Source organism: Callospermophilus lateralis, chromosome 10 (assembly GCF_048772815.1).
Source record: "Callospermophilus lateralis isolate mCalLat2 chromosome 10, mCalLat2.hap1, whole genome shotgun sequence".
In the NCBI taxonomy this organism is placed as follows: Eukaryota; Metazoa; Chordata; class Mammalia; order Rodentia; family Sciuridae; genus Callospermophilus; species Callospermophilus lateralis.
The window spans coordinates 112,573,613-112,695,508 of NC_135314.1; the positions used below are offsets into that span (position 1 = coordinate 112,573,613).

At 41.6% G+C, this 121,896-nt stretch overlaps 2 protein-coding genes and 1 pseudogene across 5 annotated transcripts; 1 reads left to right on the top strand and 2 right to left on the bottom strand.

The window, feature by feature from the left end:
• Positions 1-36,825: 36,825 nt before the first annotated feature.
• On the bottom strand, positions 36,826-37,543 carry LOC143408009 (stathmin pseudogene; annotated as a pseudogene).
• A 3,428-nt stretch (positions 37,544-40,971) lies between these two features.
• Positions 40,972-81,809, top strand: Cp (ceruloplasmin). The gene is made up of 18 exons (XM_076867059.2): positions 40,972-41,117; positions 49,070-49,317; positions 52,343-52,555; positions 53,285-53,458; positions 55,086-55,340; positions 56,430-56,601; positions 59,220-59,359; positions 60,291-60,443; positions 61,088-61,302; positions 63,604-63,754; positions 65,106-65,318; positions 66,344-66,551; positions 68,053-68,192; positions 69,259-69,387; positions 71,662-71,768; positions 79,518-79,734; positions 80,169-80,308; positions 81,606-81,809. Exons 1-18 carry the CDS (start codon positions 40,972-40,974, stop codon positions 81,807-81,809), a joined length of 3,225 nt encoding a protein of 1,074 aa, XP_076723174.2.
• Positions 81,810-84,612: 2,803 nt separating this feature from the next.
• Hps3 (HPS3 biogenesis of lysosomal organelles complex 2 subunit 1) lies at positions 84,613-119,451 on the bottom strand. Of its 4 annotated transcripts, none has more exons than XM_076867199.2 (17): positions 119,196-119,451; positions 113,520-114,014; positions 112,839-113,010; positions 112,661-112,746; positions 109,051-109,243; positions 104,845-104,926; positions 101,965-102,119; positions 100,013-100,121; positions 97,190-97,371; positions 96,256-96,436; positions 94,959-95,192; positions 93,621-93,806; positions 92,956-93,144; positions 91,418-91,525; positions 88,649-88,855; positions 87,941-88,031; positions 84,613-85,429 (listed from the first exon to the last, which is right to left on the bottom strand). In XM_076867199.2, exons 1-17 carry the CDS (start codon positions 119,410-119,412, stop codon positions 85,302-85,304), a joined length of 3,015 nt encoding a protein of 1,004 aa, XP_076723314.2. In that variant the 5' UTR covers positions 119,413-119,451; the 3' UTR covers positions 84,613-85,301. The 4 variants fall into 4 exon arrangements, 3 of the variants coding, with proteins under 3 accessions (XP_076723314.2, XP_076723315.2, XP_076723316.2); XR_013092444.2 differs by having other exon boundaries at positions 85,341-85,429; positions 87,941-88,035; XM_076867200.2 differs by lacking the exon at positions 92,956-93,144.
• Positions 119,452-121,896: the final 2,445 nt, after the last annotated feature.

A 121,896-nucleotide genomic window follows, 5' to 3' on the forward strand; every position in this document is an offset into this window, starting at 1 on the left:
TGTCCCTAGTCATCTCCCTGGGAGGTCACACAGACATTTTAGCTGTGGGATCATAGCTTCTAACCATTGCTGGGTCTCCTCTGGATTTTCCCTGAAATTCTGGGGCAATAATTCTTTCTACTTTCTTCCAAGATGGCCAGTGTTCATGCACTGAATATGGGGTTGGTTTAGAAATCCACATGTCAACAAGCTGGGAAATAAGAAGGTCCTGGCAAGAAGAAGGTTTGCCTGTCCATACTTACTTGTGACTGTTCTGAGTTGTGCAGGCCCTCTGTGCTCATTATACCACCTTTTCAATAAGTAAACCTCATTCCTTCTTTAGCAATTGCAGAAGAGTGGGCACAGAGAAACCCTCCAACATCCACTGAATGTCAAACATGTGTTGAATACATGAATCAAGACCTGACTCTCTAGAACTGTCACCTGCAAGTACAGTGACAGTTAGAAATGCCTCGTGATTGGGGGACAAAGAAGACAATTTTTTTTTCTGGCACTTTTCTTCATTAAGCCTGACACCTTATTTCACTCCAATAATCTTTGCTAGTTGGATATCACTGACCTATACCAGCCTCCACACCCTGAAACCTCTCTCCAGGAGTCCTGACCTAGCCTAAGAGTGGGACTTGGGCTGTGCCTAGTTTTGATTTATGTGTCTGTTTAAAACAGTTCTGTTTTCTTTGAAGAATGTTGATGTATAAAATCTCTATGTTCCTGTCCTTGAGGATACAAGAAGAGCCTTGGTGGATGACATTTGTCAGTAGTTTATCATCATGCCCCCAAATATGGTCTTCTTGTACACTGTTGTGTCATTTGTTTACAAAAACAGGGATTGTGTCCACAGAACCAAAAGTTCCATGCTTTATGGAGTCATTATCTGGACATTTTGTCTGCTGTGCCTCAGAGCACATACAACTGTGATGCAGAGGGATGCCATTTTGTGAGCCCAAAATAGAACTTTTAAAAAATCTGGCACAAGTTGCAATTAAAAAAAAAAATGTCTGTAATGGAGAAAGGATAAAGTTCCTTTTCCAGCGACAGTTAAAAGAATTTTATAGTAAATTAGAAGATACACAGCAACATTGGGGGCGGGGGTCCTGAGAATTCGGGACCCTTGGTGAGGAAGGGAGAAATGGTGACATAAAACAGGTGGTCAAAGTAGACCTCACTGAGAAGGGGACATTTCAGTTAAGACTTGGAAGAGGGGAAGAAGGAGGCCACTAATAGGTCAGAGGGAAGAGCATTCCAGGTGAGGCAAAGTGCATGTACCAGGGCCAGCATGGCTGTTTTATTCAAGGGACAGCCAGGAGCCATGCCTGGCTGGAGCCCAGTGGGTGACATAGAGAAGATTCAGAGGTGCAAGAAGAAGCATAAAGATGAGATATCAGGGTGCTTCAAAAGCCCATGGAGAGGACGCCATGTTTTTACTGTGTGAAATATGGACCCATTGCCAGTCTTTAAACAGCACAGTGACTTGATCAGAGTGATATTTTCAAAGGGTCACTCGGGGTGCTGTGAAAAGAATAAATCAAAAAGAGGTAGAAACAGGGACACTCGGAGGCCATGCAGTAGTGCAGGGAAGCACCCAGGTGGCTTGCACGGGGCAGAACTGGGGGAGGTTGAGGTCATGGCTAGGTGTGGATGCACTCTGAACAGGTACCAGGTTGGGTATCAAGTATGAAAAAGGGAGGGGCTGAGATTTTTTTGGCTTGAATGACCACAAGGCTAGAGTTGCCAGGAACTGAAAGGAGGAAGGGGGTGCCTAAATGGGTGAGGGGGTGATCAAGGTCGGTTCATCACCTAAGAGGTCAAGCATGTTCTGCCCTCTGGCTTCTTTCCAGGTTTTCAGATTTCTGCAATTGGAACAGAACATGCCCAGGTGCAGTTTGGGAGGTTTTATCTTTTGTTTGTTTGCTGCTGACTCTGCCATTCAGAGTTATCTGAGCCTCCTGGATCTGTAGTCCGAAGTCTATGTTTCAGAAAGTTATGGTTATTATTATTCCAAATATTTATTTTAGTTCATTTATTTTTTTCCTCCTTCTGGTAGTCCAGTTTCATGAAATATTGTGCTCTATACATGTAATAAGAATTGGGATGCATTCTGTTGTCGTTTATTTTTTTAAGAAATCAATTTATAAAAACAATTCCATGTATGCTACACTTTGTTTCATTGTTCTGTTTTGCTTGTTTCTCTTTGAATTGCAGTTTGGGAAATTTCTATGCACCTGTCTTCCAGTTCACTGATCCTTTATGTCCAGTTTATTGATTGCATTATAATCATTCTTCATTTCTGTTTCAGTGTTGTTGTTGTTTATTTCTAACATTTCCTTTGATCCTATTTTAGAATGTCCTCTCCGCTTAGATTGCTCCATCTTGTTGGTTGTCTTGTTTTCCCAAGAGAGCCCTGAATGTACTAATCTGAGTTATTTAGAATTTCCTGTCTGGTAATTCCAACATCTGTGTCATATCTAGGTCTGATTCTTGGTTTGTCTTTTCAGACTTTTCTTTCTTGCCTTTTGGCATGACTTGTATGTTTTGTTTGTTTGCTTGTTTGTTTAAGGCTAAAATATTGCACTGGGTAAAATCAAGAACTGAGGTAAATAGACCTTAAATGTGAAGATGTATGATAATCTGGCTAGAATTGGAGGTTTGTTTAATTCTTGCTCTAGCTACAGGGCCTAAGACTTCAAAGTCCTCCTTGTCCTTACTTAACACACTGTGAATTCACTTAGTAAGTAAATCAATTAAAATTCTGACTTAGGTGTGTACAGTAACGGTAACGAATTGCTGAGTCTCTGAAAATCACAGCAGCTGAGCTTGGGTCAATCACAGGAGACTGGCTGTTCACATCATATTCAAGTAAGGCACAGGCCAAGTAGCCACCAATCACGCTGCCTCTGTATCTCACTTCCATGTTCTGCACCTGGTTTCCATTTTCTGGGCATAAATACTGCCGGGCCATACTGCAGACCAGAATTTCTCTGAATACGTTCTGGTTCTAAGGCTGCTTGACAAAGAAATGATTCTTTGCTCAATGGAACTCTGCTGATTTAATCTGTGTAATGCTCTAAATCATGGTTTTCTGTGGTGGGCAGCTTCTGGGGATGGAACCCAGGGCCCTATGTATACTAGGCAAGCACTCTACCACTGAGCTCTACCCCAACCCAGACTAAACTTTCATTTTGAACAGATATTGTTTGTGTTTCTCACGTGCATTCAGATCAATGCTGGAGAGCTATTGCTTTAGAGTTGACCTGTCCTGGTCACAGAGTGGTGTGGTCAGATGTTGACATTCTGGGAAACTGTTTACGTGCAAGAGGAGAAGGCTGAGCCAGCTCCTAGTGTTCCAGGCCTGGCTATCTGGGCTGTTCTTTTCTTTCTCATTGATCCTCAATCTCTTACCTCCATTCCCTTCTGCACCTTGTTCTACCCCACATTGTGAAAGACTGACATTATATAACCTCAGCCTGTGAAGGACACCTGGCACCAGCCCAATTGGACCTATTATCTATCCCCACCAACCAGCAGCTCCTAAGCTCTTCTGGTCTGGTTGATGGTTTCCACAGAGTAACCCAGACTACGAGACAAGTTCATGGTAAGAACATCTGCTAGCCTTTAAGGACAGTGTTTAAATTCTATCCATGAGACTTAGTTGCTCTGGCAAGTTGTTTAAAATCTCATGTTCTTGGAGACTGTCATGCTAAGTGAAATAAGCCAATCCCAAAAAATCAAAGGTCAAATGTTCCCTCTGTTAGTGAAAAACCAGCCTCTACTTCAGAGCAAAGCCTGTCCAAGGAAGGGACATCACCTTTGTCCTTGGAAAGACCCACAGAGCACTCCTGCTAAGTTGTTTATCTGCAAATAACAGGAGAGATCTGCTGCTCCAGGTGTCCCTGACTCAGTCAGGCTAGGTGGGAATCCATAGCAACCCTCTAGCAGCCACCAATCAGTATGAGACAGGGAAATACCTGGGATGCCAGATGACCCTCCTAGTAGTTTATGGTGGTTGATAATATGTTGGGAAACCATGTAGTTCAGCATGTACACCCCTCATGGCTTAAACCAATCAGTTCAAATGAATACCCCTTTTGTCCTGACCAATCACCCCTACCCAACTTGTTCCCGCCAGTGAATGTGCTAATCATGTTTTAGAGTTGTTATTTGATTTTCCCACGGTGTGTGATGATTTGCTAAGAGATGCTATGATGTATGTGAAGTCCCTGCCCTCTCCAAAGAATGTATAAAACTGCTGCAAACCCTGGGCTCGGGGCCTCTCAGCGTCACCGGTTGCTGTGTGTGCGCGCGGAGGACCGAGCTAGATAACACCTCTTTGCTGCTTACATCGATCTTGGTCTCTGGTGGTCTTTGGGGGTCCCGAATTCGAGCATAACATTAGGTAGACACTAACACACAATAAGGGGGCAGAATAGAAGCTCTTTAGATTAGGCAAAGGGGAATGAAGGGAATATGAAAGGAATATGAAAGACAGTAAAATAAACTGAACATAACTTTCCCATATTCATATATGAACACATGATCAGAAAACTCCACATCATATACAACCACAAGAATGGGAAGTTACACTCCACGTGTGTATGATACGTCCAAATACATTCTACAGTCATGTATAACTAAAAAGAACAAATAAAAAATATGTAATTGAAAAAAAGTTCCATATTCTGGTTTCCTCATTTACAAAAAACACTAAGACTTCCCTTTCAGGTCACTGACACCATTGGAGATAATGTTTAGGAAGTGGTTAATGAAGAGCAGAATTTCAACAAATGATGGTTGTTAGTAGAAGTAATGGAAAGAACAGAAGCAGATGTAGCAGTTACTAAAATCTGCCACATTGTCCTTAAACTCCCCACCTTGCCTCCAAGTCATTTGTATCCCTTTTTTGTTTGTTTGTTTGTTTGTTTTGCCTTGTTGGAAGATACAATTTCCACCCTAAACTTTTGTGCAAAAGTTAGCATTTTTGTTAATGTAGAAGTAGACATGTTTAAACGATGAGGGCCAATTAATAAGGTCGTGCAGAAGGAATGTTTGACTTGGAACCCAATAATTCACACTCCATTCCTGGCACCATGACTTGGAATGTGTATGTTGCAAGTTCCTTGACCTCTGAGCTTCTGCTGTCTCATCTATAAAGCAGCTCTAAGGCGGGTGTGGGGTCTCAGGGACAGAATGTTGGAAAAATTACATGGGGTCATATGTTTCATATTTTATAAAGCTTTTCACAGATACAAGATGCTATTATCATTAGGCCTTTATGCACAATTTCATGTGCTGTATTTGTTAAAACTTATTTACAGTCCTGGAATGGAAAACCAGGAAGGAATTGAAAATTTTCCTCCAAGGTGTTCACATATTCTGGTCAAATTCAACAAAGCTAATCTAAGCTAGTAGAGTTATGTTCTTAGTTACAAACCAAGAAAGGTGACCAGCTTTAAATACTTCCATATCAAAAGGCTGGCAGGGCTGGGAGTAGCTCAGTGGCAGAACATTTGCATGAGGCCCTGAGTTCAATCGTGAACCTCGCAAAAGATTGATCTATGGAAGGCTACATGGTAAAAGAGGAACAGGTCTGCAAAAATTATTTCCATGTTCACAAACCGTAAAGTATGACATTACTTAAGAGAATGTGCTCTTCCTCCTCCCCCAAGAATAAAAAAATAGAAACCAGTTTTCCTAGTCACCTGTTGAAAAGAAAACAATATTTGTCAACACCATTTTTGTTATCTGGGGAGAGGGAACTTTCTCTGCCCACTCACTGTGTGTCAGACTGGAAGCTGGCTCCTCACAGGAGCCTTGAACTTTAATTGCGATGACCCATGTGCTACAGATAAGGGGACTCGGGCTGGGAACGATTATGCAACTCACTCCAAGTCACACAGCTAGTAAAGGCAGGGCTGAGCTGGAGATGGAGCTCTTGGATCTGAGGACCCTAGACGTACTTGCTCTGGTCGAGGTGCCAACTGTGAAAAAACTATGGCAGCTGAGGGGACCCTCGATCACACATCCCAGAGAAGAATTAATACTCCTGTGAATATGAGCTGAAAGTCACAGGATCTCGGGATGCAGGGGCGTTTCAAAGCCCGATAAAGGAATTCCAGCCCTTGGATGACATGGGTGGGTCCTTCTGCCGCTGTTGGTCCAGATCACTGGGTCCTGGGGGATGCAAAGGTCCTTCCACATACAGAACAGAGTCTGTGGGCCTGTAGCTTCCAGCTTCCGGCCCAACTGCATCTCCTCTCAAGGTAGTCCATCTCCAATCCCTTCCTCTTATGACACACCCCACCTTTTCCACTGTTTCCCTAAGGGGCCCAGGTGAATCCCTTTTATGGATCATTTATCCACTTGCCAATGTGCTTCTGGGCCTACTTCTCTGAAGGACCCAACATCTGCTAGTCTGTCAAAGCAAGATCTGTTGGGTGTTGACCCAGCTTCCTGTGAAAACTCATAACATGCAGAGTTTTGTGATATGACAGCTAGGACTTTGAACCTGTATAGTGACTGTGGCTTATAAGGAAGAATTGGAGGCTTTTTTTTTTTTTTTTTTAGTGCACAAAGGAAAAATGCAAACACCTTGTTGGTTTTTAAAAATCAAATAAGAGGTAAATGCATTCTTATAAAAATTAAAAGTATGATAATCTCTCTTCCTCTCAAAATGGTATTTCGTTTGCTGTGCTTAGGGGTCATTTTCTTAAGCATATAAAGAAATCTCTATGTACATGGAGGAAAAACATACTTTAAATTTGTGTATTTAAAAAAAATAAACTATAGCTATTCATATTGGGGAAAACCACGCTATTAAAATGAAAGTAGGTTTCTAGTACTAACCTAGAAAGGTATCTTTATTAATGATAACCTTAGCCAAGACACTCTTCTAGGGCTAGGGTTCTGGCTCAGCGGTAGAGTGCTTGCCTAGCACGTGCGTGGCCCTGGGTTCGATCCTCAGCACTACATAAAAATAAGTAAATAAAATAAAGATATTGTAGCCCATCTACAACTAAAAAATCAATATATTTTTTTTAAAAGACACTCTTCCATCACAAAGGCCGTCTTAATTTCCGCCACATATGTAGATGAAGATAGATGATGAGCTCGATGGAGCCCTGATGCATGTGAAGAACATGTGCACTGTTTTAAAAGGCACTGGGTTTTCCAGCTTTTATTAGTCTTCAGGTTGGGAAGAAGATAGGCCCTAGGACACAGGCATGAAGAAAATCCGAGAAACCACACCCCTTCAGATAAACAAAGCCTTGTTCAGATCTGTTAACACCTTGACACTGAGAAAGTCACTGTCAGAAGTCAAACTTGGTCATTGTTCCTCATTGACCTAATGCGGCTAGTGAAGAACTTCTCATGATGGACCACTTCGTTTAGCATAACGTGGAAGGGAATAGAGATACTGATCTAAATCAGAAGCTGCTCTTTCCTGCCATCCTTTCCACGCTGGCCCTCCTGACACTTGATGCCACCGATCGCTAATTCTGTGTTCAGCATCAGTCCTGTTCCCATCGTATGAAACAACCTGGTGGAGAACAACGGCTCTTCTTCTGACGTGAGTGCACTGATCTTCTTGCCTTTTCTCTTTGGACAATTAGGAGGGAGAAATCCAGAGGTTATGACTGGGATTCTGATTTAGCAAAGACTGGGGACAAAATGCCCCAACGATACTAATAAACCCATCAATCCACTTAACTGTGTGAACAGTCCCAAGTCACGGAGGCCAATCTAAAGCTTGAGAGCTAAAAGTGACCCCAACAAGGGGGCTAGCAATCCACCTGCAGTCAGTCCAAATAATTCAGTATGTCTAGTCCCAGGCCTAGATTGGGGTAAATGCACTCTCGCTTCCTATGTCTTTAATATTTATACCCACGATGGTCCCTTCTCAGCCTCTCATCTTGAAGGAGTGACATCCCTCTGCAGTTCCTAAGAAAGAAAGTCCACGTTTCCCTCACTTACTGAAGGTGTCAAGTTTTTTTGTAGGAGACACTGGCAGGGGAATGTTCAGTCAGCAGGAACCCTGTTCTGTCCCCACCTCTCCTGTTTCCTGATAGAGGAAGCTCACCTCTTGGAAGATACCAGTGTCAAAAGAAATCACCACCTTCCAGAGTCTTTTCTCCTACGCGGCTAGAGTCATGGTGCTGGGAAGAGGCAGAGACAAGAGCTCCACAACAGGGTTTGTGAGGTTTCAGGAGACAATGGAAAGCTAGGGAAAGGGAGCTTGGACCCGTCTGTGTGGAACTCAGGTATTTTGTCCCCGTGTTTGGAGTGTGTTTTTATAAAGGTCCAGCATAATGTGTGGACGATTTAGAACTCGATTCCAACTTGATAAGAATAGCAACCAAGGATGACGCTTCTCCCAAGAGGGGTGAAGAAAATACGGGGCAATGAAAATGGCATATCCATCCACTGCCCATCACAGTTATTTCCATGTGACGTGACCTTCTTGAGTGATTGCTGTCCCTTAAGACATTATATATTCTAGACTTGTAAGGGGATAAATGCTATCAAGGGTTTTCAGCTCTTCGTAGTCAAAGGTTTTTTGTTTTTGTTTTTTTTTTTTACCCAACACTCAAGTCTTCCACTGAGGTTTGAAGAGCATGAGGAAGAAAATGGAAACTGACCCTGAATTAACTCTCTGGACTGAGACAGACACAGAGGACACTGCATTGAGCTGCAGACAGCTGTAGATGGGCAGCTGAGCAGGGAGAAAATGCAGAAGTCGGTCAGGCATCTTCATGTTCAATGTGAAGCAGGAGGGTCCCAAAGTATGGATAGAAAATGGTAGGTTGTTCATACCTCAAAGCTTTTGTGAAATAAAGAAATTTTATCTAGGATAAGGAGAATTCTACCCAGAAAGAAGAAAGAAAAGAGAGAAAGTCAGTGAACACTAGAGCTAATGCAAAATGCCAAGGCCCGCCTTCAGACCTCTGAGGCCATGTGGAGGTGACCTGGGTGCCCCTTGATGCTGTGTCCTGAGTCTGAGGGGCAAAGAAGAAAATATGGAGTTTGGTTCAGGGTCCGGAGGCCACCTCTGGGACTGAAATCTAGACACATAGTAGGTGTACAAAAAATATTGGTTGAATCCATCAGTAAAGGTGGTGATTGTCTGTTAGTATACTACCTGTCTCATTACAATGTAATCTAGAAATTGTGCCCCAGCTGAAATGCAGGTGGAAGTCAGCTGAGGGGGATTTAGGGAGACAAGAGGTGGGGAAGAGGTGAAGAGAAATTCATTTTGTCCTAAAATATAAATTAATACCCACTCATGGCTTAATTCAACATGTCATGTCACATTCAACAGAGCGTGTCCACTGGTTTCCCAAACCACAGTGCCCGGGGTTTCCTAGGTCCTCTGCCCTGATATCCAGCAGGACTGCAAAGAGAAGATGACTCTCTGGAGCCAAGGAAGCAGTTCACCTGCAAGTGGCATGAGGAAGAAAACCAGAAACCCAGGGGCCTGGCTCTAGTGACAGGAACAAGGTGACCAGTACTTACTGCTTGGCCCTGGTGACAGGAACCATGTGACTAGTACTTACGGCTTCTGTGTTGACACTGTGAAAGATGTTGCCATGGGACTTAATGGACCACCCTTACTTGTAAAAGAGGAAACATTTAAAAAATCCCATTGCAGCCATAGAGTCAAGCACACCCTCCCCCACTCTCCCGGGGGATTTTGCTCTAATTGCTGTCTTGCCCTTGATTCTTCTCTAGTGGAGAATGGACCTCCCCTCTGAGACTCAGCCCTACAGAGCAATCCCAAATCCCACCTTCAGTGCAGTCATTAATGTAGATTGGCCACTAGGTGGCAGTCAAGCCCAGGAAACTTCACCTTAGTCACCCTCTGGCAAAATCTGCCTCCTTGGACTCCTTGCAGACATTGCTGCGAGGAGATAGGAAAGTGAGAGGGGCTATGGTGATTTCCCTGCATTGCATCCATACAGGTGCAAGATTTTACTTTTAAATTTATGCCTTCAGGTGGATCCTATTTAGCCATTTCCCTTAGTTCCCTTTGTTGGTTTAGTTGACCTTACGGTTTTCAGTTTTCTTTCAGAATGTACCAACTAGTTGACATGAAGTTCTTCCAGTAAGTCCTTCTCACTTCCTGTTTTATAGCAAGTAAAACTGGATGCACACACTTGTTTTCTGAAGTCTGATATTGATTAAAAGTAGGTAATAACCACACAAGAAACACAAGTGGGTGTTTTTTGTTGTTTTTTTTCTCAGTGCGGGGGATTAAACCCACAGCCTTATGTATGCTAGGTACTATGGTTTAGATGTGAGGTGTCCCCCAAAAGCTCATGTGTGAGGCAGTGCAAGAAAGTTCAGAGGTGAAATGATTGGATTCAGAGAGCCTTACCCTAATTGTTGCATTAATTCCCTGAGAGGTGATTAATGAAGGGTAACTAAAGGCAGGTGGGATGTGGCTCAAGGAGGTGGGTCATTGGGGGTATGCCCTTAAAGTTTATATTTTGTCCCTAGTGAGCAGAACTCTCTCTGCTTCCTGGTGTGGATTTCCTGAGCTGCTTTCCTCAGCCACACACGTCAACCATGATGTTCTGCCTCACCTCGTGTCCCAAGGAATGGAGCTGGCTGTCCATGGACTGAGATCTCTGAAATGGTGAGCCCCAAATAAACTTTTCCTCCTCTAAAGTTGTTTTTGTCAGGTCTTTCAGTCACTGTAGGAAAAAAAAAAAACCTGACTAAAATACTAGGCAAGTGCTCTACAAATGGGTTTTTTTTTAAGTGATAAAATATTTAATAAAACAGGGTAGATAGTAAAATGATCAGGAAGTCAGGGTGATGGTCCCCAGTTAATTCAGGCTTTTTTTCAAACACAAAGGCCACTCCATGAAAATAGTCGGAAACATTCCAAACCTTCCAGCCAAGCCTTTGAGCTGGAACAGAGAGAAACGGAAACAAGAGTGGACCCAACCAGAGGTAACTGGAAAGTTCAAATTCAGGGGCTAAAAGGGCATAGCCAATTGGAAGTCACAGGCAGAACCAATAACCTTGATACTTTTCCAATAACTGTTTAGCATATATTTTGACCAGTAGTGTTGGCACTTTTCCAATACCAGATTAGCGTAGATATTAATCAATGACCCCACTCCATAGCTGTATAAACATTAGACTAGTATGCTTAAGTGGCAACCTCTTTGGGGGTCCCCTCTTGCCCTGTGGGAGTTCTTTTTTCTTCTCACTGGAATAAAACCTACTTTTTAAGCTTTCCCTTCTTTGTTGATTTCATTCTTCAAATTTATGGGAAGGCACTGGCAGGCAGCTAGGGTCTGCTGCATACTACAGCATCTGAGACCAGAAATCCGGTTTCGCTGTTATGGGAAGACCAAAGACATAACTAACCAAATATTTTATGGAAATGTGTTTTTAATCCAACATAGAATGTTGGTTTTTTTTTTTTTTTTTTTTAAAAAAAAAGATGTTTTCATAGTCTCAGTCATTTTTATCCTTGCTCTCTTTTTTTTCATAAACTTAGTTTTTCTCCCTATCTTTCTACTTCTCTAATCTTCCTCCTCTTATCTCTAAACCTTTGTGCTCCCTCACTTCAAATCATGAATGATCTTTTTTTCAAGACATACAAATCAAATGTTACAGACTAAGTGTGAGAACAATGCTGACGGTGCTGATTATACAGGAGGAAATGCTTAGAGTTGTTACCACTTGGTCGTGGTTAATCATGCTTAATCAGCTAACATGCATTTATTTTCAACAATAAATGGATATGTTTGTGGAAACCAGCCCAATCCACAAGTTGTGCAGAAGACAGGCACAAGTGGTTTTTTTTGTTTGTTTGTTTTGTTTTGTTTTGTTTTTGGCATGGATGGTGCATCTGACACCTCATCTGTCTACAGAGAAAACTCTGATCTCTCAAAGTCATAGAGAGGACCCCATGCCATCTTTCCTACTTCTTGGAAAGATGTCTTCATGGTGGCCAAAGGTCCCCAAAAGTGGATGCTGAGATGTCAGATAAATGGTAAGGATTTGGTACTTTTTAAAAAAATATTTTTTAAATTGTCAATGGACCTTTATTTTGTTTATTAATTTATTTATATGTGGTGCTGAGAATCAAACCCAGTGCCTCACACGTGCTAGGCAAGCGCTCTACCACTGAGCCAGAGAGAGCCCCAGCTCAGGATTTGTTACTTTTGCATAGTATGGGACCAGAGAATTTATAAAGTTACAACTCCTTACAAATGTCTCATCTTAAAATGAAGAAACTGATGTCCAAGAGGTGACCCCATTTCTTTTGAAACAGAGATGAAGACAGGGCTGGACATTTCACCCTACATGAACTCTGTTCGTTGTTAGAATTTTGTTGTTGTTGTTGCAAAAAAAAAAAAAAAGGTAAAAAAGAAACAAAACCTAGCTGGTGAGTCTCACAAGAACCCTATATAGTGTCAGATAGAGCAGATATCATTACAGGTATGGTGTGTTTGTTTGTTGTTTTCCTAATGGAAGAAACAGGTTTCAAGAGATTAAAACACTTGTCCAAACTCAATGAGAAGCAGAGCTGGGCATTTTGCAGGACCCATTAATTCTCATCCAGCATTCATCAAACCTCCTTATTTTAGTTTATTTCTTTCTCCAATGACATTCACCGTTTATTGATAGGATGATCAGTTATTTATCTTTATGAGTTTTAAAGACTACCAAACTCTATATATGATTGTGTAAATGTTTTGTTTTACTTTTTATAAGAAAATATAATTGCCATTGGAACCGAAGAATGTAACTTTCTTTTTTGGGGTACAAAAATGGAGATTACTTCTCTGATCAAAAACTTTCCTCACGTAAATCCAAAACATTTGTTAGTATTTGTCAGGATTTCCTATCTTCTGTCTCTCTCCCTGGGCTGTGGGAAAGAGAGTTGCTGCTACTATAAATAAAAGACTAAATTTAACAATAAATGGGTTGTCACTTAGAGAGGAACCCTGGCTCTGTGCTGATCTTCACACTAGACCCTTCGCTTGCAGATGGCGCCCTCGGGCCAGGTCTGCCCACCTCCCCTACAGGAAGATGAAGGCTATCCCTGGACACAGGCAAAAAAGCAGGACAAGGCTCCCTGGCTGGTGGAATCCAGAACTTCTTTCATGTTTCCTCTCTTTCTGTGTCCCTCTATAGTTTTTGTTGTGTTTTATAATTACTTCCAGTCTTTTGGGCTTTGTCCTAATTACAAGTCTGTGTAAGTTGACCTTTGCTGGGAAACAGGGGAGGGAAGGAGCAGGGAGAGAGTCAGAGAAAGAGGGAAGGAAGGAGTGGGAAAAAGGAGAGAATGGGGGAAAGCCACAGCCTGAGAGGTGGGAGGGACCAGTTCATAATGGCTCAAGGGTGCTGATGGTTAAATAATCCAGCTGGTATCTCTTGCATCTATAAACTGATCACTGAGGAAGGGTTACACAACAAAAATTAGTGCATAAATCAGATTTTTGAGGGTTTGCTTTGGAGAGCTGCCTTAGTCCAACCCCACCACACCACTGTCCCAGTTTGCCCCCCGAAAATGACCACTGGCGTCATTTGCTGTGAACACTTGCAAATATGCTTACTATGTACTTTCACATAGTATATATGAACAATGGGAAACGAAAAATACACGGCTATTTTGGGTTTTGTTTTATAAAAGCAGATCACCCTGTATATGATATGTTTGACTTGCTTTCATCATACTGAAGTCTCCAAGTCTTTTTCTATGATATTCCATATATATATATGGAATGTTTTCCTAATGGAAGACTTTCCTAATATAACTTTGGGAAGCCACTCTGAATGACCCATGCCTTCCTGTCGAAGCAAGAGGCTCTGACCAACCACTACATTTCATGGTGACTTGGGCATTGTCCCAGCCCAGGAAGTAGAAGGTATGTCTTCAGGTATAGGCGTGTCACCCATGGGGTTGAGCCACTTACCTATTCTTTTGGAATACTACCCCTTTGTCCTGTTTGGATAGAATGTTCCATGGAAGCTCCCTTTGTGTGTCCCCTTCTCTTGTTCTGCCTTTGGGCATGACCTTCCTAAATGTCAGTCAAACTGTTGATTGTAGACATCACAAGGCTAGATTCAACTCCTGGAAACCTGACCCCTTGCCTCATTTGAATAGCTTCTCCTCAATAAAAGGGTTCAGCACGGGCTTGTTCTCTCTCTTTCCATGAACCCCTAAGGTCAGAGGAGCCATCACAGGACCCAAAGAAAAAGGTATCTCTGTCTCTTGTGTGATTATTTCATGCAGCCCAGGTCACCTGGAGTGACCCTGAGTGTTTTAGTCGTGAGAAACGTGACACCTAACCCATTCCTTCTAATGGTTGCATAGTTTTCCATGTTTTGGATATAACCTAGTTTTTTAAACCATTTTCCTACTGACAAACATTTAAAAATTTTTAAATTTAATTATTAGCACACATCTCTTTTACAAATTCATGAGTTTTATTGTGATATTTCCACTTGTGCCTATAATAGAAAAAAGTGAGAATGACATTTCTCCTCTTCATATTTCAGCTTCTCTGCAAATAGTAGTTTCAAAACAGTATTGTGACCACTTACCTGGAGAGAAATATCAAAGCTAAGTTCCTTTTCATTTTTATTTCAAAAGAAAATTTGAAGAAAAATAATTAGGTAGATACACACAGACAATTATATATGACAAAAGAATGAAAGGGTCTCTATGGAAAGTATTGGTGATGGGAATATTTAGATGATAGGATTATGGAAATTTTAATTTTCTTCGTTGTATTTTCACAATTTTTTATAATGAACATATATTATTTTGCAATCAAAAATAAATTACAAGTATTTTTAAGCAGGTGATTATAGATTTTTACTTTCTGTTCTCATATTCACCAGAAATACAGAGGTTCTTCATGTATCTGCTTTCCCTGTACAAAAAAAGTAGAACACAGCTCAACAAGAATTAGAAGAATTTACAAAAAAAAAAAAAAAAAAAACTAGTTTATTGTGAATACACAGATGCTTCCTTCCAAATACAGATAGCAAGAGAATTCCTTGAAACCCTTGGTAAGATTATATGTATTTTACACAATCAAAATAGTATTTATCAACTCACAGTTTAGGGAACATGTGCTATAATCTCATAGCATCATGAAAAGAATACATTGATCCACAGGATGATTTTAATTCTATTCTTTCATAAAAATACAATGAGATTAATGTCTTCATATGATCCAAACTGACTTTATAGGACCCAAGTCATCTAGACCTCTTGCAAGTGGACCCTGTTCTGGTTCAACGCATTATCCTTGTAACTTCTCAAAAGAACCTTAGCCAAGTGGCACCTCCTGAAAATTACTTTTATGAAAACTTCTAACTACCAATCATTGGTTTCTAAGCCCTGTTATTATGGCAGAGTGGGACAGACCATTGAGGTGGGGGGGGAGTCACTTTTTTTTTTTTTTTTCCAGTACTGGGAATTGAACCCAGGGATGCTTTACTTACCATTGAACCACATTAGTCCTTTTCGTTTTGTGTGTGTGTGTGTGTGTGTGTGTGTGTGTGTGTGTGTGTGTGTGTTTGGACAGGGTCTCACTAAGTAGATCAGGCTGGCCTCGAATTTGAGGTCCTCCTGCCTCAGCCTCTCAAGCAGCTGGGATTACAGGCGTGGGCCACTACTCTGGGCTCCATCAAGGTCACTTTTCTAACAATGCTTCTCTGCCACTCAGCACTCAGCCCCAGGGACTGCAGTACCAGAGGAATGAGGGTTCCTTCTACAAAACACCTGGAGGACAAGAGGAGAGCTCTAGGGAGGTTCCCAGGAGGTAGGAAAATAAAACTTCTAAACTTACATTGTAACAGTTCTGTGTGCTTGTGTGGAAATTACTCCTTCAGCCCCCAGTTTAACTCTCTCCCAAGATGCTCAGAAGGAGAACAGCACAGCACCTGGCCCCAGAGACCTCAGTGGAGACCAGGATATCCACATTTCTAGGTTCATTTTATAATTTCCTACTGGATACACTGGCACCCTCCTTCCAACAGTGTTAATCCTGGCTCATTTGTGTAACATGGAGAGTTCCAAAAGATGCAGGTCCTGCCTCCACAGGTCCCAACTGCTGCCCTGGTTCGTCTCCTACTCCATCAATGGAACAGGAGACAGCAGCAGTGGCCCTGTAGGGCCTCTCCTTGAAATAAGTCTGGAGAGGCTGGCTAACAGGCACATCATGAGGCTTGTGTCCAGGTATGCCTTGGTGACAGGTCAGGCAGGACTGCAAAGGAATGTCCATGTCCTGGGGCCCCCCGGGGATCATCTGCTTCAACTTCTGTGGGCTGGTGTCTCCCAGTTCCATCTTTCCTCCACTCCAGACCTACAGGCCTATAAACACCCACCCTGGCAGGTCTCGCAGGCATCTCGAAATCATTTCAACACTAATCTTCAGAAGCCACTTACCATCTCTCCCTTCCGAGTCACTTCTTTTCCTCTCTCTCTCTTCCTTAACGACACCACCAAACCTGGGCCTTCCAGGAACAACTCCTTTTTTTTTTTTTTTCTCATCTTCATATTAATCATCAAGTCTTACACCAGAGATTATTTTAGGCACCATCGCCTGAGTTCCTTTATCTCACTCCTCCTGTTCTCACTCTAGTCATGCTTCAATCTAGCTCTGCCCCCCTCCCTGACAAATCTGGTTATGACACTCCCCAAACTAAAAGTCACCCACAGTCCTTGGCTCAGAAGCCAACACCTTAGATCTGCCAGTCCCCCCAGATCCAGAATTAGCTTCTCCTAGCTGGCTAATGCTCATTGGCAGATGCTGCCCTTCATGATTGGCCTGGAAGCCCCCAAGTAAAGAAAACTGATTTCACATCTTTCTTTGATTTTTTTTCTCCTCTTCTTTCCATCTGCAATGGTTTTTCTCACTATCTACCTGCCCAAAGGGGAGACATTTTAATACTCAGCCCCGAGGGTACATTCCTTGAAACAATACTCCCTAACTATAAAGTTAGTTAAAACTCCTGAAGGTTACATAGTTTCTTCGGAACATTTTTTTGTTAGAGCATTTACCCAGGCAATTATTTTTATGGTCCTAACTTTCCCACTAAGCTGTAAGTTCCTTGAAAGCATACACAAGGTTTTATTAATTTTTTTGTAAAAACCAAAACCCCTCTTTGACATGTAGTAGGTGCTCGATAGATGCTTAAATGGATGTTTCCCTTTGTTTTCACTTGCAAGTGAACGAATACCCAAATTCTCTTCTGCATTTATATTAAAAAATTAATAGGTAATAAAGTCTCATAAATCTACAAATATATGTATAATTGAATATATGTTTCATTCAAAACTTTGAATATATTTATATTCATCTGAATAATAAAAAGTCATATGAATAGTCTCATTCTTACAGTGCATATGATTTCTATATTTTATCTAAAAATATGGATTATATATGTTTAATGTATTCATAAGCCTTAGGAATGGAAAACTACTTTAACTTACTTTCCACAGAGCATCCTATGTAAAAAGCTAGTATAACCATCTGTGATTATATGGCTTAGCTTTATGAAATTCAGATGTAGGGGTCCCTACTGTCAGAGCTGCATATAAAAAAGCAATTTCTCCCAACTTGTTAGTTTGAGGCAGCCAATCACCAGGATCTCTGCCTCTCTGTAAAATGTATAGGGAAAGCACTGGATGCAGCTCCTTGATGGGAAATCCTGGATGGGGATCAGCCCTTTGAGTGGATTTTGAATATTGATTATGTATACTTCACATCTATTTCTTTTACTATTCCCACCTGATAGGAGTAGACTAAGAGTCATACCTGCTGTCACCATGTTGGAGAAATAAGAACATTATCTCTTGGATGAAAATATCAGAACCTCGAACACAGAGCCAGAAAATGTGGATAAAGAGGGTCCCATCCTACAAGACTCTAACAAAAAGTACCATAAGGAGAAACTGGGCATCCAGATAAATTCATTAAGCACTTATCAAATTTCATTTTGTCGGGCTGGGGATGCGGCTCAAGCGGTAGCGCGCTCACCTGGCATGCGTGTGGCCCGGGTTCGATCCTCAGTACCACAAACAAACAAAGATGTTGTGTCCGCCAAATACTAAAAAAAAATAAATATTAAAAAAAATTTCATTTTGTCTAAAGAATTCCAGATTAAGAGAGATTTCCCTACAATGATTGGCTAACAAGTTTCATGCTTCCTTTAAATATAATTTCCCAGTAGAAATATTGTCTACTAAGGTAATTATCTTGAACTTAATTTGTCAAATATTTGCAAATATTTCTTGGTACAATACATCATTTGATGTATCGCTGAATGGGAAATAGAAGAGTCTCATATTTCTTCATTGCCAGATGAAGTGGAGTGGGTGTTGTTGAGCTGGCAGGGTGGGAGAGTGGGTTGTTGCTTGTTGGTTTTTGTAGACTCTAGAAGGTAGGAAAAAAAACATTGGTCTAAATCTGGTCTAGAATCTGGACAACAGCGCCCTTTATGAGCTGAAGGACAGAAGACAACTGCTTCTCTGGTTTCCTCATCTCTGAGAGATGAGACTGACTTGGAGGATCTGGTGAGAGAATCACCCAGTTCAGCCATCGAAAATTCTACTGTGTCACTGGAATCTTTGTGAAGTGACTAAATACGAGGAAAGTTGTGAACAACTTTATGAGACAAAATTTTAAAAAAAAAAACAACTTTGAACAGTTCATTTCAAATCATGAATGGTATCACAATTAGTGTTGTGTGGAGTTTCAAAGGTAACAAGTACCAGTAAATTAAATCTTTTCTTTGTCACAAATGTCTTGCAATCATACTTGGGTAAAAAATGTAAGGAAATCAGCCTGGACTACGCACATGCTTAGGAGACAATGTTTCATGGCTGGTCTTTAATATGGGGTTGGAGGTAGATTTACATGGGCTGCAATGTTCAGGAAATACCCCACTTCCTTAGGAGTGGAAGGGACTTGTGCTGTGTTTCCTTATGCCTCTGAGATATCTTCTATGATACCTGACTTTACAGGTGAGCTGCAGATCCTCTTCTCCAACCTGAGACACTTCCAGAGTACGCAAAAGCACAGCCTTCGGGCACCAGACGTCCTGTTTGTACAACACAGGATAAGAAAACAGAACCAGTACAATGAGTGCTCAGGAGAGCTTTGCCCTGATCCATTTACCTGGAAGGAGCCTTAGTATCCACCACTCTGGACTCCAACCCCCTCCAGGCCCTAGATCAACCCACCCTCTTCAAAAGCAGTTGAGATGCTTGAAGCCTTTTACTTTGTTTTACTCTGGCACTTCCTGCTTTTTTCTTCTGTCTGTCTCTGAGGCCTCCTTCCTCTTTCTACCTTTCCCATCATCTTCCTCTGTGGGGAACTCTCCACCTCTTTCCTAAGAATCTTGGCTCTCTAGGTACTTGTTTTAGCCTCAGTGAGGTAGTTCCTTGCTGGCAACAGTTTTTAGAAAAGGTACCCCTATCAGAGAACTGCCTGGAGATCAGAGGGGACCCGTCTCCCTTCTGACTTAAGTCTGCTCATTTGTAAAAGACACCTTGCAAATAGTTCGTCCTACACAGGAAGGAAGAGGCAATGTCCCCAATGACATGGATGGAATGCACTGAAGTACCTGGTGTGTGTTAGACTTTCAAAAATCATCAGTTTTGTCTTTATCCCTGCAGTTCCATCCCCACACACCCCCCCCCAAAACAAAATTTGTCTGTTTTGGTCAAAAATTACTGACACCAATCAAATACTGGCTGTTCAATGAGCTCACTATTCTATGAGTCCCATAAATTGGTATCTCTTTTCCATGTCCTGTGCAGGCAATGAAATTTGGAGTTCCTCTGCGTGTAACAGGTGGCTGAGAAATAAAGCTAAGAAAGAGAAAATGGGGAAGAAACCACAGGACACAGAAAGTAATTTTAGAAAACAGAGATGGGATGGCTCTTTGACGTTAGGGGTAGAGCTTCCACACTGGTAAGAGAGCGAGAGCCCGTGTTTGCTTTATTTATATGGGGGAAACATCAAAGATTTTCCATAGAATGTTCTTTTGCCAAATAAGGTAGGAAGTGTGCTGTCCAGTTTCCAGTGGATCACCCCCCCCCCATTCGAGAGTGGTCTCCCTAGCTGAGCAAAGACAGAGGATTGCATTGCTCAATCCACTGAGTGGAAAGACCACAAAATAGTTTGCAATGCCAAATCTAAATCTTCCTGGTCAAGGCTGAGTGAACATGCTCAAATAATTTACGGGTGGCTTCCCACAGGTATCTTGACACTTTGTGAAATAGATGATACACTTGACTTCACTTTGTCCATTTCAAATTTTAAAAATTTATTTCCTAATAGACAGACATGTGATGGAGAGCACTTAGAGTGGAAAAAAGACCCTTCTCCAGAGGCCTCTCTTGGAGGAGGATGGAGTTGAGTGGGTGTAGCCACGCAGGTGGGGCTTTACCTTGGGCTTCAGTGGCTGGCAGGCAGCTCTGACCAGGGACCCCAAACAGAAGAGATGCCAGCTTGTCTTGTTTGGCTGGGATGAGCTAGAGGCTGATAAGTTTCTGCTGGCCAGGAGCGTGGTTCCAAAAAATGTTTATGTCTTACAGGAGACCCCAGCTGCCACCATCAGGGGTCCTGGTCAACTTGTCCTGGGGATGACTGCATGACTCTTGAGATGACTGCTGTCATCCTGTGTAGACACCTGACCTTGTGGCTCAATCTGCACCTTACAATAGGGACGAAGGCCTTTGAGTGCTTGGGCTATGCAGTTACTAGAAAGGAAAGAAGCCCACTGGGAAGACAGAATTGTCATGGGACGGTGGAGTTGGAAAACAGATCTGGCTTTCAGGGTTCTTATTTCAGTAAATATAGCAGTTTGAGGAGAGATTTTTCTGTTGATTTCATCTCAAAACCAGAAATTTTAGAGCCAATGGTAGGAAAAAAAAAATTTAAGACAGATTTCATTCCTGCAGTTCTTGTCCAAGATGAAGGAGAGAAAGATGGGAAAATGAGGAGATATTTTCAAGAGAAAAATTTCACCCTCCATCAATAAAAAGGCTTCCCAACTGCTGAATGTTCCACAAGGGTAAAGGGGCAGGAGAATAATGATATTGGTTATCAAAGAAAATGACAGTTCCATTCCTAAACAGTGTAGTTTTCCAGACGTTAGCTCATGGTCACTAAAGTACATTTTCTACAGAAGGAGGATATAAGAATTCTAGCCGATTTAAATTTTTTCAGGGGAAAATCATGTTTTATAGAGCGAGGAGCAGCTTGTTGGCGTGTTTTTGGTTTTTTTAAAAATCTGACCATGTGTTAAGTCAAAGGATAAGTCAACTGTGTAAATACTTCAAAGTGCTGATGGTTCAATAATGTAAAGTCAACCCCAATTACTAACACAGTTTCCTTTTTATATTTCCCCTAGATCTGTCAATGTTTCTCAATCCTGATCAAATGCTCTGAATTGTGTTCCAAATTAAAGCCGGGGGTCCATATTCTATTCCTGCTCAAGGAGTGAAACCGAATCATTCCATTGTTGTTCCAGCTCAACCAGTTTAACTACTTTAGGAGAAAGAACACCCCCAAGGCTTTTGTACAGAAAAGCGGGGGCTGATGTTCTTCCTGAAATACATGCAAGTTCCAGAGGAGAGGGAGCTGCTGAGAACTACTAAGAAGGGCCTGAACAGTTGTAAGGGGGGGTTCCTTTGGCAAGATGAGCTTGCTTTCCATGTTGGGGTGCCCTGGGTAGAACTATGGGGGCAGTATTTGGTCTTCAGGCTCACCCCTCCCACCAGTGTATACATTTTCTCCTCTGGGGCCACCCTGTCCTCCCCTCTATACCTGTCCAGATGCATGGCATTCTGAGACTCTTTATTATGTCCAAATCAGATGCTGATGTGGGAGTGAGGACATGATGCAGAAGGCAAGGGAGGCCGGGCAGTAGAGTGCCAAGCAGATAAGAGGAAGGACAGGAGTGATCACCCATGTGATCACTGCTGGGGTTGTAAGGGTCCCGCGAATGTCGGAGGAAGAAACCATCAAGAGACTGACTCATCCAATCAGCAGAAGGGGGCTTATTGAGGATCCAATCCAGCACGCTGGGGCTCCATGCTCACTCAAGAGGGGAGAGCAGCCCAGAGCCCAGAGCCGAGGTTAAGCAGTGCTTAAGTACACTTTTTGAGGAGGGCGGGGGCTTTGCATACATCAGAACAAATCATCATGAGGCGCGGGAAAATTGAACAACAACTCTGAGACATGATTAGCACATTCATTGGCGGGAACAGGTTGGGTGGGGGTGATTGGTCATTCCTACAGCGGGGTACACATTCAAACTGATTGGTCTGGGCCCTGAATTGTGTCCGTGCTGGACTGCACAATTTCTGGGAGGGGGTTGTTTTTAGCTTCTACATGAATTGCAGGTTCCAGGAAAACAGAACTTAATTTCACTTCAGTAAATTGCAACTTAACAGAACTTTAAAAACTTCACAGAACTTGAAACAAATCTTAATCTTATCCTTTACATTTTAACTTAGGCTTTGTAGTTTAAAAACTTTACCCTTTCAGGGTCTCACTGCCCTGCAGCATGCTCAGCCCCAGAGAGGGTGATACTGGTTATTAAAACACCCAGGAAGCAGACTCCGAAATGAAGATGAGCAAGCACATAGTCCCCTTGGAATCAATGACTAAGTAGAACTGGGCAGGGGTGACATTGAGCACTGACATAGCCTCAGCTGAGGTCACAGCAGCCCTAGGAAGGTTCTGAAGGTGGAGTAACCCTCAGCTGTGCTGAGCAGGCGTGAGAGCCAGGCCTTTGGATCCTGCGGCGGTCACTGGTCGCAGGCTTAGGTAAAGTGTGTCTTCAGCCGAGGCTGTCTCTGGAGGTGGCTGAGCCCCCTGCTACAGCAAGTCCTCCATTCCTGAGGGACCTCTGGGCAGCTGCCCACCAGAGCAAGTTTTCCTGGGAATAAAGAGGATCAAAGAAAGAGGCAGATTCAGAAAGCAAAGATTTGTGAAGCAGAGGAGTAAGAGGTAGACTTTGAGGGTGAGTGAAATATTTCCTTTTATTTTTAAAAACAGACAATTCAACAGGAATGACCCTTCGGGGGAGTGTGAGAGTTAGCATTCTGCTCTGATTAGCCAGGAATGTCTTATACCCATTCCAGACACTTCCAAGTGCCTGCTGTGTGCCGGGCCTGTGTGTGCCTGAAGGTGAAGGCTGGCTCCACGTCTGTTGTTGAAGATTTGAAAGGAGAAGGCTAGGTCCAGGGCTGGGCAGGGGAGGAAGAAGACCCTGTCAACTTAAGACCACTAACTGAAGCCTCCAGAAAGGGTGGATGCAGGATCAAAGGGCAGTCCCCGAAGACCTTGACTGCAATAGTACAGAGTAGAAGCTTAGCAGGGCTGGTGCTCATAGCTGGAGGGCAGGGAGGAAGCCCGTGTGGGCCACAGACTGGAGGGTTCAGAGGTGGGATTCAGGCTTTGTCACATCTCAAATCCTAAGTTATTTTTACTAAAATATCACTGGACAAATAAGTTAGATATTTAACGACTGACATTTTTCATTGGCTGATATACCAGATTTAATCCAGCAACTCTGGAAACCTAACAGCCCAGTGACACCTGGTAGCCCCAGGCAAACGTCAAAGACTTCAGAGACAGCAAATCACGTAGGCTCTAGATGTCCATTCTATGTGTCCAGGAAATAGGAGCTCAGACAATGTAAACAAATGGACGGAGATCACAAAGCTGGAATTAAAAGTTGACCTGACACTTCCTTAGTTTCAGTGTTTCCTCTTCCTCCAATGCTCGACAAAGACACCTATGAAGGGTTCTATTGAAACCTGTTTTATTTGCCTACTTTTAGGAGAAATTCAAATATATACTTGGCAGGTCCTAATAGAGCTACTACTAGTCCTGGTTCCCAGGACTTTAAGTGCCCTAGCTTTACCATTCGATTGTAGTCAAGGTTAAGGTAAACTTCAATCCAGTCACAGTTTTCTACACCTCCTCCTAGACATTATAATGGAAAGAGAGGGAGTTGTTATCATTCTTTTTTAAAAATATCTTAGTTTTATGTAAACTTTCTTTCAGTAACATGAATACAATTCACTTTTTGAAGAGAGAGAGAGAGAGAAGAGAGAGAGAGATAAATTTTAATATTTATTTTTCAGTTTTCAGTGGACACAACATCTTTATTTTATGTGGTGCTGAGGATCGAACCCAGTGCCCCGCACATGCCAGGCAAGTGCGCTACCGCTTGAGCCACATCCCCAGCCCACAACTCACTTTTAAACCTTGCATTTTCAAGAGTTAGGAAATTATTATATGATGATTATTTAGATGGTGATATTTTCCAAAATGTCCCTGTGAGTGGGAAATACGAATCTGATTACATAATAACACCCTACACTTTGTTCCATTGAAAAGAATCTGGGTTAGGAAAACAAACCATGGAGTTTAAACATTCTATCTATAATTAACAAGAAATCAATATACCTTTTTTTTTTTTTTAAGTTTTTGACTCTGGAGTTCAAGTTTATTTCCATTAAAAAAAAATAGTTCTCTCTTTGAATTCTTACTTGTCTTGGCCCACCATCTGCCAGGAACAAGAATCTACACAAAGATTTAACCCAAAACCAAATGAAGATAAATACAGATTCCCAACTGAAGGATGCAGCAGGACAAAGGTCTAACTGTGAAGAGAGAGAGTCCTTTAGATGTCCCCGCCATCCTGCTCCAATATTAGGGGAGTCTAATTAAAACTGAGTTCTGTTTTTAATTAAAAGTTAGGAATCAGAGCTAAGTCCAACAGGAAATGTGTCTAACGGCCTTCCGGGAGATCACTGTTCTCTAGGGACTCCACCTCTGATGATGGGTCTTTAGTCGGGGGTTGAGTGCTTCATACTGTGCCTTCCTCTCACCAGAACTAAAACTCGATTCTATTCTTTTTTGTTATCTGGCAGATATTTTTAGCTGAAACCACAGTGCAACATCAGCTTTCTCCTTCAGGTTCTGACACTGTGACTGGTAGGCCCTTGGGTCATCTGTCACAAAAATCACCAAAGCCAGCAAAGTTTGCCAAGTTCTCACTTCATGACTTTAAATAAAAACAAATCCTGGAACTTGGAAGAAAGCATCAATACCTGTTTTCCGGAACCATAACAGACAGGAAGGATGATGACTGTGACCTTGGCAACAGATTACACAGTGACTCACCCACTGGAACCCACAGATTGCTCCTCCCCAGTGACACAGATCAGGTCCCCCTCACCAAGCTGGGCACAGTTAATGGCTGCTCAGAGGGGGGCCTGGACCTCAGGCAAGGGGCCACAGAGGTCTGACTTTGAACAGTTAAATGGGGACACCCATTCCTAATATTCTCAGATTTTTGTGTTAATTTTAAATATATATGTATGTAAGTATTCCCCAACTTAAGTCCCTGTAGTTGTAAAATGGTGAAGTTTAACCTCATTATGTCAATACAGTCAGTGCTTCATTTCCTCAGGCAAGAAAAACTCCAGACTTAGACTGATCCAGGAATAGATGGTCTGGTCATGTTTAAAAGCTTCTTTGAGCTAGATTTAAAATCCTCATATCCTCTGAAAACATCCATGATACTTCGGGGGTGATGATTTTTTAGAAACACCTTATTTTTTTTTTTAAGAGAGAGAGAGAGAAAATCTTAATATTTATTTTGTTAGTTTTCGGCGGACACAACATCTTTGTTTGTATGTGGTGCTGAGAATCGAACCCGGGCCGCATGCATGCCAGGCAAGCACGCTACCGCTTGAGTCACACCCCCAGCCCAGAAACACCTTATTTTAAATCCTTGAATATGATAACCTGTATCTCTCTCTCAGCATTAACAGAAGAATGTTTGGAGATAATGAAGGGCTATCATTGCATATGGGAGATGGAGTGGATGGGATCTGATTGGTGTGGGTGGTGAACCTGACCTGCACATAATTTTTTTTTTCCACAACCAGAGCTTTGATACGCGTGAGAGTCCTCAGCAACCCCAATCATTCAATTATTGTGGTGTCTTTTCAGGCCAGTTACTGGGGGAGCAAGATAACGGAACTGGAAAGGGAAAATCACTCTAGAAGTTCAACATGCCCAATCCACACTCCCAGGCAATAGCTATACACCTAGCTCTTGATTTCCCATGGATGTTTGATAAATGTGGGGGGAAGAACAAAGTGCCTTTCCACTCTGATCTTACTCAACAGCTAAATAACATGTTTATCATTGTCTCTAGCTTTGCTTTTCTTTTTAAAAAAAAAATTTCAAACCCTCTGTAACATACAAGAAAAATACACCAAACACGAATACACCTTTTGCCACATTTGCTTTCTCTCCTATTTATTTCATTTGAACCCAGTTAAAAGTAAATTGCAAATATCGTGACTCTTCTAAATATTAAAGCATCCTAAGAACAAGGACAATCCCCATGCCAACCACAATAACAATATAACACCCCCCACATTAAACTTACTTCAGTCATACGGACTAAACGTGCAATCCGTTCAAAGATCCCCAGCTGTCCCAAATCTACACTTTATAGCAATGTTTGTTCTTAATCCAGGATCCAATAAAGATTCACGATAGCATTTCATGGCCCGTTTCACATCTTTTCTAAAATCACAAGGGGCCCCCTGCCATACTTTTTCTTGTTCTTTTGTAAAATTTCTATTTTGAAGGATTCAGGCTAGTAGATCTGTAGGATGTTCCATACTCAACCTTGGATGGATAATTCTGTTATGGTTGGATCCATGTCAGATTTGGCAAGAACACTGCCTGGGACATGTACTTTCCATCTGCACATCTAGAGGCGAGTGATGGCCATAGTGAGGCTGAGTCTGCCACCTTGATGAAGGTGATGGGTGATTCTCTGTATTTCTTCCTCCCCTGGAATCAACCAATGATCCGTGATATGCATTTATTTACTTATTCTCCAACAGTTTTTGTCGTTTTACAAAGCAGCCATTGCTGATGCTTGCCTGATTCAATTTTTATCATGGCATTATAAAATGATGACTTTCTATCATTTCTCAGTAGTTATCATCAATACAGCCACAGTGGGATAGGCATCAGCTGGTTTTGTAGTCACTTTCTCTATTTTTTGTACTTCTGATCTTTTTACGTCTGAACTGCTTCCCCTCCCCGCAACAGTCTCATTGCCTTCCACTTGCTCTTATGAGCACTTTGACGTATCATTTCTCTAATTGATTATAAGTATTCAAAATTTTAGCCAGATGCAGAGACACACACCTGTAAGCCCAGCAACTTGAGAGGCTAGGGTGTGGGGATGGGGAGTGTTTCAAGTTCAAAGTCAGCCTGGGGAACTCATCGAAGCTGTGTTTCAAAATAAAAAATAAGAAAGGGCTGGGGATGTACCTTAGCCGTTAAGTGCCCCTGGGTTGAATCCCCAGTATCCTCCTCCAAAATTTTTTCTTCTAGTCTTAGTTTCCAAGTTAGTGTTGTTCATTTACTTATGAAACTTTTTTTAACCTATCATCTTAATTCTTTATATAAATAGTGTTTCATTTAGAACCAATTATGTTCTTTGCACTTGACACCTCGGCTACTTAACTCAACCACTAAATTACTGCAATCCATGTCTTCCACACTGATAAAGTTGCACATAAATCATTCCTGAGCTCTAGATGTATTATGTTCACAGTTCCTGCCTGCACAGTGTCCATTGTAAAAATAAATTAAATCAGCACACCTGACTTGATTTGCACAAAGCCTCATTGGTGTACTGCTTACTTTACCACCCTTTAATGAGCAAATTTGTTCCTCTTAAACTTAACATTCTGGCATATAAAAAAGAAAGTCTTTTTTGTGGGAAATTTTATATAATAAAGTAGACTGAATAGTAAGACAAAAATCTCACTGCACATAAGCCAGCTTCAACCACCACAGTCCTTCCACGCTTATTTCTATACTCCACACATTTTAAAGCAAAAGCCTAGATATTAGGATTATTCTTAATGTAATATTAAAGACTTTAAAAATTGAGAGAAAAAAAGAATCAGGTTAAAATCAGGTTTTAAATGTCATAGCATATTTGACATTCTCATCTCAGCAAATCCCCTCATATGCCTAGAACTTGCAGGGGAATAAAATGAAAGGTTAGCAAGATAAAGAATTTTCCTACAAAAAAGATGGTATGAGTTGAATTTAGATGCTGTTTTTCACTATTAATTGCTTCACAAAACAATATCCCCTAAAAGTAAAAAAAAAAAAAGATCTTATTTATGCCACAGAGCCTGTTTTCACCATTTCTAGCTCAAAAGTCACTTAGTCTCAACCCACTACAGGTGAGCTCACCTAGGATCCCACTTTGAGGCTGAATTTCATTACTTCAGAAAGATGTGGCCTCTCAGTTTTACTCCCCACAACTCTAGGGGCGGGGTTGGGGGTTGTGGGCATAGCAGAGTGGCCCCTTGAGGTTTTTTTAAAAACACTTATTTTTTAGTTGTAGGTGAACAAAATACCTTTATTTTATTTTTATGTGGTGCTGCAGATCGAACCTAGTGCCTATCATTAGGCGAACGCTCTACCTCTGAGCCCCAGCCCCAGCCCACCCATTGAGGTTATTAACCTGGTTCTGAGACAAGCCAGCCAGCCAGGGTTTGTCCCCTAAAGCAACAGTCTCCCTGGGGCCCAGGGCTCCAGATGCTTACTGCATATTTACTAGTGTCTTAGAAATATTTGTGTTATGGTTTGGATGTGAGGTGTCCTCCAAAGGTTTACTTGTGAGGAAATATAAGAGGGTTCAGAGGAAAAATGGTTGGTGTGTGAGAACCTTAACCCAATCAGTGAATCAATCACCTGATGGGATTAATTGGTGGCTGAAGGCTAGTAAGGTGTGGCTGGAGGAGGTGGGCATTGGGGGTGTGGCTTTGGGGTATACACTGTATCTAGAGTATAATCTATCTCTCTCTCTCTCTCTCTCTCTCTCTCTCTCTCTCTCTCTCTCTCTCTCTCTCTCCTTCCTGATCATAATGTAAGCTGTTTCCCTCCACCCATACTGTTCTGTTCTGCCACGATGTTCTGCCTCCCCTTGAGGCCAGAAGAATGGAGCCTGCTGTCTATGGACTGAGACCTCTGAAACTGTGAGCCTTCAAATAAACTTTTCCTCCTCTAAAGTTGTTCTGGTTGAGTCTTTTAGTCACAGCAGTGAAAAAGCTGACTAAAACACTTTGTCAATCAAAGTAACAACTGGAAAGAGATAATCCAAAGAATAATGATATTTTTTTGAGACTTAGCAAAGCATTGTGACATAGTAATCCAGGAACCTGTTCAAAGAGGATGAGGTAAGGGGAAGTTTTCAAAGGCAACAATGAGAACAATAAAATGTTTTGATACACGAATCCTTGGTCACAAGGATTCAGAGCAAGGATGAGTCCATCTGAGATTAAGCACAATTGAGTCCATCTGAGATTAAGCACAGTTGCTGGGCAAATGATCTTGTGAATATATTTTTTTGTATGGTTGTGGTTCTGGCAGAGTCTTTGTGATTGTTACTACTAGGCAACCATGTGTGAGAATGCTTCCTTTATAACTTTCTGGTTTTATTTATTTTGTTAGGGTGAACACAAGTGACTCCATTTTGATTGTGGCGACTTTTATATTGCCAATTCATTGTTAAAATGTTTCATTTCGTTCTCAATATTTTCTGACATCATAGAAATGCATCCTACACGACATGTTATTTTCACCTTTGATGCAAAAAAAAAAAATCAATCTTCCTGACTACCAGTGGCGTGGGCTCCCACTTTACATCTGGAATAAATAACTCAGGCCTCCTCTTGCCTGCTGCCCACTGCCTCCGGGGAGTCTTGAGAGCCCAGATGTCTTCTAGTGGCCCAGTTCTAATTTCTGGCATCTGCTTTCCCCCCTTGTCTTTCACCTCCTCTTTCATCTCTCTGTGCAGTTTCAGAAATGGAATACACCTCATTTCCTTGGGTACTCTTTAGCAACCACAAAATCAAGGTCATTGTGGGTCATAGACTTTTAATGAAAGTTGGAGCGGGGCCAGGAAATAAATAAGGATTTTTTTTTCTCAATACAATGTTTTGAAAGCATTAATTAATCATTTGACATTGGATGCCCTTGTCCTCAATAACCATGCATCCCTGAGAGCTCCTGGCTCCCCTACTTTTCACTCCAACTCCAGGACTTGTTTCTCCACATTTCTTCACTCCAGACTGATCCATCATCTCCTCTTTCCTCGAATTATTCTGGACTCCATTTGAGCTGCAGTCCTCAAACCTGCCTCCTTACTCACTCCCAACCAGCAAATGTCTCCTGTGTGAGTCAGTTTTACATCACTGGGACTAAAATACCTGACAAGAACAGCTTAGAGGAGGAAAAGTTTATTTGGGCTCACAGATTTAGAGGATTCTGTCTGTGTTGGCTGGTTCCATGGCTCTGGGCCAGAGGTGAGGCAGAACATCATGGCAGAAGGGTGTGGTGGAGAAAAGCTGTGCAGCTCGGGGCAGCTGAAAAGCAGAGAAAGAGAGAGTGAGGAGCCGGGGAGAAGACAAACCCCTCCAGGGCATGTCCCCAGGCACCTACTTTCTCCATCTAAGTCCTACCTCCCAATAGTCCCTCCAGGGTTACGGGTTTGATGGAGCCACTAGACTAACCTAGGTATGAACTTGGAGCCTCAAGATCCAATCTAACCTCTAGGCCTCACCTCAGAATCTTTCTACATTGTGGACCATGCTGTCAACACATGAGCTTTGAAGGAATCCAAACATAACACCCCTCATTTTTATTTTACAGAACAAATTTTCTGCCTCTTACTTGCCTCCTAATTCTTCAGGTCAGGCCCCCCTTCATCTCTCAAAGTCAAAGTAATTTAGAAATTGTTTCCTAAATACTGGGTTTCCTCTGTAGGGGAGAAATTAGCTATCCAGTGTACTCATCCGTCCGTCCCAACCCCTGAGAGGGTGGACATGGCCGCAGGTGCCTGGGGAGCCAGCTCGGCAGCCCCTTCCCCTTCCTCTGCTCTTCTTTTTCTGGTAACCATGGTTTTCCTAATTAGCTGAATTTTGAGAAATGACATCATCAGTACCTCTAGTTGGAAATATTTCAGTTAGAACCTGAGGGATCTATGAGACTGGATGGTTCTCTGAAATCCAGAGCACTCCACTAGACAGAGTGCAGCAGAACTGACCACAGAGCGAGAGGTTTTCTGTGTGTCTAACCCAAGAATGTTGTGAGACTTACTTCACCTCAACTGTAAACCCTCAACTGTACTCAGAGTGGAGAAAATTACAGCCCTAAGGATTGGATCTTTACAACAATGCCTCATGTTTTCAAATTGTCACCTAGAAAAATATATTAGAGTCAGGCAGTCAGATGGCAAGACATGTGAATGACTGAGATCTATAAGCCATTGATAGTGTTCTGTCTCCTTATCAGGATCCAGGACTTATCTATCTGATCCTATAGTCTTCCTCCTGGGGTCTATGACTCCATAAAAAATATACCTAAAAGATGTCAGAACTTGTATCTGATAAAAGATGCTCTGAGTTAAAGGTAATTTCCAGATTTACATGATACATTCATGGAAAAGGAAATATTCATGTCTTTGGAACATAGAAAAATATCCAAACTTGCTAATAAATCATTTAAAATCACATTTAAACAACAAGATACCTCATCAAAGTATCTTAGGCAAATTTTTCTTTTTTAATGATAGTAACAATACTTTAGGCCAATTTTTCTTTAAGTAATGATAGTAATAATAACAGTGTGGTAAGACAGATGCATTGCATAGGCTTTGATGAATTAAAAACTGGTTTGATGGCTCTTGAAAGAACCTAAATAATGATCCTAAGAGTTTAATCAAGTAACTGCACCTGGCAGTTGATTTCAGAAAAATTATTAACTATGCAGAGAAGATTTATCACCATGTTATCTGATGCTAGTGGAAAACCGAAAACAAGCAAATGATCTATAAATGTTGCTATTTTTTCATCTTAAGTGTCATTCAACTTTTAAAATCATACCTTAAAGATGTTAATAGGTAAACACTTATAATAACATATTGAATGATAATAAAACATTCTATAAAATAGAATATAAAATATTGTCTAAATTACATGTATATACACATGTATTTATATGAGAAAGAGATTAATTTACTGAAATATTGACAGAGACTTTCAGTGGTGAAATTATAAGTGAGGTCTATTTATTTATTTGGTGTTCGTTTTTTGGTGCTGGGGATGGAACCCAAAGCTTTGCAAAGGCTATGCACCTATTCTACCCAGATGTATATACCCTCAGCTCTTGTTCATTTTATTCTATGATTTTCTATTTCTTCCAAGGTTTCTGTAAAGTTTAACTACTTCCAGAATCTGGAAAACTACTTGACGTAGACACCATGCCCCATTTAAAGTGAGCCAGACAGCTCTCTGTTCCATGGCTGTTTCTTCATGGGGCTAGGCCAATGGAGAGAAGTAACAGCATCAGGGAAGGAGTGTTGTGAGCATGGTCCTCAGGTTGCTGTCTGAATATAAGGACACTTTCCTCACAAAAAAAAAAAAAAAAAAAAAAAAAAATATATATATATATATATATATATATATATATAGAGAGAGAGAGAGAGAGAGAGAGAGAGAGAGAGGAGAGATTACCAAAACATAACTTTGACCTACAACATCCTATTAATACCAATAATAATATAATTACCCATACAATGATAATTATTATACCTATTCTTATGGCTGTCACCTGCATCCTTAGAGAAGAGGTATTCTGTACAAGAAATAAATCACCCATTTTTAACATTGCTTCTTTGGGAATCTAGATCCTGCATTTCAGATAATATGAAGCCTTGCATGGCTGGGTCCACAAGTCTTCCGTCACTGTGGGAGGGTGGCAGGAATGTTGCTGTTAATAAATGAAGTTTAGTGGCCACAGTGGTGATAATCATGTTAAGGGTGTTCTTTATTTTTCCCCCAGGGGTACGGGGGATTAAACCCAGGGCCCTGCACAGGTCAGTCAAGAACTCCGCCCCTGAGCTCCATCCCAGCCCCCAAGGATGCTCTTAAGACTTATATAAATATTGCACTTATTCCTTGATGTATGCAGTAATTCTAGTTTAGTGTTGTAATGTGGAACCGTGCACTATTTTGTAATGTCAAGTAAACTTTGGAAGCTTTCTTCTCTGCGGCATGAATGTCTCCTGACAGGAACAGTGAGAGGTCCAGGAGCAGAGGCAAAGCCACAGAGAAGGAAAACTCCAGGGACCAAGGGGCCTGGGAGCCAGTTAAAAATTTCATGCTGAGGTACCAGGAGAATTTTTCTAGTTCCGTGTGTGAGCTATGGCCTGTCTGTAAACTGACCCTGCAGAGATATCCATACTGTTTGCAGTGATTCAGCAAGACTTCTAGCAAATGGCAGTTGGGAAGGTGAAGGGGCAGAGAGCAAGTGCAAATTGAAGTCTTGCTCAATTAGGTGGAAAAACCCCACCAACAAGAGTACATGATCCAAGAAAACCCTGCAGTGCAACACCAGTAAACATTTAAATTACGGCATATTGTCACCCACATGAGCAAGCATTTGAAACTGTCTTTAAAATGCAAATCCATATGCCCCTAAATTTGAATTTTATAAAAGACCAAAAGCCTAAGTCATGCCCATCCTCCTTGACTTAAATCATTTTGATTTATTTTCCAACACAAGCAATCAGTTGTGTTAAGTAACTTAAACCTAGTTGCTTTAAGTAAACTGTCAAAATGAAGGTTTCAAATTTGCCAAATGACAGATGAAATCCTGCTGGTATTCAGAGAGACTGGGAAGCCCAGCCTCAGGGGCCTGGAGCCACCTGCTGATGGCCTCAGAGCCACAATGTCTCTGGGTCAGGTGAGTCTGAGCATGAATTCCAACTGCTCCATTCACTAACTGTGGGATCTTGGCAAGGTATAAAACGTCTCTTGTCCATAGTTTCCTCATCTGTAAAATAAAGACAATAATAATATTTGAACGTCCTGTGGTCCACTTTCAGAATACAGTATTTATCCTTAAATATAAAATAATTCGGGATGTACACAGCAGGAGGGCAGAGCAGAATGGGAAGTTGCAAACAATTAATACCAGGGAGAGAAAAATTCATAGCCCCCTGACAAACAGGAAGTGAGACAGAAGTGGCCCACCTGACCAATTGCCTACGTGCTTCCATCCAAGGGGACTTTCCTGACACCAGAGAACAAAGGCAGGTGGAGACAACTAAAGCCACATTTCTTTAAATAAAGAAGATAGCAAAACCTAGGCCATGTTGGGAGACTATGCATCTCATAGTACTCCACCAGCGAGGAACCCAGGGGAGGGACCCTGTACTCTAAGGATAAAATGTCAATTGTAACCCCTCTGAGTGCTTTTGCTCACCCAAACACCCAGTCTTGCAAGACCATCAGAAAAACGATAATTCTAATATGAAGTATGTATAAATTATGTTTTTCATTTTCTATAGTGTATGGTGCTTTAATATCTTGGGGAACAATCTTTCTGTCCAAGAAGAGCCTGCCCCTCCCAGAGCTAATGAGTTCCTAGAGATAATAAAGAAATGATTGGGCTGGGGATGTGGCTCAAGCGGTAGCGCGCTCGCCTGGCATGCGTGCGGCCCGGGTTCGATCCTCAGCACCACATACAAAGAAAGATGTTGTGTCCGCCGATAACTAAATAATAAAATTCCCTCTCGATCTCTCTCTCTCTCTCTCTCTCTCTCTCTCTCTCTCTCTCTCTCTCTCTCTTTAAAAATAAAAATTAAAAAATAAAGAAATGATTGGTGAGCTAGTCTCTCATCCATTCCATTGTACCTTTCATCTGTTCTTTGGGTTTGGAGAGGTGAGTTTCTCAGGATACCTATTTATAATATTTTGTAGGCAGAACAAAGATCCCTCCCCCCACAAAGATGTCCACATCATTATCCCAGAAACTATGTTTCCTCACATGGCAAAGGGGAATTAAGGTTCCAGGTGGAATTAAATTTGCTAATCAACTGACCTTTAAATAGGTTGGTTACCCTGGATTGCTCAATGGGATCACAAGTGTTCTGGAAATGTAGAAGGAGGCAAAGAAAAGCTCAGAATGGCACAAAGGACAAAGGACTCCACTTGCCATTGTTGCTTGGAAGATGGTGGAGGATCATAAGCCAAGGATCTTGGGTGGGCTGCAGAAGTTGGAATAGGCAAGGAAATGGATTACCTCTCAGAGCCTCCCAAAAGAAATTCAGCCCCATAACATCTTGATTTTCGCCCAGTGAGATGTTTTTCAAATTTCTGATGCCTAGAACTGGTAAGATAAATTTGTGTTGTTTTAAGCTACTATTTGTGGTAACATGTTATAGCTGCAATAGAAAACTAATACTTCTACCTAATAGTTGTGAAGAAATTCTTGGCACTGAACCCAGCACATCATAATCATCTAATAACATGGTAATGATTGTTATTGTTACAGTTAACATTTACTTCTCCCTTCAATTATTATTATTATTTTCAGTGCTAAGTATTGAACCCTCAGGTATGCTAGGAAAATACTGTATCACTCATAGCCCTTTTAAAATATTTATTTTGAGACAGGGTCTTGCTAAATTGCTGAGTCTGACTTCAAACTTGGGATCCTCCTCTCCTGTCTAGGCCTCCCAGTTGGTGGGATTACTGGCATGTGCCACCACACCAGGCAAAATATTTGATAAACTGTATGTCAAAGACTATCCTGAGTGCTGAGGACTCAATACAAAACAGGAACAACCATTGTCCCAATCTAATTGAGGAGAGAGTCATGAACGTAAATAATTCTAATATGAAGTATGTATAAATGATGTTTTTCATTTTCTATAGTTTATGGTGCTTTAATATCTTGAGGGCAATCTTTCTGTCCAGGAAGAGATGCTCTTCCCAGAGCTAGTGAGTTCCTAGAGATAATAGAAATGGTTGGTGAGCCAGTCTCTTATCCATTCCAGCTACCTTCTTTATCTAATTCTCATGCACCGATCCATGACTTCCTCTATCAGTACAGGGCCAAGCATTAGACAACTAGGGACAGCAATTATGCCCTAAACCCACTGAGATTATTCAGATTAGCCTAAGGAGTTGACCCCGCTGTCCCTTGCCTTTTGCATGAAAACCCCAATCGAGGCTGCTCCCTGACCAACCCCAGTGCTTCACCATGGATCCCTATGTGGCATGCAACCCTCTTGCTTCTAGAGGAACTATAGGTAGCAATAAGCATTTCTTTCAAGGGCGTTGGCCTGTGTTGTCACTCAGTCACTTTTTACAAAGGAAGACCTGGAACAAATCAAATTGTTAAGAGCTATGGGGAGTATGTTACCCTAAGGTAGAATAGACACAGAGGAAAATGGGGTCAGGGATGTCAAGAGAGGAGAATGCTTCAGAAAAGTCAGCCACTGAACTTTAATCTTTTTTTTTTTTTTTTTTTCACCAACAGCCCTGTGCAGTTTTATTAACCATTCAAGTACAGTAGCATCTGGTAAGATTGGGACAGAATTGGGATTGAAAAGTGAACAGACATTCAGCATCTAACAATTTGAAAGAAGCCACTACATACTCTTCACAAACATGTTTTCACAGAGCCAATATAGACCTAGCCATTAACCCAGTACACCAAGTGCACTGAAGTAGAAAAGATGCAACAATAAAAATGGCTACATTAAAAAGACCAACACTTTAGAAAAAGATTAAAACACTTTTAGTTTCTCCCCCTTTATCCCCTAAAACAACATCTTATAGTCTGGATCTACCTCTACAGTCCTACATTAGCTTCTAGAATATTTGTCAAGAGGGAAAAAATAAAATGACACTGGACAGTACAGTCTTTGGATATTTAGGAAGGGGAAGGGGAGAAAGTCAGTTCTCAGAACAAATTAGTTAGCTTCAGTTTCATCAGCAGGGTCTTTGGATTCTTTGTTCTTCTGCACTTCTTCGATGTGCTTATCCTTCTCTCGCAAACGCTCCAGTTTGGCAGCCATTTGTGCCTCTCGGTTCTCTTTGTTAGCTTCCATTTTGTGGGTCAGTTTCTCTTCCGCCATTTTACTGAAGTGGTTGTTTTCTTCTATTGCTTTCTGAAGCACTTCTTTCTCATGCTCTCATTTCCCAGCAAGCTGCTTCAAGACCTCAGCTTCATGAGACTTGCATCTTTCTTCTGCAGCTCCTAATTTCTTCTGAATTTCCTCCAGGGAAAGAAAGATCCTTCTTCTTTGGAGGGGAAAGGGGGAAATCTGGGACCGATTCTTTTGACCCAGGGCTGAGAATCAGCTCAAAAGCCTGGCCTGAGGCAGGCTTCTCTAGTTCTTTCACCAGAATATCAGAAGAAGCCATGGTGAATAGAAGACAAGAGACTGGCAGTGTGTTCTACACAATCCACTGGTAAGGAAAGCCCTGCTCTGTCCAAGCCGCCTGACCACACTTTCTTTAATCCTTTTAAAAATAATTCCATCATTGTGGTTCTGTTTTGTTCCTGAGTCACGTGCTTTTGTTTCTGCCTCATTCAATTAGTGAGAGAATAAGAATAAAGGGTGGATGAAAGCCTTATGCTGTGTTTTAAAAAGCCGCTTTCCCGTGTTCCTGCAGACCTTGATATCATCAGGTTTCAGCACATTAGAGTCAGGGCTTTTCCTGCTTGTGACCGCTTTCCATGCCAGGATCTGCTGAGCAGGACCATGACCCACTGGTGGGTCATGGAGTGACCAAAGTCCTGCCTAGAACTCATTGCCTATGTATCAGTGAACTGGCAGACACGGGGGAAGAGGGTCTGCCATGCTCATGCTGTGCCAGGGCAGGTCAGCAGGTGTGCTCCTTATCAGGTCCTGTACATAACCGCACACCCCAGTAAAATTACAGAGTTACACAATTTCCTGTAAAAAAGAAAACAGAATAGTGGTCAGCCTGGCCACGAATAGAATGACCTGCTGTTTTAAATTAGTCTCTGACGGTCAGAGTGAATGACAGCCCGGAGTGGAGACTCACTTCTTAGAAATTCCTCTGGCACAGAGCAGAGGTCAGGAGCCAATTCTCATGGACCCACAAGAACAACCAGGGGTAGAAGCAGGAGTGGGGGAGGTGAGGAGGGGCTCCATCCTGCCAGACAGGAATCAACGGAAGCCAAATGCAGTCTCAGAAAATCGCAATGGCTAAGTACAGATAAGACTCACCCACTCCAGAATTCTTTAAGGAAACAACAACAAAAAAGGAACCAGGAAACCATTAAAACTTGTGCTATGTCACTCTACTTGGATGATCAAACAGCTAACTTGTTTATAACAACCTACACAGTCTACCGGGATCCTGGGGTTTCTAGAAAACTTTGGCAGCCCAGTCAGGAGGACATGCTGCTTGGCAGCCAACATGTCATTGTCCTTGCCGAGTTTCTGCTGGTGTCCCCAATCCTACTTTCCTTGACTTACCCAAGTCAATATCATTGCCATGTAGCTCTGAGTACAGAAAATTCTCAAGGGCAACATTATCCAAAGTCCATTATCCAAAGTACCAACTCCAGAGTTATAGTTATGGAGATGGTGACGTTCAACGACTCTGCCAACCACTGGTCCCTTAAAACGCTTCTCCTTCTTATTTCAACATCCGTAGGTCTAGAGAACTTGCCCACTTCCTGCCACATAGCAGCCACATGCCTTTAATGGGAAGATAATCACCACAAAACAGAACGGAAATATGGACCTCGTGACCTTCCTCCATTGAGCCATAGAAAGCTCACGGGGACCAGCCCGGGGGGTCACTGTTTAGCCATTTCACATCACCTCCACTACGAGCCCTACCATGAGTGCACTTTCCAGGGCCCCCAGCAACCATTCAAGGTGGTTTGTCAGATGGTTGGTTGGTAGAATTTGCTGGAAGAGGGACTTCAGAGTTGGCTGCCCTACTCTGACTGCCATCATTCCACGCCCAGCACTGGTGCTGAGTTTGAGCACAGAGTAGAGATTGAAAAGGAAATGACCAGGACATCTGCTGGCTCACACAGTGGCTTAGTGCCAGATAGAAATATGCCCCTTCTCCAGAAAATGAAATGCTAAAGGACGCCCATTCATGTGGCCATCTGGGGCAAAGAGCCCTCTAGGTCCTGTTTTATAAAAGAAGCAGCCCCTGCAAGGCACAGGGCTTGGCCCGTGGAATCTGGGCAGGATCTCAGCCCCACTCCAGTTCTCTGGGTGGACTGGAGGGCACAGGGATCAAAGCAGCTCTGGAAGGAGTCTTGGGGCATCCTGAGCGCTGCGACTCTGCCCTCTGTATCAGGCCACTTAATTGAGATGATTACCAGTCAGGGCTGAGATGTAGCTCCATGGTAGAGCACTTGCCCAGCATGTGCAAGGTCTGGGTTCTGTTCCCAGACACACACACACACACACACACACACACACACACACACGCATGCACACAACTGTTAACCAGCTGGTGGGAAGAATTCCTCTATCATGTGCTTTATCATGGTTCATTTAAATTAATCTCTACAACAACCCTCTGAGGCAGATATTTAACAGGAAATTGGACCCCAGGTTAAGAATCTTGCCTGAGGTTGCTTGATAGCATCAGATTTTGATCTTCATCCTGCTGTTTTCCCGCACTCATTATTATTCGCTTTTCCTGATTTGTTTTTCGGCATAGCACTTACCACCAATGTTGTGTATTTCATTTCTCATTTGTATATTGGCAGCTTTTCCTGAGGGGGAAGTAAGCTTTGCAAGGGGAGTGTTTTATTCGCTGCTGTATCCTCTGGGCTTAGATAGAAGCCAGGCGCACAGTAGGGCTCATTCATTAGCATTGGACGGATTGTTCAAATGCCAGTTATTTCCTACCACGCCAGCTTATCTCAATCAACGGTCTTTGGTAAATACTCAGTAATGTTTTAAGGTGTCCTAGAGAAAAAAAAAAAAAATTAGACTAACAAGTGATGTCCACTGCTATCAAGATTTTCTTCAATCTAAAAAAAGCCACATTTATACATTTAGATAAGTTTCATGAGTGAAAACAAGATTCCAAGAAAAGTCTTCCAGCCTAAAATTCATGTCCATTTGAAGGAGAGAAATCGCAGGCTAATAAGCTAGGTTATGACTACCTACTAAGATGATTCTTTGACTTTGAAGGCAGGTTTATTTATGGCATATTTCTTTGTTTTGTTTTATTTATTTATTTATTTTTTTTTGACAGGGTCTCACTAGATTTCCAGGCTCTTCTTAAACTCCTGGGCTCAAGTAATCCTCCTGCCTCAGTCTCCACCCAAAAAGCTGAGACTTTAGGCATGTAACATGGCACCTGTCTTATAGCTGCTTTCTTTGATTCAAACAAAATTATCCATCCCTGCTTTGCTCTGCTAATAATTTTCATATAGTATTACAGAATAACCAGGCACATTTTCTATGCAGAAGTGTCCAGAGCTTACAGAGATTGCAAATTCTACAAAATGAATTTCTTCTTGCTGGCTACTAAAATGGGGCATATTAAATACCATTTTCCTACCCTTTAAGTTACAACAAAGTTTTTATGGGAGTTAGCAGCCTGGAGTTTCAGAAATAGTTAAGTGCTGCATGTTTTGACTCTTTTACATAATCTTTCTCCTGGTTTATTAAGAGCTCGCCGTATGCAGGGCACTGTACCCTGGCATATTGTTGGAGGAACAAAGAGAGCATTTAGAGATGTTTTCTGGCCTCCTGGAATTTACAGGATGAATGGAAGAAGACATAGAGTTATGCATACTCCCGACAATAACCGTTGACTTTTTATTTGTAGACAGAGAAGCTTGGCAACTGAGACCTTTTTTTTCCCCCGCTAGATTTACGAGAACCAAACTGAATTGGAAAATGTTATTTGCTTTAACAAAACAATTTACTCTTGTGCAACATCAAATTGTGTCAATCAAGCAAATAAAGGAAGAAAGCCTTATTTATAAAATAGCCTGCTTCTGATTCACTTGATTGCTTCTCAGGTTCCAACAGGGCGACAAAATGAAGCTTTTGGTGCTTGGTGTTTTTCTGTTTTTATGTAGTTCCCCAGCCTGGACAAAAGATAAGCACTATTACCTTGGAATTATTGAAACAACTTGGAACTATAACTCCGACCGTGGGGAAAAGAAACTTGTTTCAGTTGACACGTAAGTCACTGTTTTTATTGCTTATGGGCCAAAATTGTAACTTAGAAATTTTAAAAAATAAGCCATTAAGAGGTAATATTTCTTTAATGTGTCCACTGCAAAATGTGAACTTGAAACTGGAGACATTTTAATCGGTCTCCTCTCCATCTCTGGCTGTTTTACATCGGGAGAACTGCCCTGCTGCCTCTCCAGGTCCTGGTGAACTTGACAGCCTCCTATTTATTGACTCCTCTGGTTTATACACCTCCCATCAGCATTCTCTCTTTTTGTCTGTTGATACAAAATTCTTTAAATAATGTCTGCATAAAATGCTATGTTCATGGGGGAGGCAGGAGAGGAGAGAAAGGGGAGTACTGGGGATGGAAATTGACCACATTATGATGTTATATTGCATGCATGCACAGATAACTAACAACCAATAAAATGCACCAATTGAAAAGAATAAAAACTCTTTAACAACAACAACAAAAAAAAACCTCTAAATGGAAAAAAAAGTTTATAACACCATTTACTGATTATCAATAGTAAAGATGCCACATTTTTTAATCTTTCAGAACATCACTTACAGAAATAAAATACAGTTTTAACAAACATGATTCTACCTAATACTGGTTGGGTAATTATGCACAGTGAATGAATGGGGATAATCAGAGTCCATATCTGCAAAAAGGGATAAAAACCTACTTCTCAGGACACATGTCCAGCTCTTGGTGGAGAGCTCGGCATGGTGTACACATACAAAAACATATCTGATACTCAATGTTTTCCTGTCTCATTCGAAAGCCCCTTTATTTTAAACAATATTTACTATACAGAAAATAAGAAAGTAGAGTTCTCCTTGAAGTGTTTTATATGGAAGTTTCTCTCTATTGAGTTCATCTATTTTAATAATGTTAATTAAACATTTACCACCAAATGGAAATTTGTCATTTAAAACCAATATTCCCTACATTAACAAATGTATTTTAATGGTGATAAAATACAATGAGTCCAATAACCAGCAGCTGCTAAGATTGTACCTTTACAAAATAGCTAAATAATTATGCCAAATTTTGTTAACTTGACTCTTAATGATGGGTATATTCTATTCTGATTAATTGCATATATGGTTGAAATTGTTCACAGTAAAAAATAAATGCAAATCTAACACTAACATCCAATTGCTTTATTAATTTAGTACTTTATTAATTTAGTACTATGTGATTAGGATCACAGTAATAAAGACAACTAGTACATCTTACAATTATTAGTTTTTTAAAAAAATATGTTTTGAGATAGTATTCTTTTCTTAGGAGTATATTTTTACAGCTTAACTAGAAACGTTACTTTGTATGGATTCAGTATTTTCCTGAATAAAAGAATTAAATTACATGTGGTTTTTATTTCCAAGGAAAAGAGGTATCACTCAGTGGTGGAGCACTGGCCTGGTGTGAGCAAAGCCCTGGGTCTGATCCCCAGTACCTAAATAAATAAAGACATAAATTAAAATTTTTTTTCAAAAATAGAAGTACTGTCCTACTCCATGGTTTATTCACCCCTGCCATGGTTCATGAACAAAAATCAGATCAGTTCATCAGGCATGAACTAAGGGCAAGGTTAGGCTCTGGCCATGCTCCAATAAAGAAGTCTTTAGTTCCAAAATTGGGAAACAGGAGAGTGAAGGAAGTTGGTAAGGATTTGGGCGGGTAGGGGGTGGTTCTTTTGTTTTTAAATACTCTCATGGCCTGTCTGTTCCTGGGAGGCTATAAAATGCATAAGTCTTGTTTATCCTGTTGTTCTTTGATAGGCACACTTATGGATGCTTAAAAAAGAAAGTGATCCATCTTCCAGATAAGTTCAATCCTCTTTTTATCAATGTTCCATAACCTCCTGAGGCTTCAACAACAGCCTAGGGTTGTGTGAACTCTTGAAGAGACTGGCCACACCATCTGATTTTGTTTCTCTCATACATCTGAACAGCGGATCAGCGCATCAGCATTTTGCCAGTTGCATGTTAAACGTCTTGTGTAGATGAATGTAGCAGTGACCTCATGCTGCCTTTGTTGAGCTAGAGTCGAAGCAAGTCCAGCCCAGTCAGTGAAAGATGAGATGGTATCACCAGACAAAAGTGGCTTTCCTTCTCATGTGATGGTCAAAAAGAAGGGGAAATAAACAGGGGAAGCAGAAGGGGAGAGAACGCAAGACGTGCATTGGGTTGAGATCTGGATTTCAGTGTGATGTTGACCTTGAATGTACGTGGAGACAGCAGGATTCCCTCTGCTATGGTCGTGGGTACCTAAAACATTGGAGTCACTGAATAAATTATTTTATGAATCTATTACAAATAAATGAATGAAAGGCATATAGGAAGTAGGAGAAATTAGAAGCTTTGTTGTAACTTTCCCTTGCACCTTGCAGGGACATATTCATGCTGTAGAATAAACCAGGCAATGGATATGATAGGAAAGTTCAGCATAGGGGTGGATTATACATAGATTAGTAAAGTTCAAAACAAGTGGATATTTAAAGAGAAAAATGTATGGTTGTCTTTGTTTTGCTTGATTGGTCAGGAAAATAGAGTTTACCTCTCGGGATGAAAGCCAGTGTTATTTACTTCTAATAGGGGACAGTTGAAAGGGATTTCCTTGTATTGTAGTCCATGCTCCCATTTACTTGGATCAGGCCTTATCTGTCCCTTAAAGAAACCTATAAGTTGTAGTTTCTGATTCTAAATTACTAATATTTAAATAAGAATAAAAGACATACTCATATAAACAATTAAATATAAGAGTGTGTTCTGGTTTCATAGTAGGTGTTAGTTCAATATTTATTAAATTAGTTGACTCTATAATAGTAAAAAATAATAATACTGGTATCTTCAGGTTATTTTGGTTTTCTGGTGACCTCTAAGAAGCTGGAATTAAGAGAAAAATTCTTTAAGCCCAAGAACAGCCACCACAAAACCTTTTTAAGCTTGACTTTGTAGGCTCCGACTTAGGCTTGGTGACTTTTCTCAACATATGGTTTTTACAAACTTTGATATCTAGTTTTTTGGTCATTGTCAGTTTGAAAAGCCAATGATATGGTGAAGATGTCAATATAAACAGACTAAGAAAAACAATAGCTCAAAATTTGAACAAAGAAATAGACAAAAACTAAAACTATATCCCTTCCATGGTGTAATTATAATTATTACAATAATGTTGAGTGATTAGAATGCAAAAGTGTTCAACAATATTCATATTTACTATGATTATCAGAAAAAAAAAAAGGTGACCTACCCCAGTAGAACCCTTGTTTAAGAAAACAGGGAAGTAAGCAAAATATTTTTAGAGAGAAAACTTGAAGTGAAGGAATTTATTTTACTCCTATTAAAAGATAAACACATTAAAACGTTTTCAAGTTTATCTGAGCATTCAGCATTCATGAATACGGCCACATCATATAGCCAAACAGTTTACTGGGGCATGAGGTGCAGGAAAGGATACTTTTATGAGGTGTTTTTGGAAGTCAATTAAGAGAATTGTTTGATGAACTGAAGAGGAAGGGTCCTGCTTAGAGGTTAGTTGGCAGTTTCTGGTTGGTTAGACTTAAGTTTTAATTTTAATTTTTTGGTTCCAAGAATTGAACCCAGGAGCACTCAACCACTGAGCCACATCCCCAGCCCTTTCTTGTATTTTATTTAGAGACAGAGTCTCACTGAGTTTCTTAGGGCCTTGCTAAGCTGCTGAGGCCAGTTGACTTAAGTTTTATAGTACTGTTCACATTAAATTGATTTTTGGTTTGCTTGTAGGAACCCAAGGTACTGGAGCCATCTCTGCCTCATGGCCTCCCAATTATGTTAATGCCCTTTCAAAAATAATGTAAAGTTTTTAAAAATGATACTTAAGAAGGTACAATTTTTAGCTACAATTTTTAGCTAAAATTTTCTGAAAATTTCACTTACAATGACTCATTCTCTGAGGTTGCCAAGTGCCCAAATAGTCACAGCTAGTGTGCTGCAGACACTTCAGACAAGACAGCCTGTGTGAAGGAGATAATTAAATTATAACACTTCGTACTTTTCAAGCTAACAACCTATTACCACAGTTTCCACTGGCCCCAAGAATGGAGCCAAAGCAAGGTTGGCCATTAGGTGCTGTGTTCGCGCTGTGCTGGGGAAGCAAGGCCAGTCAGGACCCATAACTCAGGGGAACTTGTTGAGTCTCTGCCAACTTCCTGTTTTCCTTAGGATTCCCGTCTGTGGTAGCCAGAGTTTCTAAAATGGCCTCCCAAAGACCTTTAAAACACTAAATCTCCAGAACCTGTGAAGAAGATGAGCTGCCCCCCACCCCCAGGATTTCTGTGGCAGCCAATCTCAGGGAGACTGCCAGGGAGGCCTCATCTAGAAGGGGAGTCCTCTAGAGGCAGAAGAGAGAGTGGAGAGATCAGAGACTGGGGGATTCCACACACTGCTGCCGACTGAGGTGGGAGGGCCACTTGAGAGGCATACGGGTGGGGTCGCCTTCGGGAACTGGGAGAGGTCCCAGCTGACAGCCACAAGCCCACAGGGATTTCAGTCCTCCAACCCCAACGTCAACAACCTTCGTAATTTAGAAAGTGGGTTTTTCCACAAGGGCTTGGACAACTACTCAGTCAGACAAGCCCTCGATTTCAGCCTTGGGGTGCCCTGAACAGAGAAAGACAGCCATGGGGTGCCAGACTCTGCCTCAGAACTGGGAGGTTACGAACAGGCGTTACTCCATACTGCTGGGTGAGTACGTTATGGAGCAATAAAAATCTAACATATTGGGTCTCAAATAATGAAATCCAAAATCCAAAAGCTTTTTACCTGTAATACCCAAGTTTTAGCAACAATGTCTAAATGTAAACCAAGATCACTCAAGTGAATTCTGATTCATGAGAAGAAGAGCATGATTATTATCTTACTAAAGACACACACACACACACACACACACACACACACACACACAAATCCCTTGCCACTAAAAACTCTCTTCTGGGCCTGAGTCTACTTATACAGTTGGCTTAAAACTAGGAAATGTGATAACTAGGAGGGAAGCGTATCCACTGTAGTGAGTCTAAAGGAGAATTTGGCCACTGTCAACAGGAAGAATCACAATTAAATGTGAATTTTTTGTTTGGTTCAAGGATTAACTATAATAAATTCTTGTGTCTGAATATTGGATGGCAAACTTCCTGCCAACTTCCAGTAACTGACCCTTTGTCCCCAAGCTGTGCTCTTGAAATTAAATAGACATCCCCTAATGACCACTGAATATTCTTTTGGAGATAGATCATGAGCAAATAGACCCTCCCCCAAAGTACCACACAAGGTGAAATATTTCCCAATTTGTGAAGGGGAACTTTCCCAATCAAAAGGCAAGATGGGAAAAACAGTTTGATAAAAAGAAACCAAAATACTAAAAACTCTGGCTCTATTATAGCTTCAGATCAATTTTAAAAGTAATTTTCTCATAAACATCCCCAAAAAACTCAGTGTAGAAAAAAAAATGAATCACAAATCTTGGACAATGAGCCTTCTATTTGGGAGAAATGATTAATACAGAAAAATACAATGAAAGCATTTTAACAAAGACCACTATAGCTAATTGAAATGGGATGTGATGTATACCTGAGTGCTTTTGAGTCACATTCAGAAAATATAAAAACACACTTAAGATTGGAAGGACTATTTTTAAACTTTGTTCTATGAAGAATGTGCTATCAACAAGGGGTAGTGGAGCACAGATTAGAATCTCCATTAAATATCATCATACTATGTCTCAGAAATAGGATGGTGTCCAGATGTTGAAGAAAGTTTATCCTGGGATTTAGACAAGCCTGTGTGAGATGGGTCTGCCCAGAGCTTTTCTGGCAGGACCAGAAAGGAGACTTTGAAGCTGCATCTGTGTGTGTGTGCCTGACCCAAATTGTCCTGGTCAGACCCCTCTCAGCAGAATGAGCAGATGAACCTCTGTTTCTAATCTCAGGGCTCGCAGTGCCTCACCGTGCTGCCTCCTGTCCAAACTCCTCCTGGGTTTGGGGGAGAGTCCACACCTGTACTCTGCTCTTTTTCCACGTATTTCCACGTCCTGAAGTATTTCTGAACCATCCCCAGTTAGTTTTCTGTTTTGCTCTAAAAGACTGGGAAACTGCAGCAAACAACCCGAAGGTAAAAACAAATAGGGGAAAAGTGGCATATAAAAAATGTCACTTTATTCTTCTAGCTTCTGCCTTGGTCTTCCCCCCAGGGTGGGTTTGGAGGAACCGGGAAACCATCTCAGTCATTTCTTCAGGGAACAATTCTGCCTCCTTTAGAGATCCTGGGGTTTATGCAATCCAGGAAAGTGGAGGTTCCAGGTGTGTTGGTGACTATGAGGTGCTCCTAGCAGGAGCTCCCGGCCACCAGAAGAAGATGGCTTTATTATTACCAATGCCTGCTACCTTTGCCCACATTCAACCACCAGGACCATCGGCACGTCCCCATGCTCCCTGACCACAGCACTCAGGCCTAATCTGTGCAATTGCCACCAACAGAGGTCTGGCCACTACCTGGGTATGGCCTGGAAACAGAACTTTGCACCCCTAGGTCTCAAGGTATCAGGGAATCCCATCTCCACTGGGACTGGTCTGCTCTCTTCCCCTCGATCTCAGAAGCTCTGCTGCCCAGGTTTCCCCTGAACCTAGCACAACCCGCCTGTTCCAGAACCCACCAGGATGTCAGCTAAGAAGGGCAACTGCCTGAGCCCCAGGCCCACAGAATCAGAACCACGAAGCTAGGCCCCAAGGAGTTTGCACTCCACCGAAATGCCTTATCAATGTCCATACACAGAAAACTTGAGAAACATTGAGCCAGAGCCCTAGGCTTTTGGGTAACAAAATCTTTAAATTCTGCAGCAATGGAATTCCAGAGCTCCTGGACAAAACCTAGTTTTTGTTGAAGAAGGGAAGGAAAAAAATCACAGCTTACTCCCTCCGATGAGTTTGCAGCTGAAGATGCATGACAAAGTGTATTCCTCAGTCAGGTGATTCAGGCCCACAAGTATTAGTGGAAAATGTAACAGGTCAAGGATCACTGAGATGAAGGAGGCAAGACACACACATGCACACTCACACACACAAATACAAACTCAAGATCATCAGCCCAAGTGTGAGCAGGTTTTGTTCAAATGGAAGACAGCTGTGTTGTAGAGGGGCCGTTCAAAGTCCAGACTTCCATGTCCACATGGCATTGCCCACAGATGGGTCCCTCAGAGCCATCTAGAACCTTCAGTTAAGGCCAATAACGTAAAAAATCAGCTTAAGTTTGAGACTTCTATTTCTCCCCCCCCCCCCGACCCCGATACTATTTAATATGCTGATAGATATAGGAAAGACTTAAGCAGCTATTAATCAGCACTAATCAGAATATAAACATTCAATGGTTAGGTATCTGCAGTAATAAGGGTTTAAAAAAAACACAAAGCTAATTCAAATCCAAAGGTGATTTTAAAACCCATACATATTGCGAGCTTAATCTCTGGCCATGATTTAAGGGTGCTAAAAGAAATAAAAATGAGAGAATTAATAAAGTTTCACTAATTTTAGATATATACTTACAAACTTTGAAGTCTCAAATATCCAGGTTGATTGCTTATAAACTCTAGTTGATTTTTTTCCTATAGCTGAGAAGCATCATATTGAAAAGTCCCTTCGTTATATGCTAAATTTTAATATTTCACTTTAATTTTGTATTCAATTCCATAAAACCTCTGTTTTTATAGGAACATATTTTTGTGAGGCCTTCAAATGGCACATCGGTCACCTGATGTGAAACACCTCACATAATTAAAGCAGGATTAACTGCCAGCCCTCTGCTTTTGTACAATGGGCAAATATTTAATGCCATGTGGTTATATTGTTTCTCTTTCATTATTTGCTATTCCCAGAAAATCTGGCATCTGATGGAGTTGTCTTCTTTTTCTTTGCAGAGAGCATTTCAATTTCTATCTTCAAAACGGCCCAGACAGAATTGGAAGAACATACAAAAAAGCCCTTTATAATCAGTACACAGACGGGACCTTTAAGACAACCGTAGAAAAGCCAGCCTGGCTCGGGTTTTTAGGCCCTATCATCAAAGCTGAAGTTGGAGATAAAGTTTATGTTCACTTAAAAAACTTTGCCTCTAGGCCTTACACTTTCCATGCACATGGATTAACTTACTATAAGGAGCACGAAGGTAAGTTCAACTCACATGGTACCTGGGATTTCCTTTCCTTTGTTTTTTAGTACAAAAACTCCTAAAATGTGGACTCCCCTCCTGGATGAGACCTGTAACTGTGTCATTTAGATCTGAACTATTTTAATAGGAGGTTAATTTGGGCTCATCATAAGGATGTGTGTTTCTCCTGGTTATGTGAGTTGGGTAAGTGAGTGTTCTGGATTTCTGGGTAGACTCTGATACTGAGAGTCCCTGAGCCTCCAGCCAGGGCCCAGTTCCCTTCCAGCCAGTCAGAGAGAAATTGACCATGTACCTTAATGGCAATTATCAAGAATACAAATAACAATAAGTGTTGGTGAGGATGTAGGGGAAAAGGCACACTCATTCATTGCTGGTGGGACTGCAAATTGGGGCAATCACTCTGGAAAGCAGAATGGAGATTCCTCAGAAAACCTGGAATGGAACCACCATTTGACTCAGTTATCCCACTCCTTGGTGTATATCCAAAGAACTTAAAATCATCATACTACAGGAACATAGTCACTTCAATGCTAATAGCAGCTCAATTCGCAATAGCTAAGCTATGGAACCAACCTAGGTGCTCTTCAAGAGATGAATGGGTAAAGAAAATGTGGTGTATATATACACAATGGAATATTACTCAGCCATAAGAAGAATGAAATTATGGCCTTTGCCAGTAAATGAATGAAACTGGAGATTATCTGCTAATTGAAATAAGCATGTTCAGGTGCCTGGAGGGAAGAACAGAAGTCCATTGGATTAGACAAAGGGGAATGAAGGGAAGGGAGAGAAGATGGGATAGGAAAGACAGTAAGTATAATGAATCGGACATAACTTTTCTATGCTCATATGTGAATACATGACCAGTGTAACTTCACATCATCTTTAACCAGGAGAATGGAAAGTTATACTCCATGTATGTATACTACGTCAAAATGTACCCTATTGTCATGAGTATCTAAAAAGAACAATTTTAGGTTGTGGCTCAGTGGCAGAGCACTCACCTAGCATGTGTGGGGCCCTGGGTTCAATCCTCAGAACCACATAAAAATAAAATAAAGGTATTGTGTCCAACTACAACTCAAAAATAAAATAAAAGAATTTTTTTAAAGAACAATTTTAATAAATAAATAAATAAATAAATAAAAATTTTAAAAAGAACTTTTAAAAGCCTAGAAGAGATGGAAATCCAAAGGGAAGAGAAAGAAGTGAGGGTGTAGACTGCCTTTACTCTGACATCCCTACCCAGGATCACATATGGCTGCCATTCTAACTCTGGATGTACTCCACCCCATTGAAGATGGCATGAGCAGTCTCATAGTATCAACCAAACAGTACCCATGGCTGGGTGACCTGGAGTCACCTCTGCAACACCATTAGCAGAAAAGCATTGAATGTAGCACTTGGCAGCTTTTAGGGTGGGGTGTGAAGAACATAGTGAGGTTTTAGTCCTGTGGTCTCATTCTTAGCACAGGTTGAGGATCTCTTTATTCCAAATGCTTGGGGCCAGGTTGTTTTGAATTTGGGTTTTTTCATACACATAATGAGATATCTTAGGGATGGGACCCAAGTCTAAACACGAAATTCATTTATGTTTCACATATACTTTATACACATAGCCTAAAGATAATTTAGCATTTTTCAATAGTTTTGTGCATGAAATGAAGTTGCAAGGTGTGGAATTTTCTTCTTGTCGCATCAAGTTAGTCCTCAAAAATTTTTCAGATTTTGGAGCATTTTGCATTAGGACTGTTCAACTTGTACTTGATGACATGAAAAGAGGTAGTATTTTGTTATGGTCAAGGCAAAGGCTTTGAGATGAATAGACCGAGATTAGTCCCAGGTTTGCCTCTTAGTGTCCAAGTGGTTTTTGGCAAGTTTAAATGGTTTGTGCTTCAGTTTCCTTGTCTATTAAATAGAGCTAATCAGAGTTCATAGTAACAGCTGAATAAACATCAGCTATTATGATAAACAAAAGCGGAGGTCAAGCTACAGTTCAATGACATTATAAGGATCAAGTCTGGAAAAAAATTAGATGAGTTCTGATTATTGGCTTTTTGTTGTTGTTTGTTTGTTTGTTTGCTTTTTGGTACTGGTATTGAACCCATTGGTGCTTAACCATTGATCCATATCCCAAGCCCTTTTTTTATATTTTATTTAGAGACAGGGCCTAGCTAAATTGCTGAGTCTGGCTTTGAACTCACGATCCTCTGTCTACTTCAGGCTCCTGAACCACTGAGATTACAGGTGTGCCCCACCATGCCTGGCTCATCTTTTTTTTCTAAAGAGACAGCATGTTAGGAAATGAGCTTTTATTTTTAAAGTGTAATAATGGTGTTGTGGTTTTGTTAAACAAAATGTAAGTTTTTATCATTTAGAGATAGCTACTCAGATATTTATAAATGAAATATGATGCCTGGAATGTCTTTTAAAAGAATTCAACATTGCTGGGGATAAGAGTGGGTAGGTTACAGATGAAACAAGACTAGCTTTGAGTTTATCATTGCTGGCACTGGGTTGGTAGGTATGTTAGAGACTCATTGACTTTTGGAGTTACCCGGAGATTCATCTTACCTTCTGCATGCTTAAAATGTTCCAAAATTAAGTGTAAAACATTTTGGGGAAAGTTTCATAGTTACTTCACAGACAATAATCTGATGTCGTGTCACAAGTTTCAAATGGTAGGAGAGGGTAGTCATTTTGCTCAAACCTTCATACTGTGACCCCAAAGTAAAAGTTGTCCTTTAAATTATAAAGTAAAAGTCACATTCCTCCTTACATATCTATTATGGCCCCTTAAAGACTTAGTCAAGTATAAAAAAAATAACAACAATTCCTGTGAAGCTTCTAGACCCCCTAGCCATTAGCCTCTCATTTTTTCAGGGTTCAAATAGGACACCACTGTATCCCCAAGGGCACTTATGAGATGCTGAATGTTTACTGAAGGAATTAATGGCCGATTTGTATACCCGTGGTGAAGTTCAAACACATTCCCTCCAACTCCAATGATGCTTCTTCCTAGGGGCCATCTACCCTGATAACACCACCAACCTTCAAAGAACAGATGACAGAGTGCTTCCAGGAGAGACCTACACATACATGGTGCTTGCCACGGAGGACCACAGCCCTGGGGAGGGTGACAGCAACTGTGTGACGCGGATCTACCATTCCCACATCGATGCTCCGAAAGACATTGCCTCGGGGCTCATCGGACCTTTAATAGTCTGTAAAAAAGGTACCTTGCTCTTGACTGGCCAAAGACAGGGATGTGGTTTATTTTTAAACATCCATCAAGTCTCCTTCATTGAGGCTGAAGAGGTGAGGGAGGGGGTGAGCCTAGAACAGGGGAAGGAGAGGAGATGAAGGGGTAGCAAGGGCAAGGGGAAAGCCTGAAAAGCAGGGCTCCTGGGGGTAGGTCTGCTCTAACTCCAGCAGGGGTGTCCTGCAGAGATGCATGACTTAACCACGTGTGACCACCCCCCTCCAGTGGCAATCTATGGTGACAAATCTGTAATCATCTGCATTATGCTGGTAAATACAGCCTCATGGTATCTATTTGTAATACGGTGAAAAGGGCACCTGAGCACAAGAGCTCAGATTCCATGCTTGGCAATCATTAGGCACTGGCAAAGTCTCGCCATGTGGCTCTGTGCACCGGGAGATGGAGAGGCAATGCTGAGTGCCACCTTCCCATTTGCCAAAAAGCACAGGGACATGGCCAGTGGATGTGCAGATACACCAGTGACCCCAAAAGCAGGATACCAAACCCCAAAGGCAGGATACCAAACCCCAAAGGCAGGATACCATTTCCATGCCTACAGAATACAAGTGACTGGTCCAGATAAGGGGCTTATTAGGAAAATGAATATTACACTTTAAAAAAAAAACTATAAATTACCTGAAAACACAAGTCAAAACCCATGCTAAAATTTTAGATCTACTGAAGCAGAAATTTTCACTTCAGATTCTCTAGATAAGGAGAAAGAGAAGAACATCGATCAAGAATTTGTGGTGATGTTTTCTGTGGTGGATGAAAACCTGAGCTGGTACCTAGAAGACAACATTAAAGCTTACTGCTCGGAGCCAGACCGAGTGGACAGAGACAATGAGGAATTCCAGGAGAGCAACAGGATGTACTGTAAGCACTGGATGCTCCACTTGACTTTGCTTCCTGTGAGCAATCAATTCTGCTAGGTCGATTCCCTTGCATAAGCAATGCATTCTAATCTGTGGCCTTGATCACAAAGTGTACTGGACATGTGACTTGGCCTCCATCTAAACAGGTCAAAATTAAAACCCTAAACCAGCTAAGCTAGATAACTGTCCACAAATCAATAAGGGCAAAATTAGAGTTAATGCATGTGTACATTACATTTATATATTTATTCAGCCTCCAAGCCCATTCTAGAAATTATTTGAGGTGGCCAATTGATTATTAAACCAAATGCTTAAAAATTATACTTTTAAAGTACCTAACGGTAATTAAGAAGACAGTTTAAATCTCTAGTTCCAAAAATTATCCTTTTAAATGCTACCTCGCCCCCACCAGGGCCCTCTCTACATCATTCCAACTGTATTTTAGTTCACTTTCCATCTTCTAGAAATGCCTTTTTTTTTTTTTACAACTTACTCTTTTTCTTAATCCTCAGACACAAAATAATGAATTTAGAAAGATAATCTCTCCCTCAGAACTTGCATGAGAAATCAAATACCTTAACACTAACTAGGCCAGTAAGAATAGATTTTGTGTGTGTGTGTTTAGCTTCTTCAAAATAATCTTTGCTCAGAAACAAAGAAAACAACTCCCAAAGTAGAAAAATAAACTAATTACATACATGTCCTTAGTTTCCAGTTTTTGCTTATAAAATACTGGAGCTGATTTTGCTTATAAAAACTGGAGCAGTTTTTGCTTATTAAAAAAAGGGGCTGACTGGAGGGTCCCCTTTCCATACTTTGATCTTGCCTACACTATGTGCTAACAGAAATAGATATTAGAAAAAGATGCTCAAACTTCCAGTCTGTATAGGTTTGATGAATTGACAATCATCTGGTGAATTGACGATCCCTCCCAGCACTGATTTCTACCTAGGAAATTTCCAAAATGACCCAGTTTGAACAATGACCCATACAGGTCTCAGGTCACACAACTTGTAACTTTTATATCTTCGGGGACATGGTCCTTGGTCCTGGCTCTCCTTCCTCTGCATTCTTCTTTTCCTCTTTCATATCTCTTTCAAATTTGCCTTGTAATCTTAAAAAAATAATGTTAAAGCTTTTCTTATTTTCTTATTATAAAATAAATTTATAGTAGAAAATTAGAAAAATTCTGGTAAGCAAAAAAAAAAAAAAACAAAAAACAAAACTTTAAATCATCCACACTACCCCTACCAACATGACCAATAATCAATTGACTACTAAATAACCTTCAATCTTTTTTCTGTATGTGTGCAGGTATTATATATATGTATGTGTCTATGAACACATCTTCATTTACAAACACACATCATACTTACAACCAGGGTGTATAGTTGATGGCGAAGAGAGCAAATAGGTTTTATCTTCAGTGAATTCAGTCTGAATTCAGGTCCAAAATGGAAGAGCTCTGCCATCAACTAGCCATGTGTGACATGGAAATGGGAGGGAGGAACAGCTGCTCCTGAGCTGGTATTTTCTATCCTGAGCTGATTCTTTTTCTGTGGAGGTAACATATTACTACCACAGGCACCCTTGGGCATCAGTCACAGACTCTGCTCTCCGACTTGCAGCTGTAAATGGATACACTTTTGGAAGTCTGCCAGGACTCTCCATGTGTGCAGAAGACAGAGTAAAATGGTACCTTTTTGGTATGGGTAATGAAATCGATGTGCATGCGGCTTACTTCCATGGGCAAGCACTGACCAACAAGAACTACCGTGTGGACACAATCCATCTCTTCCCTGCTACGCTGTTTGATGCTTTTATGGTGGCCCAGAACCCTGGAGAATGGATGCTGAGCTGCCAGAACCTAAACCATCTGAAAGGTAGGACACCCTTGCCTGAACTTGGCTGTCAGCTGATAAGAGTTATATATCTTGGGCTGAGATTTGTGGCTCAGTGATATAGCACTTGCCTAGCACGTGGGAGGCCCTGGGTTTGATCCTCAGCACCACATAAAGATAAATAAATAAAACAAAGGTATTGTGTCCATCTACAACTAAAAAAAATATTTAAAAAAAAATTATGTCTCAGTTGCTACACTAACAGGGTGATCATGCGGAATTAAAATCTAACTGCAAAATGTCCTTGGAATAATCTGAGGTTTGAACTGGTATCCTAGTTTTATCCCATAATGATATGTATCATGGTGTAATAAAACAAACTGAAAGCCTGGTATGTTTATAAAGTAATGAGGTCTGAAAAGATAATAAGTCCTGGAAAAGGATAATTGGTCCTGCCTTGAAAGCCTAATATTGCATACAGTTTTTCAGTTTTGTAAAACATACAATATTGGAAAAACCAGATCCATATATTATGCTGATAACCAGCCTGGTTTTTGGCTTGTCAAGTGTAACCAGCTTTGTTCCTTATTTTTGACTACCTATTCCTTGCCTTAACTTGATAAATTCCTTCTCTGTGTCCTTAATAGAAGGCAATAAAAATATTCCCTATCTTTGAAAACTATTTGTGAGATTGATCTCCCAAGGAAATGAGGCATAACCTGGGTTCCCTTGTTACCCAGAACTCCAGACGCAACTGCTTGTAGCAAACATGCCTGATTCTCAGGAGGCCCAGCAGGTGAGGAGCTATTTTATGAGAACAATAGTCTGTGCTCATTCTTGTCCTCCTTCTCCTGCCTCTATCCCATTACATATGTCAGAGTCCCTCTTCCTTGCTTATCTATGGATTTGTCCTTTTTCCTTCCTCAAAAGAACTCCCCAGTGCCTTCCTACAGAAATTGGTACCACATTTTGGAAACACATGTGTTTAATGTCTCTAAGCTGTATGTGCATAAAAAGTCGGATGTCTTTTTAAAAGCTTGGATTCTAAATGAAACTCGCAGCAGCATCTGCAGGGGAATAGGAGAGAGATACTTTGGATCCATTAATGAAGCCTCTTTGCTGTCCTCCCAGCCGGTTTGCAGGCATTTTTCCAGGTTCGTAACTGTAGGGAGCCCTCCTCCGAAGACAACATCCGGGGGAAACACGTGAGACACTACTACATTGCTGCTGAGGAAATCATCTGGAATTACGCTCCCTCCGGTATAGATATCTTCACCAAAGAAAATTTAACAGCTCCTGAAAGGTAATCCCCCAAAAATTATTATTTCAAAACTTGCTCCATCCAAAAATTTTTTTAAATCATAAAGAACTGATTCAGCAAATTAAAAATTTAATCAGTATTGATACCAAATAGCTAGACTACTATTTATGCTGCTTGTTATAAGAGTCTGTGTTTGACAATGGACATTTGAGTCTATCCAAAAAAAATGGGTTCAAATGTTATGAAATGCTCAACAAAGTCCTAAGAAAACACTGAGTGCATTTAGAGACATGGATTAATTTTCTTTGCATTTTTGAAAACAGTCTAGCAGCTCTGAATATGTCAACAATATTGTACAACATTAGACATAGACAGCACTACTGCCTATGCCCAGAACTTTCTTATCATCCCAAACGGAAATTCTGTATTCATTAAAACCCCCCATTCCATCTTTGCCATGAACCCTGACAACCTCTATTCCACTTTTTATACTTATGACTTTGTCTCTTCTAGGTGACTCATATAAGTGGAATCATACCACATTTCTCCTTTTGTGTCAGGTTTATTTCACTTAGTGTAATGTTTTCAAGATCTAGCCAATGTATCAGAATTTCATTCCTCTTTAAGATGCAACCATATTTCCATTGTGTGTGTACACTGTATTTTGTTTGTTTATTCATTAGTTAAAGGACATTGGGGTAGTTTCCACGTTTTGGCTCTTGTGACTAATGCAGCAGTGAAATTGGTGTGCAAATACCTGTTCCACTTCCCGCTTTCTGTTCTTTTGGGTAGCCACCCAGGAGTGTGACTTCTGGACAGCATGGTAGTTCTGTGTTTAATTTTTGAGGATCCATCCAGATGTTTCTCACAGTGGCTGCACCATTTTATAGGCCTAAAAGATGCATACAAGGGTCCCAGTTTTTCCACATCCTCACCAATGCTTGCTGTTTTCTTCTTCTTTTAGTAGTAGCCTCTTGTGTGTGAGGAGGTATAGTGGTTTTGATGAGGTGATGGTTGGAGAATGCCATGAGATTATGCTTCTCTCTTGCTTCAGGGCTCTGTTCAGGCATCAGTGCCTCAGAAAAGCCCTATCTGCCATTCATCTTACAAATCACACAGCAAGTTGGTACCTGGGCCTGCTGGCTCCACTCATGTCTGTGGCTCCTGAAGACTTAAGTCTCAGGCTCCCCTGATTTCCATATGTGGAGACTCCCACAGCTTCATCTCCAACCCAGAAGGGTCTTCCACTTGGAGGAGGCCCGTCCAACTCTGCACGTCTAAACCTGAATTCATTGTTTCCTGCATAGAACTATTTCCTCCTCTCTCAGCGAATGACATTGCCAACTACCTGTGAATCCATCTGTCCACATGCTGGAGTCCAAAGCCTGAGTGCCATCCTTGTTTCCCTTGCTCCACCACCAATTCCTCCTCCTCCTCCCCCATCAAGCATTACCTTGGGGTATCCTAAAGATCTCGGTCTAATCCTCTCCTCCTCTTTGCCAATGTCTCTGAAGTCAACACCACCTTCCACTGAAAGCAACCCACTGACTGGCCTCCCTCTTGCAGTCTGGAATGTTCCCAGGCAGCTGTCTGCAAGGGTCCTCCTATAAAACTAAGCACCCATGCTTAAGTCCTGCAGCATTGCCCTTAACTAGGTCCTCTTACCCAGCCCCCATCTCTCCAAGCCTCATTCTTTACTCCTCGCCATGCCCCACATGTTTCGCTTCTGCTGTGTTCCCTAGACCATCCCTGTTCCCTGAGCCTCCCTACAGGCTGTTCTTCTTCATAATCACCTGCCGTTCCCAGTGACTCAGAGGCTGAGGCAGGAGGATCCCAAGTTTGAGACCAGCCTGGGCAACTTAGTGAGATCCTGTCTCTAAACAAGAAAATAAAAAGGACTGGGGATGTGGCTCAGTGATAGAGAACCCATTCAATCCCTAGTTCCAAAAAAAAAATAAAAAAAAAAATCACCTGCCCCATTCATCAGACCACACACATTTCATCTTGGTATCACTACTTCTCCTTTAGATATTTTAAAGAATCACTTCCCTGGGAGAGCCGAGCAACCTAGGCCCCTCTGCATCATGTCCCTAGCAAGAATGACTCCATGACACCCTGTGCTCATTGCATTTATTGTATCGAGATTGCTTCATAGTCACTCCTCTGACAAATGTCAGGTCCCTGTGGACAGGCATATCAGCCTGCATACTATGCATATCATTAGCATATCACAGGGGTCCTGGGCAGAGCAGATATTCAACACATTTGCAAATGAAAGAAGAGATGAATGGGGTGCCTTTGTGCTAATCAGATGCCCTTCTGGAGTTTAATTTCTTCATTTGTAAATGTGGAGGACGATTCCCACTTAGTGGCCTGTGGATTTCAGCAAATGAAAGAAAGTTTCCATCAGTTGGCTGGTGCAACTCTAAGACAAACTGCAGCTACTGTGTTTTCAAACACTTCATAACTAAGTACAAAGATTCTGTTGTAGAACAAATCATTAACTGTCAAGGGTGGACAAGGACCCTCCTGAACTTTTCATTTCAGGTGATGTTTATCTTGAGGCAGTGAACAGGATTTTTTTCCTATATGGGCCTTATGTGAATACACACCTTCTGTTTTACTTCAACACCAGCATCAGACCTTTTTTCTTTTGACAGTGACTCAAGGGTATTTTTTGAACAAGGTTCTACAAGAATTGGTGGCTCTTATAAAAAACTGGTTTACCGTGAGTACACAGATGTGACCTTCACAAAGCAAAAGGAAAGAGGCCCAGAGGAGGAACATCTTGGCATCCTGGGTGAGTCTGCAGAAAATATGCATGGCTGGGGATACCCACCCCCAACCCAAGAAAGAACAGACTTCCATGTGAAAACTGGGCACCCAGAGAGTCAAACTCCAATAAAATGCATCAACTAATGAGAAGGCCGGGCGTGACCCCAAGCCCTCTGCAGGTGTCCCCAGGACAGCCTCCAGATGTGCATAGTGGAAGATCAGAGTGTGGATTCAGATGTCCTTCTTCTTCATCTGTTAGCTGCAGGGATTTTGGGAATGACTTAACACTCTGTGCCTGCTTGACTCCGCAATATGGGAACAATAATAGTGCTTACCTCATGAAATCGTAGTGAGGATTAAATGAGCTCTTACATGTAAATACTCAGAACTGCAGATAGAAAGCTCTCAAAGATCAGTTTGGCCATTACGCAAAGTATCTATGTACTATAGAACTATGTTTTTATTCCATAATTGGTAATAATATTAATTTTAGTGATAGAAAATCTGAAAGTGTCATCCTTTGTAACCAAGCTAATAAGCTGCTTTGGGTGGTCATGGTTTATAGAACCCACTGACTCTTGGGACAAATGACACACATTTAGCCAGCAGAAGACTAGACTGAGGAGTATATAGTTACTTCAAATAAGTTTTTGTAGATATGTAGACACTCAGTACAATTTTTCATGGATGTTGAAAGTCTATTATTAACTTGGGCAAAAATGATAACAAATTTCATTACCCTGAAGTTGGATCAAAAAGTCCTTCTTACCTCTTCCTAATCTCACCATGTCAGATTGGCCATGAACTTTTTTAAAAAACCCAACTTTTCAGTTTGCCACAAATAAGCATGTTGCTTCCAGTGGTACTCGCTAGAGGACACAGCCGAAGAAAATAATGCTTATACATTTTGCACATTATATAGCAATGAAGCCCAATAATTCTCCCTTTGTTCCTAGGTCCCATCATTTGGGCAGAAGTGGGAGACACCATCAAAGTCACCTTCTATAACAAAGGACCATATCCCCTCAGTATTGAGCCAACTGGGGTGAGATTCAGCAAGGAGAATGAGGGCATGTTCTATGCGCAACATTACAATCCCCCGACGGAAAGTGAGTATGGCCCCCTTCAACCAATCATCAGCAATGTAAAGTTTTACAAGACGTCCAGATGCTCATTTTAGAATATTGGAAAAATATATGAAGGTATAACCAAAAATATGCGTTATCCACAGTTCTATAGACAAGTACTATTACATTTTATACAATTCCTCCACTTTCTTCTATGCACTATAATATATATTTTAAATATGATCATGATAGTATATACATATACTTATCATAATAGTTTTTCACCTAGAGTTTGTTCTGTTAGCATTATAAGTATTTATACATATAATTTTAATGATGCAAAATATACCAGAATATGGATATCTTTGAGCTTTTCACTTTTCAAGGGTGACCAATGAAGACTGGTGATTTTGCCACCACTTGCAATGTGACCCTGGGCTGGTTTATTCAGCCTCTCTGCCCTCAGTTTCCTGAAGTGTAAATTGGGGAGGTTTGAACAGTTCCACAATTGCTTTCAGTTTTAAGCTTCTTGAGTAAGTCACTCTAACCTGCTGATCTGACACAGGAGCCCTAGTAGGATTCCATTCTCACTCACCACAAGGAACCTGGAAGTAGGTTATCCTAAACTCAATTCATCATGTGACAGTAAGAAGAACACTGAATTTCCTGCTGTGGCCTCCTCACAGGTCCACCTCCTCATCCAGCCTCCCATGTGGCACCTAAGGAAACCTTTACATATGAATGGACTGTCCCCCAGGAAGTGGGACCCACTTATGCAGATCCCGTGTGCCTGTCTAGGATGTATTATTCTGCTGTGGATCCCACGAAAGATATATTCACTGGGCTTATCGGGCCAATGAAAATATGCAAGAAAGGAAGTTTACATGCAAATGGGAGACAGGTAGGTCTAGTCAGAGGAAATGAAAATGATGTGTCAATCTCTGAATTATCATTATTATAAGGGAAATTCTGAATTTTGAGACAGTGAAGATTTTACATATAACTTTTATTCTCAATTTTTCTTAGCCTTATAAGATGTGTATTATGCAGAGATTTTCTGCTAACACAATTGTTAGAAGATGGGTTGGGGATGTGATTGTCCATAGGATCCCTGGTCTTTTATGATAAAAATAGACTTTTAACATGAACATTTTAAAAACCACCTACTAATGATAATGGTGTTGAGAATGAAACCCAGGGTCCCACTCATGCCAGATAAGTGTTCTACCAATGAGCCACATCCTAGTCCTATGTCTAGATTTTTCTGTGGTGTTTTATAATACGTTTTTATTTCCCTTCTTAATTGCTATAAATCAGTGACTTGATTTAAAGGTTTGATCAAATACAGAGGTTTTTTTTTTTTTCTTTTAAGGTTACTATACCATGTGGGCTTGTGGTCCTACAAGAATACTTCTATCAGAGAAAGTATAATGTATAGTAGGCCCTCAATAGGAAATGTTATCAGTCATCAATGATCTTTTCCTAGATCATAAACTAATCAGAAGTTGTCGTTATCATCATCATCATCATCATCATCATCATCATCATCATTATCATCTTTTTGAATTCTACTCTTTTTTCTTTTTTATCTGGCATTCTCCTAAAAGTGGAAAGTTCCTGTAATTAGTTATTTGGTTATCTCAAGGGACATGTTCTATATGAAGGAGAAGACAAAAATTTGATCCTTCCCCTGTTTTTTTAAATTTTCAAATTTGAAATAATTTAAGCTTCAATAATGTCTTTTTAAGTCAAATTATGTATTGTCATATTTGGGGAAGGTTTTACCCATTCTAATAGGAGATAAATAGTTATCCTTTATTCTATTTATTTCTAGTTTATTGAGAATGTATTTATATTTATAAAAAAAAGACAAATTACTTGAACTTCTCAAAAAAAAAAAAAAAAAATCCTGTGCTAGGCACAGAAAATTCAGTGGTAAATCAGACATCTAAGCTGGTTTATAGCTGTAATAGATTTACAGTTTAGAGTTATGTGGGGGGATGGCAACAAGAAGAGAGGAGATAAGCAAACACAGAAAAAATGAAAATAAATAACTTCAGGGAGTGACAAGTACTTTGGAAACCAAAATAGAGTAATGGGACAGTGAACCAAACCTTGAGAAGATGGAGATGACATCTAAGGAGCTAAACTTCAGGCAAACAAACTCACAGCAGTCTGGGGGGGACACAAAGGGATCAGCTGGGTAGGAACACTCCATGTTACAAAAATTTCATTTCAGATGATATTTTTTAAATGGAGTATTATAGAAATTCTGTCTCTGAAATTAAAAAATGTTACCAGGACATTTTTAGGTGCAGTTACTATTTCATCTTATTTCCAGTGAAGCTTTTGAATCTGAAGACTCTGTGGTTTTTTCTCTTTAGTCTGGTGGACATTCCTGATACTATATCTGATGATTGTGTCTCCCCCTTTTTCAACTCCTGTCTTTCTAAAATTATTGCTGATTCTCATCTTCTTTTCTTTTCTTCTGATGTATGGGCACTTTCTTCAGATCACCTTCCTTAACTCAGTTCTCCATAGGATCTAACCTTCAGATCTCTGCCTTCCGTGGGTTTTACACTTGGATAATTGTGTTCTTCATATCAAGAGGAATCTTAAGGGAAAGACATGCAACCCTCTCTAACGTTTGCTCTCCTTTGCCATCTTCTAATTTTTTTTTTTTTTTTTTTTGGCCCAGGGGCAGGAGAGGGAGTAAGAATATTTGCCCAGCTGGTTGGACACTGTGAATCCCTGTTCCAATTCATTGGCAGATTATTTAATCACTCAGGATGATCTATCTTTCAATCTGTTGCTTCCACCTGCTCTGCCTTCAGGAATTCTGAAGTTCTCATAAATGTGCATGCATCTTCCCTGACTTCCATCACCCACACGTATCCACCCCCCAATTTTAGTAATTTTTTTTTGGAGTGTGGTTTCAATTGATGGGAGGCACGTGGGTAGGAAGGGAGGTGAGAATCTGAAGTTTTAGCTGCAGAGAGAAACTCAGATTACCATACTGAACCACAACCCCATTCAACAGACACCAAGGTAAACTCTGGTGGCCGACTGGAATTTCACCAGCTCTAGTTCCCAAAGAGGAGCAGACATGTCTGTTCTTGCTTTAGCCTGTCTGCATGCACAGCCGTATGTCTGCTGCTTTATTCATTCTGCCTTCAAAACTCATTGTTCTTCTGATTTGCAGAAAGATGTAGACAAGGAGTTCTATCTGTTTCCCACCGTATTTGATGAGAATGAGAGTTTGCTCCTGGATGATAATATTAGAATGTTTACAACTGCACCTGATCAGGTGGATAAAGAAGATGCAGACTTCCAGGAATCCAATAAGATGCACTGTGAGTACCACATCCCCACCAAGTTCTTGGGTTATTTCAGTGTTGAATACATAAGACTTTTAATTAAACCAAAATGTGGACAGTTTTGCTCATTAATATTCAACAAATGATTCAACAGTGCTCTGAGGGAAATATCATTGGTTATTTAATATTTCAGTCAATTATCCATCATTTCACTTAAACTCAGAATATAAGACATACAAGATATGCCTAGTAGATGAATAGTCCTGAAAGGGGGTCCCTATCAGCAGCCTCCACATTGCCTAGGGACATGAAAGGCAAATCCTTAAGCCCAATCCCTACCCAGTAAATAGAAATTTGGTGTGTTAACTCCCAGAAATCACAACCCTCCAGGTCATTCTGATGTAGGCTCAAGTTTGAGAACTACGGGTTAGATACTTTTCTCATCCATGCCTCAGTAACAACAGGCTCATTTTATTATTCAATGTAAAAAGATATGACCTTTGCCCTATGATCTCATGATTCTCACCTTGACTGAACATCACCTCCGGGATCCCCTGGGAGCTTTAAAAACTACCAATGCCCAGAATAATTTTCATTTAATGGAAGTCTAGATTTGAAGATATAATGCAGTGTGTGTGTGTGCGTGTGCGTGTGTGTGTGTGTGTGTGTGTGTGTGTGTGTAATTTCTTCTTTTTCTTTTTCTCTTGGTGTAATCCTAAAATCTGATGATTATGGTTAGAGACGGTGAGCGGTGAGCTAATGTTCAAAAAGCCCACACCACTAATTTAGAACAGTAAAAACTATTGTAGCTCATAGAGGGAAAAAAAAGTTAAGTTTTGGTTAGTTTGTTTACAGCTAGACTGGTTCTGGTCACACCACTTACAATCTATGAAATATTTTAGTGATTCTGCATTTTTGCATTTTCAAGTATCAAAAATATTATCTATTGAAAATCATAGAAAAAAATTCCTTGCATAGACTCTTCCCTGACATTCAAGATGAGAATTTTCATCTAAGACAAAAATATTCCCAGTGTATGATGTCCAAGAAGAGCAGTATTTATTCATAGGTTTAGGAACTCACCAAAATGACCACAGAGAGAAGAAAGAATGGCAGCGGAAACCCACTGTTCTAGCAGGAAGAGCAATGAGATCCCCAGAGTGCCAGGGACACAGCACAGAACTCCAAGGCCTTCGGTTCTGCTCCTCTAGTCAGGGCTGCTCTGGAAGTGCTGGGGATGACACAGACACTCCAGATACATAAAGAACAGACAGGCTTGAATGGGGCTTTTAAAATTAAAAAAAAAACAACACATAGCTGGGTTTGGAAAGTCAGAGACTGTCATAAAATAAATTGCTCTCAATAGGATATTTCCCAACTTTTACAGCAATTAATGGATTCATGTATGGGAATCTGCCTGGTCTCAATATGTGCCTAGGAGACTCTGTTGTGTGGTACGTATTCAGTGCTGGAAATGAGGCCGACGTACACGGGATCTACTTTTCAGGAAACACATTTCTGTCAAAAGGAGAAAGAAGAGACACAGCCAATCTCTTCCCACAAACGAGTCTGACACTTCTCATGCAGCCTGACTCGGCAGGTTCGTGTGCCTAGAGCCAAGATAAGACTCTGCTGGGCTGATTCGTGTAGCCAAACATGTTGGCTGGTAAAGTCACCCTGGCTCAAGTCTCCCAAAGGTCCTTCCTTCCTTGAAAGGGTGTGTAAGGAATACATAGACCTGCATATTCCCTATTTACTGGGCATAAAAGGGGATACCAGAGGAAGAAGAGAGGGGGCTCTGGTTTCCTCTGATTCCACACAGAAGAGTCCTCAGGCAATTCCCTTTTTAATTCAGGTCCTCTTGAAGGTAGCTGGGGAGGCAGAGCAGCAGGGTGGCCCCCACAGAGCTCCAACGCTGAGCTTTCCATAGGGTCTCTGCAGCCTGGATACACTGCTTGCCCTGTTCTCCGCTAGAACTGCAGCCATGCAAATTCAGACCAGCCTTGCTCTGAATGAGCCAACCAAACTGAAACAACCCGGAAAGAATTTTAATCAAGATATGAAAATATGCTAATTTATTTCAGGATTTATTTGGTTCATTTTGTGCCACTAAAACTTAAAACAGAGGCAGTGACCCCCTTTTTATTCTTTTGACAAATGGAAGTACATTGGACAATGAAAAAAAAAAAAGAGAGATAAAGTATCTCATGGAGCTGAAATTCTATTCCAGGGAGACAGACACTAAGCAATCCTAAGAATACATCCACGTCAAGTGGTTATAAGTACAGGCAGAAGACTAGGGCAAGGAGGGGATGGCGACCTGTGGAGCAGGGACCAAGACTCCCTCAGGAGGTGACAATTAAGGAGAGACCTGAATAATGTGAGCGTGTGCACCATGTAGATATCTGGGGAGAAGGTTCCAGGCAGGGGACGTGGCCAGTGCAAGGGTATCCGGATGGGCACATGCCAACCTCTTCTAAGAACAGCTAAGGGGCCTGCAATAGAGTAAACAGCAGGTGAGGCCATCAGAAGTGGGGATCAGATCCTCTAATCGGGTCACAAGAAGGGCTTTGGCATGGATTTGGAGTAAGGTAGGGAGCCACCTTTTCCTCTCTCCCACTCCAGGGACCTTTGACGTCGAGTGCCTTACAACCGACCACTACACAGGTGGCATGAAGCAGAAATACACTGTGAGCAGCTGCACGCAGCAGCCCGAGGATCTCACCGGCTACCTGAATGAAAGAACCTACTACGTGGCAGCCCTGGAGGTGGAATGGGATTATTCGCCACACAGGGCATGGGAGAAGGAGCTGCATCACTTACAAGAGCTAAAGTAACCCGCCAGGCTTTCATTTCCACTTTGTGATTTTAGGTTTCCTACCAGAGGAGAATGATACCAGCTTTTAGAATCAGAAGCCCTTGGGTTCAGCAATACCAACCCAAACAACAAAAGCCTCCTAAGAACCTGTCCTCATCTATTGCTGCTTAATTTTCTCATGAGGAAAACTTCCATTATCTTGTTACTTATTTTCAAACTAAACCAAAATTAGGGGCCAAATTCAGAGCTCACTGTTAGCTTTATTTACCAACTATTGGCTGCTTGTTTTTCTTTCCAAATTTCACTTTTAGCCCATTTTGTATTCCTAAAACTGTTAGGTATGCAAGAGTATTTTAAATGTCTGACGGCAGTCTAGGAACTCTTTCCTCCCAAGAACTTATAGGAAAATATGGTTCAAAATCATTAGCGATGTGTGCTGTATGGAAAAAAAAAGAATAAATTTAGTGTGCATAATGAAGTGAAAGATGACTACCAGAGCTTCCAACACCCGTTCCAAGCAGCATCACCTGGCACCCCTAGTAAGCACTGTGCTCTCCTCTATATCAAGTACATCTTGCACCGTCTGGATGATCTGGTCTGAGGACTGGGCTCTGCGTGGATGAGCAGATCCAGGGTGCACAGCACAGAGGAGAGCCGTGGTGGGCAGTGCGGGGTGGTCATTTGACTGTGATGGCAACTGTGGTTTTCAGTGGAGTAAAAGGTTATTTTAGTGACTGGGATTAAATTGTTAAAAAGCTATGCAAGCCAGGTGTGGTGGCACATGCCTGTAATCCCAGCAGTTTGGGAGGCTGGCGCAGGAGGATTACAAGTTCAAGGCTAGCCTCAGCAACTTAGTGAGGTCCTAAGCAACACAAAAAGACTCTGCCTCTAAATAAAATATATTTTAAAACACAGGGGTGCTGGGGATGTGGCTCAGTGGATAAGCAATCCTGGGTTCAATTTCTAGTACCAAAAAACAAAAAGACTATACAGGAGTCATGAGGTGGCCATGAAAATTTTAGGAATAGGGAATGATTGGGAAAAGGTGCCATTGCAGCTTCTAGCATCCAAAAGTACTGCAGTAGCCTGAGATCCCATCACGGACCGAATCTGGACTCATACAGCTTTAGGCGGCACGGAAACCTAGGGATGATCTGTTGAATTCCTCATTTTAGGAGCAAAGAAACCGTGGCTCCAACAGGTCATGATGAGATGGAGGTAATGTAGCCAGTGGCAAAGTGAGGTCCAGGATCAGGGACGCCACCCAGATGGCGAGGTGTGCTGTCTGCCACATGCATCTAGCTTTAAAGCCTTGGTTTTTGTTGTTGTTGTTGTTGTTGTTGTTGTTTTGTTTGTTTGTTTTTTTACTGGGGTGGGAAATGACTAAAAACTGCCACATTACTTCAATAAAACTATACTTTTACTCAAAATTTAAAATTTAAATACAACTTCCATTTTCATTAAAACAAATACTAACCTGTTTTTTGTTTGTTTGTTTGTTTGTTTGTTTTTTTAGTGTTTCCAATGCATTTCTAGATAAGGGGGAATTTTACATAGGCTCAAAGTACAAGAAAGCTGTGTACCGGCAATACACCGACAGCACCTTCCGAGTCCCAGTGGGGAGAAAACCTGAGGAAGAGCACCTAGGGATTCTAGGTAGGTTCACGCACCTCCTGTCAGAGGGGCAGCAAGCCATGTCCCTGGGTTCTATTTTCCTTTCATATATCACAGTTATTCAGATCAAAATAAAAAGTTATTCAGTAAAAGAGAAGCCTATGCTTATTGAAGAGTATGGATAATAAAATATTACTCATTTCTGTCAGAAATAATGCATTATTGCTTATACTGGTGAACTTTTATGTATTTGGTATTTAACAAGTAGATTAATGCAGTTTGGGTGGAGTTCCTAAGAAGCTGTTTCCTAATGAAATTCCTACCCAAATTCTCCCTTTTATCTTCTCTCTCTCTCTCTCTCTCTCTCTCTCTCTCTCTCTCTCTCTCTCTCTCTCTCTCTCCCTCTCTCTCACCGAGCCATTTAATTTTTAAATTAAGATGTAAATGGTTAATTACAAGAACACCCCCACACACGGGAAAGCGAGTGTTACCATGCACAGGCAATAGAGAAGTTGCCCTGGACTGGTCAGGAGCCACCTGAAGACAAAATGCCTGACTTGACCACACCAGGCTTGGAAATGATCTGAAAACCACCTGACACCTCCACCCCGCTCTCTCCCCAACATCAGAGTTTCCCTGGGGCTTGGTTATCCTCATCCCCTTGATGTCAGATGGCAGAAATTCTACCAGACAGGAAATGGTTGGGATTGGCTGGGGGGCAGGATGGGGAGGAGTAGCCCATCCTCTCAAATAAGAACTGTCCTAAATTCACACTCAAGAAGACCCCTGGGGGGACCAGCTCCCCAAGATTGGGCACTACCCCTAGAACTCTGGGTAAGAGATTTACCATGGTCTCCAGAGGATCGTGAGTTTTGCAGGATGACCCCTGGTCATCAGCTCCCCTGATGAGGCACTACCCCTGGAACTCTAGGTAAGAGTTTTACTGTGGTCTCCATCTTTCCTGGAAGCCATTGCTGGTATTTTTACCCCAGAGCCTCTGGTATAGGTGTAAATCTATGCTGGTACTAGAGATCAGAGACCGCCTCACACTGGGAAAGTCACCTGGTCTGGCAGGTGAATAAGTCACTCTTCCTTTCCCTCTCACCAGGTCCACAGCTTCATGCAGATGTTGGAGACAAAGTCAAGATCGTCTTTAAAAACATGGCAACAAGACCCTACTCCATCCATGCCCACGGGGTGAAAACGGAGAGTCCCATGGTGACTCCGACACTGCCAGGTATTCACAGGGAGGAGCACCTTAGGGACACAGCAGCCTCTCCATGGATGGCTACTGTCACACAGGCATTTCTTCCAAACGAGTGTGACCTGAGGAAGTGAAGCAGGAGGTGGGGGCTCAGAGGGGACACGAGGAGTGTGTCTGCGCGTGCACCGGTGTCCAAGCATGTGCTCCTACCAGGGCAAAGGAGCCAACAGGGAAGCAGGAAGGGGCTGCAGAGCTGCAGATCCTCCAGGGGAGTCCCAGATGATCCCCCAAGCTCAGCTAGGGCATGCCTCAGGTGGCACTGACCCCACTACGTGTGGCCGAGGAGTGTGGGCCTATCTCCAGACAGGGTCAGCAGGGCCAGAGGCTGCCGCTTGGCATTTTAACTGCCCCCTGTATCTAGTCCAGTACCCAGCATGACCTAGCTCAGAAGATGTTTTCTTCCATTATTTGTCAAATTGGCTTCTAGGAAAAGGCCATTTTTTTTTTTTTTTTTTTTTTTTTGGTCATTTGGGAGTGCTCAAATACACCAAACGAGAAAAGGAATAATTGCTCTGCAGAGTTGCTCTTGCAAATTTAGTGGGGACAGAAATTAAAAAACCCTGCCCTGGTGGTCCTCCTGCTCTTCCCCGGAAGGCGAGCAGATCGGAGGGAGCTAAGTGGGGAGCAGCAAGCACTGCTGTGGAAGGCCCAGCAGGGTGAGGAGTCCCGGGGGCTGTTCTAGGGCCGTCAGGAGGGCTTCTTTGAGGAGGTGACATTGAAGGGGACATCTAAATGGCACGAGGCAATGGTGCCCAGGTAGTTGTAGGGAAGACCCAAGGCCCCCGAGATGGGAGATGGGAGTGGGCCTGGCCTGTCTGAGAACAGCAAGCAGCCCAGAGGTGAGAGCCGAGCAAGCAAGGGACAGAATGTGAAGCAGGGACATCGGGGCGGGATGGAGGAAGGAGGGCCAGGAGGCCGCGACTAAGACGGAGAGTCTATATTCTAAACACCTGTGCGAGGATCTGAGCAGAAGAAGGATGACTGACACCTTTTAGGGGGCATTCTGGCTGATAGGTGGGCAGGTGACTCTTGGGGCAAAGGCAGCATCAGGGACCAGTTAGAGAACTTGTTTGATAATCTGGATAAAAATTCTACCAAATCATCGTGATTTGGAACAGAGGAGAGCAGCTGAAAGGGTAAGAAGTTGACATTCTATTGATTTTTAAGGTGCTGCTAAAGTGGCCAAAAGGGGGGCAAGAGGGAGTGTGGGGGAGAGAAAAGCCAGGAAGGACTCAAGTTCTGAGCATCATCCACAGGCAGGAGAGGGCCGTGGAAGGAGGAAGGGCCAGGGAGAAGGAAATGCTACTGTGCAGCTAGTTGCAATAAGTAAAAGCAGAAGCGACAGTAAGGTGTTCAGGTGGTGAATCGACACTTTATATTTACAAGAAAATTTTCGACATAAGAATAGTTAAAGAACAAGAAAAAGTCTTCCACATCCCTCAAGACCATGCTCAGGTGTAGCCTGCTCGCCTAGTAAAGGTCTGCAGGACTCTGGCAGGTTAGAGTCAATGGCATTTTTAAATATGCGAGTAAAGAGCACAGTCCGGATTGGTAGAGGGCACGGGGAAGTTCAGGTCTAGGAGCAGTGACACAGGAAGCCCTGAGGTGACTGGAAATGGAGATGGGACTGAAGAAGAGCCTGGGGCCTGTGGGAAGAGGGTAAGGGTTTGGCAAGGTAGGAGGATCTTCAGGGTGTCCAGGACCAGAATGTGGTTATGCCCTGCATGAGACAGGAGTGGCAGAGGAGCCTTCGATGAGACAAATAAGACAGGAGGCCAGCAGGACTTTGACAAGTTGGAGGCACAGGAGTAGCAGGGCTGATCCTGAATCCTGGGCTCAGTGAGGAAGTGGTGGGAGGAAGGGGAGAGGAGGGCTGCACAGAGCCAAGGGAGTCGAGTAGGACAGTCACACATAGACATGACCCCAGGGACAGGGCTGCCCCTGCAGGACAGCCATTTGGCATCTGAGGGAAACATTTCAAGCTAAGAGGAGTTTGCAAAGCTTCTTCAAATGAGGATACTGGAACAGCCCCTCCTGTCTGAATGACAGCAAGTGTATCATCAACAGTTAGTTCCTAGTTGACACACACAAATGACATGAAATATATCTAACAGTCAATCTTAAAACTAAATGCCTGCAAGGAGTTTTTGAGTAGTTGTATTTTTAAAAACTAATTACATTAGTTTTTAAACTGACATTCCAGTTCCTGGGTTACTACTATCAAGGCTTAACTCCTGATTAATTTAGGTGAAACTCGCACTTACATATGGAAAATCCCAGAAAGATCTGGAGCTGGCACAGAGGATTCGCCCTGTATCCCATGGGTTTACTACTCCACTGTGGATCAAGTTAAGGTAAATGTTAAGTCATTTGGTGTTTTGTGACAACCCCCCCAAATAGACACACAGTTGAAGGAAGGTGAGTGTTTTCCTGTGCTCAAGTTCTATGTTAAACAGGAAAATAAGTATTCAATCTATATTAGTTTGGTTTATTTGTTTGTAAAGATAGTTATAGGTAGCCTAGTATTGCCGATTATGGAGAATACTTATAGAAATTAAGTTATCGATCAATGTTGTATTTTATTTCTCTTTTGGCTTGAAAATACGTTGAACTCAAAGAGCTGGTACATGGTTTCAGCACTCTTTCCAACCAGATAATATAAAAGCTGATCTCAGCAGTCATTCACAGAGTAACTGAAAGTGCTGTTTGATGAAACATTTCAACATCTGCTCAAATATTTATTTTGTAGAAATAAATCTCTAGTCCAAATCTTTTCTGAGTTTTGGTGCTGCATACTGGGCGCCTCCCCCAGGGCCTTCACACTCAGCCACTCTAACATGAATGCTGGGTCCTTGGCCTCCTTCTGCATGTTCCATTGTACCACCAGCAGCACAGGCACCCAGGCCACAGATTTGGTACAGAGGTGCTGACTTACCCAGCACCTGCCTCTCCCTGGCTCACCCAGACCATTCACCCTCCCATCCCCACCTAGAGCTCAATCCATTCCTTCTCTCCATCCCCATAGCTCAGGTTCTTGAAACTTATCTCAACTACACCATGTCCTTCCAGCGTCCAATCTCTTCCCCTCCAAGTCTTCCTTCACTTCACCCAAATGACTTAGAACAAATTTGCTGCCATTTTCTGTCTAGTTTTTCAGTGGTTTCCAATGATGCACAAGACAGAATCTTAAGTTCTCTACCGTGATTCAGCCCAAAGACCTATCCTGCCATTTCAGACGCCCAGCCCAATCCAACTGCTCACTGACGTGGCGTTGGTGGTCTCCCTCCCTGTGTGCATCATTCTTCACTGCAGCTGAGACTACTCCCATGTCTACTCTATTTCTTCCATTTCTGTTTCCTTTATTAGAATGAGTTCCTAGAGGGCAGGAGCTTTGCCCACTCTTCCATGGATTTATAGTGAGTGGCCTAAAGTGTGGCTCATATTCATGAGTTCATGGGCCCATGGTGTAAACAAGCCCACACTGTTCATTTAGGATTCTTTTAAATCACTGAGCATTAGCTGAGCCAATTTTTGGCCTCTATGCACATCTCTACTTCCATACCACTCACATAACCACCCTGCTGCTCACCACTGTTCCTCTACCACGCGGCCAGCGCAATGGTTTCATTAATGAGGTTCTTGGCATAAAAGTTAGCTAGTGAGATCGAAATAAACACTCAGTTACCTTTTTCTATGACCAGGTCCGAGACGGCTCCCCTCTCTGGTTCCCTCCTCTAACCACCCGGCAGGGCAGCAAGGATTACTCAGGGCTAGCAGGAGAGAGAGAGAGCGAGCACGCCAGGGAGTAGCCTTTTATTGGGGAGTAAGAAATTCAGGGGATAATTCCATCCAATGAAGGTTGAAGGGGGGCCGCACTCCAAGGTCAGGGTCAGTGATTGGGCCTCCGGGGTCAGTGGTCAGTTACACCCCCACACGGACAGGTTCTCTCATCAGGAGAGGGCCGGGAAAGCTCCGACACAGCCAGAGCGCCTCAGACCCTAACCGGGAGTCACCCAGTCACGTGTGAGAATGGCTTCCGACATATTCCCCCTTTCTTTTCGCAAAAATGAGGCGGCGGTTCACTCTCTGGAGTTTCTGCATTCTTGTTCTGAAGACTCGCCATCCTACAATTACAACGCAATAAAGAATTAGCAGCAAAGAGAATAATCCAATAATGTACCAGGCCGAGTGTTTGAGAATATTTCCAGGGTTGAATCCATTTAACTCCTTCAATATTTGGTTAGCCAAGGAAGAAGGATCTGAAAAATCAGCTCTATTATTTTGAATGTCTTGGATATGGTGATGAAGTTCCAGAATATCCAAGCTATTATTACTATTTTGCCAAATACCTAACAAATGGTTTTTAACCTTCTCCCAATCCCAGAGAGAAGCATTGTACTTGGCAGCTGTAACACACATATACTTATAATTAGCATGGCATTTAAGCCTTTCTTTAAATTTTAAGGCTGAAAGTTCATTACCTATGTCAATAACAGTTGCCTCTAAGGCGTTTAATTTAGTTTCAATCTTTTCATCAATATTTACTTGATTACGCAGAGCCTTGGAAGTATTTTGAGCTAAATTATTAAGAAATTTTGCATGCTGAATATTCTGAGACAATGTCAGAGACGCAGAGACAGTTGATGCAATAAAAGAGACTAGTGCCAAAACACCAACAATTATAACTCCAATAGCACGTTTAGGTCTTGCCAGCTGGGCATGAATTTGCTGTAAGACTTGTAAACCAGCATCAGCATACCATGGCTCTGAAATATTAGCAGGTAATAAAACAAAAGAGGGCTGATGAAGTATCAGCACTCCTTTTCCTCCATTATACCTAGTAATACAATTGGTTAGGTTACATTTTTTACAAGTAACAATATATCTGTCATCTATCCATTTAACTTTTACATTTCCAATAATTAAAACATAAGGAGATTGGACACAAGCTCGTAAGCCATAGCAAGATCCCTCTTTACAGTTCTTGCCAATAAATCTTGGTAAGGGTCTGTCTGTAAAATGTAAGAATTCTGAGGCAGCAATTAAACGCCAAATATCTTTTTGAACACCACCTTCACTATAAGTCAAAATATTACTAACAAATCCTGCAGGTGTCATAGCAGAATTTCTTCGTAATTGTCTCTTATCAATTTTTGGAGACCAGTCTAAAATATACCCACTATCTTTAGACACCTTATGTTGTACAGGAAAGGGATTTATACAATCCATCCATTTAGGAAAGGTGCCAATCTCAATTGTAGAACTATTTGGACAGTGGTGTATCTGTGGAGGTTTTGCAGAAATGACTGGCTTATTATGGGAAAGTCCCATCTTAATTACTGATCTAGTATTAGGTTTTAAATCTCCATAAATAGAATTATTTGTCAGTCTAGGTCTACCAATCGCTGTCTTTTCTTCGAATGATACTTTCAGACAGCCAGCATGTTTATCGTGGGACCAACACAAGGGTAATTGGGCACTATAGCCAGAATAATTAAATCTAGTCACATGATTGGGAGTAATATGAGTATCTGTAAATCCTCCCATCAAGAATGAGTCATTAGTAAATACTGGAATAGATTCTCCACTCCACACAGCTGGGTGTACCAGGGGTGGATCTGGGAAATATGTCCAGTAAGTGTCTACTTGATCCCCCTTTACCTGACAGCCCAGTAGGGCAATTACTGTTGTTACCATCATCATTGGGGTCCTGTTTTTTCCTAGGTCTCGAAGTATTCGGGAAGCCTGGGTTGTTAGCTTCTTCACGTCTTCCCATGAAATCAGCTTTTTGGCTGGGTCAGTCTGGTCTTTCTTCATCCTTTTCCGATATCTCCTCCTTCTGGATGGGGGCTCCTCTGGGTCGATCCTCAGTCGCTTCAATCTGGGTTCTATCTCTTCCATGTCTGATAGCACGTTCAGGCACCCAAATAGGACGAGAAGAATTTTCTGGGAAAATACAAGCATGCCCTCTGCCCCATATAATCACCGGGTCTGGGCCCTTCCACTGACCGGTCTGTAAATCTTTCCACAAAACTCTGCCTAAAGGGCCTGTTACTGAGGGAGACATTTGTCTCTCAGCAGCAGTGTGACCTTCTGCGTCACAGTTTAAAAAATTTAAAACAAACAAGGCATGATTAAGGCTATTTTGGGGAGTCATAAGCCTATCCCCCCTTTTTAATTTTTGTAATTGAAGTTTAATAGATAAATGAGCTCGTTCTACAATGGCTTGACCTTGGGGGTTATAAGGAATTCCTGTTTTATGATTAATTTTAAACTCTTGACAAAATTGTTGAAAAGAAGAGCTCACATAAGCTGGAGCATTATCTGTTTTAATCTGCATAGGGCATCCTAAAACAGAAAAAGCTGCTAGGCAATGAGAAATTACATTTTGAGAATTTTCCTTAGTACGTGCTGTGGCAAAAATAAATCTAGAATAAGTGTCCACTATGACATGCACATAACACTGCTTACCAAATTGAGGAATATGAGTTACGTCCATTTGCCAGATTTGATTTGGTTTTAATCCACGGGGATTTACCCCTGATGGCAGAGATGGAGTGTGAATAACACACTTAGGGCATTGGCTTACAATCTGACGAGCTTGTTCTCTAGTAATATTAAATTTTTTACGTAAGCTAGAAGCATTTTGATGATGCAAGGAATGGGAAGCTAGTGCACAGTCATATGAAGACATCTGTTGACAAAAAGCTATGAGTTTGTCAATTTTGTTATTACCTGAAGCTAAAGGTCCTGGAAGATTAGTATGAGCTCGTATATGTCCTATGAAACATGGATATTTCCGCATTAGCACTGCCTTTTGTAAATTATGAAATAATTTAAATAACTCTTGTGATGAAGTATACCCAATAACTGAAGTTTCAATATTTTTAGTAACTCCGACTGCATATAAGCTGTCAGAATAAATATTAATAGGCTCATTTGCAAAGTAAGTTAAGGCACAAATCAGAGCTTGAAGCTCTGCTCTTTGGGCAGAAGTATAAGAAGTTTGTATTACCTCTGTGTGAACACGACTATAAAATCCTGCTTTACCTGAACTTGATCCATCAGTGAACACTGATAAGGCTTCATCTATAGGATGGGCACGTACAATCTTTGGAAAAATAAGTGACGTTAATGATGCAAATTGTATAATTTTATCACGAGGATAGTGACTATCTATCTGGCCAGGAAAATCAGCAAAAGCTATTTGCCATGGGCTAGAAGTTTGAAAAAGCCAATTAATCTGTTGAACAGAAAATGGAATAATTATGATATCAGGTTCAGATCCAATTAATTGTAAAATCCTAGTTCAACCATTAATTATTAATTGAGCTATAGAATCATGAAAAGGAATTAATGTTTTTTGAGGGGAGTGGGATAAATAAATCCACTCAATAACTCCTAATTTTTGCCATATGGCTCCTGTTGGTGTATGTTCAGTTGGAAATATTAATAAATACACCATTTCCTTAGGATCAACTCTAGTAAGCTGTGCATTTTTAATTGCATTTTCAACTTTCCTTAAAGCTGTTTTAGCCTCTAAAGTTAGCTGACGTGGAGAGGTTGGAGAAGGATTTCCTTGTAATATCTGAAATAAAGGACTTAACTCAGAAGTAGTTAGTTTTAAGGATGGCCTCAGCCAATTAATATCTCCTAATAGCTTTTGAAAATCATTAAGGGTATGTAACTCCTTAATTCTTATCTGAAGATTTTGAGGACGGATTGTACGTCCTTGAATTATCTGACCTAGATATTGAAAAGGAGACACTTTTTGAATTTTTTGAGGAGCTATGCATAAACCCATTGCTGAAAGCGAAGTCTCTAACTGAGTAAAAATTTCTGAAAGTACCTCTGGATTAGCATGAGCCAATAATATATCATCCATAAAATGGATAATATATGCATCAGGAAAGCTACTTCTTATGGGATCTATCGCCTGGTCTACGTATTTTTGGCACAGAGTAGGACTATTACGCATTCCCTGTGGGAGTACTTTCCAGCAATATCTTTTAACAGGTTCCTTAAAATTAATTGTTGGGACAGTGAAAGCAAATCTCTCACAATCTCCAGGATGTAACCTTATAGAGAAAAAACAGTCTTTTAAATCTATTACCATCAAGCTATAATCTAAAGGAATGGCTGTGGGAGAGGGAAGTCCTGGCTGTAAGGGTCCCATAGGCTGAATTGCATGATTTATTGCCCTTAAATCCTGCAGCAATCTCCAATTTCCTGACTTTTTCTTAATAACAAAAATAGGTGTGTTCCAAGGACTAAGCGTTGGTTCTATATGACCAGCCTGAAGTTGTTCCTCTACTAACCTATGAATTATTTTAAGCTTTTCCCCTGAGATGGGCCACTGAGAAATCCATATAGGCTCCTCTGTGAGCCAGGTGATTTTTTCAGCTGTCTTAGGGATCGGGGAAGTACTCAGGGCCCCTAATAAAAATTTTGGCTTTGAGCATTTACTAATCTTTGTCGTGGAGACTGGTTTGTAAACAGATACTCTTCCTGAAGGGTCTCCTTATCATCTCCAGGAAAATATCTCTGACTAACTTCCTCAACTGATCTCATAGAGTTAGGAGTAACTAATAATAATCTAATTTTGGTTAAAATATCTCTCCCCCATAGATTAGCTGGTAAAGGTTCTGTGCTGTCACCATTTTGAAATTGGGCTTCTAAGTCACGTGGCTGAGAAGAACTCTGAGCCCCTCTAGGAATCTCTTCCAGATTTTCCTCTCCAGGAAGATCGTCTACCTCCCTTGGAGGGCTCTCTAGGACCTCGGAGGTATCTCCTCTCTGATATTGCTCTCCATAATCTTCCTGCGGAGTAGCCTGATTTTGCAAGTTTAAATTTACATTTTTAACTTTGGGCCTGGCCCCTAGCGCCTTTGTTTTTAAGTGGCTTAAAGGAAAAGGAATTAACGTAGTCTTAGGCGGATTTTCCATTTGAATAGACTTGATAGCCTGTTGAATGCCTTTTAGCAGGTCCTCAGGGGGCCACGAATTCTGGCCCATATATTCAAAAAGACAAACTTCCAAAGCCGTCCAGGTTCTCTGAATATTATCTATGCCTCCAGGTAATTCATTAGAAGGACAGACCTTTTGTAACGTTCTTCCTAATTTCTCCCAAGTAAGTAAATTTGGAGATTCTTGTTCACAAAACCAAGGACAATATTTACCTACAATCTCTAAGAATTGTAATAACTGAGCTTTCTTTATCTGTTTTCCTTTCTGATTAATTATACTGTCTAAAATAGTCAGATACATTTCCTTATCCGTAGAAGTTGAATTTCCCATTTTAATTAATTTAACGTCTCTTTCCTTCAATATCTTAAGGTACTTTTGTGACCCAAATTGTCACCACTTCCTTTTGTGACCCAAATTGTCACTACTTCCTTTATCTTTACTTTTTTCTTTATCTTTATAGCGCGCTCCCACTCAATCTAGCTAATCTAGAATGCCCCCCTCTTGGGCGCCAATTCTACCACGCGGCCAGCGCAATGGTTTCATTAATGAGGTTCTTGGCATAAAAGTTAGCTAGTGAGATCGAAATAAACACACAGACTCAGTTACCTTTTTCTATGACCAGGTCCGAGACGGCTCCCCTCTCTGGTTCCCTCCTCTAACCACCCGGCAGGGCAGCAAGGATTACTCAGGGCTAGCAGGAGAGAGAGCGAGCGAGCACGCCAGGGAGTAGCCTTTTATTGGGGAGTAAGAAATTCAGGGGATAATTCCATCCAATGAAGGTTGAAGGGGGGCCGCACTCCAAGGTCAGGGTCAGTGATTGGGCCTCCGGGGTCAGTGGTCAGTTACACCCCCACACGGACAGGTTCTCTCATCAGGAGAGGGCCGGGAAAGCTCCGACACAGCCAGAGCGCCTCAGACCCTAACCGGGAGTCACCCAGTCACGTGTGAGAATGGCTTCCGACAGTTCCAACTGAACCACTTCACTGCAAAGTCAGTAAACTGGCATCGTCACGTTAGGCCAAGTCTACTAGTTAAATGGGTCCTGCCCAAATTCCTGAGGTCAAGGGTGGTAAGACCCCAGTTTGCTGAAACCTGACCTATATTCCAGAATGACTGAAGTTTCTGCTTATCCCCAGGATCTCTACAGTGGATTGATTGGCCCACTGATCGTCTGTCGGAGACACTACCTGAAAGTATTCAATCCCATAAGGAAACTGGAATTCTCCCTTCTGTTTCTAGTATTTGATGAGAATGAATCTTGGTACTTAGATGACAACATCAAAACATACTCTGATCACCCCGAGAGAGTAAAAAAAGATGACGAAGAATTCATAGAAAGCAATAAAATGCATGGTACAGAACGATACATTATTCTAAAACAAATATCCTCATTTTCACCCTTTGCTTCTTTCAACTATAATTAGGTTGGAGACTATTCATTTATTACATTTTAGGTAAACTATTTTTTCCTCACTTTGTGAGGTAAAATTCTATTGAAGGGGACTATATTTAAAATCATTTACTAATTTTTCTCCCAATTCCAAAAATCTCATTCCCTTTTAATTAAACCCATAAGTAGGATTAAGGCTTTCTTCAGTGCAAGGTGATGAGAGAAGCATTAGTGTGGCATAAGTGACCTTAAAATATCCATTTCCTTCATTTGTAGTGAAATGCATTCTATTGTATACAAAAGACTCCCCCCGTTCATCTAATATCATATTATCTGTGAAATACCTATCGGCTTAAAATATTCTACAAGGTAACACGCATTCACATGCTTTCCCCAGCTATTAATGGGAGAATGTTCGGAAACCTGCGAGGCCTCACGATGCACGTGGGAGATGAGGTCAACTGGTACCTGATGGGGATGGGCAATGAGATAGACCTGCACACGGTGCACTTTCACGGCCACAGCTTCCATTATAAGGTAAGAGCCACTGGTGGTCTTCCTTCTTGCTCTGTTTGAATATGTCTTCACAGAGAGAAAATCTTTCCTCACATGTATCTATGAAAAATTCAAAGTTTCATCTAAGCATGGAGGCTCACACCTGTGATCTCCTCCACTCGGGAGGTGGAGGAAGGAGGATGTCAAGTTCAAGGCCGACAATTTAGCAAGACCCTGTCTCACACACACACAAAAAAACCTGACAAAAGGACTAAAAATCCAGCTCAGCAGCAGTGTGCTTGCCTAGCATGTGTGAGGCCCTGGGTTCTGAAAAAAAAAAAAAAAAAAAAAAGGAAGTTTCAAAGAGTAAAAGGTATAGAAATTTCAATTGATACCGGGTCTTTGTTAAAGTAAGTTTTCCTTGAAGTTTTTACTGAATTTTCATGGAGTTCCGCTCACACATTGCTCAGTAAGGCATTTGAGTGGAGTTGCTCTCAGGGAGGGCAGGAGTGTTCCCATAATAAGCCAGAGAGCAGAGGTCAGGACCATCCTAACTTTTGCCCTGCAGTTCAAAGTTCTGAATCTTAAAAGGCCTGGGTGAGCAAGGTCATCGGGCAGATATTAAGCAACGTCCCTCCACCGTCCCTCCACCGCAATCCTACTTCTGTTCTCAACCCAGTGCTGAAGTGCTGATTTCAGCAGGAGCCAATGGCCCTTTTATAATATTCTTTTTATTTTTTTTTATTTTTGAGTTAATGTAGAAAATGTATTAACTACTAAAAAAAGCACCTTGCAGAAAGTCCATTTATAATCTGCATTTTGTTTTACAATGATCTATTTCTAGTGGACTTTTGATTCTATCCTTGCAGAAATACACCCAACTCCTGTCTCTAGTTACATCTCTGCCTGGACTGGCCCTGGCCTGGGCGTCTCCATCAGCCTCCTTTTCTGCTTCCATTACTATCCTCCTTGCCCTAGAGTTTCATACACAGATGGTCTAGGGCAGGTTCAGGCTATAGCGAGGTTGGGGCTGCTGGGCCACAGCCTAGTTCCTCTGTATAGCTCAAGTGCTCTGACAGAGGTGGGCCAGAGTCACAGTGCAGGAGGCCACAAGCAGTCCTGAGCTGGGCCAACACCATCGCATCTTTCCTCTGCACCCACTTGATGGCCCATGGTACTGAGGGCTTACTAGAAACACACAGACCACACATCCCATGGTCCGGATTAAACACAGATGTGCAGGGACTCATTCCATTTTTCTAACATCCCCAGGTCCCCCAGTGGAAGACTGAGCCAACTCTTAACACATTATGTAATGTTTGTCATTTTTCTAATTAAGCACAGGGGCATTTATAGTTCTGATGTCTTTGACATTTTCCCTGGGACGTACCAAACCCTAGAAATGTCTCCCCAAACGCCTGGAATCTGGTTACTCCACTGCCACGTGACCGACCACATTCATGCTGGGATGGAAACCACGTATGCCGTTCTACCTAACGAAGGTAAATATGCAGCTGGAAATTCTAGAAGTCATATTTTATGATACGTAAAAGGCCTCTTTGCCTAAATACTCCCCCCAATATGAAGAATTTGTGAATTTTATTTCTGATTTCTTCCTTCTCTACCTCCAGGCAGGAATTTACATGGCTCAATTCCTGATAGCCCGCACTTGAACAGCATATAGGCTCTAAGCTGGTCCCAATCTGATGCAGTATAATTGTCCCTGAAGCTGACAAAAGGCATTCACCAAGAAGTGAACCATGATTCATGGAAGACACATTTAGAATTTAATTTCTGGGCAGAGGGTGTAGTTCAGCAGTGGAGCACCTGCTTAGCCTGCATGAGGCCCTCAGTTCAGTGCCCAGCACTGCCAAACAAAAACAAAAGCACAACTTTTAACTTCTTTCCTAAAGGAAAACACTAACTTTTTTCTAAGTAATAGATCATCCTTAAGAGAAGTCTGGAAAAAGACCCCCAAAACAACATAATTTCCAACAGCCAATCAGACAGAGCAGCATCCTCTATGCTTCCAGGGAGAGGGGAAGGCATCACTGATTGTGAAAGATGCAGGAGAAAAAGTTAAATACCCTGCTCCCCAATTCCTGCAGCAATCCCCCTACATGAGTGTATACACACACACACACACACACCCCACAGCAGGAAACGGAACAGAATTTTAATGTATATACACCAACAAAGTGTACAAAGAGTGAAATTTCTGCCTTATGGCTACAGGCTTTGGTCTTTCCTGGTTCAAAATTGGACATGGCAAATTCAACAGGGGGAAATTATGTAAAGAAAACAACTTTGTTTTCTTCTCAAAACCAAGATAAAAGTAAATATATAAATGATTGAAAATTTAAGTCACTGAAAGATTAATCCTTAGTGCAAATGGAGTTTAATTTCTGCTCCAGGATTTCATATCAACACCTTCTGCCAGGAAAGTTTCTTCTATGAAAGTTCTTTTTTTACAAAGAGTGTTTAGTAATAATACAAGAACCCGACAGAAGACAAACCAATAACTTAAACAAAGCAAAAAGTTAAAAAGGCTGAGAAAAAAAAAAAATTGTAGTCTTTAAAAAAAACGCTTGCCTGCCTGTAAACCCACTGTGATGTCATGCACCTGGAGATGGCTGTTTCCACAAAGGAGAAGTCCTTAGGGAGAGTGTTGTCTGTTCTGTCAGTTACTGTAGTCCAACTCCCCACCCTGAGCAGCACACAGGGACCTCCTGTGACAAATGTAAAAGGTACTTTTCTTACACTGTGACTTTTCCATGATAGATAACCTTTCAGATGCAGATCACAGGTTGAAAAACTTACTTGGTTTGAAATTCCCTAGACAGGGACTGGTACTTGCTAGCCAAGTACCCCAACCTAATACAATGCTGTGCTTGGTGACTATTTCACATATTCACAAAATGACACAAAATTTCATGAACTTTCTTTGGACATACAGAAAAGCTGCAGGAGTAGGACAAAGAATTCCCAAACGCCCTTTATCCAGATCCCCAAATGTGGATGCTCTACACGGCTTTATTTCTCAATTTCACCAATCATCCTAACAGTGTTCTATACAGAACAAGGAACCCTACGCATGCCCCACACTGTTGCCACTTCCCTGAGGCCCCCCGACACCTCTCTTACAGCAGCTCCTTAGACCCTGTCTTTCACAATCTTGATGCTTGGGAAGGCCAGAGGGCAGACAGTGCACCCACCACCCTTCATCTCAGTCTGTCTGGTGCCTCCTGGTGCTTGTGCTGTTGTGTTTTTGGTGACCCTGTTACAGAAGCTTGCTGTGTTTTCCTCAGTGCCCCCTATTAGGAGGCACGGGATATTGAGTTGTCACATTAATGGTGAGGTTGCCTTCGAAATGACTGGTTAGGGTGGTATCTGCCAGGTTTCAGCATAGTCAAGTTACTATTTGTCCCTTTATAATTAATAAAGATCCTGTAGGGAGTAATGTTTCTTTAATTTAATCATTCCTAGAATAAGAGATTTCTAAACATATGAAAAGTAGAAAATATAAACGAATTAAGAATGATTAAGCAAAGTAATACTTCAAAATTAGAATACATTTAAAGTACCATCTACTAATTTTTTAATCATATAAAATACACTATTTTAAATGATGTCTTAAAATTTCTTTTTCTATAGAAACCAAGTCTGGCTGAAAGAAATAATTTGGTGATAAGTGGAAAAATTTTTTAAAAAGATTCATAATAATGTATATGAACATGTTAAATACAACATTGCTTTGGAATGGCTATAAACATTAATAAAAGACTGAAAATATAAAATTCTGTGCATCTGTGGGGGAAACTGTGTTGCCTGCTACAGATAAAAAAGATCAACAGGCCATTAAGATGTTAAAAAAAAAAAATCTATGACCAGAGAGCTGTCCCGGTGGTCCTCAAAGGATCACATGAAGTGTCCCTGACATGTTCCCAACCATCACCTTCCCATCAATGCTGACATCATTTCTAATGAGCCAGTGGGCATGCAGGTACAAGCTGCAGAGGAAGAAGGAAAAATAAAACAAAAATAAAAAGATGCCAATTGGAGTTTTGTTGAACCCTTGAAAAAGATGGTCAAGGGATATTACCTGGAATTGGGGAAAGGTGAAGTTGAGAAACAATGCCTATGTCAAATCCAGGTTAAAACAAACTTAAGATAATAAAATATTGAAACCTTGCCACCAGGAGACAAGCTTCAGAACGTGGTTGTGCCAGGCAGTGGGCAAGCAAAACTTTTGTACTGTTTCAACTGGATTCAGTGAACACTCTCAATGAGCTGAACTTGAACTCAAAACTCCTTAACAAGAGGTTAAAAAAGAAGACAGACGTGACTATCATGATACAGTGCTTTATTGTCACAAATGCTCCAGCTGCAAGAGCAACAGGAGTATACATCAACAGGAAACAGATACAAGGCTTGGGCTGGAAACATGCATTCAACAAATGATGCCAACATCCAGACAGGAAGTGAGATTTGTGAACATTTACTTCATCTGATGCAGAAAGAAACAGCACAGGATTTAAAAGTAACAAGAAGATCGAGTTGGAAATCTTTTACAGTGGCAAAACATTTACATCTTCCTCAAGAGAAAATTATTATTATTATTTGAAAGTAACACAATAGAAAAATCTGGAAAAATCCAGAAGATAAAAATTCTGGCGCTCTAAAGTAATATTCAAATAAACTTATAAAATGTTTCCTCGAGTGTTCCTGGGATTGAAAAAGATTGTCATGTCTCCAAGAACAAGAAATTGGTGGTGTTTTCTGGAATAAAAATCAGTATCCACTTGTAAATATGTGGCTTCCTTGAAGACTCCTTATGTCTTGAAGCTCTTTTACATTCTGGGCAATTAAAGGGATTCAGGTTATAAATTTAGAAATCAGTGGTTACCCACTGCATGAAGCACCCTGAAAGAATCTGAGATATGTAAAAAATAAAAAAATAAAACCCTTTGCTTGTATCTGTACCTGGCAACGAATTTTTAAAATGCAGCTTCATGTGCTACTTTCAAAAGACACTTCAAGTCAGTGATTTTTTGCGACTGCAGTAAAGAAGATAGGGCAAGAAGAATGCAGCAGTGCCATCTTCCGGGAGGACATTCAAGAAATCCTTGAGCTCCAGTTCCACAGCGATGATGGAAAGCACTTCTGTTATGGGAAAGAAAACCTGTTAGAATGGAAAGCCCATCTTTAATCGAAGTCTCTTAATCACTCATTCGATTAATCAGAAGCTGGTTCTGGAGACAAAATGTTACGACTACAAAGAGAACAGTCTCCTAAGTCCACAGCCGACTTTGTGGTTTTAACAACTTCCAACATCCTTTCTAGACTCCTCTGAAGTTGATTTTATATCAGCCCCATGGGATTTGGAGTTCCTCTTTCATTGCTGGATTACTAGGTTGTTTTTCAATAGGTTCCTATTGTTTTCTAAAGAGAAATGCGACTACCTGAAAATGGCCTGCTGTTAGCACTGTCCTGCAGGAAATATACATCGGATGTTTGCCAGGCAAGAAAACACCATTTCCAGTTGGATGCCCTAAATCAGTTCCTCTCCATTATGAGATTGTGACATTATTAAAAAGTACAAATGTGCCTTTTTTGTAAACTGCAAAGGAAGGTGCTCCAGTGAACATTTTCAACACGAAGGGCTTCTCCAAGTGTATTTGTAAAGGTAAATGTGTGCTTTTGTGATTGTATTACTAGTTAAAAGATATGCGCTTTCCTCTTCTAGAGAGAAGGGTGATACTTAGGAGCAGTGTTCCCCATAAATGCCTCCTGGTCTCTGGCCCTATGTGCACTTCAGGCCATTCCCGAGTGTCCTCGTGTGCCCACTGTTTACTCTACATAAGAGCTGCTTAGAAGCATCTGCCCAACATTCAGCAATCTTAACCCTCGTTCACGCAGAGGAGCCTCCTGCTGTTTTTGCTGAAAACTCATAAGTGCGGTGGAGCCATGTGGAAGATCCCTAGCTCGGGAATCAGACAGTCTAGGGAAGGAATCCAGATGTCAACCCACCTACTTGGTGAGTGACTTAAAGGGAGTTACTTAATCCTTTGAGTCCTGGTTTCCTCCTCTATAACGAGTTTTTAGTTTGTGGTTCCTGGGGCAGTGCTACTGGTATTCAGCAGGCGGGGGCAAGGATGCTGCTGTTTAACATCCTCACGTGCACTGGGGACATCACACAGACAATTTCCCAACCCTCAAAATGCCAAGGCTGGGAAAAGCTGCAGTAGAGAGAAAAATTGGAGCTCCAACACACCCTAGGAGTCCCTGTCTCTACTCGCCAACCTCACTCTCTTGCAGTTTTGCCCAACATTTCACTCTAGAGTGACTCTGGAACTTCTCATCAGTCCAGGGATATTAAAAAACTGGCTTGCCCTGGGTCACTCGCTAAGTGGTACACCTAATTTTTCAGACTCAAATCTGGGCCCTTAGTGTGCTTAGCTGCCAACAGGAATACCTCTAAGAAATGGAATGGAAGTTCTTCAGATACCTCCCCTTCCAATCAATAAATAGCTACAGGATGTTTCCTGTGGGAGAAGCACATTGCTGCTGAGCAGAGTGCACACCATGAAATGCAGACAGAACGCTGTGCCGGCTCTGAGGCACTGCAATCCAATGATGGAAATCACACACGTGAGCACACACACAAACACTGGAGGAATGATTATGGGTAAGTTAGGGAAGAAAGCACATGGATGTGAGCCAGAAAGAGGTTTGACAAGATAACACTGTTGCGGAGGTGTGAAAATGAGGGACATCTGCAGGAAGGTGGGAAAGTGACCCACCCACGCAAAACTATCTTAATTAATAGTGATTAATTATGTGATTAATTTTGATGCAAAAGGGGCAAAGCAATCAGACACCTGCCACTTCCACCTTCTGAAAATCAAAGCAGTCAGGGAGGAGGACAAAGAGTTGGTGGGAGGTAGCCTCCTCCTTCCCCTATCACCAATGTGCAACGTTTACTAAGTGGGATCTTCAGAAAAACAACATCTGATGGCCACTGGCTCTGCCTACTGTTTTAAAAATCTATTGCCTCAGCTAGAAAATATAATTCCAACACTATCAATTTCTAATATTTCATGTGCACTACAATCAACATAGACATGACTTGTGAAGTCAGGCCAACAAATAACTAGTAACATTAACACATAACAACATAAAAAATGAAAATGATGTGTTCGTTAAGATTAATAAATGACTATGTATGAATGATGAAAATTCAAATTGACAACCTATGCTGTAAAAAACTGTATATTTAGACATTCAACTTTTAAACACTGGAAGAACTCATCCTTCTTCAATACTTAAAATTGTGTTTGTTAATCTTAGCTTCAGACATAAAGTAAATTAAACACTCAGATCATTAATAAAAAATGTAATTGTCTTCATGAAGTTGTGAATTTCTATAACTGTAATAATTTGTTGAGCATTTGAAAAGATTAACTTAAAATACCAGCTCTGTGAGTAGAAGAGATAAATGAATATCAAATGTGATCCGGGAACACAGATGCTAAAAATAAACTCTTCAAATGATTCTGCAAGACTTCTTCATCCCACTTGAAAAATTCCCATAAGAAACCTAGATAAAGTATGACTATAGCAAATTTAAAATTGAAACTAAAGTCTACGATCAAGTAAAAAAAGTACTTTTACCTTTCAGTGATGTCAGGTAAAGTTGATACTTCTCTCCACCACATTTTATTCTCTGACAAAGCTCAGGCAGCAGTTTTTTCCACCACAGAGTCTATCTTAGAAAAAAATGAATCAATTTTAGTTTGATGCATTTTACACTTAACTTTCTAATGAGAAAAGGCTGTGCAGGAAGGCACGGGGCACCATTACATCATTTGGTTAAGGAACTCAGTTTTATGATAAAAGGAGTTATTATCCACAGCCTGTCTTCTGTTTAAACCAAAAAAAAAAGAGCTTCAAAACTTGATATGCACCCATGCATGTGGCTGTTTACAAGAAGAAGCCTAGACATGTCCTGTTACCATGTCTTAGGTGACAAGGAAGAAGAAAAAGTATACTAGAGTCCAAAACTCTTCTAATTTCTAAACTTAAGACTTTATCACTCAGAAAATATTTTCCCATCATGCATTATGTTTCTCAAATCTTCAAGCAATCACCTATTTAATCTCCAAACAAGAGGTTTCCAAAGATGCCAATGCATCATCATCATCATCCTGCATCTTAATAGCATCTAACAGTATCTAACCCACGCCCTTAAACACTCAGGTTCACTGGATTCATGCGGCCCTGTGAAGTCACAAATGTCCCTGTAATGCAGACACATGGCAACGAGATTATCAACGCACACTCTCACGATCAAGCCTGAGAACAGAATCCAAAAGCTTATACCCGGTTCTCTTCTTTCAGTTCGTGATTTGCATATGGAATGACCGCCTGCGGGCATCTCTCCAGCAGCGTGTCCAAGCACTGCTCATACTCTCTCAGGCGAGTACGACACAGAACGTGGACACTGAGGCCAGCAACAGTGTCTTCTGAGAGTGGCTCCAAGAAGGGAATGATGGAAGCTATGTCAAATGAAGGACCACAGATAAGAGACTAGGAACAGAAAAGCAAAATGTTATGGAGCAAGGCATCCAGACACTAAACACGACCTACAATTTTTATCAGCTAAGGAATCAGATGATATCTCATTTCCAGTGGAAATACTGTCAGGGCAAGAATTCTCAGAATTCTCTTAAAGAAGAAAATAAAAGCAACAAACCTCACTTATCATAAAAAGAAGAAGGAGGACGCCATTTAAGAACACATGAATACAGTCCTTATTTAATAAATCTTAGTGGGCTGAAGTGTTAAATATTTTGTATCTATACCTCCAGTTTAAAGAAATAAAGATTTGTTTAATAGAAAATTATCACTTTTAAAGTAAAATAATTTCATTTATTTGAGTGGACAGCAAATTAAGACTGATGGGAATTTTCTAGGACTCTGTCCTAAAGAAATAATTAATAGACAGTAGTTTGCACAAGCATATTCTCAAAACCAAAAATTCACAAGAAATCCAAAAATTCAACAAGGAGGGATGTTAAGTCAATAATGGTACAGTCATGTTGTCAAACTTTAGATAGTCATCAAAATGACGTTTCCAAAGGCTAGTTAAGGAGAAAGTGCTCATGATAAGATGATGAGTAAGAAAACCTCATTTTGAGATTATGCTCAAAGCATGCCCAGCTCTGTACTATCCACACAGGTATATGCAGCATGGAAGTATCTCTGCATGGCCCTGCACCAAAACACACATCAGCTAATTGGATGGGAAGGCAAAGCTTACTTTCTGTTCTCTTTTCATACTTCCCTGCATTTTCCAAATTTTCTATAATGAGGATACACTAAAATAATAAATTTTAATATAAAGCTAAATAAAATTTAGTATAAAATTTAATATAAAAAAGCTAAAGCACTTATTTAGAACTTGGTCATTTAAATCGACACCATTTGCAAAAAAAAATAAAAAATAAAATAAATAAATCGACATCATTTGCCACAAGCTGAATGTCAGGGAGCAGGTATTTCAGTATTGAGAACTCTACTAGGATATTATTATTCAGCAACTTTAGCAGTATTTTACTTTTAAAATGTGTAAGTATTTTTATTATACCACAAAGATAATCTTCATTTCCCCTTCTCCTGTAAGAGAAATAGTCATGTCTTGATTTCTCCTTCCTGTATCTTTTTTTGCTACAGCATCTTCTCAGAGTTATGAGAGAATATGGAATGTGAACTATCTGTTCACAGTTAGCATGATTATTTTATTCCAAATATCTACCAAAGAATGGCCAGGAAAATAAGGTTGGTATCTTTTCTTCTGCAAGTTTAATAAATAATTCATTTGAATAATTTCCTAACAATAAAATGGCAAAGATGAAATAAGGTAATAATCACCCACTCATAGGATCTCCCAATATGGAAGAAAATGGACATATTTCTATACTGGGTCCTTGATTACCTGGATTAATACAATTACAAATATGTCATTACTGTGTATGTTGTCGGAGGTCAAGGCCCGGTGCTGCCCATGACATTTACAGTCTATGCTCATGTGACGAACAAAAGTTGAGGCTAAGAAGCCTCTTTGTCACAAGAGACAAAATCTTTAAGGACTATAAATAACTCCATCTCTGGGGAAAACACAGCTCTATTTGGAGACTGAATATAAGCAATATGGTCTCTTGAGCTTCCTTCCCCAACCTCTATCCCCAATTTGACATTTGGTCGTAGCATCAATAACCATGCTTACACCAGTTCCCAGAGCTTAAATCAGGGATTGCAAACTCAAAAGCAGAAAGGGGTCGACCAGAGAATGAAAATGCATAAAGAGATCTTGCTACGAGGAAAGTAGACACAAGACTCTCAGCTCGGAGACGGAAAACATGGAGATAAATCAGGCAGACAGAACACCAGAAGCAATGCCCAGGGACTGGCCACTAGCAGACTCCAACTCTCAGGCCTCAGGGGTAAGAAGAGTCCTGGATTGCCGGTTCTGCTGAATTTGAAACTTAGAATTACTAATATGAAATCTTAATTTTTCTCTGAGGGCAAGCAACATTGGACAGACAAAGAAAACAACTGTGGGAATTATAATCAGTCCCTGGGCCACTGAACTATGTTAAATAAGTCATAAATAATGCAGCCCAGCCTGATCCACCATGTGAAATGCACACTTCATTTCTCATTTCCAGTGGAAATAATGTCAGGGCCAGAATTCTCATGGGAGGATCTAGGGTGTCTAACCATGGTGCTAGTTTTTGAAGATTCGTTTAGAAGCCAGGTAAACTGGTTACCTTGAGTTGTTTCTTATGAACTAGTGTGAGCAGTCTAAATTGTGTCAGTCATGCTAAAACTGGATTACATCCATAAAAACACCACTACATATCTGTCACACTTTCATTTAGAGTGTTTTCAAGTGCACCCTGGAGAATAGTGGTCACTTCAGCTGGCAGAGCTTGCAGTTCCAGGCAGAGGCAGGAGTGCTGCCAAAGCCCCTGAGAATGCTCACTATAGATCCATGGATTAAAGGGACACTTGACATCTTACCAAATTTAAATCCTACACTGTACTGCTGTGTGCATATTCAAAAGGATAAGAGGCATTTTAACTTACTTGTAATTTTGAAAGGTCTTCTTTGTAATTTTTATCAGCTAAGGAATCAGATGATATCAAGACATCAACCCACGGGTAGATTAAGCCAAAGTGACTGCAGGCATTTATCTAAAAGATAAAAGAAATTTATCATAAACACCTAACGACAAAACAAAACCTTCCTTTGTCCACTCACAAAAAGTTAAGTGATTGTTAACCCTCTGACACATTACAGGTCAGGTACACACCAGCCTAGGAACAGGAAGTCTTTCCCAAGTGCTTTGCCTTCCCCAAAAGGAGTTTCAGCCTATTGCTTCCATGACAAATAAGCTGCACTTAAATATTCCCTTAATTTTATTTTTTTAAATAATTTTTAGTTGTAGATGAACACAAATAAATAAGAAATTTATTTTTATGTGGTGCTGAGGATCAAACCCAGTGCCTCCCACATGCTAGGCAAGTGCTCCACTACTGAACTACAACCCAGCCCCATATTTCCTTAATTTTGAACTTTAAAATATTCCAAGGAGGGGGGCTGGGGTTGTGGCTCAGAGGTACAGCACTCACCTAGCACACATGAGGCACTGGGTTTGATCCTCAGCACCACACAAAGTAAAATAAAGACATTGTATCCACCTATAAGTAAAAAATGAATGTTTAAAAAAATATTCTTGGGGCTAGGATTGTGGCTCAGTGGTACAGCGCTCGCCTAGCACGGATGGAACCCGGGTTCGATCCTCAGCACCACATAAAAATAAAGGCATTGTGTTGTGTCCATCTACACCTAAAAAATAAATATTAAAAAAAAAAAATACTCCAAGGAGGTACTCTCTAGCAAAAATTTCAAAACAAAACAAAACAAAAAACTGCCTTAAGCTAATTATACTGAAAAAGAATTAAAGGAAACTTGGAAATAATTTTCATTAATACACTTTGAGAGGCAAAACATCATCCATCAGTTATCAAGATAATTCTCATGGAGGTCCCCTTATTCAAGAAGCTGGTGACTTTTTCTGTGACCCCACATTAGCCATGGCATCCATGAGAGGCAAAGGGGCTGGAAGGGAGGGAGCCAGGAGAGTAGAAGGGCTCTTCTGGTGGCCTGGAATGCTGCAGGCCTGGACTATGCCCCTGACAGGAGCATGCCCAGTGACGCAGCCTCCCGCCCAGGCCTTCTGAAGCTCCTCTCCCACCAGGGAGAGCCACAGAGGTCCCTTTTCTGTTCCACTATTCATTGATGACCCCTGCTGAGGAGGAACAGGCCTGGTGGTTCTGGGAAAGGTTCTTCCCAAGTGCTTTGACTACCGAGATGTCACTGCCAGTACCTAACAAAGGAGCAGCATCTAACAAAGGAGCAGCAGGGACATTTGTTGGAGTGTAAAACTATTTAAAACCTGGGCAACATCAAAGACAGTTTTAAGTGTACTTTTAATTCCAGCTTAATTAAATATCTAGTAATAGAACACTAGGTTCGATTCTGAGTCATTAAAAATAAGGCGGCAGATTCTTGTAATATGTGCAATATGAGTTTAATGTAAGGTACTATGCCCTTGTCTTACCAGATCCTCTGATGTTTGCAACGGGGTGGTGTCAGGAGGCTGCCTCTTAGACAATCTCCAGATGTACTGTGATGTGAGCTTGAAACAGAGTTCCTGAAGTACCACGTCTGGGAGACAGGCCACTAACTGAGCTTCCCAAAAGTCTACCAAGAGCTGAGGAATCGTATCTTCGTCCTGACCACAGAGCACCTTGAAAACAGTGAAACAAGGCCATGCCCTAGGTGAACACGATACTGACCAAGCCACCCCTGGGCTATCACATCTCACGTGAGCCACCTGATTAACACTTTACAATCAGCTTTAGCACATAAACAATGTCTACACATTTTTAATAAGAAACAGGTTCTAGGTTGCAAGAATGGAGTCAACTTACATAAATTTACACTTTAATGTAAACTAATTAGATTTGCTTTTTCAATAAACAAACGAAAAACTCACTTCTCTTATTCTGCTTCCCCTTTTCCACTGATTTTTATCAATCCCATCAGAAACATTACTTTTTAAAAATATTTTTTTAATTGTAGATGGACACAATACTTTATTTTATTTGTTTATTTATATGTGGTGCTGAGGATCGAACCCAGTGCCTCACACGTGGGAGGCAAGGGCTCTGCCAATGAGCCACAGCCCCCATCCAGAAACATTACATTTTTAACGTGACCAACCTTAAAGAAAGAATCAGCCTCTTCAATTCCGATTTTGTTGTTCTTCTGCAAGCCCAGGACTGCAGCCACGAGCAAGCCAGGCTGCGTCTCTCTCAGGTGCGCTGCAAGCTGGGTTGGAACCATCTGTCCCTTCCTCTGTTGAATCAGCAGCCGAGGTTCCAGAATGAAGCCACACGCCAACTTCATCTTCAGATGAAAAAGGAATTTAAGAACAATGAGTGCCCTTCATTCAGGTCATGCGTCCTCAGATACGCCCTGGTGCACTCAGGAGTCAGGGCTGGGCTGTTCATAACTGACCTTAATCACAGTTTTTTCTTAACTACAAAGACTAGTTTCTATCTCAGGAAGGACATCATTAACTGTCTCACAGAATTTACTAATGTTTAATTTTGAGATATTTAAGTTTTGTTGAGCTTTCCACTTAGATATACTTAATTTGGAAAAAAAAAAAAACTTAAGTTTTTTCAAAATTAGAAGGCTTCTCTTCAAAGCAGATGCCCTAATGTTTTCACTTTATCACAAAAAAAGCAGCTCTTTTCATGTTGGAGACCAGTCATACTGGGGACAGCTGAGCAGAGTCGGGCAACAAGAATAGAAGCCTGTGCGCACAGGTTACCAGGCTATGGGCTCACAGCTCACTCTGCCACCACCCACGACGTGATCACGGACAAGGTGTTGAAGCCCTGTGTCCCAGCTGTCTCAGTCACTCACAGTTATAAGGGCATCGACTTCATGGCATTAAGAATTGAGTAAGATGACACATACAAGGGGCCTGGGACATCGTTAAGAGCTCAAATAACACTACCTCTAATTTTCTTGCCATTACCATTTTTGACTCATGAGCCTAAATCATCTCTTTTCCAAGGCAGTAACTTTCTTCTTTAGATGTACCAACTATATGTCCATCCTCCCTAACGTCACCCTTGATTTTCCCAAGGGGAGGCTATCTTTGATCTACTAATACCTAGGGCTTATTGTTACTCTCCTTTTTCTATCCTTAAGTATACACCCTCTGCTCCATTTTGGGTGAACACACCCTGTCTCTCACACCAGATCAGACTGCTGGTTCGAGGCAGAGCCCCCAGAGTCAAGCACAGTGCTCTGGATGTCCTCAATGCTGAGCCGAAAGGTCTCTGCACACCCACTGCTACCATTTATCAGTTGAATTTTTTTCATTTGCTAGATCCAAAGTCCCACTTTCTCTTCTAATATTAGGTCTATTTTCCATTACAACCAAGAAAATATGAGCGAAAAGAAGCCAAAGACAGCAAAAGACCTCAAGACTACCACCTTCAGCCTGCTATTAAGCTTGCTGTTAAGGCCAGGCAGGCTCCGTACCTCCGAATAGCTTTTCATTTCATTTCTGTACATGTCGAGATTTCCCATTTTCAGAGCCACTGCTGCTTTGGTCAGTGTCACCAGGATTGAGGCAAATCCATAAGTATCCAACTTGTTCAGGTAGCTCAAGGCAGTTAAAGGATTAATATTCTTCATGGAAGGGCTGCAGAGAACATGGGGCAGTTGCTTCGGCTCAGTCACGTGAAACATCTGAACCACTTTTGCTGCTAATTCCTTTGAGGAGCACAAAATAAAAGGCCATTCAGCGAATAGAAAGCAACAAAATCAGCAAATATACGTGTGTGTGTATGCATGCGTGAATGTGTGTGCGTGTGTATAAGAACTTCAGAATTCCTAAGTGCTGGAAGATCTACGCGTACACCAAATAGAGACAAATATAGCATTTAAAAATAAAATTATAGTATTATGTTATGATTAAAGAAGAAATGATTCAGATACAGGGGAGACCTGAGATGAAGTGATCTCTTTGCTGAAAGCTAATGAAGAAAAAGCATTGAAATACGCACCAGAGATGTGGCCAACATTTCTAATTTTAACAGGAGTTCAGAGGAAGAAAATAAATGTTTCACTAAATGACACTTAAAAGTCTACAATAAAAGACTACAGCATAATTAAAAATATACTCAGTGAAGTAATTTTTATGAGAAAATTTCATCTCCCTCAAAACATTTGGTATCACAATTTCCAACTATATTCAAAACACATAAGAGGCAAAACAAAACATAGCAGCAACAACAACAAAAAACCTTAATAATGTTTTAAGGTCACAAATCTGGGCTGGGGATGTGGCTCAAGCGGTAGCGCGCTTGCCTGGCATGCGTGCGGCTGGGGTTCGATCCTCAACACCACATACAAACAAAGATACTGTGTCCGCTGATAACTAAAAAATAAATATTAAAATTAAAAAAAAAAAAGGTCACAAATCTGAGTTTGTAAGTGAGGCTTTGGACCCCTGGAGAATGGAGTGACCAGGAGGTGGGGAGGACAGCAGATGAGGATCAGGGCAGGGCCATGCTGTTACTCTACAAGACAAGCTGCCATCAACAGGCAGGTCCTCAAGCACCACATCTCCCTCTCTTTACACTGAGGAGGTGTGAGAAATGGCCCAGAAGGTCTTTTCCAAGCACGAAGACAAAGGTACATCACTTTTTTTAAGAGAAGAAAAACAAAGAGGAAAATGTTTGGAACTTGCCTCCTAAATTACATGATACAGAATAAATTATTAAAATGAAAAGTGAAAAATATTTGCTATAACTAAATAAAAGACAATATTCACTTCACTTAGTTCTTCATCCAGGTTTTCATAAAGTGAATGATTAATATAAAAGATTAATCCCTTCTCGTATTTCTGTGGTTCACTGTCCACTGCCCAGTCCACACGTGCCAAGACTTCAGCCATGGTCAAGCCAGACATCTTATAGTACGGCAAGGCCAGGTGGGAATGCTGGGTGTCCAGTCTGAGGGGAGGAAAGAAACACCACAGTTTGTGGGTTATAAGTCTGTATGTCCGACCATGCCAATAATAACACAGATCACGTTTCCAAAGACATTAATTGCAAATGACATCATGAACTGGAACAGACTCCTGAGTTTTACTTTACAAGTCATTCTACCCAGTGTAGCTTCTTGTTGCATGCTTATAATCTGGAAAAAAAGTAATTCATTAGATGAATTTTAATATTCGTGATGTGTCTGCCTCTAAAAACAACGGACTTCACAGGTAGGCAAAGTCTGTTTTATCAGTTTCCAATCACTCACGGGGGTCACTCTTCATCGCAGGCTCCCCTTCTGACATCACAAAGCACTGACTACTAAGACTAAAACCACAGCCTGTCCTGCTGACACCTCTCCCTTAGCTCATAGACAGTAAGCAAGCAATGGGGTGTTCTCACCAGCCATGGCCCCCAAGGCCTGAAAACAACCTTCAAATGTCCCAAGTCATGTGGTGGAAGACTCATAGCTTAAGGCTTACTGCTTATCTAGCAAACTGTGATTCTTTCAAGATAGGAAATGGGTCACATTCATCTCTGTATCTCTAAGTCTGGTATCCAGCATGTGCTCAATAAATGCTTGTGAAGTAAGTGAAAAATGAACCACCTCCTCTCACATGTCCCCAGTTTATCAGGTAACTACCAGAGATGAAGCAGTTGGCAAGCACACCCAAAACACAAGACGGCTTCTGCAGCAAGGTTGCCAGAGACGTCACCAACCTGCTGTAACAGTCTCCGAGGTGCCCACAGCTTTCTTTAAATGCTTCCAAAAGCTCTGCTTTCTCTCCAGGTTCTAGCTGGCCGGCATCCATCAGGGCCGCCCTCACCAACAGATGAGCCTCGCTGAGGAGATGGATGCAGCTCTGGGTTTTTATGGTCTTGTAGGTGTTGCTGTAGTCGACCTGAAGCCCAGATGACAAAGTCAATGCTGCTAAAGAAAGACACCCAAAAGGCCCAGTTTTGAAGAATATCTATTTTACAACTATATATTTTATTAACTATTAATTTGGGGGCATATTAAATGCTTTTTTTTTTTAAGAGAGAGAGAGAGAGAATTTTTTTTTTTAGTTTTCGGTGGACACAACATCTTTATTTGTATGTGGTGCTGAGGATCGAACCCGGGCCGCACGCATGCCAGGCGAGCATGCTACCGCTTGAGCCACATCCCCAGCCCAAATGCTTTTAAAAGTAAATAAATCAGTGATTATGTATCTCTCAGTCAGCAGTTAGTTGATGTTTTCTTCCTCCACAATCCATGAGCCAGTTTAGTACACACATGATTGATTGTAAATACTGCCTTGTTAAATAGCTTTAAGCATGACTAGGTCCAAAGAATGCTGTAATAGTAAAAATGCAGATAACTCAGCAACGATTTGATCTCAATTTGATAAAACTAGTAAACATGTGAAATAGTTATCTTTTTTTTTTTAAAGTTCTATGATTTAACCCTTTCATATTAAGACAGTGTCCCTCCCTGAGTTCCGACCGATGAGTTTAAGTTCAGCTCACAGTGGGCTTGAAACCCTCACCAGCCCATCTGAGTCAATAAGCAATCAGCTGGTCCAGAGGGAGTCTGTGACCTTCAATTAAGAAGAGTAAACAGGCAGGACAAAGCTGAGATGATCATCAGCATTAAACTGCTGGGGACACTGTTCAATCCCCAGAATCACAGAAAACAAAAGAAAGCAAAGCAAAACGAAAGCAGTCCTAGGCTTACTGATATGCAGTGATATCAAAGAGGTATTTTTTTAAGAAAAAATGTAAAGCAACAAAGTAGGTAGTCTGCTTCCAGTCATGTGCTTTACAAAACAACACACGTGCCGACACAGCTGCACAGGATATCTCTGGAAATAAACACCAAATTGGGATATGACCACTGCGTCCGGGGAGGGCGAACAGGAGACCACAAGGGCCAACTGATATCATGTGTCCTTTGCTATTGTTTGAACACTTTTTTCTTTACTGTGTTAAGTGTTATTTACAAAATTAATTTCAAATGTCTGTCCTCAGCCAGAGCTTACTCATCTTATTCTGAGCTCTAGATCAACATTTCCAACTGCCCACTTGATTCCAACTCCCACATCTGGATTTCTCATACCTTCAACTCACTAAAGGAAAAAAAAAAATCCACTGCATGCTCCCTTCTAAGCCACCCCACCAAAATGCCAGGGACAAATCAGGCAACACATTGACCAGATTACCAAAATTAATGTCACCAGTGAGGGGCAGATGGGCATCCTGCACCTAGAGTTGTGACACCCTAATAAAACACACCATCTATGCAATATTCTAAGAATGCATCACCTGAATCTAATCATGAAAGAAACTCTAATAAAACCCCAAATGCAGAAGAGGGGGAAAATCGTGTTTTTCAAAAAATGTTAATGTCATAAAATAAAAAGAAAGGCTATACAAATATCCCAATCCAAAGAGGCTAAAGTGACATGATGATTAAATACACCCCCTGACCCTAGACTGCATCCTGGGCTGAAGGGCATTGGGGGTGCTTTTACACCATTACGGGGTCAGTTGACAAAACCAGAATATGATCCACAAGCTACGTATTATATCAAGGTAAAGTTTACTGAAGCATCAGACTACATTATGGTTACACAAGAGAATATTCTGATTCTCAGGAAATATACTCTGATGTTTTCAGGGACAAAAGGCTATAGGGTACTAAATATTCCTCCCAATGAATGGGAGCACAAGAGTACAAAGAGAAAGAGAAGAAAATGGGTGAAATGTTGGTATGGGTGAATTTATGTGGGGAATGAACAGGTTTTCTCTGCATTAGTCTTATTCTTGGAATGTTCTCTAAGTTTGAAAATTATTTCAAAATAAAGAATTATAAATGACAGGAAGCTGGACGTGATCTCACACACCTATAATCTCACACACATTTGAGGCCAGTCTGGGTAAAATAGGGAGAGCCTGTCTCAAAAGTCAAAAAAACACAGGAGTGGGATGGACTGGAGATGTAGCTCAGAGTTGAGCACCTGCCTCGCCTGACTGAGGCCCTGGATTGTTCCTAGTACCACAAAAAAAAAAAAAAAAAAAATCATTAGGGATGAGCAAAAGTGTTACTCTTAGAACAGGAATGAGGATGCTTGCTCCTGGCCCCTTCAAGGTCAATGGAGCTGCAGTGCAGGGGCTGAGTGCCCAGGACACTATGATGACATTCCAAAGAAAAAATAATGAAATAGGGATAAATGGTCTTAGGTTCTTTTCGCCTTCATTCATGGTTCTTTTTACTAAAGTTCAAAGTCAAAGCCAAAGGCTATGGATGTTTAGACCGGCACATGATCCTCTTTGGAGAGTGGGATGAATAAAGGACTTTTGATTTTAATGAAGGGAATTTCTAGTTGCTTCTCACATGTCAAAACTGAAAACAACAAAGCCAAGAAAGGTACACACTCCCCTATCAGAGCCTGGATGCTGGTGTCTGTGGCATCCTGAAAGCATGGTCATTAGAATCAATGTGTGATCATCGATTTCATTCTACATTTCTACAAATAAGAATCAAAAGTCTGAAAAAGTTACCATTTCTTTGTAGAGTTGCATTGGCGAGACGGTATTCACAATGTACAAATTCCACCCAGCCTCGACTGCGGGAGGTATTCTGTTCTTAACACTGGTATCTTTCCTAGAACTAAAAGCAAAACAAAGGATAAGAACTATAAGATAAAATATATTATTTTTAAATGGTGAGTATCAGGTACCATATGATAACCATGACATAACTTTCAGTATTTTCTCCAGTGCTTAGCTGTATGGTCGATCTTCACTGAACACTACTTCACAATACTACACAGGCCAACAGCATTCAGTAGTCTGTAACTATCATGTATGGATAACCCAGTTGCTTCCAATTCACACTTCAAGTATGCTCAAATGAGCAATAAGCTCAAAACAACCAGCAAGACTCCTGCAGGCTGTGAAAGTTCCTGTGCCTGGCTCTCTCCTGCAGGTGGCTGTCAGGAGTCAAGTCACAAGCCCTAGGCCATAAATCTAAAGAAACAACGTAAATGCAAAACATTTATACTGCTGGGAAAATGCAGAAGACTCATGATTTTAAGATTTAAAGCACAATATTATTAACTCTTGCTTTCACTGTGAGGCATTTCCTTCAATATAAAATATTTGAGAATTTTTTAAACGCATTTATTTTATTTATTTATTTATTTTTTGACACAATGCCTTTATTTTTATGTGGTGCTAAGAGTCGAACCCGGATCCCGCCCATGCTAGGCGAGCACACCCATGCTAGGCGAGCACTCTACTGCTGAGCCACAACCCCAGCCCCCTAAATTTAATTTATTTATGCTTTTATAAGCGGTACTGAGGATCAAACCCAGTGCCTTTCATATGCTAAGCAAGCACTCTACCACTGAGCCACAACCTCAGCCCTATTTGAGAATTTTTTGATCAAATGGATTTTCAAATAAATCAAAATTTTAAAAATCATTTAAAAATACTTTAAAAATGTCAAATGTGCATCATTACAAATCGGTTCTCTTCTCACCCTAAAGCTTTTAGGATCTGTCAGTCTCAGTCTGTTGCATGCATGCTTAGAATGTGACCATATCCTGCTAGTGGAACAAAGTATAGGCACAAACAATTAAAAAAATAAAAATGCATGTTAAAAATATACACCTGTGTTGGACTTGAAATACACTAGATGCTCACTCACTCCAATGGATTTCTTTCCTAATTAAAATTTTCTTAGAGGAATGTTCATATTAGATTATATTCCTTACTACTAAATTTACAATGTTGAAAACATCAAATAGAAGCATTAGCAGTGTGGAACTAAGTGTTCTACTCTTAACAATGTGAAAGCAGAAAACCTAAGAGTTAACTAGAAATTAATGTTATAAAAATGCAATTTTTTCAATTTTGACAGGGTCTTGCTAAATTACAGAGGCTGGCCTTGAACTTTCCGTCCTCCAGTCTCAGCCTCCCAAGTGGCTGGGATCACAGGTATGCACTACCATGTCCAGCTAAAAATATAATTTTATTTTAAGGTAGATATACAATTATCTAAAGATCATGGGTATGTTTCCAGGTGAGAAACATGTTCTTAATTGCCAATACTAGAAAACATTCAGTAACTAAAAATGCAATTGCTGAAAGGTGAAAAAAAAAAAAACAGCTAAAAGCCTTGTAGTCTTGGCTTAGGAGCACAGGCTCTGTCTTTCCCTTTAATTATACAGAAAAGCATGTTTTTAATCCTTTTCTAAAATACCACTGATTTTTATTGAAAGTATTTTATAATTCATTTTCTTTTGAAAGTTCCATGGTGAATTATAAAGGATATCACAGAGATCTTTAGAACCTCCTTAATTTTATCCAGAAAAAGAACATCATAGAAAAGCCTGCTGATCATTCCAAGTTTTGATTTTTAAAAAAGATAAAGTAAGACACACACAAAATATACCAGGTAAGATTCATCTCAGACACAGGAAGGAGTATTTGGGGTGGGGGATGCTTACAGAAGCCTCTTGGGTGACTCTTTTCTCTCAGGAACAGCCTCAGGCTCTGCTTTGGTCAAGAGTATGATGTGGTTTTTAAAGTGACAGATGGCTTTCAAGCCTATGAAAAGCTGTATTCTTAAAGCACAGACATCCAAACTGACAGGTGGGCAAGCCTAGGGAAGGAAAAAAATCACAAATGTAACCAGGAACAAAGCGCATGAACATTGACCTTCAAACATCAATCTGCTTGTCTGGTAAAATATGTTCCACTCCCCACAATCTCCCAAAAATCCGAATTCCTATTCCTAAGAGAGAGAAGAGGTTATCTGAGTCTATGTAACCAACCATCTATTTAATAGAGCTACTCAATCAACGAATCAACGAATCCAGTACTGGCTGCTGACTAAATGCAGACAGAGCTGCAGGAGCCCCTGAGGAGAGCAGCCCTGGCTGACAACCTGCCCACTACCGGTGGCTCCAGGTGTACGAAACGGATATGGTCAGACACTACAGAAGGGTCTTCTGCAGCATGCAAAGTGTATAAAATGGTTGGTTTGTTTTTTTGTTTTTCTGCTGGTGGATGTGTGCAAGAAATGCTCGTGCAAGTTCAAGGCCAGTCTGGGCAACGGAGCAAGACCCTGTCTCAAAAGATAAAGAGCTGGAGATGCAACTCAGTGGTAAAGTCCTGGCCCTGGGTTCCATCCCCCATCCAAAAAAACCCAAAAAATGCTTATATGTTTGGATGAGCCTGACTGTTCGTCCCTGGAACAGGCAGGGACTGAGTCAAGCAGAATGGATAACAAAGATAATGGAAGAGATTTCTGGAGAGATCCCTGCCCCTTCTGCTTCAATAACGCTGTTTAGCCTCTGAGGCCATCTTTGTCATCCCTTTGTGCTAAGTGGCTGGGAAAACATCTAGATTAATTTTTTTCATTCATAAAAATAGTTAAGTGGGCCTTGGCTAGTTAGGAAAAGCCAGAACCTCAGAGGAAAGGGAGGTAACCACACACAGCCAGGCACGGTGGCCACCACACTGGCCACTTTGAACTCAAGTCCAAAGCTGGCCTGAGCAACACAAGGAGACCCTGTCTCAAAATAAAATACAAAAAGGGCTGGGAATGCTTCCATGAGTGAGGGCTTGGGTTCACTTTCCAGTAACACACACATACACAACCACACATATGCAACCACACAGCACTTCAGACCAGACCCTGAAGCTGTGAATTATTTTTCAGATACCACAGTTTCAAGTGGGCTGAGCTGTGTGCTCATTCAGGTGACATCGAGGATTTGAGAGTTGGTGGAGCAGCAGGAAAGGGGTGCCATGCGTTGGGATAACCACTGACCTCCCCTCTCCTACCTCACTGGCCTCCAGGCAGCGCCCCACCAGCTGCCACCCTCCCCTTTGTCTCTTCCTGTTCCTTCCCTCTGGATTCATACCCTAGGAAGACATGGCATTGTGACTGTTTTCTAAAGTAGTTTGATCCAACTTCAATCTATCAAGAAGCCCAAGTTATCACCACCACCCCGTGTGAGTCCAGGTCTTTCTGAGGGTTGAAAAGACAGGCGGGGGAGAAGAGAAGGATGAAGAACCAAGAACAGAAGATTTTTCATCTATGTTTTCTTTCCTTTTTTACTAGGGAAATACCCCTTATCTTATAAATAATGTCCTACTTGAAAAGCCCGCGCATGCATCTCATGCTCAAGAAGCATGTAGAGTCTGTGGTTCCATTTCCCAGGCAGCTGAAGGCACTCAGAAAACCTGGAAAGCACCAGGAAACGCCAGGTGGGCCATGGCGACAGAAGTCACTGAGAACCCAGAGCCTACCCTCCACAAAACACAATCTCTTATCACAAGCTGGGCCACAGCAACTACAGCCCAAGCACCTCAGCCACCCTGGGCATCTGCTGGTTAACACAGCCTGGCTGTGAGCTTCAGGTGCCAGGCATAATCTACCTTCTGAAAAATGGGTCATCACAATTTGGGGGTTTCTTGCAGCACAACATGTGTTTTCATAACAAATATCTATTTAAATAGCTTATACTTCAGAGGTAAAATAACATAAATGAAAATTATGCAAATAATCAGTGAGTTTATTTTTGAGAAAAGAATTCAGGGTCAGAAGATCAGGCTGAAATTGCCTACACTTATTTTGTGGGTAAGTGCTTTTCTAAGACTAAGCATACAACTTCTTACCAAAAATGAGGTTATTGATCTAGTATATCCATTAACTTCTAGACTAAGTATAGAAGATTCCCGAGTGCTTGTAAATAAATAAAGAATTTTAGGCATATCTGATAATAGTATAAATAAATCATTTTAATGCATCTTCTTCAATGTTGTGCTCTGAGTATATTGCTATCTGGACTATTCTATTAATAGCTCTGTACAACTGCAACCGATATTTGTTTAGAATAAAAAAATTATAGTATACAGAGGCATGATCTCCTCTCTCTGAGGTTACATTACACATGTTCTTCCCCAAACTTTAAAAATTATGTACTATGGGCTGGGGATGTGGCTCAAGCGGTAACTCGCTCCCCTGGCATGCGCGGGACGCTGGGTTCCATCCTCAGCACCACATAAAATGAAATAAAGATGTTGTGTCCACCGAAAACCGAAAAATAAATATTAAAAAAAATTCTCTCTCTCTTAAAAAAAACAAAAACAAAACTATGTACTAAACAACTGTGAGGGAAATGCTCATAAGCAATCTTAAAGACTGTCAGCTGAACCACAAATTGCAAAGTGCTTACTGTGTAACACCTGAAGTTCTGACCCAATAAATAAGGCAGCCTCAAGGTCCTCGCCAGGCTCAGGCCCAGGAGCACATCTGCAAGCACCTCTTGTTCCCCTATGATCCCGAGTCTTCCCTGTGACCACGAGCCCATGCTCACCTTCAGGGTGGTGTCCATGTACGGGTCCTCCTCGCGAGCCGCCGCTGCGCTGCACCGCACCGTGAAACACTGCAGGTTGTTGCTGAGGAAGAGGAGAGGGGCACTGAGCAAAGTGGAGGCCGAGGGCCAGCGTGCCCACCACCATGGGGAGGGCTGCACAGGCAGAGAGCAGTGGCAGGAACAGGAGAGGATGTGAGCACTGGTAATGCTGACAAGGGAGAAGCTTCTGGAGAAGCAGAGTGCCTCGGCACCCCTGGGCTTCCCTCAGCCCTACTGAAGCAGAATCTCCAGGGGCCAAACTTAGACATGCATATTTCTATCAAGCTCCCTGTATGAGTGACGTACACCCTGGGGAATAACCATGGATCCAGGTCAATGTCCTCATTCCAGATAACATGATGCTCCCGGCTCTGCCCAAGGTATAGATGGGTGATTATCAAGGTGAAGATTAGAACCTGTTCCTGACTGTTGTGCTCCCCCACCCATCTCAGGATGAAATTCCACCTGGATCGAGCTGGGCACCCAGCTTAGACTGACACACAAATCAATAGTAAAACCGAAAATGAGTCTGAAGCCATCTCAGAAGTGCTTTAAAGCCTAGAGCAAGGTTCATTCTGGCACAGGCCTGAGCCAATTAGATCCCAGGCTCCAACAGAGCTGGATGTCAGTTAATTTTCACCAATACTGACATTAAAGCAGCTAACCATTTACTGAGAAATTGCTACCAAATACATCTTGTATTTGTATTTAAAAGTCTTGGACCACAAGACTTTTAAAAATATACTATAAAGCAGAAGTCACCATGAACACCTTGGCGTAATCAAGTGAAGGACCAGAGCACACCTAACAGGACCTCTAGAGCAGAAGGGCTTCTTCACCAGAGAAGGCACCTGGCACTGTCACAGCTGGGAGACTCTGCACGACAGCAGTAATGGCTTCAGCCAGGATGCTCTCCAGCTGCTGGCACTTCCACCTCTGCTTCAGCCCACTGTGGCTGTCCATTTCCACAGTGGAAATGGCCTCTGGAGTCATCCCAGTGACCGGGACAGCAGCACCAGCACTTACAAATCTGGAGCAGTTAGCAACCTCGAGAAGCAGATAAAGAATGGGGAGCAAAGCAAGCTCCCGCAGTCAGAATGGCAGTGAGCACAGCTACAACCACAAATAGCAATGGCCTTGGGGTCTGGAGGTGAAGACGCAGGGGCCTGTGACTCACTTCTGCCTACCATAACCCGGCTTGGTGATCTGGCTTGTTGGCCATTGCTGAATACCAACAACAGAAGCAGAAGTTTAACAGAAGAATAAAATTAACTGAAATGGGCAGTGAAAGCTGGAAAGATGTCCAAGGTAAGCTGCCAAGTAGAACTGTAAGCTGCTGACCAGTGGTGGAGTGTGATCCACTTGTACCAAGTAACTCACAGCAGCGCAAAAGAAAAGCCGGACCAGTGCATACTGACTGTTGGCAGCGCCGACTCTGGTGCGTGAGCCTGAGAAGGGCTTTCCAGCGCACATATTTCTGTAAGATTGGTGTTTTACATGATTTTATATTGTTCCTTGATCCTTAAAAAAAAAAAAAAAAAAACGAAAGGAAACTGTTTTTAGAGATACACGTAAGCACACCTATCTTCCAGAAACTTTTCAAGACAAAAACTTATGGCACAAGGTATTTCTAAAATATGTATCTACTAGATAAAATTAAGAAAATATAAAATTGAGTTCATTTTTTTAAATGACTTAAAAAAATAGGAGTTCACAAGATCCTTAGTAAGAATCTGACTTTACTCAAAACAACTACTATTCCAATGTCTAATGGCTCCACAGTCAAATTAATGCTATCAGAGTATCTTTTGGTGCTGATACTAAGAAAAGCCCCAATGATTTCCAACCTGGAGGTAGTCAAAACCCAGAAATTCAAAGTTCCTTCAAACCCTCTTAATACTATTTCTGGACTCATCATTCCAAATTAGTTCCCGACTTAGACGTAGAAGAGAGGCATGAATTTGGGGATCCACTCACTGTCACTGCAACGATGGGCGGTCTTCGCATTTGAGGGCAGAATGTAACATTTCTATTCCTTCCCTCCCCCCCCCCCCCTTGGCTTCTGAGATGCTGCAGTTTCCTAGGTTCCTCTGCAGCCTTCAAGCTCCTCCTCCTCTTGCTCTTGGAACCTTCACCAGAGTTTGGTTCTGGGATGACCTCTCCCTGTCTACACACCCTTGGGATCATACGCCCTGCTTTGAGAGGCATCTCGTTTTCCATAGTAATATACTTCTCCGCTGTCCTCTTTACCCTTATCTGTAGTTCTCTATGTGTCCAAAAGCCTAGTTAGCATTTCTTCTTAATATTCCAATAGCATCTCAAACCCAAATCTCTAAACCAGGCATCTCTTTTGTCCCCACGTCTCAGCTGCCTTTCTTTCATAAAATCAGGCTTGAAGCCCTGATGGGGGTTTTCATGCCTCCCCTATCCCCATCATTCCAAGACCCCAAGCAACTCTCCTGTGTATGTGTATCCTCTCCCATCCACTCCTCCTCCTCTCACAGCCACTGCCTCATCAGCCCCAGCCCCTTAGCATCCTGAGAATCCTGACAGCTTATTTATCAACATCAATCCAACCTCCATAAAGGCCACCATTAATTTTCCTAATGCTATACTTTGGTCATATCACTTTCTCCATTTAAAATGTTGAAGAGGGGCTGGGGATGTGGCTCAAGCGGTAGTGCACTCGCCTGGCATGCGTGCGGCCCAGGTTCGATCCTCAGCACCACATACAAAACAAAGATGTTGTGTCCGCCGAAAACTAAAAAAAAATAAATGTTAAAAAATAATTCTAAAAAAAAATAAATAAATAAAAAAAATAAAATAAAATGTTGAAGAATTCCTCAGTTTGATTTGAAAGCCTCGAGTGTACTCTCATGCATTACTCCCACCACCTATGTCCTCTTCAGCTTCTTCCTAGTTAAGAACATCACTGCACCCTGACAGTTGGGGCGACTAGCTCCCTCCATGATGTTCACTTTAGAAACATACTCCCAGGGACGGTGTTTCTCCTAGAACTAGAATTCAGGAGGAGAGGTAGGCAGCCCCCCAGGAGAGGATCAGAGTCCCCACATGGCTTCTATGCAGTTTGGATACACTATAGCACCTGCTGGAGATTCTGGTTTACTGCCCAGTAAAAAAAAAAAAATCACCATCCTATGCAATTAAGTACCAATGTTTCCAAAAAACTAACCATAGCCTTTGTTTATAGTCTTCCCTCTACCTATAATACCCATCTTTTTTAATTTCCACTCATCAAATTCTAACTAACTTGAGGCCTAGCTTCAAACATAATCACCTATCTGAACCAGCTCCATGGGACCTAGTCAAAAGTACTTTTCCTAGTACTCCCAGTACAAACTACAGTTTCACAAAGCTTTAAGATACTTTCCAAAAATCCCCTAGTGTATGTGCCCCCTTTATTTGTCTCTGCTCCCCTCTTATACTGTTTTAGTAGATGGTGTATCTTATTCATGGTTGCTTGGCCAGAGGGTCCAAAGCAGTGCCCTCAATATAATCTGAACTCCAAAAACAGGAAATAGAACCAAAAGCATCACTTGCTATTGAGATACAAGGAAATGAGGTCAAACTCCTGCTCCAGAACCAGTTTACATGCCAACATACTGGGGCAAGACGACAGAGAAGACAACTACTACTGACCAGTGCCTGACTTTGGCAAACACTGATCTGACCTCACTGTGAACACTTCCCATCTATACCAATCAGGGGGTGAAATCAGATCATCTTTTTGTCCCTTCACAGTTCTAAACCACTTGAAATAACTTGATTCACACCAAAAGAATATGACAGAAATGAGAAAAGGAAATCTGCAAGAAACCTGAAGAGATGTTTGACTGGCCCATTCACTCCCACTGGAATTCCCCATTAAAATCTCCTTTATGAGGAACCTTAGACTGGTTCCCACGGGTTTCACAAAGATACCCATCCAGTCTAAGGAAACAAAACAAAGACAAGCCAGAGTCCAACTCTTTAACACTGGAAAGGCAGCCACAGGCCATCCGGACAGATTTGCAAAGACGGATATAATGTATAAACTTCCAATGCTCTATTCTGCTTCACATGATTCTCATTTAAGATTTAGACAGCACCTCAGCACTTACAGAAAAATAAGTGACTCAAAGGCCAGCAAGTAAACTGCAATAGTACCTTGTGATGACGTGTAAAAACTGTGGCGTGAGCACGGCCTGCTGAGACTTCTCAGGGTATTGGTAGATTGACATTAATTCAACAGACTTGACAACCATGTAGAGATAGCCCACATGAGGTAGGGAGAAAAAGCAAAAGAGACTCAGCAACTCTTTTTCCTGAGACAAATTTTTTCCATCAGAAGTAAGCGAACCTGCATTCAAAAATGAAAGAAATAAATACCATGAAGCCAGTCAGAAAAGGGGAGAGAATCCATACCTCGACTTTTCTATGCAAACTGTTTCAAGGGGTAACCAAAGAGTTGCTAAGGGGAAGTTGTTCTTTATGGAAAAATACCAGTAAGAAATGAAAAAGAAGTGACAGAATTAGAATATCACCATTTTGGGACCCCTAATAAATGAACAGAACTAAATTAATCATCAATAACTGCTAACATCACACAAAAATCCACCCGATGAACACAAGCTTTCCAACAGATATACTTGGGTTACAAAAATATAATAATAATGATAATAATTATTATCATTATTATTATTCTGATCAAGCCTGAGTCTACGCCATCATGGTTATTAGAAATATAATATGGGCTGGGGATGTGGCTCAAGCGGTAATGCGCTCACCTGGCATGCGCGGGGCACTGGGTTCAATCCTCAGCACCACATAAAAATAAAATGTTGTGTCCACCGAAAACTGAAAAATATTAAATATTTAAAAATTCTCTCTCAAAAAAAAAATAAATAAAAATAAAAATAAAAATTCTCTCTCTCAAAAACAAAATATAATGTGAGCCACATCTGTAATTTAAAGTTTTCTAGCAATCATAGTTTAAAAAAGTAAAAAGAGCCAGGTGTATTGGCACAAGCCTATAATCCCAGCAATTTGGGAGAATGAGGCAGGAGGATCACAAGCTAAAGACTAGCCTCAGCAACCTGGTGAGACCCTCAGTAACTTAGCAAGATCCTGTCTCAAAATAAAAAAATAAAAGTGGCTGGGGATGAGGCTCAGTGGTAAAGCACTCTTGGGTTCAATTCCCACACACACACACACAAAAAAAAGTAAAAATGTAAAAACAGGTGAATTTTTAGTAACATTGTGTTAATCCAACTCATTAAAAATATTATCATTTGAACAAGCAATAAACAAAAACACTAAGGAGATATTTTATATATTTTTGTACAAATTCTTCAAAATCTAGGGTGTATTTTACTCCTACAGTCTATCTCAACTTACACTAGTCATATTTCAAGTGTTCAATAGCAATGTGGCTGAGGCATACAGGATGGTGCAGATTTAACTACCAACTCACATGGAAATACTGTGGACACACCAGCATATTAAATAACACTGAGGAGTCAACTGGCAAAATTCAGGTTGTGGGAAATTTTACAGGAACAGTTCAATTCCTTGCTAAATGAATTAAAAAGAAAAGAGGATAAAAAGGAAGAACCTAAGTATTAAGAGACTTAAAAGACCGCCATCAGTTACAAAGTATGGACCTTACTTATTTATGTGCCTGATTCAAACAAAAGAATTATAGAAAGAAATTTTAGGCAATCAAAAAACTCTGAACATTGACTAGATACCTGATGAATTTTTAAATGTGAAATGGTACTTGTGAGTTTAAGTAAAAGAATCCTTTCCTTTTAGAGACATGCTGAAATTCTAAGGATGAAATGCTATCAACACTAGGGTTTACATCAAATAGCCTGATCTGAGCAGGCGACGGGCACAGGCATCACTATGGAAACTGTCATGGGCACACAGGGCTCACTGTACTGTCTTCTCACTAACTGCTGGAAATCATTCATAACCAAAGTACGCCCCGCTGCCCCCGCGCTAAATACTCCTCTTACTGACAACCTTCAAGGACATCCATTAGTGTAAAAAGCCCAATTCTATACTCTCTACAACTGACCAAAGTCAACTGTCCAGTTTTCCCTACCTCTTCTTCCCTACACATGTTGGGCTCTAGCCAAGCAAACTGCTCATTAATGTCCAAAGAAACCTAATTTTATATTCTGCACGTGTTCATTTCCTTAGGTAACATCTTATCAGAACCTCACAACTTCTAAAAATTCTCCCCTCCTCTAGGGCCCAGCTCACACATACCACCCGTCCACCCATCTGTCCATTCGGTGAGCATTCATCAGATACCTACCGAAAGTGCTGCTGTCCTGAATTCTAGGGACACAATAGAGCACAAGACACAGCAACTGCCTGCAGAAGCTGCGTTCTAGTGATGAGACTTGGGATGGAGGACAAACAAGAAAATTCCACAGTATGAGGACAAGGGTACTTAAACTGAGGGGTCAGGGATGTCCCCAGTGGTGAGGTTACATTTAAGCTGTGCATTGAATGACCTGAATGTGATCCTACAAGATTTGAGGGAAGTACCTTCTAAACCTGGAACAGGAATTAACAGAGCTTACACAAAAATGCACTTGGCCTATCTGAGGAAGGAAGTTCACTGGGCATATCTCCTCCACAGACGGAGAACAATCAGCGGGCTGAGAGTGAGACAGGACGAGTTCAGACCGAGGTCACAGTGCCCATGGACACATTGGGAGTTTTTGTTCCAAGTGCTCTGGGAAGCTCACTGAGTTAAAGAACTGACTCTCTAACGTGGCTCCTGGTCCTGTCTGGTCTCCAGCCTTGTGCCCACCCTCTTCCTTGCTGCACGCTCCCTGGTCTTGCTTCTCTCGGTTCCTCAAACATGAGATTCTCCCCCCACCACAGAGCCACTGCTACTTCCTCGCCTGCAGCTCTCCCCCTGCCCTGCACCACCAGGCACCCAGTTCACCCTCTGCCTGGGGGAGCCTGGCCAGTCTGGATCCTGGTTACAGGCTCTCACAGTGGGATTCCTCCCCAAGAGCACTCATCTCAGTGTGATCTTGTGACTGTTCAGTTAGTGTCTGCCCCACTGGGTGGTAACCCACAGGGCTAGCACACTGCCTACTCGGACTTCATTGGCTCCCCAGTACCTGGCACAAGGCTCGACACGGTTGATATTCATTAAATGTTTACTAAATGACAAAGATAAGTGGAGTTATAAAGACACTGAACTAGAATAATCCTTATGCCTTTTTCTAAACAACATCTAAAGAAGCTAAACAGGCCCTGACCAAGGACACAGCCGACTGGTGGCTCTCAATCTTGGAAACCATTAGACTCCTGGCAAGCATTTAAGAAATACTGATGCCTGGGCCCCAACACTGACTGATGAAATCAGAATCTCCAGCTCAAAGGGCCTCAGCATCTGCAATTTTAAAAGTATCCAGGTTGAAAACCACTGCTTTGAAGGGATTTCCATCCAGTCTACATTTTCCCACCTTGTTCACAAGGTCATCAGAAGGAACTGTGAAACCCACGTCTGGAACCCAGATACACCTCAGTTCTAACAAGCTCCAAATTTGCTGTTCTGGTCCCAGAGACTTTCCAAAAGGGGAACGTCCCGCCCTCTCTATGAATCACTGCCGGCAAACTCCGTAGCATTCATAGGATTCGTCCAAGGTCATAGGGACCCAGTGGAAGAGCCCAATCCGGAACCTGCACTGGTCCCCCCTCCTGCCCCAGCCCTGTCCCCTCTGCAGTGCACTGCAGCCACTTGTACCTGTGTGGTAAATGGGGAGCAGGTGAAGGGAGTGCAACTTGATTTCATCAGATGGGCTGTAGAACGAGATATCAGGAGTAAAACGTCTGCGGGTTGAAAAAGAGGGAAAAAATTAAGTTCCCTGTACTTGAAGGAGGCCCATGCGCACTAAACACTAGCTATCAACAAGCTCGGATACCTGTAGAGCAGGTGCTGCACATGGGAGTATTTTGTGCTTTCATCAGCCCATCCTGTGGACTCCAGCGTGACCAAGAGCCCAGACTGCTCACTCTTCTCACCAAGAAGTTCCATGGGCTTTTGGCAGATCACAAAATCATCTGTCTCAAGCTGTGAAGTTTTATTGCCAGTGCCTTAAAAAAATAAAACAAGAGAATTTAACTTGAAGCACTACTCTACCTGTTTGAAAGAAAATTAGATTTCACAATATCCTCCTACCAATTCAGAAGACATAGCAATTGTATTTCTACACACACATGTCCCACATTTACAGGGCACTTGCACATTTATTTCTCACAACTGATAAAGGGCGACGGGATAGATATCATCATCCCCTTTTATACATGAGGAAACTGAGCCAGAGATGGTATTACCGGATGTCATTCAATTAGTAAAGATGAGAATGAGGACTAGAAACCCTCATGTAGCAGCAGGTGTTCCACTACTTATATTGACACACACAGGTGGAAATACACACACATGCTGCAGAATAAGACACAGACAGCCATGTCATAGAGACAAATTTGACATATCAGGAATAACTCAATCTGTAAATAACGTGGCTAGAGTTTTTTAGAGAATGTCAAAAGTGAATGTTTTCTCCTTGTCTAAAGCAAGGAAATAAGTTAGATCCATTACTTACCTTCTTCTGTGTGTTTCACTGGAGTGTGGGCCTTATGCGAATGGTGATTAACTCTCTCTCCATTTTTAGGGTCTGACTCCAGTTTTAGGATTAAGACTTCTAAGTCTGACATGACAGCAACATATCCAACACAAAAAGAAATTTCAACAGGACTGATGCAATCTATATGTACAATTAAAGAACGTTCAAAGTCCAATACTGAGAATTCCTCATCAATGATCTGATACTTCAAACTAAATAACACTAATTTATTTGTGCAGCCAACAAGGAGGTCTCCTTTCACTGGGCAACAGGAAATGCACAAGGGGGCCTCAGAAAGGGGCATTTCAACAATAGACATCTGGTCCCTGAAGGTCTCTCTGAAGGGTGCCTCCACATTGTGCCCAACCATTCGAATATACACACGAGAGTTCTCGGTCTTTTTACTTCTCCAGTTCACATAGGCACGCAGAAATGTGGCTTTGTTTTTCTCTTCAATTGCTACCAAGTAGTCTCCTGAAAAGGAAGTGAGATCACACTTGGAATTTGTAATTACACTTACTTCACTATTATGAAATGAACACACAGAGAGCGGAACTAAAGACCCTGAGTAACAGAATCCTAGGTGTATTTCTAAGTTGCATTTGGCACTAAGGTGCCAAAATACAACCACTCTCCACTTCAGTGTCCTTAGGTAATCTACCCATTACCCTGTAACACAGAGAAACTCTACCTGCCATTCCCTACATTAGCTCTAAGTGCTCAGCACAGCTCTGACGCTACAGCTCCAACAAGGCTCTGCTGCAGAAAGGATGTGGCAATTCTAGAGAATCAGGTGTAAGTTAAGGACCTGCACTTAACAGAATTTACACATCATCCCCTCCCCTTCTGCAAGGCACAACTCAGAGGAACAGGAAGATGCTGAATGCTAAATAGAATAGAAAGCCAACCTCATTTTCTCCTATCTGCTGATGAATGAGATTTTTTTTTAACTCATAAAAGAGGCGCATATTTGTTGCGAGAAGTCAAAATGGTGAAGTGGTGTAAGGTGAAGGGCGTAACTCTCTCCCACTGGGGGGTCATCCCGAGGCCCCCTTAACATGCAGCCTGCTGTGCCTGTCCAAGTTTCCCTTGTATCAACATGGATCCCAGGGAAGTAATTTTGTCTTCTTCTTTAAATATGTTTAACATTCCGCAAGCTTCAAAAATAATCAATAAATCTTCCCCTCCAAGTCCACACATGGATATCTAGCATCATTTACATTAACTGCAAAACATGCTATGTCTACATAAACCATCATCTAGTCAACAATTCCCCTACTGCTACACATGCTAGTATTTCCAGTACTTCTTTGCCACTCAATAATAAACAGGTCTATGCCTATATATTTGCTGGAGGATTTGTTTGGTTTCCAGAAGTGAGAAAGCTGAGCCAAAGGGCAGGCATTTTAGACTTTAGAAGGTACTGCCAGGACACTACCCTAATTAGGTGACAGAAATGCAGGTCTCCAGCAACCCCACAAGAACACGCCTGCTTCCCACAGCTTCACTAGCTCTGACACTCTGACTGGGGAAGCCTGGACTCTGGTGGTGGGTGGGATTTAGTTTCCTCACCACTTACAGAGCTGGCTGTTTCCCTGTGTCAGCTATGCGTGGTTTCTCCTCTGCAAGTCCATCTCTTTACATAAGCTGCTCATTTTTCTAGTCAGGTATATATCATTTCCTTCTCGGCTTCTAAGCTTTGGGTCTTGTTTACATAGTCCCAAGTAATGGTCCCTGATTTGCTTCCACCTTTTGGCTCTTGTAAATAATCCTGCTATGAATATTTGTGTACAAATATCCATTCAAGTCCCTGCTTTAGATTCTCCTGGGTGTGTGTTTAGTAGTGGAACTGAGGGCACTAATTCTTGGTTAAGAGCCTCCCTGCTGCTCTTCACTGTGGCTGCACTGTTCTACTTTCCTACAGCAAAGCACAAGGGTTCCAGTTTCTCCCCATTTTCTTAAAATGAGAGCCATCCTAATAAGTGTGAGGTGGTACCCCATCATGGTTTTAATTCGCATTTCCCTAATTACCTATGTGCTTTTGGCCATTAATATGTCTTCCTTGGAGAAATGCCTATTCAAATTCTCTGTCCACTTTTTTTTTCTTTTCTTTTTTATTGACTGATTGATTGATTGCAGTACTGGGGATCAAAACCAGGGCCTCATGCATGCTAGGCAAGCATTCTACCACAGCCCCATCTTTAGGGGTCTCTAGTGCACACAAGTTCTACCATAGCCCCATTGCTGGGTCTCTAGTGCACAAAAGTCTTTAACTTTTATCATGCCCAATTTATCTAGTTTTCATTTGTTACCTATACTTTGGGTATGATATTCAAGTTAGTAAATAAATTTTAAAACTAAGCATATTTGTTTATTTAAAATAAAAGCTTTTTATTCATGTAACTATAAATAAATGTCTGTTTTGTTGACAGAGTCACAAGTCAACTAGAGTTCACAGTCTGCAGTGCCCATGTTGTGCTGTATATTTTTGGTTTAAGGACTTGTTCTGAAAATGAGGAACTAGATCTTGCCAAGCATACCTCCCTAATAAGCCTCATGATCAGAGCTGAGAAGTTAATCTTCACAATCACCCCTTAAGGTATCCATCTTCTTCTCTACTTTATAGATAGAGCAGGTTCAGAAGCTCAGAAGCTCAGACTAGCCAAATAATATGCCTAAGGCAACACAGCCCACAGGTGAAGGAGCTGGAATTTAAACATGGGTTCAGTAGCTCAAAGGCCTTGGGCTCATTTCTCAATCACCCTGCCTCAAACTGTTGGAAGAGAGATCTGTCTATAGGACTCTATAGAGATGATAACATTTATAAGAAAAGGCAACTAAATATTTTTAAGCATAATGTGAACAGTGCTTCATGTTACTCTACGAGAGCTTCTGTCCTCATTAAGTAAATTTAAAAAAGCATTGTCTTTTTTACTTTAAAGCAAGAATTACTAACTTTTAAAAATAAGTAAACTTATATAAGGTGACTGACTCATAGTGGGGTAGGGAGAGGGAGCATGGAAGGAATAGTCAAACTCTAGATAGGACAGAAGGGTGGGAGGGGAAGGGAAGGAGCAGGAGGCTAACAATGATGGTGGAATGTGATGGACATCATTATCCAAAGTACATGTATGAGGACACAAATTGGTGTGAACATACTTTATATACAAAGATATGAAAGTTTGTGTTCTATATGTGTATAAGAATTGTAATGCATTCCACTGTCATGTATTTAAAAAATAAAAGCAAATAAAAAAATAAGTAAACTTTTCCTTCTATGCAGCAAGATCACAAACCTGATTAAAAACAGTAGTACCAGATTATAGAAAAGGCATACTCCTATGATAAAAATGACATCAGAAGCATCAGAATGTTTTAATACTTCAGAAAAGTTGTGGGGCAAGTGAATGGGCTAGGGATTGTACTAAAGGACAGGTGATAACAACCATGTGGCTTTGTCCTCTGCTTGGGTAAGAGACCTGCTAAGCATTTAAAGTAAATGTAAATACATTAATTATTTCCATTTTTGACAAGGGGAAATTTGCTACAGAGGAGGACACTGAGAACGAAGAACAGAAATCTCCAGGACCTGCTTACTGTTAATGGGAGGAAAGGGCCAAAAGAGAAACACTGCAGAGTGGAAGACGGTTTTCTGGCTATCAGCACATCCAGGAGCCAGCCCCAGTTTAGTTAAGCATGAATTAATTGAAGCTATACCCAGAAGTGAAGTTTAAGCTGCAGATTGAAAGTTACCCTTGAGCTACATGACCCAAGATACAATGCCATTCACATGACTCCTCAACTCTGAGGCAGCCAACGAGATTACAAAAAAGCTTTCTGTTCTTGAAGGCCTCAAAAACAAAATTATCAGGCTACTTGTGAACTCCTGTAGCCAGTGTGGCTCGAGTCAGTGTTTCTCGATCCTGGCTAACCATCTGACTCACTGCAATGTGGCCTCGCTCCAGAGAAACCAACACTGTATCTCTGAAGGTGTGGTCCAGGCACGGGAGTTATTATTTTTTTTTAAGCTTCTCAGGTGATTTGGATGCACGGAGAATGGTCATCCAAGGATTCCAGGAATCAACACTAGTTGAAACCAGAGATTTCTTTGAATTTCAGGATAAACGTCCATTTGAAGAATGGGGGCAAATCCTGTAAATATACAGTGTGTCTCTCTTGTGTCTCTCTCTCTCATGTCTCTCTCTCTCTCTCTCTCTCTCTCTCTCTCTCTCTCTCTCTCACACACACACACACACACACACACACATACACACAAAGTAGAAACTGTTCAGTTTGCCACCCAATACAACTCTTGAAGGTAAAAAAAAAAACCTATTCCTAAAAGAGGGTATAGTGGGAGAAATGCCCAATACTGTAAAGAGTATAACCATAGAGATGAGTTAGAAATAACAAAATCAGTATCTTCCTGCTGAAAGGAAACTTCCAGACCAAATGAGTGGTTTCTCAAACAGGTCTGTGGAGTGCTATGAGGACCCCAGTTGATGTTGTCATTAGACAAAATGAAAAAATGATGACAGCATAGTAAGCTGCTTATAAAGTTAAAGGTTCTGTTCTCTTTTTTTTTATAAATTATGCTTTCAGTAAATATTAAGGCTTTGGTTTTCTTAAATATGCATCTTTACTTGACAAAAAGAACAGCCAGATGCTATGGAAGTCCCATGGTTTGTAGCTGACTCTCAAAAATCCCAATGTCTGCAAATTACTGACCTAGTAATTCAACTTACTTCTTTTAAAAAAAGAAACTAAGACCCAAAGTTTCCTATAAACTCATACTGAATCAGCCACAGAGTAGGGATTAGAGGGAGATCGCCAATCCTCCAGGTTTATGCTCTCTGAGCTTTTCCACAAAGAATACTGCAGTTTACATCCTTCCAAAAAGCAGGAATCAACGTATACTAGACAGTTAAAAAAAAAAAAAAAAAAAAAAAAAAAAAAAAAAAAAACTAGGATGAATGCTTATGTAACCCGAAAAAGCATGTTTTCAAACGTTGGAATTTTCTAAAATAGGGACACACCCACCCAGTGCCCCCTTGGCAGTGCTTCACATTTCTGGTGGGAAAAAAAAGAAGTGGATGCTCCTACAGCTGTTTCAGGGAGGAGATGGGGAGCTAGTCTAAGACCAAGTTCTAGATATCGCGATAGATTGATAGATTGAGAGCTTGATTGGATAAGATTAGACAGACAGACAGACAGATCAGTACATAGCGTGAGCTTTCAAAACCATCAGAAGCCGACGGAGGTACAGGCGTAAAAAGCCTGGCTATGATTTGGGATCATTTTTGAAGCTAGGAGTACCGTGAGATTTAGGATACTATTCTCTCCACTCCTACTGCTGTATGTGTTTGAAATTTTCTACAAGAATAATTTCTAAGTGTCCCGCAGGAGTGGAACCCAGTCACGGGCTCTTCTGGCGCAGCTTCAGGATGCACGGGGCGCAGGCGCGCCGCACCGTTGCCACGACAACTGCACAGCTCCGCGCTCCCCCCCGCACCACCGCCCGCGCACCCTGCACCAGGGGCCAGACCCGCAGAGACCACCCGCACGTGCCGGGAGGTGCCTAGTCCCTCGCGTGCCCCCCGAGCAGCCGCCCGGCGCGCGCCCACCGCGGGGGAGGCCCCGCCCGCCGCCACTCACCGGCCTCGCTGTAGACCATGCGCAGCACCCTGCCCAGCGTGGAGAAGGCGCACCTCGGCTGGCACAGCTCCTGGCCGACCACCGTGAACGCCTCCACCTTGCAGCCCGCAGCCACGAACAGCGCGTCGCGCCCCCCGCCGCAGAACTGCTCGGGCTCCAGCTTGCAGGGCACCACCTGCTGCGACCCGAACGGGTGCAAGTTGTACAGGTGCACCATCCCGGCGCCGGCTGCAGGCCCGCCCGGCCTGCCCGTGCCGGCGCCCGGACGCGACCACTTCCGCGAGCCCAGGCCGCGCCAGGTCACGTGGGCGCCGCCCCATTCCGGGCTCCGCTTCTTAAAGAGGCCGCAACCTCGCCGGACCGGGGAGGGAACGTGAGGGCAGTCTTCCCCGCTCGCTCGGGCACTGGGCGGGGACCTCTGCCACCCAGAGCTAGCCGCAGCCCCGGTCTACTCAGTACTTGGCGAGTGCGGGGATCGCTGTGTCCTTCCCTTCGCCTTTTCACATTACTGTTTCGTGCCAGGCGGATGTTTTTGTCGTTGAGTACGTTTCACACTTGGTCTGCTATCTTGCACCATTTCGTACTGTTTCAGGAGCTTTATTCATGTTTCCGCAGCAGCGTTTGCGCTTCAGAAGAAAGGGCTGTAGATGAGCGTGGTGGCGCAGTCCTGTAATCCCAGATACTCTGGAGACTGAGGCAGGAGGATGGAAGTTCAAGGTCAGCCTCAACAATTTAGCGAGACCTTGTTTCAAAAACAAACAAACAAAGGCCAAGGATGCAGCTCAGTGGTAGCTCTTGCCAACCCTGAGATGGATCCCCATTGCCGAGAAAAAAAAAAATGGGGCTGCAAAAACAAATAGGGTGCAAGGACTCGACATGGGGCTGCATACACCTAAATTGCTCTAGAATACTGGAGATTTTTGAATGGCTTTGTGGGAAACAGAGAGAGCCTTGAAGGTGCGCTGCAAAAAGGTGTTTGCTGAATGAAAAAAACCCATGGAGGGGCTGGGGATGTGGTTCAAGTGGTAGCGCGCTGGCCTGGCATGCGTGCGGCCCGGGTTCGATCCTCAGCACCACATACAAACAAAGATGTTGTGTCTGCCGATAACTAAAAACTAAAATATTAAAATTCTCGCTCTCTCCCCTCTCTATCTTTTAAGAAAAAGAAAAAGAAAAAAACCCGTGGACGTCATTTTGTAAGCATTTGACAGAAGATTAGTTTGAGCCCCCAGAAGATAGAAGGAAAGGAAATCCCCTGGCTCTAAGTCCAGCGTTGTCCTGTAACCTCCATCCTGTATGTGGCCTATTCCTGGCGTCTCAACCAGGAGTTCCTTCTTGCAACCCTGCACCCTCCCGTTTTAAAAAACACATTTAGATGAACCAGGTATTACAGTTACTTTCCAGTGTTTCTCAAAAAAATACTTTGCACAGGGACAGAACTGAAAAGAGCAAAATTTCTTGCAATTTCCAGTTCTGTCACCCTCAGGAGCACTTCATTCCAAGATTTATAAGTCAGGTGCAATTGGATTAAAATTCCACTTGCCTCCATTTTCTGTGTTCTCCAGCTGAGTCAAGTATCTTTAAGTAATAGCCTTCCTTTCCCCACCCAATAGGGAACTTTGGAAAACAACAGGTTCATCAGATTCACTGAGGCAAAGACATGGATAAGAAGGAGGCAGCTCAGGGCAGGAGCTAGGGTTGCACAAATTTCAGAAGGTTCCTCTAAGGGGAAAAAAAATCTAGACTAACATATCCACAACTAACCTGTTCTAGATACAGTAATTATAAACACCCCTTTTCTCTCCCAAACTATCTGCCATGTTGTCCTTTTTTTACTCCTTCAAGACTGGCCTGATATTAATTTAATGCAATTACACATGCAGAAAGTGTCTCTTTTGTAGAAAGAATGAGATTTGCCCAAAGCCAGGAATCAATGCTTTTGTGCAGATATCCTCTCCCCCACTTGCTACAGTCCCTGCACCTGGCTCATCTAACACTCTTTAGCAGGAAACATGCCTCACTAGGGAGAGGTGGAGTATGTGTCTGGCTTCCTGTCAGGAGCTGTCTATTGGTGTTTTTGCTGCAAAAGCAGGGGCACCTGCAGCTGCATGCCATTGTGCCCTGGTGAGGTACCTACAGTGTGAGGGTTTGCCATAGCAGATGCCACCAGACTGGGCAGCTTCAACAGCATTTCATTTTCACAGTTCTGGAGGCTGGAAATCCAAGATCAAGATATCAGAAGGTCTGGTCTCTCCTGAGATCTCTCTCCTTGGTTTGCTGATGGCTACCTTCTTGCTGTATCTTCATGTGGTCTTTCTTCTGCATGCCCACATTTCCTCAGTAAGGCCACCTACATGACCCCATGTAACCTTGATTAACTCTCAAGTCCCATCTCCAAACCAAGTCACATTCCAAGGTACTTGGAGTTAGGGCTTTCACTTCTGAATTTCAGGGGGGGCCACAATTTAGCCCAGGTTGGATAAAACGGCCTTGAGGACTTCTTTAAGCTGTATTGTTGAGGAGGTTCAGGGGAATCTTACAGGTATAAATCTCCCTCCAGATTCTCCTTGGTACCACCACAATTGGAGATGGATACAAAGATGGTTCTCCAAAAACATGAACAGAAGCTCTACCCAGCCAGCCTAGGAAAGAGGGGTTCTGAATCCCTGGAGCACCAATTCCCAATCCCATTTGCCAGGCA

Bases quoted from the DNA above. Each gene is read 5' to 3' on its own strand.
- Cp (XM_076867059.2), top strand. From the start codon at position 40,972: ATGAAGCTTTTGGTGCTTGGTGTTTTTCTGTTTTTATGTAGTTCCCCA. The intron at 63,755-65,105 runs GTGAGTACCACA...CAACTTTTACAG, and splicing joins GGAATCCAATAAGATGCACT to CAATTAATGGATTCATGTAT. The intron at 80,309-81,605 runs GTAAGAGCCACT...TTTCTAATTAAG, and splicing joins GCCACAGCTTCCATTATAAG to CACAGGGGCATTTATAGTTC.
- Hps3 (XM_076867199.2), bottom strand. From the start codon at position 119,412: ATGGTGCACCTGTACAACTTGCACCCGTTCGGGTCGCAGCAGGTGGTG. The intron at 96,437-97,189 runs GTTGGTGACGTC...TCCTCCCCTCAG, and splicing joins CTCGGAGACTGTTACAGCAG to ACTGGACACCCAGCATTCCC. The intron at 85,430-87,940 runs GTAAAAGTACTT...TTCCCATAACAG, and splicing joins TTACCTGACATCACTGAAAG to AAGTGCTTTCCATCATCGCT.